The sequence below is a fragment of the Oncorhynchus mykiss genome, chromosome 6, assembly GCF_013265735.2.
Source record: "Oncorhynchus mykiss isolate Arlee chromosome 6, USDA_OmykA_1.1, whole genome shotgun sequence".
Taxonomy (NCBI): Eukaryota; Metazoa; Chordata; class Actinopteri; order Salmoniformes; family Salmonidae; genus Oncorhynchus; species Oncorhynchus mykiss.
Window position 1 is genome coordinate 50,975,199 of NC_048570.1, and position 117,277 is coordinate 51,092,475.

General features: G+C 41.5%; 4 protein-coding genes across 6 annotated transcripts; 1 reads left to right on the plus strand and 3 right to left on the minus strand.

The window, feature by feature from the left end:
* Positions 1-5,016: 5,016 nt before the first annotated feature.
* LOC110526131 (serine/threonine-protein phosphatase 2A catalytic subunit beta isoform) lies at positions 5,017-9,078 on the minus strand. The gene is made up of 7 exons (XM_021606765.2): positions 8,593-9,078; positions 7,972-8,181; positions 7,476-7,649; positions 7,230-7,319; positions 6,982-7,143; positions 6,245-6,363; positions 5,017-6,121 (listed from the first exon to the last, which is right to left on the minus strand). Exons 1-7 carry the CDS (start codon positions 8,692-8,694, stop codon positions 6,049-6,051), a joined length of 930 nt encoding a protein of 309 aa, XP_021462440.1. The 5' UTR covers positions 8,695-9,078; the 3' UTR covers positions 5,017-6,048.
* A 7,296-nt stretch (positions 9,079-16,374) lies between these two features.
* On the plus strand, positions 16,375-41,930 carry LOC110526132 (interleukin-6 receptor subunit beta). Its single transcript, XM_021606766.2, has 17 exons — positions 16,375-16,425; positions 16,572-16,625; positions 16,884-16,934; positions 26,523-26,624; positions 28,243-28,366; positions 28,600-28,733; positions 29,681-29,811; positions 30,296-30,455; positions 30,712-30,794; positions 35,400-35,616; positions 36,179-36,364; positions 36,478-36,579; positions 36,848-36,991; positions 37,251-37,391; positions 38,911-38,995; positions 40,502-40,583; positions 40,744-41,930. Exons 1-17 carry the CDS (start codon positions 16,410-16,412, stop codon positions 41,113-41,115), a joined length of 2,184 nt encoding a protein of 727 aa, XP_021462441.2. The 5' UTR covers positions 16,375-16,409; the 3' UTR covers positions 41,116-41,930.
* A 1,286-nt stretch (positions 41,931-43,216) lies between these two features.
* nudt12 (nudix (nucleoside diphosphate linked moiety X)-type motif 12) lies at positions 43,217-56,133 on the minus strand. Of its 3 annotated transcripts, none has more exons than XM_021606769.2 (8): positions 55,985-56,133; positions 48,500-48,723; positions 47,073-47,641; positions 46,793-46,960; positions 46,536-46,649; positions 46,245-46,444; positions 45,998-46,088; positions 43,217-43,276 (listed from the first exon to the last, which is right to left on the minus strand). In XM_021606769.2, the coding sequence occupies exons 2-8, from the start codon at positions 48,703-48,705 to the stop codon at positions 43,233-43,235; spliced, it is 1,392 nt and encodes a 463-aa protein (XP_021462444.1). In that variant the 5' UTR covers positions 48,706-48,723; positions 55,985-56,133; the 3' UTR covers positions 43,217-43,232. The 3 variants fall into 3 exon arrangements, with proteins under 3 accessions (XP_021462444.1, XP_021462447.1, XP_021462445.1); XM_021606772.2 differs by lacking the exon at positions 43,217-43,276 and adding an exon at positions 43,704-43,870 and having other exon boundaries at positions 55,985-56,026; XM_021606770.2 differs by lacking the exon at positions 43,217-43,276 and having other exon boundaries at positions 45,544-46,088.
* A 111-nt stretch (positions 56,134-56,244) lies between these two features.
* Positions 56,245-100,065, minus strand: LOC110526133 (solute carrier family 12 member 2). Its single transcript, XM_021606767.2, has 26 exons — positions 99,379-100,065; positions 91,424-91,555; positions 91,073-91,148; positions 85,504-85,599; positions 84,470-84,609; positions 84,242-84,352; positions 83,983-84,091; positions 83,600-83,727; positions 82,056-82,140; positions 81,776-81,927; positions 80,406-80,513; positions 78,097-78,220; positions 77,851-77,952; positions 69,652-69,807; positions 69,312-69,411; positions 64,356-64,467; positions 64,074-64,214; positions 63,450-63,556; positions 63,112-63,191; positions 62,579-62,728; positions 60,493-60,615; positions 60,170-60,281; positions 59,867-59,953; positions 59,433-59,568; positions 57,586-57,653; positions 56,245-57,436 (listed from the first exon to the last, which is right to left on the minus strand). Exons 1-26 carry the CDS (start codon positions 99,847-99,849, stop codon positions 57,301-57,303), a joined length of 3,342 nt encoding a protein of 1,113 aa, XP_021462442.2. The 5' UTR covers positions 99,850-100,065; the 3' UTR covers positions 56,245-57,300.
* Between the last annotated feature and the right edge of the window lie 17,212 nt (positions 100,066-117,277).

The following is a 117,277-nucleotide window of genomic DNA, read 5'->3' on the forward strand; positions in this document are numbered from 1 at the left end:
ACCTTCTTTTCGTTCCCGTTCCTACTCGTCTGGCCGTTCTTCAGTGGGCTCACTCTGCCAAGTTAGCCGGCCACCCTGGCGTTCGGGGTACGCTTGCTTCCATTCGCCAGCGTTTTTGGTGGCCCACCCGGGAGCATGACACGCGTCGTTTTGTGGCTGCTTGTTCGGTCTGCGCGCAGACTAAGTCCGGTAACTCCCCTCCTGCCGGCCGTCTCAGGCCGCTTCCCATTCCCTCTCGACCGTGGTCTCACATCGCCTTAGATTTTGTCACCGGACTGCCTTCGTCAGCGGGGAAGACTGTTATTCTTACGGTTGTCGACAGGTTCTTTAAGGCGGCTCATTTTATTCCCCTTGCTAAGCTTCCTTCTGCTAAAGAGACGGCACAAATCATCATCGAGAATGTTTTCAGAATTCATGGCCTTCCGTCAGACGTCGTTTCGGACAGAGGTCCGCAATTCACGTCTCAATTTTGGAGGGAGTTTTGCCGTTTGATTGGGGCTTCCGTCAGTCTCTCTTCCGGCTTTCACCCCCAGTCTAACGGTCAAGCAGAACGGGCCAATCAGACTATTGGTCGCATCTTACGCAGTCTTTCTTTTCGCAACCCTGCGTCTTGGTCAGAACAGCTCCCCTGGGCAGAATACGCCCACAACTCGCTTCCTTCGTCTGCGACCGGGCTATCTCCTTTTCAGAGTAGCCTCGGGTACCAGCCTCCGCTGTTCTCATCTCAGTTCGCCGAGTCCAGCGTCCCCTCCGCTCAGGCTTTTGTCCAACGTTGCGAGCGCACCTGGAAGAGGGTCAGGTCTGCACTTTGCCGTTATAGGGCGCAGACTGTGAGAGCTGCTAATAAGCGTAGAACTAAGAGTCCTAGATATTGTCGCGGTCAGAGAGTTTGGCTCTCCACTCAGAACCTTCCCCTTAAGACAGCTTCTCGCAAGTTGACCCCGCGGTTCATTGGTCCGTTCCGTATTTCTCGGATCATTAATCCTGTCGCAGTGCGACTTCTTCTTCCGCGATATCTTCGTCGCGTCCACCCGGTCTTCCATGTCTCCTGTGTTAAGCCCGTTCTTCGCGCCCCCGCTCGTCTTCCCCCCCCCCCCCCCCATCCTTGTCGAGGGCGCACCTATCTACAGGGTCCGTAAGATTTTGGACATGCGTCCTCGGGGCCGTGGTCACCAGTACCTAGTGGATTGGGAGGGGTACGGTCCTGAGGAAAGGAGTTGGGTTCCCTCTCGGGACGTGCTGGACCGTTCGCTGATCGATGATTTCCTCCGTTGCCGCCAGGTTTCCTCCTCGAGTGCGCCAGGAGGCGCTCGGTGAGTGGGGGGGTACTGTCATGTATTGTCATGTTGTGTCCTGTTCCTGTTCTTTCTCTTCACCCTGTCTCCCTCTGCTGGTCGTATTAGGTTACCTTTTCTTCCCCTCTTTCCCCCAGCTGTTCCTTGTCTTCTCTAACTACCTCGTTCACCCCTTTTCCCACCTGTTCCCTTTTTCCCTCTGATTAGGTCTCTATATCTCTCTCTGTTTCTGCTTCTGTCTTTGTCGGATTCTCGTTTGTGTTACTCATGCCTGAACCAGACTATCGTCGTGTTTGCTGCAACCTTGTCCTGTCCTGTCGGAATCTGCCTGTTCATCTAACCTTGTCCTGTCCTGTCGGAATCTGCCTGTCCATCTGAGCCTACGTGTGTTTCGTCATTAAAGAAACTCTGTCTTGTTAATTCGCTTTTGGGTCCTCATTCACGCACCTGACAGCTTCGAGGCAAATAACACTGAAACATGCATGAGAGCACCAGCTGTTCCGGAAGACTGTGTGATCACGTTCTCCGCAGTCGCTGTGAGTAAGACCTTTTAAACAGGTCAACAATCACAGACAGATTACCAGTACGTGTACTGGGAGCATGCGCTGACAAACTTGCAAGTGTCTTCACTGACATTTTCAACCTCTCCCTGTCCGAGTCTATAATACCAACATGTTTTAAGCAGACCACCATAGTCCCTGTGCCCAAGAACACTAAGGTAACCTACCTAAATGACTACAGACCCGTAGCACTCACGTCTGTAGCCATGAAGTGCTTTGAAAGGCTGGTCATGGCTCACATCAACACTATTATACCAGAAACCCTAGACCCACTCCAATTTGCATACCGCCCTAACAGATCCACAGATGATGCAATCTCTATTGCACTCCACACTGCCCTTTCCCAACTGGACAAAAGGAACACCTATGTGAGAATGCTATTCATTGACTACAGCTCAGAGTTCAACACCATAGTGCCCTCAAAGCTCATCAATAAGCTAAGGACCCTGGGACTAAACACCTCCCTCTGCAACTGGAACCTGGACTTCCTGACGGGCCGCCCCCAGGTGGTAAGGGTAGGTAACAACCCATCCGCCACGCTGATCCTTAAAACAGGGGCCCCTCAGGGGTGCGTGCTCAGTCCCCTCCTGTACTCCCTGTTCACTCATGACTGCACGGCCAGGCACGACTCCAACACCATCATTAAGTTAGCCGATGACACAACAGTGGTAGGCCTGACCACCAACAACGATGAGACGGCCTATAGGGAGGAGGTCAGAGACCTGGCCATGTGGTGCCAGGACAACAACGTGACTCCCTCAACATGACCAAGACCAAAGGAGATGATTGTGGACTACAGGAAAAAGAGGACCGAGCATGCCCCCATTCTCATCGATGGGGCTGTAGTGGAGCAGGTTGAGAGCTTCAAGTTCCTTGTTGTCCACATCACCAACAAACTAACATGGTCCAAGCACACCAAGACAGTCGTGAAAAGGGCACAACAAAACCTATTCCCCCTCAGGAGACTGAAAAGATTTGGCATGGGTCCTCAGATCCTCAAAAGGTTCTATGGCTGCACCATCGAGAGCATCCTGACTGTTTGCATCACTGCCTGGTATGGCAACTGCTCGGCATCCGACCGCAAAGCACTACAGAGGGTAGTGCGTACGGCCCAGTACATTACTGTGGCCAAGCTTCCTGCCATCCAGGACCTCTATATACCAGGCGGTGTCAGAGGAAGGACCTAAAAATTGTCCGACTCCAGCCACCCTAGTCATAGACTGTTCTCTCTGCTACCGCACGGCAAGCGGAACCAGAGCGTCAAGTCTAGTTCCAAGAGGCTTCTAAACAGCTTCTACCCCCAGGCCATAGGACTCCTGAACATCTAATCACATGGCTACCCAGACTATTTGCATTGCCCCCCCCTCTTTTACTCCGCAGCTAATCTGTTGTTTTCTATTCATAGTCACTTTAATAACTCTACCTACATGTATATATTACCTCAACTTACCTGGGGCCCCTGCACATTCACTCTCTACCGGTACCACCCTGTATATAGTCTCGTTATTGTTATTTTACTGCTGCTCTTTAATTACTTGTTACTTTTATTTCTTATTCTTATTTTTTTTAAACTGCATTGTTGGTTAGGGGCTCGTAAGTAAGCATTTCACCTGTTGTATTCGGTGCATGTGACTAATATTTGATTTTAGAACTTTAGGCTCACCCCACGAGAAGCAGTGCGTGATGAACGCCACCCTCAGCAAGGAGATCTGCTGGAAGTGATGTCTCTCCCATCCTGCATTTACCAGAAAAGGAAGCTATACACAACAAAGGGAACAACAAATTATTTAAACATCACGGATATACATTCCCACTGTGCCCATGATAAAATACAATGTGAATTGTGTTGTACTACTGAATGAAACTGAGACCACTTAGTTGGCTGCTTTGAGCAAAACTTGTATGTAATATAACCTATTCTGTGAGCCTAGTGTGTGTGTATGAACTGTGGAATATTTTTGGATCACTGGCTTCCCTGAAAACAGATACAGAGGCGCGACGAATGGTAATGCAGTGCTCCCCCCCACACAAAAAATGATTGGAATAAAATCAAGGTAAGAACAAAAACTGATTTGTGCCAAAACACAAGATATTTACAGATGTTCAGTGTTGCAGTGCCAATTTTGGGAGTATGTGGTCCTTGAAAACTATTTTAGTCTGCCAGAGGATGTCACACTGGATGGGGATGGTGATTGAGGCTTTGGTGGTCCACACAATGAAGAAGCAAGTGTGCCTTCCAGTGATGTGGATCTGCCCTTGGACATGGTGCCAGTAAGGATGGTCTTCAGAGGCTATAAGCCTCCCTCCTCCTGGATATAAAAATCCTTCGACTTCACTGCCTCTTCAATGGTAAGGTCCCTTGCACCATACGGACACTTGACCTCCACCCTCGCTGTGGTGCCCACCAGACCATACGGTGAGGCACCCAGGATTCCTGACCCCCATGACCCAAAGCCCTGACTCCTGCACATCCATCCCTGTAGCTATTTTGATGTCTGTAAAGTGGGAGTCATAACGAAGAGGACAACACCCCATCCAACGACTGATCTGGGGCCACCTTTTAGCAGCGACAGAGCAACGGGCTTGGCTATTACCACGGCTACAAAATTGCTGGCCATCAACTTCCCTCTATTCATGGTGTGCCAGTTGGGGTGGCCCTGACCAAAGTTACTCACTATAGCTGCACTTCTTCACATGGCCAGACTTAGTTGTCTTCTCCCCATTTAATGCTTTTATGCTCATCCTTGAAAAATGCCGTATGCTAGTCTGATAAAGGACATTTTACCACAACCGTGCTCAGGGCTTGCTAGTTCCTGCTAGTGTTTTTATTTCCACTTTTGCTAGCAAGGCACTTGATTGGTACTTATAACCATGGATATAGCAAAGCCAACTCCTACAATCCTCAATTGCGATAAATGGAGAAAAGGGTATAGCCAAAAAGCAGTGTGGTAACTTGATAATCAGGAAACAGTATAGGGTCAGCAAAGTTTCAGCTTCAGTGTGAAAGGATATTTGAATTTCATTGTCCTTTTCATCATTTGGTGAAACTTACCCTAGCTCAGTGTGGCTTAATGTAAAAAGCCCTCAAGTACCCTTATTCCAGCCTCATTACTAACTGAAACAGGAAACTGTAAAGCTGACCCGAGTGATAACAAGAAGAGGACCGTTAAATGTTCATTATCTTTATTCAAATTATAAGGTTGCTGAGATGTTCAGCAGAGCAAGTCATCTTTATGAATGCCACTTGGTCTAAGAAGCTAAATGACTTTTAGGAATCTAAATTTACAATCTAGCAAGAAAAAAAACATTTCATACCATAGTCAGTTTGAGTAGCTACAGATAACATTAGCTGGTCTTACAACCAAAGATTGTGTCCATTACAGGAAAACCCCATACAAACAAGCCCATAGATTTAACTAACTTGGAGATACTTTCTTCGTTCTCAATTAAGTGAAAAAAAAGGACCTTAAAATGTCAATTTCCAGTTGCTTCTATAAAAACTAGAGAATTCAGAAAGATATTACATTCATGTTGTGTCAAGTGAGATGTCTCTTGCATGTGTGTAGAGCTTTGTTTTGGTCACATTTTAGAAACAACTAGTTCCTGCAAAGGTGCTTGGAAATGCTAGATATGCAGCAGTTAAGATTGTGAGGAACCACAGAGTGGTACAAAACATGGATTTAATCTTTGTTAGCTTTTTTTTTAAACCAACTGGAAACTAACAGTGCTAAAAGAATGTATGCCGAAATGAAGAACGTGTCAGCAAGAACAGGTTAGTTGAATCTAGGGGCTGGTTTGTATGGGGCTTTCTTGTAATGGCCACAAAATACTTGGTTATCACGTCTTGCGTACAATCTGTAGCAACATTGGCCAAATAGTATTCTATTGAAGTGAAAAAAAAAGGCAAGTTTTACATGTCTTAAGATTTTATGGCACATTTGGTCCATGTTGGTACTTTCATATTTCAATCACTTTAAAACATGTATTAAAAAAAAAAAAAGTTAAACATGTATTGCAAATGTTTATCAGCACAGCATTATGACAGCATTTTCTAAACTGCAGAGGGGGTTCTTGCTATTATTTTGTAGGTTTCCTATACCATTATCTTCTGTAGAATGCATTTATTAAACCCCTCTTGTACAGTATATTCAAATCTAGATGTGCAGTACTTGAACAAGGATGGCTTCAAACAGTTACAGGAAGTAGTCAGGGGTGCGTCTAGTCACATGAGGCTCTCCGCGTCGAGGAGCCGGGTCGAACTGTAGGCTGAAGGGGATTGAGAAAAATATAGTCAGATTGTTGAGCAACAGAAAATACTTGTGCAAACATTGGATGTCTGATCTACCCAATTTGAATAATAGGAAAGTCACTAGACATCCTCATACTTACAAAGAATATTTGAGTGTATCATCCAGCTCCATGATGGCTGCCTGGTTGCCACAGCGATAGCAGTAATTTGGTGCACTGAAAATGGTGACAACATTTTTGTCATGGCCCCAGTTGTATCCCTGAAGAAAAACAATTAAGAACCAGTCTTAAGGCATTGTTTGCACCATTGTATTAATATACAATCCTAACGATGTGGCAGGTCTCCAAACCTCCATGGTAATCACAATTAGAAAGAAATACTTAGTCGCCATTCACATCATAAACAAGTACAATGGCCACCGTGAGGGAACCCAAATGCCATTCGCACACATTCAATTTTGCCTAGATATGCACCATTTCTGTGTGTTGTCATACGCTTAAAGTTTTGATTAGTTATTGAATGGTCGCTAAGATTATTTGATTGATCATTGCAAAATGCCTATTTTGAATGCCGCTGTTAGTTAGAATGCTAAAGCTTGACAGACTAGCAATGTAGCCAAATAACCTTTCTGGTTGAAGTATAATGCAGTTGATTTGCGATGACAAACATTAAGCAGGATATTCATAGGAGCCTTACAAACCAATCATAATCCCAAAGTAGTGTGAAATGCACTCATAAGCAACATGTAAATAGGGCTTTTTTGCTGGCAGTCTGAACTCCTGTGTTTTCTCCCAAGGTGGGGAAAATGTGAATACTGACTGAGTATTATACAACTTTGATTGAAAATGTAATAGCAGATTAACAAATTATATTGTACCTCCATAACCAATTGGTGGGCACGGGACACAAGGGTGAGTCCGTTGGCATGGTTGAAGGTTTCAGAGATGTCTTGACCAAAGGTGTAGCCAGCACCTCTAGGGGAGATACCCCAGCCACCACGGTCATCTGGGTCTGACCACAGAAGGTCACACATTGGACCCTGAAATAAAAGGAACACAGTTAATGTTGATGCGCCATGAGACTTTGAGAATGACACCTATGCTCTCTGTGCAACATAATATATACCTCGTGTGGGACCTCTTGCAAGCGGTCCAGAGCCCGTATGTGATCAAGAGTGTCTATAGAAGGAGAGAGACCTCCATGTAGGCAGAAGATCTGGCAATATAAAAGTAGTTTGGATTAGAAATCAGCAGTTAGTGTGGAGGATTTAAATAGAACATACTCACTTCCATTAAACATTGACAATTCAAATATTGAGTTGGTGAAACTGCACAAATGCAGATTTAATAGGAAAACTCAAACCAAAAATACCTGTTCATCTACAAGTGCAGTTAGTGGGAGATAGTCAAACAGGTCTGTGAAGGATTTCCACACGTTGGCATTGCCGTATTTCCTCAAGCACTCGTCATAGAAGCCATACACCTGTGTGATTTGCCTGCTTTCGTGGTTTCCTCGCAGAATTGTGATTCGTTCTTGGTAACGGACCTGTAACATTTCACCAAAAATAATCTGTCATCATATTTATTTATTTTTATTTTACCTTTATTTAACTAGGCATGTCAGTTAAGAACAAATTCTTATTTTCAATGACGGCCTAGGAACAGTGGGTTAACTGCCTGTTCAGGGGCAGAACAACAGATTTGTACCTTGTCAGCTCAGGGATTTGAACTTTCGGCCGCTAGTCCAACGCTCTAACCACTAGGCTACCCTGCCGCCCCAAGGTCTTAGCTGCTTGAGCAACAGTGAATTATCATCATAACCTGGTGCACCAGACACCTTTGTGTAAAGTGAGTTGTGAAAAGCATACCTTTAATGTGACGAGAAGTGTGACAGTTTCCACTGAGTAGTAGCCTCTATCCACGTAATCCCCCATGAACAGGTAGTTGGTGTCAGGAGATTTCCCCCCAATCTTGAAGAGTTCCATGAGGTCATGGAACTGCCCATGAACATCCCCACAAACTGTGACCGGACATCGCACTTTCTGCACATTTGATTCTTTGGTAAGGATTTCCTTGGCCTGAAAACACAAAACGACAACGTACATTTAGCTAGATCATTAACAGAACGCCCTGTCCTACCAGCGAAATCGTTGATCAGATAGCTAGCCTTGCACACCCATAAATATTGATTGGATTGAAGGGCATCCTGAATAAGTACGTTAACTGTGGTTAGTCATCATGGTGTTAATCATCTGGATTGTTTAGTCATTCCATATAGGCTTCAGTTTGGCTAGCTGAATGGTTAGGCCCAGTTCATGCTAACGAGCGTTAGCTAGCTAAATCGTTGGCAAGTATGCTTTGAAGCTAGCTGGCTACTGTTAGTTAGCTTTGCTAGCTACCTATTGTTAGCTACCGTTAAACTAGCCAACTAATCTCGTCGAACAATAATTTCAGCTCTAATCTAACAAATTGGGTTTAGGTAAAGTTACCTTCTCACAGAGACTCCTGACTTGATTCTCCGTAAGTTGTTTACACTCGTTTAGTTGTTCGATCCATTGATCTAATTCCTTCGTAAAAGATTTGTCTTCCATGACAGCAGTGGTATCAATCGACGTCTTGATCGGGAAAAAAATGTATTAGCTAAATTGACTAGCTAACTAGTTAGCTGGCTGACTTGTTAGCTGCTCCTGTCCCGACAAAGTGATGACTCTAAAATGTAGAACTAAAGACCTAACTATCTACTTTCTAATCATGGTAAAATATATAAAACCAAAGTCTCGTAAACAGGCGAACAGAGTATTAACTGAGGGGAATCAGAGTGGATTAAAATCCCTCGGTGCGGCAGAATTTTACCGGCGACGAAGCGCTGTAGCTAGCTGGCCTACAACAATAACATACGGGGTTTTAAGGGAGTTCTAGTGCCACCATTTATTACACACCAGCCACCTTGTGGCGAAGAAGACGAATTACACGCAAAGGGCACGAGAAGAGTGTAATTGCAGAAAGCAATTTGGGGCGTTTTCTGATATTGGCATTTCTTGATGTCAAATTACACCCATTGATGATCGCCATTGGTCCCTGTCTGTTTCTTTTAATTACATGTATTTTTCCCAACGAAGAAGAAAGCTGCAATCAAAATATATTTAGACAATGCTGGTAATTACTTCTCAACGTGTTCAATAAGACACTACCTACACAATTGTCAACATAATCGGATTGCTACAGATAACTAGGAAGCTGTTATGTTAGAAACTAGCTAAATCAAATCAAATCATCAAATCAAATCTGTCACATACACATGGTTAGCAGATGTTAATGCAGTGTAGCGAAATGCTTGTGCTTCTAGTTCCGACAATGCAGTAATAACCAACAAGTAATCTAGCTAACAATTCCAAAACTACTACCTTATATGATGGTACAGAGCGGCATAGGCAAGATACAGTAGATGGTATTGAGTACAGTATATACATATGAGATGAGTATGTAAACAAAGTGGCATAGTTAAAGTGGCTAGTGATACATGTATTACATAAAGATGCAGTAGATGATATAGAGTACAGTATATACATATGAGATGAATAATGTAGGGTGTGTAAACATTATATTAGGTGGCATTGTTTAAAGTGGCTAGTGATATATTTTACATCATTTCCAATCAATTCCCATTATTAAAGTGGCTGGAGTTGAGTCAGTGTGTTGGCAGCAGCCACTCAATGTTAGTGGTGGCTGTTTAACAGTCTGATGGCCTTGAGATAGAAGCTGTTTTTCAGTCTCTCGGTCCCAGCTTTGATACACCTGTACTGACCTTGCCTTCTGGATGATAGCGGGGTGGTTGTTGTCCTTGATGATCTTTATGGACTTCCTGTGACATCGGGTGGTGTAGCTAGCTAATTGACATTGAACATCGGGTGGTGTAGCTAGTTAATTGACATTGAACATTCCCGACGAGTACAAATCACAAGCTTTCAAGCTAACATAACAAATGCCAAAGTTTGCCGATGACACAACAGTGGTTGGCCTATTCACCGACAACGATGAGACAGCCTATAGGGAGGAGGTCAGAGACCTGGCCGTGTGGTGCCAGGATAACCTCTCCCTCAACGCGACCAAGACCAAAGGAGATGATTGTGGACTACAGGAAAAGGAGGACCGAACACGCACCCATTCTCATCGACGGGGCTGTAGTGGAGCAGGTTGAGAGCTTCAAGTTTCTTGATGTCCACATCAAGAGGTGTCACTACAGTCCCTGGTTCAAATCCAGGCTGTATCACATTCGGACGTGATTGGGAGTCCCATAGGGCGGCGCACAATGGGCCCAGCGTTGTCCGAGGTAGGCCGTCATTGTAAATAAGAATTTGTTCTTAAAACCTCTTAATAACGATCGGACAATTTTTTTCAATTTTCGCCTAAATTGACTTACCCAAATCTAATTGCCTGCAGCTTAGGACCTGAAGCAAGGATATGCATATTCTTGATACCATTTGAAAGGAAACACTTTGAAGTTTGTGGAACTGTAGGACTGATTGAAAAAACCATGCATTTATTTTGTTTTTGTTTCGAACCATCATCTTTGAAATGCAAGAGAAGGGCCATAATGTATTATTCCAGCCCAGGTACAATTTAGATTTTGGCCGCTAGATGGCAGCAGTGTATTTGCAAAGTTTTAGACTGATCCAATAAACCATTGCATTTCTAATCAGAACTTTGTATCAAGACTGCCCAAATGTGCGTAATTGGTTTATTAATAACTTTAAGTTCATAACTGTACACTCTCCTCAAACAATGGCATGGTATTATTTCACTGTAATAGCTACTGTAAATTGGACAGTGCAGTTAGATTAACAATAATTTAAGCTTTCTGCCAATATCAGGTATGACTATGTCATGGGAAATGTTCTTGTTACTTACAACCTCATGTTAATCGCATTAGCCTCCTGAACAGCTAATCAAATGGCTACTGTTATTTTACTGCTGCACTTTAACTATGCACTTTAACTATGTTATTTCTATTTTTTTACTTAACACTTATTTTTCTTAATACTGAATTGTTGGTTAAGGGCTTGTAAGTAAGCATTGAACTTTTTTTAGTTTTTTACCTTTTATTTAACTAGGCAAGTCAGTTAAGAACAAATTATTATTTACAATGACGGCCTACCGGGGAAAAGTGGGTTAACTGCCTTGTTCAGGGGCAAAATGACAGATTTTTACGTTGTCAGCTCAGGGATTCAATCCAGCAAACTTTTGGTTACTGGCCCAACGCTCTAACCACTAGGCTACCTGCCGCCTCACTGTAAGGTCTACTACACCTGTTGTGTTCGGCGCATGTGTCAAATACAATTTGATGCTGTAGCAGTTGCTAGCCAGCTCCAGTTAGTCAGCTGATGTACGCTATAATTTATAAACCGGTTTCAACTGTAGCTAATTAGATGGATTTGTACACTGTTATCAGCATTTTGTTCCGAATGTATTCTATATTTGCTACAAGTTAAACTTGTGAAATACTAAGGTATTCTGACAGTGGTTTGATATTTACACAACTGTTCAAAAGTCTATGGCCACTTAGAAATGTCATCGTTTTTGAAAGAAAAGCACATTTTTTGTCCATTGAAATAACATCAAATTGATCAGACATACAGTGTAGACATAGTTAATGTTGTAAATGACTATTGTAACTGGAAACAGTTGATTTTTAATGGAACATCTACATAGGCGTACAGGGGCCAATTATCAGCAACCATCAGCAACCATCCAATGGCACGTTGTGTTAGCCTTTTAAAATGATAAACTTGAATTAGCTAATTGATCATTAGAAAACCCTTTTGCAATTGTTAGCACAGCTGAAAACTGTGATTCTTATTAAAGAAGCAATAAAACTGGCCTTGTTTAGACTAGTTGAATATCTGGAGCATCAGCATTTGTGGGTTCGATTACAGGCTCAAAATGGCCAGAAACAAAGCACTTTCTTCTGAAACTCGTCAGTCTATTCTTGTTCTGAGAAATGAAGGCTATTCCATGAACATCTCGTACAACACTGTGTACTACTCCCTTCACAGAACAGCGCAAACTGGCCCTAACCAGAATAGAAAGAGGAGTGGGAGGCCCCGGTGCACAACTGAGCAAGAGGACAAGTACATTAAAGTGTCTTGTTTGAGAAACAGATGCCTCACAAGTCCTCAACTGGCAGCTTCATTCAATAGTACCCGCAAAAAAAACAGTCTCAACATCAACAGTGAAGAGGCTAGCCTTCTAGGCAGAGATGCAAAGAAAAGCCATATCTCAGACTGGACAATAAAAAGAAAAGATTAAGATGGGCAAAAGAAGACAGACATTGGACAGAGGAACTCTGCCTCGAAGGCCAGCACCCCGACACAAACTATTGCAGCATAAATACTGGAGGCTGAGACCGCAGGGGTTGGGAGATACTGTGGACAGGGCCACAGTGTCTCCCAACCCCTGTCTCCCAACATTATATTTCTGAATGACATCACCAAGAGGTAAAATATATAGTGAAAACAATAGTGGTCCTAAAACGGAACCTTGAGGAACATCGACATTTACAGTTGATTTGTCAGAGGACAAACCATCCACAGAGATAAACTGATATCTTTCCGACAGATAAGATCTAAATCAAGCCAGAACTTGTCTGTGTAGACCAATTTGGGTTTCCAAACTGTCCAAAAGAATGTGGGAATTGACGGTATCAAAAACAGCACTAAGGTCTAGGAGCACGAGGACATATGCAGAGCCTCGGTCTGACATCATTAAAAGGTAATTTACCACCTTCACAAGTGCAGTCTCAGTACTATGATGGGGTCTAAAACCAGACTGAAGCATTTCGTATACATTGTTTGTCTTCAGGAAGGCTGTGAGTTGCTGCGCAACAGCTTTTTCTAACATTTTTTAGGGGAATGGGAGATTTGATATAGGCCGATAGTTTTTTTTTATTTTCTAGGTCAAGGTTTGGCTTTTTCAAGGGAGGCTTTATTACTGCCACTTTTAGTGAGTTTGGTACACATCCGGCAGATAGAGAGACGTTTATTATGTTCAACATAGGATGGCCAAGGACAGGAAGCAGCACTTTCAATAGTTTAGTTGGAATAGGGTCCAGTATGCAGCTTGAAGTTTTAGAGGCCATGATTATTTTAATCATTGTGTCAAGAGATATGGCACTAAAACACTTTGAGTGTCTCCCTTGATCCTAGGTCCTGGCAGAGTTGTGCAGACTCAGGACAACTGAGCTTTGGAGGAATACGCAGATTTAAAGAGGAGTCTGTGATTTGCTTTCTAATGATCATGATGTTTTCCTCAAAGAAGTTCAGGAATTTATCACTTCCTCTCTTGGGGAATGCTGCTTTTTAGTTAGCGTTGCGACAGTATCAAAAATACATTTTGGATTGTTCTTATTTTCCTCAATTAAGTTGGAAAAATAAGATGATCGAGCAGCAGTGAGGGCTCTTCGATACTGCACGGTACTGTCTTTCCAAGCCAGTTGGAAGACTTCCAGTTTGGTGTGGTGCCATTTCCGTTCTAATTTTCTGGAAGCTTGCTTCAGAGCTCAGGTATTTTCTGTATACCAGGGAGCTAGTTTCTTATGACAAATGTTTTTTGATTTTAGGGGTGCGACTGCATCTAGGATATTGAGCGAGGTTAAATTGAGTTCCTCAGTTAGGTGGTTAACTGATTGTTGTACTCTGACGTCCTTGGGTAGGCGGAGGGAGTCTGGAAGGGCATCTAGGAATCTTTGGGTTGTCCGAGAATTTATAGCACGACTTTTGATGATCCTTGGTTGGGGTCTGAGCAGATTATTTGTTGCGATTGCAAACGTAACAAAATGGTGGGCCGATAGTCCAGGATTATGAGGAAACACATTAAGATCCACAACATTTATTCCACGGGACAAAACTAGGTCCAGAGTATGACTGTGGCAGTGAGTAGGTCCGGAAGGCATGTTGGACAAAACCCGCTGAGTCGATGATGGCTCTGAAAGCCTTTTGGAGTGGGTTTGTGGACTTTTCCACATGATTATTAAAGTCACCAAAAATTTGAATATTATCTGCTATGACTACAAGGTCCGAAAATAATTCAGGGAACTCAGTGAGGAACGCTGTATATGGCCCAGGAGGCCTGTAAACAGTTGCTATAAAAAGTGATTGAGTAGGCTGCATAGATTTCATGATCAGAAGCTCAAAAGACGAAAACGTCGGGGGTTTTATGTAAATTGAAATTTGCTATCATAAATGTTAGCATCACCTCCGCCTTTGCGGGATGCGCGGAGGATATGGTCACTAGTGTAACCAGGAGGTGTTGCTTCATTTAACACAGTAAATTAATCAGGCTTAAGCCATGTTTCAGTCAGGCCAATCACATCAAGATTATGATCAGTGATTAGTTCATTGACTGTAACTGCCTTGGAAGTGAGGGATCTAACATTAAGTAGCCCTATTTTGAGATGTGAGGTATCACAATCTCTTTCAATAATGGCAGGAATGGAGGAGGTCTATATTCCAGTGAGATTGCTAAGGCGAACACCGCCATGTTTAGTTTTGCCCAACCTAGGTCGAGGCACAGACACGGTCTCAATGGGGATAGCTGAGCTCACTACACTGACTGTGCTAGTGGCAAACTCCACTAAGCTGGCAGGCTGGCTAACAGCTAGGATGGAGTCCGTCACTCCTCAACAAGCCAGGCTTGGTCCTGTTTGTGGGTGAGTCCCAGAAAGAGGGCCAATTATCTACAAATTCTATATTTTGGGAGGGGCAGAAAACAGTTTTCAACCAGCGATTGAGTTGTGAGACTGCTGTAGAGCTCATCACTCCCCCTAATTGGGAGGGGGCCAGAGACAATTTGACTGTTTCATCCTAACATCGTTGGTGCCGAAGTGGATAACAATGACTAGGGTTTTCAATTTGTCAGAGCTAATGGTGGGAGGCTTTGGCGTCTCAGACCCCGTAATGGGAGGAGTAGAGACCAGAGAAGGCTCGGGCTCTGACTCCGACTTGCTGCTTAATGGGGAGAAACGGTTTAAAGTTTCTGTCAGCTGAATGAGCGACACCGGTTGAGCATTCCTACAGCATTTCCCTCCAGAAGCCATGAGAATGTTGTCCGGGCGAGGGGACTGTGCGAGGAGATTTATACTATTATCTGTACTTACTGGTGGCACAGACGCTATTTTATCCTTTCCTACACTGAAATTACCCTTGCCTAACAATTGCGTCTGAAGCTGGGCCTGCAGCACAGCTATCCTCGCCGTAAGTCGATCGTTCTCCTGTATATTATGAGTACAGCGACAGCAATTAGAAGGCATCATTTTAATGTTACTATTTAGCTTCGGCTGGTGGAGGTCCTGATGAACCACGTCCAGATAAAGCGTCCGGAGTGAAAAAGTTGAATGAATTTTTTTTGAGTGAGGCAGTATATCAAGGCACAAGGCGAGACCCAAATGCAGACACAGGAGGCAGATGGTTGGAGTCTTACAATGTTTATTAATCCAAAGGGGTAGGCAAGAGAATGGTCGTGGACAGGAAAAAAAGTAAAAACCAGTTCAGAGTCCAGGAAGTACAGAGTGGCAGATAGGCTCGGGGTCAAGGCAGGCAGAATGGTCAGGCAGGTGTGTACAAAGCCCAGAAACAGGCAAGGGTCAAAACCAGGAGGACTAGGAAAAAGGAGACGGCAAAAAGCAAGAGAACGGAAAAACTGCTGGTTGACTTGGAAACATGCGAGACAAACTGGCACAAAGAGACAGGAAACACAGGGATAAATAAACTGGGGGAAACAAGCGACACCTGGAGGGGGCGGAGACAATAATGAGGACAGGTGAAACTGATCAGGGTGTGACACAGTAGGGATGACCAGGGATGTTCTCTTGATAAGTGTGTGCATTGGACTGTTTTCCAGTCCTGCTAAGGAGCATTCAAAATGTAACAAGTACTTTTGGGCGTCAGGGAAAATGTATGGAGTAAAAAATACATAATTTTCTTTAGGAATGTAGTAAAGGTAGTTAAAAATATAAATAGTAAAGTACAGATACCCCCAAAAACTTACTTAAGTAGTATTTTTACACCACTGACTGACTACACATCAATAAAGGTTAATGGCATATATGCACAACAACAATAAAGCCCAATCTGCATGTTCTTTGTAGTCTTGTGAAACGTTTAATGTTTCTGTTGTGACGCAAGAGCTTGATGCTCTAGTAGATATGGAATGGATGTTATGACTCACAGATATGGAGTAATATCCTCTATAAAACCTCAGCTACCACCTTCCTACTTCACTGGCTAAACTTTGTCACAAAATATTACTCAGAATGGACTTTTTATTATGTAAGTCACTAAGTATAGTTTTTATACTGACAGTGAGTAAAAAGAGTTGATGCTTGCATGTTTGCAACTTTGAATTCTCCCATGAATGTAATTATTTGCATGTTTTATTTTATTTTAATATTTGCATGTTTTTTTTGCATTTACAGTGTACAGGGTAAACCATTCCTGGATAGTTACTTGCCTATTAATCTTTTCCCATGGTAAGTGCATTTACACCGTTATATGTCCTTCATGTTACAGTCGGCCACTTGTTACAGTAGATGTTTTATCTGGAAGCTGTAATCATAATGCTGAGTAATGTTGTGCATTGCATTTAAGCCTGACAGATATTGACACAAAACACTGGTGTTTGGTGTTGGAAATGTTTTTTATTTTTCTCCAAAGTAAGGATACTAATTAGTCTAATTTCCATTTGCACTTAATATAGCATTTGTTTTACTGAAATACTTACATTGCAGTTATGGTGTCTTGTCATATGGAAGAACATTCTGAGAGGCGCCAACTTCATGGTAAATACTTTTCAAATACTACATTCTAAATATTTATTGCTCTGGGTCCGGTTTCCCCGATAGCGATGGAATTTAGGCTTAAGAGTGTTTTAACGAGAGTTGGTCCTACGACCGCGGAAGATGTAACATGCGTTTCCCAAAACACCATGCAGAGAGAACGGTTGCTTAGTGCATTGTTGGATAATGTGTTGATACTGATAGGATCGAAAGAAATGGAGCGCTGCTGTCAGCTTTATCCATTCAAATCTTACCTTAACATAATTATTTCACGACACTGACGACGGATCAGCTCATAGAGAGATATTACCGCCTACCTCTGCTAATATTGAGGCGGCTTTTTCTAATGCTTACCCAATAAAAATGCATTAAATCACTGATTTGGCACATTGCGCACGTTAGGCTACACATCATGAAATACACTGAACGAAAATATAAACGCAACATGTAGTGTTTGTTCCATGAGTTGAAATTAAAAATCATCGAAATGTTCTATACGCACAGAAAGGGTGGTGTTTCTGTCTTAAATAAAGCCCTTTAGTGGGGAAAAAATAATTCATTCTGATTGGCTGGGCTAATTCATTTATTTCAATTGACTGATTTCCTTATGAACTGTAACTCAGTAAAATATTGGAAATTGTTGCATTTATATTTTTGTTCAGTATATATTGACACAAATTACAGACAGTAGCCTACAAGTAGCAAAACAGAACTCGATTTAACATGAAATGTATTTCATTGTGATTGAAATAGACCTATAGCCTACTGTTTTTATATTTTAATGCATTCATCTCGGTTTACAGTTGTAGCATTTTTTTTATGTCACTTGTCTGTATCAATTACAAAGACATTGGCAACTTTGTATTTGTAGGTCACAGAGATATAAAACATGTGATTTTATGTTTAGTGGAGATCATCTATTTATAAAGGGCAAATTAAGCATTAACGAGGCACTTAGCTGTTCTACGAGTAGTCTGAAGCAAGCTTTAGATTACGAGCATTTTCAAGTGCAACATTAATAACGATGGTTTTGGGAAACAGCTCAGAGATTTAACGATGCTCCTACGAAGGTTCTAAGGATGAACTTAGCCTTAAAATGCTTTTGGGAAACTGGGCCCTGTTCTGTGTATTGCAGTTCTATGTTACCTGCATACCTTGCAGTAAAAATCATCTGTTAATCAGGTAGGCTATTAGTACATCTTTAGTTGTTCTTGAGTAAATAATAATAAAACCATTCATTACATTTGTAAATACCTTTCATGTGTACAGAATAATCTCTGCATAAAATAACAGTTAAATAGAAAAGGGGTGGGCTTCTTCAGAAAGGGGGCTGATGACAGAGGTCTCAAATGCAGGTGGGACACTGCCAGATTGGTGGGAGTGGTTAACAATCTGGGTTATCAGAGGGCTGAGTACAGGGTGCATGATTTGAGCAGGGCTGTTGAAATAGGATCCAGTGTACAGGAGCAGGTTTTCATTATCGAGAGTTTTCTCAATATTTTTTGTGACTTCAAGGAAGCAGGAGAGAGGCTGAGGTGGCATTGAGGGCCAGAGGATACAGAGTAGTAGAGCTAAAGAAGAGATCTGATGTTGCTGACCTATGTTACACTGCTATTCCGTTCTCTTGATGGGGGACTGGGGTTTCAAAATATGGTTTATGGTGGAAAACAGGTGCTTTGTGTTTCCAGGATTTTTATTGAGGAGGTTGGAATAGAACATCGACCGTGCCTCTTTCAGGGCCTTGGAATAGTCCATTTGGTGCTCTTGAAAGGCCAATTTGTGGACGGTGATGCCCAAGTTTCTAAGACAACGCTCCAGTATTGTCACGTCCTGTTTTAGGTCAGGGCGTGACTAGGGGGTGTTCTAGTCGATTGTTTTCTATGTTTGGGTTTGAGTATGGTTTCCAATTAGAGGCAGCTGATTATCATTGTCTCTACTTGGGGATCATACTTAAGGTGTCCCTGTACCCACCTGCATTTGTGGGATATTGTTTGTGTTTTATGCTTGTTGCACCACGTAAGTCACATTTCGTTGTTTGTTTAGTTGAGAAGTTTCATTTAATAAAAAGCTGTGGAACTCAAATCACGCTGCGCCTTGGTCCGTCCACAGGTGGCACTGGACTGATGACGCGCTCTTCAGGGCGAGTGCGGTGCAGAATACACCTAACCAACATTTCTCTCCGATCTCCCTCCTCCAACTGCTCCATCGACTCCCAGACTGTCTCTGGCTCTCTCCTCGGCCGACCGCCCCTTGTGCCCCCCCTCAAAAAAATCTTGGGGTTGCCCTTGGGCCGTTTTGTGGCCGTGGACCCCGGTGTCGTCGCTGTCCTCCTTTACTCCTCGCATCCACCTAATATCTCCTCCCATGACCAACTCTCCTTTACCTCTTGGGCACGATGCTTGATCCTGCTTTGGTGGGATATTCTGTCATGATCGTTGTATAAATAAGTGGACCAAGGCACAGCGTGAGTAGAGTTCCACATTTTTATTATAGTGAAACTTCCTAAAACAACAAAGAATTAACGAACGTGCAATACGTAGCGCACATAGGCACTAACACGAAACAAATCAATATCCAACATCGCAGGTGGGAAAAAGGACAACTAAGTATGATCCCCAACTAGAGGCAACGATTATCAGCTGCCTCCAATTGGGAACCATACCCACACACCAACATAGAAACACAATACCTAGAACCCCCCCCTAGTCACGCCCTGACCTAAAACACCGTAGAGAACCCCGAGGGCTCTCTATGGTCAGGGCGTGACAATAATATGATAAGTCTACAGCTGTAAGGCACCAGCTTCGGGCAGTCTACAAGGATAACATATGGACCTCTGTGGAGAAACTGGTGTGTGCTGTAGCTGTAGAGTTAAAGGCCTCGGAGTACATTTTCAACGTTACTAAGGCTGGTATTTTGCTCGTACCCTTAAGTGATCCTAGCATAAATCCTCATTAAATGGGAAAGACATCCAAGTATCCTGGTAGGCTGCAACCTGTTCAGAATGAGTCTGACGTCATCAGATAATTTTCATGTCAATGCCTGGAAGTCAGTAAGAATTGATGTCGACCTCAAGACATATGTTAAGGGGACCTGTAATAGTTTTATTACAAGTCACTGTGTCTTACACCATTGTAGTGGCGATAGGTATGAAGGAGTCTCTTTCATGGCTTTGTGATCCATGGAGGAGCTAACCTCACGACGGAAGTACTCTATAAACACTGAACCAGTCATACGCGGTGTGATCATGGTTCATGACTTCTAACAACTTTCCTCCTGAATGGAGGGTTCTGTTTATTAGTGGCATGTGTGTTAACCATCAGAAGAGTGTTCTGGAGATTCTCTTCCACGTGTTGGAATATGAGTGACTACTAACTCCTCTGTAGCTGTTATCAATAGAACTTTAACTTGTTTGGTCTCTAAACTTCTTACTGATTGTGCCTGGACTGACTGTTCTGGCATTGGTACTGTTAATCAAAGGCACCAGTTATCCTACTGATTTATTCTGAAATGTTATCCTACCGGAACACATGATTTAGAGCATTTTACTAGTTGCATTATAGTTGAAACTACACATGGCAAGGAATGATTATTGTTGCCATTTGTTTTAGAGGTGGTACACCTCAGTGATATCTGTGGTGGAAATTCTAACCAAGTGAGAGAGATTTAGTCATTTCTTCAAACAATCCTCTTTATTCAATATCAATTCAATATTACAATAATGAGGCTGGTCGACCCCACACCCTTGAGTGTTGGACCGATTAACCTAACCTTTACACAAATGCAGAGTACTATATATAGCTGACACTAAAAATACTTGGTCCAAGTATTTTTAGTGTCATTGGTTCCACCCATTCTATGCAGGTTGGGGCATCATAAAGCACTCTGGGTTCATCCTGTTGTTATCTGCACGTGGGTTGTTGTCTTAATCCCACCCTGGCTTAGTTTCCCAGATGCAAGCATGATTTTGAGACAATGAGGGATTGTTCTACTCCTAAGCTATCCTTAGTAAAACACATTCTTGTCTATGTAATGCAGTCTTTAACTCATTTGTCAGCTCAAGCCATCTCTGGTGAACATATGCCCAGATTAACTGCAGGGAACTAGAGTGGAGACCATAAATATACAGACACTAGTAGGACAGAAATGTCTTACTATTAGTTAAATATGAATGGTTAACCATTAATATCAAATAAATCAGGTAAATATGTAATTTTCCACTAACATTCCCCTCTCGAAACTCAAGTTTCTTCTAGAAAAATTAAAATGTACAAAATACATCCCTCTGGTGCCTGACATTTCATCCATGGTAAACAACCTTCCTCTGGGTTGCTGAGCTTAATACCTTCTTTATCAAAACACAGTCAATTTGGAACATAAAACCCATAAAATTAACATCACACACAAGCTTAATTTCAACAGATAGGACAGTATTCACGCTGGCATCACGCACAAAGGTAGGAGTCAGCATGATGAAAATGTCCACCCCATTTAGAACGAACCCTTCCTACACCAGTGACAGACACCCCTCTCTGGGCACTTTGTACACTCAGTAGGAACATGAGCTCCACATCTGGGTGCTTATGCTCAGAATTGGGGTCCTCATCAGAGATGTAGTCAGGAATAGGGAATAGGTCAAGGAAATCCTTGGGTTTCCAAATCAGATTTAAAACCCAATTCATTATCCAACCAAAATCCAGAATGACATTGCTCAGTGATTCACATTGGTTATATCACTCAAAATGAACACCCCCAACTTAACACACATCAACACTGGCAGAATGTACATTCATATTAACATTCAATATAATTGTCCTATAATTCTAGTATTATAACTTTCTCATCACGATTATAATTACAGATCAGTATCTCAATGCATTCTTAGCCTAAATTACTATACATTTAGCAGTGTATACCTCCACAATCAACCTGATACCCCAAACAACAACTTTAGACAAATCTAAATCAATTACGAGCACAGTTGACCAACCCCTCCCTTTCCCAGCACTCAATCTTAAGGCATTTCTTAATGTTTCTTCTTCAGATAGCTTCACAGTTCAAAGTGGATGGCCCGTGACAATGTCCCAATTTCAATGTTTCACCTGAACCCCACCAAAACGTATTATGTCTTGTCCATTTGCCAACAAGTATACCAGCAATATGAGAGGAGTTTTGGAACGGATAGGATCAGTCACAGGGTCAGGAAGTTATCCTGATCATCCAACAGACCCAATCTGATGATATTTATCAAACCCCCCCCCAAAAAAAACAATGCAACAATATACTCCTTCGTATATCACGCAATACATTCCTACATATCACTCAAGGTGTGTAAACCTCAATCCAAAAACCTCAAAAGACTGGTAATTCCCCCATTTTGATACATGCCTCACCATGTGAGTAATGTGTAAAAACAACAACACTGCAAATCAAATTCGAATTACTACCCATATTAACCCCATTAAAAAAATGTTGTACCCATAACTTCATAGTAAAAACAGACTTTAGACAGCTTCCCCTCATTCAAGGGCAGCCCTCTCTTTCCACTGTGGACCTAATCAAGCAAGTTGTGTGTGTGTGTGTGTGTGTGGTAAACCATACGGCAAAAACAAACAAAAATGGCCAGGCCTTATTTAATTTGGTAGTTCCCTTTACTGCCGAATCCAGATACCTTTATACCTATAAAACTGCTGAATTTCACTAACCCCTCTCCCAAGACCATAGCCTCATGAAACAGTTCAAAGAGATGGAAAATGGAAGAGAAACAAAACATTTATTTAGCATAAGGAACCAGTGATATTTGATCCCAGGCATCTATTTAAAAGTTGTTTGAGACATGGTCTCCTACAGTTGAAGTCAGAAGTTTACATACACTTAGGTTGGAGTCATTAAAACTCGTATTTCAACCACTCCACACATTTCTTGTTAACAAACTATATTTTGGCAAGTCAGATACGACATCTACTTTGTGCATGACACAAGTAATTTTTCCAACAATTTTTTACAGACAGATTATTTCACTGTACCACAATTCCAGTGTGTCAGATGTTTACATACACTAAGTTGACTGTGCCTTTAAACAGCTTGGAAAATTCCAGAAAATTATGTCATGGCTTTAGAAGCTTCTGATAGTCTAATTGACATAATTTGAGTCAATTGGAGGTGTATCTGTGGATGTATTTAAAGGCCTACCTTCAAACTCAGTGCCTCTTTGCTTGACATCATGGGAAAATCAAAAGAAATCAGCCAAGACCACAGAAAAAAAGTCTGGTTCTTTCTTGGGAGCAATTTCCAAACACCTGAAGGTGCCACGTTCATCTGTACAAACAAGAGTACGCAAGTATAAACACCATGGGACCACACAGCCGTCATACCGCTCAGAAAAGAGACGCGTTCTGTCTCCTGGAGATGAACATACTTTGATGCGAAAAGTGCAATCAATCCCAGAACAACAGCAAAGGACCTTGTGAAGATGCTGGAGGAAACTGGTACAAAAGTATCTATATCCACAATAAAACAAGTCCGATATCGACATAACCAAAAAGGCTGTTCAGCAAAGCCAGACTACGGTTTGCAACTGCACATGGGGACACGGATCGTACTTTTTGGAGAAATGTCCTCTGGTCTGATGAAACTAAAATAGAACTGTTTGGCCATAATGACCATCGTTATGTTTGGAGAAAAAGGGGGAGGCTTGCAAGCCTAATAACACCATCCCAACCGTGAAGCACGGGGGTGGCAGCATCATGTTGTGGGGGTGCTTTGCTGCAGGAGGGACTGGTGCACTTCACAAAATAGATGGCATCATGAGGAAAGAAAGATTATGTGGATATATTGACGCAACATCTCAAAACATCAGAAGTTAAAGCTTGGTCGCAAATGGGTCTTCCAAATGGACAATGACCCCAAGCATACTTCCAAAGTTGTGGCAAAATGGCTTAAGGACAACAAAGTCAAGGTATTGGAGTGGCCATCACAAAGCCCTGACCTCAGTCCCATAAAAAAAAGTTGTGGGCAGAACTGAAAAAGCGTGTGCGAGAAGGAGGCCTACAAACCTGACTCAGTTACATCAGCTCTGTCAGGAGGAATGGGCCAAAATTCACCAAACTTCTATCCCACTGGGAATGCAAATGACGAAATAGAAACTGAAATAAATCATTTTCTCTACTATTATTCTGACATTTCACATTCTTAAAATAAAGTGGTGATCCTAACCTAAGACAGGGATTTTTAACTAGGATGAAATGTCAGGAATTGTGAAAAACTTAGTTTAAATGTATTTGGCTAAAGTGTATGTAATCTTCCGACTTCAACTGTACGTCTCCCTTTAACTCAAAGACCGTAATCTCTACCCCTATTGATCTAAGCGAGACCATACACCACTATGTTCCATTTTCCTGTCCCGCTACTTTCTAGAGGATTTGTTGCTGCTATTTTGAAAAAGATGATAAGGCTTACATCACAGCACCCACAGCACCCACAGCACAGCATTCTTACTTACTCTCCTTTGTTACCTTCACTAGTCTACATCTCTTCCCTTAAACTCAGAAAGCCCTATAGAATCTCTACTGTACTCTACCTGTCTTTCCGCTTACGTTACTATATCAGATGAACAGTTTTTCTTCAATTATAGTCAAAACAACATAACTTCTGTTCATAGGGAGGCCACTTTAATATATTATCTCTTGTTTCGCTAGTTGTACTTTCCTGTATGATGCCTTGCGACCCTGCTCTACCACATAGTTGACTGTAATTTGTATGTAAGGGCACCTATTAGATCCACAGCCCTTGCCAGGTCACGAGAGCTTGATTGGAGCATGTCAGAAAGACATTTGGCATCTCCAAGCACTTTATAAAAGGTAAACAAAAGCCCTATGACATGTAAATCTATCTGAGAAAGTGTTGATGTGTGCCTTAACCAGCCTTTCAAAGAACTTAATGATCACAGACGTCAGTGCTACAGTGCAGTAGTCATTGTGCCATGAAGCCTTAGAGTTCTTGGGAACAGGAATGATGGTAGTCGTCTTAAAACTTGTGGACAGTAAAAGGCCTGTCTAAAATGTGCAGGTTTTTGCACACTGCCACAAGTTTTAAAGGGAGCGTGCAATTGGCATGCTGACTGCAATACTGTCCACCAGAGCTCTGCCATAAGCCACCTCCAATACCGTTTTAGAGAGTTTGGCAATACGTCCAACCAGCCTCACAACTGCAAACCATGTGAAATCATGCCATTCCAGGATCTTCACATCCAGCTTCTTCACCTGCGGATCGTCTGAGACTAGTCACCTTGACTGTTGATAAAACTGTGGGTTTGCACAACAAAATCATTTCTGCACAAACTGTCAGAAACCATCTCAGGGACACTCATCTGCATGCTCGTCATCCTCACCAGGGTCTTGACCTGACAGCAGTTCGGTGTCGTAACCGACTTCAGTGGGAAAATGCTCACCTCGATGGCCACTGACACACTGTGCTCTTCACGGATTAATTCCGGTTTCAACTATACCGATGTCAGACAGCGTATATGACATTGTGTGGGTGAGCAGTTTGCTGATGTCAACGTGCGACCCATGGTGACAATGGTGTTATAGTATGGGCAGGCATAAGTTATAGACAAACAAGCAATTTGAATGCACAGAGAGATGGTGACATGATCCTGATGCCCATTGCCTTGCCATTCATCCGCTGCCATCACCTCATGTTTCAGCATGATAATGCATGGCCCCATGTCTCAAGGATCTGTGCACAATTCCTGGTAGCTGAGAATTTCTAATTTCTTCCATGGCCTGCATACTCATTGAGCATGTTTGGGATGCTCTGGATCGACGTGTACGACAACGTGTTCCATTTCCCTCCGATATCCTACAACTTCGCACAGCTATTGAAGAGGAGTGGGACAACAATCCACAGGCCACAATCAACAGCCTGATTGAAGGAGATCATGAGGCAAATTGTGGTCACAAGCCCCGACATTTTTAAGGTATCTGTGACCAAAATATGCATATCTGTATTCCCAGTCATGTGAAATCTATAGGTTAGGGCTGAATTCATTTATTTGAATTCACTGATTTCATTATATGAACTGTATCTCAGTAAAATTGTTGACATTGTTGCATGTTGCGTTGATATTTTAGTTCAGGGTACTTAACTTATTCATCTGTACATAAAGATGAATATGGAAACATAGGGTTGGCATGACATCCAGGGAACTCTTACCACTCTTAGTACACTACATTTGACTAGGGCCCATAGAGCTAGTAGTATGCTATGTACGAAATAGGGTCCTATATGGCACTCCCCACTGGGTAAAACTGGTTGAATCAACGTTGTTTCCATGTCATTTCAACAACAAAAAATCTATATGATGACATTGAATCAACATGGAAAACTGTTTGGATTGCAAAAAGTAATCAACATAAGGGGATTTGATATTCATTTCTCCCAACTTTCAACCTAAATCCAATAACATGTTGACATTTTTGTTGATTTTACATTGAATTCACACTAGTTGACAACTCAACCAAATGTAAATCAAAAAATAGACGTAAATTGTAAATTTAAGATGTTTCTGTTCCAATTCTATATGTCTAGAGTTAACTGTAAAGAGGAAAGACCTGAAGCGATGTGACAATGATAACCGCGTATGCGTCACTGACGATAGTGACTGTGTCCCCAGATCTCATGTGTCTCATGGTAGGAAGTTGACTCTTTCACCTTCATGATATCAGATTGTTTTTACTATTACTTAACTAGTACTTTTACTAGAACTAGTACATTTATTAGTACTGTTACTACTACTTTGAGAGAGAGTACATTTGCTGAGATTAAAAGGAATGTACGGTGCTTTCGGAAAGTATTCAGACCCCTTGACTTTTCACATATTTTGATACGTGACAGCCTTATTCTAAAATGTATTAAATAAAAACATTTCCTCAGCAAGATGTTTCTACAACTTGAATGGAGTCCACCTGTTGTAAATTAAATTGATTGGACATGATTTGTAAAGGCACACACCTGCCTATATAAGGCCCCACAGTTGACAGTGCATGTCAGAGCAAAAACCAAGCCATGAGGTCGAACAAATTTCCGTAGAGCTCCGAGACAGGATTGTGTGAAGGCACAGATCTGGGAAAGGGTACCATAAATATTCTGCAGTATTGAAGGTCTCCAAGAACACAGTGGCCAAAATCCTTCTTAAATGGAAGAAGTTTGGAACCACCAAGACTCTTCCTAGAGCTGAGCAAATCGGGGGAGAAGGGCTTTGGTCAGGGAGGTGACCGAGAACCCGGTGGTCACTCTGACAGAGTTCCTCTGTTGAGATGGGAGAACCTTCCGGAAGGACAACCATCTCTGCAGCACTCCACCAATCAGGCCTTTATGGTAGAGTGGCCAGACGGAAGCCGCTCCTCAGTAAAAGGCACAGGACAAGATTCTCTGGTCTGATGAAACCAAGATTGAACTATTTGGCCTAAATGCCAAGTGTCACGTCTCGAGGAAACCTGGCACCATCCCTACGGTGAAGCATGGTGGTGGCAGCATCATGCTGTGGGGATGTTTTTCAGCGGCAGGGACTGGGAGACTAGTCAGGGTCGAGGGAAAGATGAACAGAGCAAAGTACAGAGAGATCCTTGATAAAAACTTGCTCCAGAGCACTCCGGACCTCAGACTGGGGTGAAGGTTACCTTCCAATAAGACAACGACCCTAACCACACAGCCAAGACAACGCAGGAGTGAGTTGCCCAGCCAGAGCCCGGACTTGAACCCGATCGATCATCTCTGGAGAGACCTGAAAATTGCTATGCAGCAACACTTCCCATCCAACCTGACAGAGCTGGAGAGGATCTGCAGAGAAAAAATGGCAGAAACTCCCCAAATACAGGTGTTCTAAGCTTGTAGCGTCATACCCAAGAAGACTAGGCTGTAATCGCTGCCAAAGGTGCATCAACAAAGTACTGAGTAAAGGGTCTGAATACTAAAGTAAATGTGATATTAGAGTTCTCCATTTTTAATAAATTAGCTAAAAAAAAGTCAACTGTTTATATTTTGTCATTATGGGGTATTATGTGTAGATTGAGGGTGAAAAAAGCTATTTAATCAATTTTAGAATAAGGCTGTAACCTAACAAAATGTGGAAAAAGTCAAGGGTTCTGAATACTTTCCGAAGGCACCGTATTTACTTATAGCAATATATTCTCTCATGGCTCTGGTTTCCACTATCATATGTTTTATGCATTTCTGACTTGATGTCAAATCTTCAATTAATTCCAGTACTCCACTGCCTTTTCGTTTCTCCATTTGCCTCCATTTTCAGAAAGGGTGAATATATCATGCTTTTTTCTACTCACTGACTATGCTCTGACTCCGTATCCTCAATGCCTTTGGAGTCAGGAATATAACATCAATGCAGAAAGCATGCACTCTCTCATTTTCAGTCAGTAAGTACATCTTAAATATTGCACCTTTATACTTTTTTGAGACATGTGTTTTTAGATCAAGCGTAATCAATGTTATATCAATTGACTTTGCACCTATGTTGAATTGCTCCATCACCTGGGTGTCCTTTTATGCTCCCTTTCTGCAGGACAAAATACTGTATATCAGAAATAATGCGTACAATGACAGCATTGACATTTAAAATTGTCTTATTTATTATTAATATTAATTTCAGGACCACTCCGATTTATTCTTGTATGGGAATCTTCAGCTTTGGTGGACGAATGAATATAACTTTAAAAATTAAGAACAACATGAACGGAATGGAGTCGTGGTCAGAGCCCTACGAAGTGGCAGTACAAGAAGCAAGTAATAACCCTTTAATTACTCATTTTAGCACATCATTTGAGATGAGGGACACCTTTTCACGTGTTGTTTATTTCAATTATTAACAGGTGTCTTGTTGAATCTTGAATTCATAAATGCATTTATAATTGGTTTATACATTTATGGAATTTATTTAAAAAATATATATATATTTATTAGGATCACCATTACTCTTCCTGGGGTCCAGACAGTGTTAAAACAGTTACATCACAACAAAATACACCAACAGCCTACATCATAAATAAAACAATACATCATATATTACATTATTGCTCTAATATTACAAATGTACTATATAAAATCCACAATACCAAAACATTCCAGTGTGTGTGTATGTGCGTATTTGTATGTGTGTGTGTCTCCTCACAGTCCGCATTGTACCTTGAGGTGTTGTTTTATCTGTTATTTAAATCTGATTTTACTGCTCGCTTCAGTTACTTGATGTGGAAGAGTTCCATGTAGTCATGGCTGTCTCAGAGTCTGTTCTGAACTTCGGGACTGTAAAGAGACCCCTAGTGGCATGTTTTATGGGGTATGTACAGCATGGGTGTCTGAGCTGTGTGTTAGCTGCTTGAACAGACAGTTCGGTGTCTTTCTTTGCAGCACTTTCAGGTTTGATAAAACTAAGGCTTGTAGACCTGTAGGCTTTTAGATTTTTTTTATATGTATTTAGGTCTAGCTTATTACTTTCCACCCATTCTAAAACTAACTGCAGCGACTTCACTTGCTGTGGTAGCTGCCGTATATAATGGTGAGTCATCAGTCACACAGGCTTTGTGTGTGTGTGTCTGTCTCCTCACAATCTGCGTTGTGCTGCGAGGTGTTTTTAATTCTTCTGTTCTTTACTATAACTGTGAGGAATGTGGGGACAGTAACAGGGGACGTGAATTTGGCCTTTCATTTAGTTTTCTTTTTGCTAAATGGAACAGTAAAAGCACCTTGTCCTACCATCACATCAGTCAATGGCTCTGACAACTCACTGGAGGTGACATGGAGGATCAGCAAGTTGCACACTAGATGTCGGGTCCGTTACCGAATGGCCACTGACAAATGGACTGAGGTATTGACTTCATTCTCTTCTGCTCTAACTTCACTACCCAAATGGACTCCGTATTGACTTCATTCTCTTCTGCTCTAACCTCACTACCCAAATGGACTGAGGTATTGACTTCATTCTCTTCTGCTCTAACCTCACTACCCAAATGGACTGAGGTATTGGCTTCATTCTCTTCTGCTCTAACCTCACTACCCAAATGGACTCCGGTATTGACTTCATTCTCTTCTGCTCTCACCTCACTTTCCAGAAATCTCCAAGTCTCTGACAGTGCACTTGTTATATGATGCATATTTGAATCCAATGTTACATTTATTTGGGTAGTTAAAGCCTGATCCCAGACTACGTCCAAAATAGCACCATATTCCCTATATGGTGCACTTCTTTAACTAGGGCCCATAGGGCTCTTTTCAAAAGAAGTGCACCATGTAGGGAATCGGGTGCCTTTTGGGACAGAGACTCAGTGGTATACTGCCATCTCTCACACCAGATCCCAGCCTATGTTCTTGTGGAAAGTGCTGAAAAAGCAGTCTACACGATTGAAGGCCTCAAGCCTTTCAGCAGCTACATCATTGCCGTTTCCTGTATTTTGTCATTTGGTCGCTGGAGTGACTGGAGCATGGAGACAACTGGGACAACACTGGAGAGTGGTAATAAAATTAATGATAAATCCAAGTCATTCCTTACACATGCTTCAACATTTTGAAACCTTACAGAGACTGTCAACTACCCTGGATAGCTACATTGTGGGAAATATACTTTATGGAATCAGCAAGTATGTTAGTTCAGTGGTGTGTGACAAAGCTACATTTGAAAACAACATATGGATGCCGGAATAAGATGTTGTGTGCAGGAGGATACTGATACTGCCACATCATGCTAGGTCTTATTTTTGTGTTTTCACAGCACCCTCTAGACCGCCAGATATCTGTTATCATATGGAGACGGTGAACAAACAAGGACCTCATCACCTTATGCTTATGTGGAAGGTAATTTGAGTTTAAAACATTGTTCTTCGGTTTATCCTCAACTTTTATCTTGCCGTCGAAATCTATACTCAAGATTTGATAAAAGTCAGCATCATGATCCAATCTGAGGCCTTATCTAATTGACCTTTCAGTCATGTACAGCTGAAGTCGGAAGTTTACATACATTTTAGCCAAATACATTTAGTCAGTTTTCACAATTCCTGACATTTAATCCTAGTAAAAATTCCCTGTCTTAGGTCTGCATGTAAACTTCCGACTTCAACTGTATGTATAGCGGTGCCCGAAATGATTGACATCCTTGATAATGATGAGCAAAAACTGTAGGTTTGCTGTTTTAAGGTTTATATGTATGTATGTACAGTACCAGTCAAAAGTTTGGACACACCTACTCCTTCAAGGGATCTTCTTTATTTTGACACTGTTCTACATTGTAGAATAATAGTGAAGACATCAAAACTATGAAATAACACATATGGAATCATGTAGTAACCCAAAAGAGTGTTGAACAAATCAAAATATATATTAAATTTTAGATTCTTCAAATTAGCCACCCTTTGCCTTGATGACAGCTTTCCCACATTTGCTGAGCACTTGTCGGCTGCTTTTTCTTCACTCTGCAGTCCAACTCATCCCAAACCATCTCACTTGGGTTGAGGTCGGGTGATTGTGGAGGCCAGTTCCTCTGATGCAGCCTCATCACTCTCTTTCTTGGTCAAATAGCCCTTACACAGCCTGGAGGTGTGTTTTGAGTCATTGTCCTGTTGGAAAAACAAATGATAGTCCCACTAAGCGCAAACCAGATGGGATGGCGTATCACTGCAGAATGATGTGGTAGCCATGCTGGTTAAGTGTGCCTTGAATTCTATATAAATCACAGACAGTGTCACCAGCAAAGCACCTCCACACCATCACCACTCCTCCTCCATGCTTCACGGTGGAACCACACATACGGAGATCCTCTGTTCACGTACACTGCGTCTCACAAAGACATGGCGGTTGGAAGCAAAAATCTCAAATTTGGACTCATCAGACTAAAGGACAGATTTCCACTGGTCAAATGTCCATTGCTTGTGTTTCTTGGCCCAATCAAGTCTCTTCTTCTTATTGGTGTCCTTTAGCAGTGGTTTATTTGCAGCAATTTGACCATGAAGCCCTAATTCACACAGTTGATGTTGAGATGTGTCTGTTACTTGAACTCTGAAGCATTTATTTGGGCTGCAATCTGAGGCTGGTAACTCTAATGAATTCATCCTCTGCAGCAGAGGTAACTTTGGGTCTTTATGAGAGCTGTGGGTCCTTATGAGAGTCAGTTTCATCATAGTGCTTGATGGTTTTTGTGACTGCACTTGAAGGAACTTTTAAAGTTCTTGAAATTTTCCAGATTGACTGATCTTCATGTCTTAAAGTAATGATAGACTGTCATTTCTCTTTGCTTATTTGAGCTGTTCTTACCATAATATGGACTTGGTCTTTTACCAAATAGGGCTATCTTCTGTATTCCAACCTTACCTTGTCACATCACTGATTGGTTGAAATTCATTTTTTTTTCTTTTTTTCCCCCCACCTTTATTTATCCAGGTAGGCAAGTTGAGAACAAGTTCTCATTTACAATTGCGACCTGGCCAAGGTAAAGCAAAGCAGTTCGACACATACAATAACACAGAGTTACACATGGAGTAAAACAAACATGCAGTCAATAATACAGTAGAAAAATAAGTCTATATACAATGTGAACAAGTGAGGTGAGATAAGGGGGTTAAAGGCAAAAAAAGGCCATGGTGGCGAAGTAAATACAATATAGCAAATAAAACACTGGAATGGTTGATTTGCAGTGGAAGAATGTGCAAAGTAGAGATAGAAATAATGGGGTGCAAAGGAGCTAAATAAATAAGTAAATAAATCCAGTAGGGAAAGAGGTAGTTGTTTGGGCTAAATTATAGATGGGCTATGTACAGGTGCAGTAATATGTGAGCTGCTCTGACAGCTGGTGCTTAAAGCTAGTGAGGGAGATAAGTGTTTCCAGTTTCAGAGATTTTTGAAGTTCGTTCCAGTCATTGGCCGCAGAGAACTGGAACGCGAGGCGTCCAAAGGAAGAATTGGTTTTGGGGGTGACCAGAGAGATATACAGTGCCTTGCAAAAGTATTCGGCCCCCTTGAACTTTGCGACCTTTTGCCACATTTCAGGCTTCAAACATAAAGATATAAAACTGTATTTTTTTGTGAAGAATCAACAACAAGTGGGACACAATCATGAAGTGGAACGACATTTATTGGATATTTCAAACTTTTTTAACAAATCAAAAACTGAAAAATTGGGCGTGCAAAATTATTCAGCCCCTTTACTTTCAGTGCAGCAAACTCTCTCCAGAAGTTCAGTGAGGATCTCTGAATGATCCAATGTTGACCTAAATGACTAATGATGATAAATACAATCCACCTGTGTGTAATCAAGTCTCCGTATAAATGCACCTGCACTGTGATAGTCTCAGAGGTCCGTTAAAAGCGCAGAGAGCATCATGAAGAACAAGGAACACACCAGGCAGGTCCGAGATACTGTTGTGAAGAAGTTTAAAGCCGGATTTGGATACAAATTTTTTTTCCCAAGCTTTAAACATCCCAAGGAGCACTGTGCAAGCGATAATATTGAAATGGAAGGAGTATCAGACCACTGCAAATCTACCAAGACCTGGCCGTCCCTCTAAACTTTCAGCTCATACAAGGAAAAGACTGATCAGAGATGCAGCCAAGAGGCCCATGATCACTCTGGATGAACTGCAGAGATGAGCTGAGGTGGGAGACTCTGTCCATAGGACAACAATCAGTCGTATATTGCACAAATCTGTCCTTTATGGAAGAGTGGCAAGAAGAAAGCCATTTCTTAAAGATATCCATAAAAAGTGTAGTTTAAAGTTTGCCACAAGCCACCTGGGAGACACACCAAACATGTGGAAGAAGGTGCTCTGGTCAGATGAAACCAAAATTGAACTTTTTGGCAACAATGCAAAACGTTATGTTTGGCGTAAAAGCAACACAGCTGAACACACCATCCCCACTGTCAAACATGGTGGTGGCAGCATCATGGTTTGGGCCTGCTTTTCTTCAGCAGGGACAGGGAAGATGGTTAAAATTGATGGGAAGATGGATGGAGCCAAATACAGGACCATTCTGGAAGAAAACCTGATGGAGTCTGCAAAAGACCTGAGACTGGGACGGAGATTTGTCTTCCAACAAGACAATGATCCAAAACATAAAGCAAAATCTACAATGGAATGGTTCAAAAATAAACATATCCAGGTGTTAGAATGGCCAAGTCAAAGTCCAGACCTGAATCCAATCGAGAATCTGTGGAAAGAACTGAAAACTGCTGTTCACAAATGCTCTCCATCCAACCTCACTGAGCTCGAGCTGTTTTGCAAGGAGGAATGGGAAAAAATGTCAGTCTCTCGATGTGCAAAACTGATAGAGACATACCCCAAGCGACTTACAGCTGTAATCGCAGCAAAAGGTGGCGCTACAAAGTATTAACTTAAGGGGGCTGAATAATTTTGCACGCCCAATTTTTCAGTTTTTGATTTGTTAAAAAAGTTTGAAATATCCAATAAATGTCGTTCCACTTCATGATTGTGTCCCACTTGTTGTTGATTCTTCACAAAAAAATACAGTTTTATATCTTTATGTTTGAAGCCTGAAATGTGGCAAAAGGTCGCAAAGTTCAAGGGGGCCGAATACTTTTGCAAGGCACTGTACCTGCTGGAGCGCGTGCTACAGGTGGGTGCTGCTATGGTGACCAGCGAGCTGAGATAAGGGGGGACTTTACCTAGCAGGGTCTTGTAGATGACCTGGAGCCAGTGGGTTTGGCTACGAGTATGAAGCGAGGGCCAGCCAACGAGAGCGTACAGGTCGCAGTGGTGGGTAGTATATGGGGCTTTGGTGACAAAACGGATGGCACTGTGATAGACTGCATCCAATGTATTGCATCCAATTTATTGAGTAGGGTATTGGAGGGTATTTTGTAAATGACATCGCCGAAGTCGAGGATTGGTAGGATGGTCAGTTTTACAAAGGTATGTTTGGCAGCATGAGTGAAGGATGCTTTGTTTGCGAAATAGGAAGCCAATTCTAGATTTAACTTTGGATTGGAGATGTTTGATGTGAGTCTGGTAAGAAAATTAAGAAGGAAAGAAATTCCACAAATTAACTTTTAACAAGGCACACCTGTTAATTGAAATACATTCCAGGTCACCACCTCATGAAGCTGGTTGAGAGAATGCCACGTGTGTAACGCTGTCATCAAGGCAAATGGTGGCTACTTTGAAGAATCTCATATGTTTTGATTTGTTTAACACTTTTTTTGTTACTACATGATTCCATATGTGTTATTTCATAGTTTTGATGTCTTAACTATTATTCCACAATGCAGAAAATAGTAAAAATAAAGAAAAACCTTAAAGGAGTAGGCGTGTCCAAACTTTTGACCGGTGCTGTATGTGTATTTAAAAAAATAGTATTTCAGTGAAGGTACATACATTATCCAATCAATAGATATATTCTTAAATCTGAATAGGCCATTTGACTTTTAAAAATGTATTTGTTTTTGTATTTCAGGCCCTTGATGTTTATGATGCTCACGGACATATTCTTGGGTACCAAGTGAGCTACACACAAACAAAGCACCCCTTTCTGAGTGTGACTACTAACACCACAGATCTGAAGGTGGTCCTTGTGGTGACCGAGGATGAGTTGGAGGTCACAGTTATGGCGTACAACAGCGCTGGTGGATCTCCTTACTCTCATCTAAAGATTGACCTGAGTCTTCATCAGAGTGAGTTAAATGTCTGTTTCCATGAATAGATAGTGATTGCAGAGGTGTTTGACTTTTTCATTTTAATGGGTGATAATCTCAACACCCAGATCCAAATCTCTGCACTAGTCGAATAACCGCTTGTCACGAGGCTTGGTAAATGCGTGGTAAATGGTAATGTAATGTACTTCTGAGAAAATGAGGTAGAGAAGAAGTCTCTAATCTTAACAACCATCTGGTTGATTAGACTCCTCCACCCCTGGCAAAATTGTGCAATATCCTTTTTGTGTCAATATCACCAATTTCTGTAGAAGCCTGAGATGGAAGTGAGAAATGGCAGATGCATAAGCCCTCTGTCTCCAGCCTTTAAGTCAAATGATTTTCCAGCGATGTTATGTATTTTTCTAGATTGCCCTTGAACTATTAATTCTAAAATCAAAACTGTTTAGTTAGACAGTCAACATAGGTATTTTACATACTGACATGAATTTCAGTAGTCCCTGAAGGGGCAAGGCTTTTCACCTTGTGTAATTGATCAGATATTAGGTCAATTAACTTATTAAACAGTGGATGTTGGTGTTAGCTCTACCCTCAGTGAGAAGACTTTGGGTGAATTCTGAAGATGATAGGCTAGTGCTTCATTGGGATGTGGGACACATATCCCTGCCAGTTAGTGAGGTTGCCAATGAGTGGGCCACTGATGCTGCACATCCCACATCCAGTCACTGGAAACGAGTGAATGGCTCCACCAGATCAACAGTCTTGAAAGGTAAATGCATGGGCATGCACGGTGATGAAGTAAACAAAGCATTGATACCACGCATCACAGTTCAATCGCAATAAGACATGTTGACTGTGCAAATGCATGCACCTCTGTTTCAGACCATCTTCAGCCTGGGACAACATACAGAATCAATGTTTACCCCATATCAAATCAACTGTGTGGGCCACCCAAGTCAATCTTTGCCAACCTAGAGTACGGAAGTAAGTAGGGGTAATGTTAAAGTCATAACATTTATTCACTTATTGTTTATGTGAAATGGGGTTCCTACTATTCCTAGAATATATCGCACAGGCGGCTGGTGGCACCTTTATTGGGGAGGACAGCCGCAGAGTAATGGTTGGAACGGAATGAATGGAAGAGTATCAAACACATGGTTTCCAGGTATTTGATCCCATTCCATTCACTTCTTTCCAGCCTATATTATGAGATGTCCTCCCCTCACGAGCCTCCAATGCTATGTTGCTTCAGCGCTTTTAGGTGCAGTCGGAATGCACGTTGTGGATGTGACTAAAAACACAGTGACTGTACAGTGGGAGTGGCAGAGAAAGGAGGTTCACCCCAAGGTTCTCAGATACAGAGTGATGCTGCACCTGGGGGAGATACAGGTCGAATGTGAGAGCATTTCCTCTATTTACATATTAGTCCAGGCAATTTGTGATTTTTTAAAAACTTTTTCATTAAACATGAAACTTGCTACATTTATACAGTTTAAATGTATATATTTGAGGGATTTTGCATGAATGTTTGATCTCAAGTTAGGATTTGGTCCTATGTGATAAAGTCATTGTTTTGTCCCTGGGTTAACAATCACAGTCTTGAAACTATTGTTGATATACAGACAGATCAATTGCTATTCTATTCACCATCTCAGCTATCCCTGTCTGGCCAGAGGTATGGCAGCACACATTCTTCAAACTCCGCGCAAACACAGGCTATTCTGTTAATTTACTGGCGGAGACTTCTAATGACAACATTTCAAGAGAAATTATTCAGATTAAAACACATATTTTTGGTAAGTATTTCTAAAAGTACAGTATTGTTGAGAACATACACTACCGTTCAAAAGTTTGGGGTCACTTAGACACGTCCTTGTTTTTGATAGAACATTTTTTGTCCATTTAAAATAACATGAAATTGATCAGAAATACAGTGTAGACATTGTTAATGTTGTAAATGCCTATTGTAGTTGGACACGGCTGATTTTTAATGGAATATCTACATAGGCCCATTATCAGCAACCATCACTCCGGTGTTCCAATGGCACGTTGAGTTAGGTAATCCAAATGTATAATTTTAAAAGACTAATTGATCATTAGAAAACCCTTTTGCAATTATGTTAGCACAGCTGAAAACTGTTATTCTGATTAAAGAAGCAATAAAACTGGCCTTCTTTAAACTAGTTGAGTATCTGGAGCATCAGCAATTGTGGGTTCGATTACAGGCTCAAAATTGCCAGAAACAAATAACTTTCTTCTGATAGTTCTTTGTTGGCAGCTTCATTAAATGCTACCCGCAAAACTCTGCCTAGAAGGCCAGCATCCCGGCGTCGCCTCTTCACTGTTGACGTTGAGACTAGTGTTTTGCGGGTACTATTTAATGAAGCTGCCAGTTGAGGACTTGTGAAGCGTCTGTTTCTCAAACTAGACACTCTAATGTACTTGTCCTCTTGCTCAGTTGTGCACTGGGCCTCCCACTCCTCTTTCTATTCTGGTTAGAGACAGTTTGCGCTGTTCAGTGAAGGGAGTAGTACACTGCGTTGTACGAGATCTTCAGTTTCTTGGCAATTTCTCGCATGGAATAGCCTTCATTTCTCAGAACAAGAATAGACTGACGAGTTTCAGAAGAAAGTTCTTTGTTTCTGGCTATTTTGAGCCTATAATCGAACCCACAAATGCTGATCCTCCAGATACTCAACTAGTTTAAAAGAAGGCCAGTTTTATTGCTTCTCTAATCAGAAGAACAGTTTTAAGCTGTGCTAACATAATTGAAAAAGGGTTTTCTAATGATCAATTAGCCTTTTAAAATGCTAAACTTGGATTAGCTAACACAACATGCCATTGGAACACAGGAGTGATGGTTGCTGAAAATGAGCCTCTGTACGCCTATGTAGATATTCCATTTAAAAAATCTGCCGTTTCCAGCTACAATAGTCATTTACAACATTAACAATGTCTACACTGTATTTCAATCAATTTGATATTTTAATTGACAAAATGTTTTGCTTCTCTTTAAAAAAAAAAAAAGAGGACATTTCTAAGTGACCCCAAACTTTTGAACGGTAGTGTATTTGATTAGTCAGAAAGCCTTACAGTATTAAGATGGTAGTGTATAATATTGGGCAATTCTAAATTATGCCATCTACCTACAGGCTTGATTCTGTCCAAAGCTGCTTGCTTGTACATTGGTGTATTTTAATGCATACCTCATTATAATGTTGTTAGAATATTAAATACAAGGTTATTTTGTCCACATTGGTTTTGATTGACAAAATAAACATAAGTCTGATTATATGAAACCTGTTCCATTTTCAGAACATAATGAAATAATGTTCACCTTCTGTCTAATCGCCCTGCTTACTCTTGGCCTCGGAGTTTTCTTGATCTTATCCAGAACTGTGTAAGTCATACATTTTTGTATTTTTCTTCGTAATTAAAACCTACACATTGCTTTTGCTTTTCTCATTACTTATGTGTACTTAGCTTCATCAGTATCATAACATAAGGCTCAAGGCTCTTTGTCATTAATGATCAGGGATGATGCTTGTTTTTTCCTGTTGCTCTCTGTAATATGTGAATAGGCCTTATCTGACTGTCCTGACTGTGTATGCAGCTGTGGGATCTTAATTTGATCAGTATTGTCGTAGCAAACTAATCATGCAGCAACAGGAGTTGAACATTTAGTCCATAATGTTGCTTGATCAATGGTTAGGCTATTAGCTGGACAAAAATAGGCAACTGTTCATGAAAAGTGTAATACTGTTAATATAACCTTGTGTTAATGAGGGTTTTCAGTGAATTTATGTAAATCATGAAGCTCATCTGCATTTACTGCTGCGCAGGAAAATTATCTGCACTAAAAGTGTTATCAAATTAAGATCCAACATCTGTATATGAATGACGTGATGGCCAATCAGATAATGCCAATACACATATCACCGAGAGTAATAGAAAGAAATGGCACTCTTATGCGTGTTTTTTTTCCTTCTTATTTTCAGCTTGTCTCTGTTTTTGTATGTATGTATTTGGCTTTTTTATGCTGCACAATAATTTTCTTTCGGGGGACAATCAAGACACACTACCGTTCAAAAGTTTGGGGTCACTTAGAAATGTCCTAGTTTTTTAAAAGAAAAGCACATTTTTTGTTCATTAACATAACATCAAATTGATCAGAAATAGTGTAGACATTGTTAATATTGTAAATGACTATTGTAGCTGGAAATGGCTGATTTTTTTATGGAATATCTACTGTATATAGGTCCATTGTCAGCAACCATCACTCCTGTGTTCCAATGGCACGTTGTGTTAGCTAATCCAAGTTTATTATTTTAAAAGGATAATTGATCATTAGAAAACCCTTTTGCAATTATGTTAGCACAGCTGAAAACTGTTATTCTGATTAAAGAAGCAATAAAACTGGCCTTCTTTAGACTAATTGAGTATCTGGATGGAGCATCAGCATTTGTGGGTTCGATTACAGGCTCAAAATGGCCAGAAACAAAGTCAGCATGTGGCCCAGAAATTAATTGACAGCATGCCAGGGCAGATTGCAGAGGTCTTGAAAAAGAAGGGTCAACACTGCGAATATTGACTCTTTGCATCAACTTTATGTAATTGTCAATAAAAGCCTTTGACACTTATGAAATGCTTGTAAAGTGTACTTCAGTATTCCATAGTAACATCTGACACAAATATATAGACACTGAAGCAGCAAACTACGTGAAAATTAATATTTGTGTCATTCTCAAAACTTTTTGCCACGACTGTATATTGAATGGAATTGAATTAACCATAAAGTCGAAGAACTGTGTCATGTCGAAGGTTAAGGGCTTTTCTCTATAATTCCACACTGCATATTTAGTTTAAACACATTGTGCATATTATTATTGTGTTCTTTTCTCTGCAGCTACAAAACATATTTCTTTCCAAATATTGCTAACCCTGGGGCCAGTGTTGTTGGACGATGGCTTTTGGAGTCACACCATGAGGTAATTTTCATGGCCATGCACAGTTGCATCCACCATTTGGGACACGCACAACATGTCCGAAATTGTTGTGTACAAAGAGAGAGTGTTGTGTTGTGTTAGTTAAGCTCCTTAAAACCCTAGACCACAGTCTAATGTGTATAATGTACATTTTCCCCAACAGAAAAACCGTGTGAAGAATGTACTGAAGCTGGAGGAGTTCTTAGTCACTGATCTCTCAGAAGAAAACGGCTTTGTTGAGCTGGGGCAAGAAAGGCCACCTGTGAGAGAGGACGGGATTTTTAACCCTGGTTCATCTCACAGTACCCTCAATATAAAATATATTTTTATTCCGCAAAATACAGAATACATTGAAAATACTCATAAAAGTAACAGAGAGAACAGGGATTCCTCCCTGATGTTTAACAATGTTGCCCACATAGAGAATGGCCAGGGTACACACGTAGAAAATTGCCAGGGTAGCTTACTTCCAGAAAGCACCCAAATACAGTGCAATTTTGACTATATAAAGAACAAGCATACTCTTGAAAAATAGCATTTTAAGAGAACACCCCAAGCAATGTTGAGTAAATTGAAAACGCTTTTTCTCAGCAATAAAATGCTCAATATGGATCGTCTTCAATGAATGCCGTTTTAATATTCTCAATTAACAAACCTAGATTTTACATTTACATTTTGTAAATGTAAACCATTTTAAGTGCTACTGTTCTTTATAATGTTACAGGCTTTGTTTTTTCCACTTATGTTTTGAGGTGGGACTTTAGCAGGTATAGCTCGTTAGCACATAGGGCGCACCGATTGGTGTCACCTCGTTAGTCAGTATGTGTTAAACCTGTGCCGACCTAGTGCTCTTGAGAGATGTGGAGGGTTAACACTTTAATTCCGCGCTCCTTCTTTTTGATTTCTAGGCAAACAGTCCTTTATCTGATCATCCCTGTTTTCGTTTTGCTCCACTTTTTGGTTTGCTTCCTGTATAAGTTTGGTGTGTTTTTTTTTTTGTGCCTCTTCTCTTTTTTGCAAATTTAGTGGGCTCTTGTGGTGGATGTCTTTAAGGTTCCACGTGTTGTTACTTGTCAACGTGTTGTTACTTGTCAACTTTCAGTGGGCACCCCCACGTCTTTCAGAACTCCCCCTAAAACCCCACTTGTTTCATTTTGGTTGTTGTCAGTGACTCGTTAGTTCCCCCTTCTGTTTGAGCGACATTTTAGGTCTTGCTGGGGAACTTAATTAACAATGTATACAGTATTTGTTCTGCTGTAAAATATATTGTACATATATTTTTACATTGTATATTAAACTTCAACCCTATCCCATGTCATTTTATGGGTTAACTATATGGGTAAACAATGAGTGATGAATATATTATGTCATTTTTTGTATGTAGTATTTTCTTTATGTATTATGGGGAGTTTAATTCAATTTAAATATGTATATAAATAATTACCTGAATTCATCTTACCTGACTGATGGTATCCTATACGAAAATAATATACTATGGAATCACTGATAGAGAAAATTATGAAGGGGATAATACACACTGAGAAGGGACAGTTAAAATATTTTATTAAATAGATGTAGCTGCAGCTCTTAAATAACTTGTCAGTAATTGTATTGCATAGTAATTTATATTACCTGTATAGAGGGCTTGAAGTTGACGTACGATGCCTCCTGGTGGTCATTCATTCCTTCAACGAAAACAGCCCAGTGGCTACCCAAAACTGTATGATAACAGTGCCAAACCCCAAACTGCATAATAACAGTGCCTAAACTAGTTGATTCATCACCACGGTCATTTTCAGTGTAGTATTTGGCTGCTCTAACAAGACAGGAAAGACAACGGGCAAAAATATGCTTACAGATTCCCTGCAATCCTAAAAATACCATTGTTGATACCAATGAGATGAGACTCAACAACTGTCAGAAAGGCGAAGAAACCTTTTGGCCCGTCAAATTAAATCACATTTTATTGTCAAGACTTTAACCCAGACAGCTGCCAGTACCAGACCTGCTACTATCATTTCATCACTGGTAAGTACAGTTGAAGTCGGAAGTTTAGCCTTAGCCAAATACATTTAAACTCAGTTTTTCACAATTCCTGACATTTAATCTGAGTAAAAAATCCTTGTCTTAGGTCAGTTAGGATCACCACTTTATTTTAAGAATGTGAAATGTCAGAATAATAATAATAGTGAGAATGATATATTTCAGCTTTTATTTAATCAGTGCTAGCTAATTATTTCACCCTCTTCCATGGCTGTTAGCTAGCTACCTAACTACAAATGCATTTGGAGTAAGAATGATAAATATCAAATCAAATGTATTTATATAGCCCTTCGTACATCAGCTGATATCTCAAAGTGCTGTACAGAAACCCAGCCTAAAACCCCAAACAGCAAGCAATGCAGGTGTAGAAGCACGGTGGCTAGGAAAAACTCCCTAGAAAGGCCAAAACCTAGGAAGAAACCTAGAGAGGAACCAGGCTATGTGGGGTGGCCAGTCCTCTTCTGGCTGTGCCGGGTGGAGATTATAACAGAACATGGCCAAGATGTTCAAATGTTCATAAATGACCAGCATGGTCAAATAATAATAAGGCAGAACAGTTGAAACTGGAGCAGCAGCACGGCCAGGTGGACTGGGGACAGCAAGGAGTCCTCATGTCAGGTAGTCCTGGGGCATGGTCCTAGGGCTCAGGTCCTCCGAGAGAGAGAAAGAGAGAAGGAGAGTATTAGAGAACGCACACTTAGATTCACACAGGACACCGAATAGGACAGGAGAAGTACTCCAGATATAACAAACTGACCCTAGCCCCCCGACACATAAACTACTGCAGCATAAATACTGGAGGCTGAGACAGGATGGGTCAGGAGACACTGTGGCCCCATCCGAGGACACCCCCGGACAGGTCCAAACAGGAAGGATATAACCCCACCCACTTTGCCAAAGCACAGCCCCCACACCACCAGAGGGATATCTTCAACCACCAACTTACCATCCTGAGACAAGGCTGAGTATAGCCCACAAAGACCTCCGCCACGGCACAACCCAAGGGGGGGGGGGGGCGCCAACCCAGACAGGATGACCACATCAGTGAATCAACCCACTCAGGTGACGCACCCCCTCCAGGGACGGCAATACAACATGAATGACAATGAATGACAAATGACATGAATGACAAAATGAAGTTAGCAAACTGGTGAATTCACGTAGCTAGCTACTGTACCTATAGAGTATGTAAAGTTAGCTAACTAGCAAACATAACTTACATGTTAGCATTTGAGTTAGCCTGGGTCCTTAGAAAAACGAAATAATAGTCAAACGTTTCGGGTGGTAGCAAAACGCAGCAAGCCATGTAGACGATTGGAGGACTTCCAGACTGATGCTTGGTGCGGTTGCTAAGTGATTTGTGACGCAACTGCAAGCACTAATTGAATGCCTGTACAATATGTATTTTTGACAACAGGGGTAATATTCTTTCATATGAACAATTTATAACATTGAATGAGTTTACAATACCTTTCAGATAGTTTATTTCTGTGATCAAAGCCATTCCCAGTGGTTTAACTACACGAATGAAAACTCATCTTAGCTTTGGTGATGATCACAGAACTTATCCAGAAATCAGTTTGGAAGGTGTGGGCTTACATGAGAAATCTTGTTGAACAAATACACAAGGCGCATTTTCCATTCACAGAAACAATTTATGCCTAGGGGAGACATTTCCCGGAACATGCTTATTCCTGACATTGTCTGGAAAAAAGCTTGCTTGATGCCTTATTGTATATATATACACATTTAAGGAAGTGCACTTTAAAACTCTACATAAGATATATCCATGTAATTCTGTTGTCCACATTTGTTGATATCTGCATTTTCTGCTAAAAAGAAGGTGAACATCCGACTCACTTGTTCTATGAATGTAAATCTGTGATAGATTTTTGGAAACACCTTGCAGAATACTTATTTACCTTTTTCAACACTATGTTTTTGACATGAAGAATGTTACTATTGCAATGATAACAAGATCATTGAAATTATTGTGAATTTTTTTAAATTCTTGTTGCCAAATACTTTATACACAAACAAAAATTCCAGAATTCTATACCAAAATGACAAATATTTGATTGAATTGAATCATCTTGTCAAGACATCCATAGTGAATAACAAAAATAATATCTTCCTGAATCATTCTGAGATGTTTTTCTGAGTGAATACAATTGCCCGGGAATTGTCATTTAAAAAAATTATGATAGTCCAATCATGATAATGGTGCCGAAGGAGATGGCTGCTGTTTTGCTGATAAAACCACGAATTCCTATGATTAACAGTGTTAAATAACTTATATGTGAAAACAATATTTTTGTAATTTAAAAAAAAAATGTTTAAATTAGAAGGTTGGTAGCAACATGCGAAAATCATTGTAGAAATCTATTGCAGCTCAAGTTGACTACACAACCAAATGCTCTCTCTCTCTGGGCTAGCTAGCAAATGTCGGTAGACACAATAATACCAAAGTCAATATCAGAATGTGAAGTAGCTAGCTAACTGTAAAATCGCCTAAACAAACAATTAATTTAGGAGTCCATGTCACAGAGTTCAACTTGCAGTTCGCCTCTGCCCAGAGCAGTGGATATAGTATGTTGCTATGGCAACAACGGCCCTTTCCCATGTTTCTCCGACACAAAAAGCGCATTGCGAGATGGTACTCGAAAAACTGAGTTGAATAATTTGGTACACTGTTTAGATCAAATATATACTTTGTAATGACCATATAAACGGATAGATGTGTTCTAGACAAGTAAGCACATACCATCTATTGGCTGATTTGGCGATCTGAAGTGCAGGTATTTTTTTCTAAGTGTTATGAAATGTGATAGTGTGTTATCTCCAGTGACGAGAACCATGTAGCTATTACACGTTCCTACACAATTTCCTAATTTCACAGACGGACCACTTAGAAGTTAAATCATGGGTAAGATTTTTATTGTACTCACTGATGGAACATAGGCTTTCACAAAATTGACTGGAGTTTCTTTTTTTCTGGGGGTCGATTATCCCTTTAAAATGCCTATTTTTTCTTGACATACTTTTCTCCAATTAAAATACTGCAATGATGAAAAAGTATTCCATATAAAATTATAGATTAGTCGTGTTCATATCTAAGGCATAGTGGAAATAAAATAAAAATCTACTTTGATCACTTTATGACAATTTTACACAACCATTAAAATGTCTTAAATGTGATAATACCTTAGGCGTTATAGTAAACACTACTTTGATTGGATGGAAAATCAGACATGAGAATGTTTTGATAATTAATTCATAGATTTTTATATTGTATTTCATTACAAATTACATTTAGTGGTGTAATCCATCCTGGAGAAGTGCCCTTCATTAGGTTTAAAGATTTGAGCTCATACCAATCCAATGTTTCACCAACTGATGTGCAATGGCCTGTCTTGGCGGCATGGTAAAGGCTGGTTTTGTTCCCTTGACAATGACATCTATAACCTGCATTACACAGACATAGCACTGAGTTAATACATTGTAACAATACAAGTTCACTGACATAGTTTACATGACTTCAATCACCTCTTATTACATTCAGGTGATGTTTTGTTTCCATCTAGGCCTATGTTATCACAGATTAGGAAAACTAGCATTTACCTGTTGCCGTGTAAACCAACGAGCCTCTTCAATTTCCTTTTCATCGACTTTTATGTCTGTTGACATGGCAACAGCCAGGCATCCAATCATTAGTGAGGAGGGCATTGGCCAGGGCTGACATGACACATACTGAACAGGACCCACTTTGACCCCACTCTCCTCCTCCGTCTCTCTCCTTACTGCATCCTCAATGGCCTCACCTGCATAGAGAGATGTCACTGACATCTATCTGCACACTCCAAAATCAGACAAAATATTAAGTGTTTTGTTTAGTATGTTGAGATAAACTACCTGGTTCAATGAATCCAGCAAGACATGAAAACATCCCAGCAGGAAAAGTCTTCTTTCTGCCCAATAAGCATTGGTTGCCATCTGGGTGAATGACCAACATGATCACCACAGGATCTGCATGCATAACACGACACATTACATAAGTCAGATCATTTTGACCTGATATTGAGGTTAGAACATTATAATAATGATTAAGAGAAAAAAACATACAGTAGTTCAGTTTCAATTAACAAATTCAAAAACAGGAGGCTCTTTACCAACTCGTGGGTAACAAGTGTTGTGGATGCCTTGTCGGCTTCTGCAGTCTTTGTTGATGCAGGTCCTCTTATAGCCTCCTTCCTCCACATTGGTGTTACTCCCACATGTTGGGCAGAAGCTGTATCGGTTGTGCCAAGCGAGGACAGAGCTGGCTTGAGCTATGATTCCTGAGGGGAAAAGGGATCATATTTTTTTTTTGGGGGGGGGGGTTACTAAGTCCACATTTTGTATGCTGTTTCAATAATATTTTGATGAAGAACCTCCCAGAGAAATACTCACCAGCCTCAGCCTCACTAAGTTTCAGAAGACCTGGCATGGGTGGTTTGAGGAAGAAGCTATTTGGATTTGTGAGTTGGAGATGATCCATGGGATTGTCATCAGTATTGAGAGCAAACCAAGCAGTGGGTTCATTCCCTTCTTTTGGAGGAGAGGATGAAGAGCTTCTCTGCTTCTCTACTCCGAGGAAGATGACTGTTGTTCCAGATTTTTGAAGTAGTTCTTTATTAACTGAGCTTGCATCAAGTCTACACAGTTTTATACCTGGATGGGCTGTTTTGCTCTCCTCGGAAGCAGACACAAGAGGATTCAAGTTAAAGAACAAGATGAACACTGTGTCTGGAGAAGACTGTTTTGCTTCTAGCCACTTGCTGTCAGGCCTCTTTTCACTCATTCTGTTGAAAACTTCTCTGGTGAAGTAGTTTTCATGCTCTTCCATTCTGTCACTGGGTAGAATCCGTTGACATTTGTTCTCAGTCTTTGCCAATAACCTGGCAATATGTCGGTGTCCCCAGAATTTGGCAATGTCATAGGCAGTTTGAGCAGATTTATTGACTAAAAACTTATCACACCTTGAGGGAAAGAGAAGTGTGATCAGTACACACTGATGTTATCTTCATGTTTACATGGTTAATCATCCGTTATCAGGTAATTCATTCACTAGGAACCAAATGGAAGCAAATGGAAGCAAACAGGACAAAATGGGGAGGGACATACCTGAATTCGTATAATAGAAACTCTTGTTTTCATTACAAAACTGGGAAACATTTTGCTACGTAATGCAGCGCCAGCTATGCCACCAGAGACCCTGGGTTCACGCCCAGGCTCTGTCGTAACCGGCCGCGACCGGGAGGTCTGTGGGGCGACACACAATTGGCCTAGGCCCACCATGGGGGTCGCTGGTGCACGATGAGGCAGGGATATCCATCCGGCCAGGCCCTCCCTAGGCCAATTGTGTGTCGCCCCACAGACCTCCCGGTCGCGGCCGGTTACGACAGAGCCTGGGCGTGAACCCAGGGTCTCTGGTGGCCCTTAACCACTGCGCCACCCGGGAGGCCCCTTCCCTGCTGTTATTTTAACCATATGTTTAGACATTTAAAGGCACACTTTCTAAGATGTGAATACTCAAAGTAAAAACATCAAAACATAAACAAACAAATGCATGCCATGCCATTTTCAAATACAAAAATAACTTGATTTCTATGATATATCTGTAGTGTTCAAGATTGACATTCCATGAGCGCATCATTACTGGTTTGACATATGATTTTATCCTAATAGACCTACAATCTCCTGTGACAACAAAAACATACACAATGGAGTAATAGTTCTCACTTACTTACTTAGAAAGTAATATTTAGACAATGTAAAACAGCTGTAATAATCTCATGTATCCATGTAATTTTTGTTCAGTATGTTTTGATATTTACCCATTTGAAAGTAGGTTGTCTACAATATCAGTGTGTCCATTCCTTGCAGCTAGCATCAACGCAGTCCAGCCATTCTCCCCACTTTCATTGACCAAAAAGCTGGAATGAGAGATCATCCCAGAGACTTTTGCCAGGTCTCCTCTGGAAACATAATCCAGGAATCTCTCCAACAGCTCCTCTTTGGGACTCATCTGAATATTTGCCATTTGAGTGTGATAGTATACCTGTATGAATATGATAGAACATAGTTTATTTTATGTTTTGCTATGCTGTGTATGCACTGCCATGTGTATAGGTATTCTGAATGAGTATTCTCAATGGGACTTCCTGGGTAAATAAAGGTTTAATTAAACAAATCTTTACTCATGTGTTTATGTGATATTTGGTTACTTGAGACTGAGATTAAATAAAAGAAGTGGGCCTACAGCAATTTGCCTATGTCTAGCAATTTACTAACTGGGATTAATGCCGCGTTCACGTGCTGGTCGGAACTAGGAACCTCACAACTTTCTGACTTGTTAACTTGTTAACTGGTTGTGCCGAGTTCAAAGTTGGAAATGTCCTAGTTCTGACTAACACGTGAAAGCGGTATAGAGAGCAGTAGTAATGGCGTCTTTTTGTAAGCACCAAAGGAGGCTAACTCCACTATGGATCGTTGGCCAAAGCCTATGGGGAAATGAATGGCGTTTCGGAGGTTTTTTGGATAAACGCCGAAAATAAGGTCTGTGGAAACACAGGCTTAGGAGAGTTTATATGTTTTGTTCTATGAGATAATCTTCATCAGCTAACAATAATAATAATAATAAATTACATTTGTAGAGCGCTTTTCTTTTACAGACATCACTTTTTCAGTATTTTGAAGCATTTATGTAATCAAAATAAGCACATAAAGCACAAAGGCTTCATAATTCATGAAGATCATATTAACTGACTGGTATTCAGGGTCATAATTTGGGTTTGGAAAGTTGAAGCTCATTTGCTGCATTTCTATACAATTAATTAAACTTTAAAATTCCATTATCACCTTGGCTGCTGTAAGTTCATTCACCTCTGATGATCTACAAACACATAGCCTATTAGCTATACTATTGTAATGTTATACCCTTAAGGGAAAGCTTGGCTGGAGTTGTCACCAAAGAAATGCACCACAAAAAAAATAGCACCACCCTCTCCAATAGGGCTGTTCGATATGGCAAATAAATTATCACGAACTATATATTTTTTCATTCAATAACGATAATTATCAAATAATGTTTAAAAGGTGCATATCTGCTTCAGACTCAAGAATGCCTAATGCCTGAGCATTAGAGCGTTGGGCCAGTAACCGAAAGGTTGCTAGATCGAATCCCCGAGCTGACAAGTTTAAAAAATCTGTAATTCCACCCCTGAACAAAGCAGTTAACCCACTGTTCCCTGATAGGCCGTCATTGTAAATAAGAAGTTGTTCTTAACTGACTCGTCGTGTATGTAGGTGGCAGGGAAGTCAGGCGCAGGAGAATCAAACTTGGTATAAATGGAGTATTTTAATAACGTAAAACACAAACTCCAAAATCAAAGTCCATAATAAAATAAATGTGGGAACAAGAACCCGTCGCACACCAATCCATGAAACACGAACATAACAATAAACAATCTCTGACAAGGACATGAGGGGAAACAGAGGGTTAAATACACAACATATAATGAATGGGATTGGAACCAGGTGTGTAAGAAGACAAGACAAAACCAATGGAAAATGAAACATAGATCAATGATGGCTAGAAGACCGGTGACGTCGACCGCCGAGCACCGCCCGAACAAGGAGAGGCATCGACTTCGGTAGAAGTCGTGACACTTGCCTAGTTAAATAAAGGTTACATTTTTTAAAATTATGTGAGCTACACATAAAATTATACTTTAAGGAACATTTATCAATCCATGTTTGCGGCCAGGGAGCACATACCTGGGGTCAATTAAATTGATAAGCCTCTTGAAACATTCCTTTTTGACTATGCTAATTACAGTGCCTTGCGAAAGTATTCGGCCCCCTTGAACTTTGCTACCTTTTGCCACATTTCAGGCTTCAAACATAAAGATATAAAACTGTATTTTTTTGTGAAGAATCAACAACAAGTGGGACACAATCATGAAGTGGAACGACATTTATTGGATATTTCAAACTTTTTTAACAAATCAAAAATTGGCCGTGCAAAATTATTCAGCCCCTTTACTTTCAGTGCAGCAAACTCTCTCCAGAAGTTCAGTGAGGATCTCTGAATGATCCAATGTTGACCTAAATGACTAATGATGATAAATACAATCCACCTGTGTGTAATCAAGTCTCCGTATAAATGCACCTGCACTGTGATAGTCTCAGAGGTCCGTTAAAAGCGCAGAGAGCATCATGAAGAACAAGGAACACACCAGGCAGGTCCGAGATACTGTTGTGAAGAAGAAGAAGAAGAAGAAGAAGTTTAAAGCCGGATTTGGATACAAAAAGATTTCCCAAGCTTTAAACATCCCAAGGAGCACTGTGCAAGCGATAATATTGAAATGGAAGGAGTATCAGACCACTGCAAATCTACCAAGACCTGGCCTTCCCTCTAAACTTTCAGCTCAAACAAGGAGAAGACTGATCAGAGATGCAGCCAAGAGGCCCATGATCACTCTGGATGAACTGCAGAGATCTACAGCTGAGGTGGGAGACTCTGTCCATAGGACAACAATCAGTCGTATATTGCACAAATCTGGCCTTTATGGAAGAGTGGCAAGAAGAAAGCCATTTCTTAAAGATATCCATAAAAAGTGTCGGTTAAAGTTTGCCACAAGCCACCTGGGAGACACACCAAACATGTGGAAGAAGGTGCTCTGGTCAGATGAAACCAAAATTGAACTTTTTGGCAACAATGCAAAACGTTATGTTTGGCGTAAAAGCAACACAGCTGAACACACCATCCCCACTGTTAAACATGGTGGTGGCAGCATCATGGTTTGGGCCTGCTTTTCTTCAGCGGGGACAGGGAAGATGGTTAAAATTGATGGGAAGATGGATGGAGCCAAATACAGGACCATTCTGGAAGAAAACCTGATGGAGTCTGCAAAAGACCTGAGACTGGGACGGAGATTTGTCTTCCAACAAGACAATGATCCAAAACATAAAGCAAAATCTACAATGGAATGGTTCAAAAATAAACATATCCAGGTGTTAGAATGGCCAAGTCAAAGTCCAGACCTGAATCCAATCGAGAATCTATGGAAAGAACTGAAAACTGCTGTTCACAAATGCTCTCCATCCAACCTCACTGAGCTCGAGCTGTTTTGCAAGGAGGAATGGAAAAAAAATTCAGTCTCTCGATGTGCAAAACTGATAGAGAAATACCCCAAGCGACTTACAGCTGTAATCGCAGCAAAAGGTGGCGTTACAAAGTATTAACTTAAGGGGGCTGAATAATTTTGCACGCCCAATTTTTCAGTTTTTGATTTGTTAAAAAAGTTTGAAATATCCAATAAATGTCGTTCCACTTCATGATTGTGTCCCACTTGTTGTTGATTCTTCACACAAAAATACAGTTTTATATCTTTATGTTTGAAGCCTGAAATGTGGCAAAAGGTCGCAAAGTTCAAGGGGGCCGAATACTTTCGCAAGGCACTGTACATCACTCCCTACTCCGTATCGAAGGTTTGGCTTGACAATTTCCGAATGTCAAACTTTTTGGTGTAACAGATGCCTCTTTCCAATCATCGAATGGCTAGTCCGCAGTTTGGATGCTAGAATTATATTAGAGTGGAGTGGATGAACATGTGCAGGTAGCCTACAGGAGACTTCTGAAGTAGCCTTATGCCACACATAAAAAGGTAAACAACAAATATTTAGGCTATATTGAAGCGTTAGGTTCTAGGTCAAGGAAGAGCTGCTCGGATCGGGAAGGAGGCAGAATGGTGTTCAGGTTTCATGAATAAATGGGCCTGCTGGGAGCATAGGCCTATGTGGCTGCACTATATAGGACGACTTGGGAGAATGATGATCGGCAACAAACAGCACATCAGTATCAGTAGAAAAAATACAGACTGTGCCCTTCTAGACTTTCTAATCTGTCAAGAGTAGACCCACAACTGTCCAAATGGAATGAAACATTCAAATAACAGGGATTTTGTGCCATTATTCAAATTACACTTTCACTGCAGTTTACAGCCTAGACAAGAATTGTACTCACTTGAAAACAATAATGCAAATATTCATTGCATTGTGGTGTTGTAGGCTAGTGTAGGTATGATCATTTTAATGTCCTTAAGGCCATACCTAGTTGGCTCAGGGATTCAAAACAGCAACCTTTTGGTTACTATCCAAACGATCATGGCTCATATAGCAAAGATTGTAACAGTATAATGGTTTTGGAATGACATTCACAGGGACCAGGGTTTGAGTCCCAGTCAGGATACCCCCCTAATCCACTATATTGGTGTCAGGTGTTTCTGTCAGGTATCTGTACTGCACATGTGATGGAAGAGTATGCAAAACAAATGTGCGCCTGATTGATACAAATCTTCATTATATTATTCTGCCAGGTAGGCCTACTTAGAAGTCAACATTTAATTGTGAAGGTTTTTGGGGAAAAAGTTAGAAAAATGTTCAGCATGGATCACAGAGCCGATTGTCTTTAGAAGTATTTACTTCAGGCTGACGACTACCATCAACTTAATTATGTACAAATTATATAGAATTTGAAAGGAAGACGACAGCTAAATATTTTCCTGTCACTGTTTGCGATTCACAAATGATAATTTTGATGAATCGCTATTTAACCGAACCCCCCAACTACTACAATGGCGAAGCACATAATTCAATTCATCACAAAAGAATCATATGAATTCAATGAATCACCATTTTTTTTTATTTTACTATTTATATCCATTACATAGTAAATTAAATGTGTATGGCCTAAACTAGATCAATAGGGGAGCTGTTTGAGCTGCTCAATGATGCGCCTAGCCTCTCCGCTGCCTATCAGCTAACCCTCTATGTTCTTGTGGATTTATATTGAAAATTGGTGCAGATTCGAATCATTTTATGTGTGGTCTGATTGCTAATTAACCTATTGCAGAAGGGTATGTGTTAGAAAGGGACAACAGAAGATAACCACAAGATGCTCCTGCACTCCTGGACTCCTTGTTCCCCCAATATCTAAGAAAACAGATGAATACAGGGATTTTTTTCTACAGACCTCTTATGTGCGAGAATCAGATGTTTCAGTCTTATAAGTAACGTTACTTGGACAAATAATCCTTGTCTGAGCATGAACGGCCCATATGGCAGAAGTCTATATCCTGTTTCTGTCATGTAAGGCAGCTTGATGTACAAGTAAACTATACCCCCTGCACAGGGCGCTAGTTCACTAATTCCTTAATGCTGAGAGCCAAGCAGAGACATCAGGTCCCAAGGTACTGGACTGATGAACTATCCTTGCTGTCTCTGCTTGGTTGGCTCCACACTATCAACTTGGATTCCATACCACTGACTATTACGGGGGCTGAGTCCCTGGCTTGTTGCAAGCAGGGGTGGCGTTGGAAGGGGCCACATTGTCTCTCGGTCCCCCTGTTCCAGTCTTCGTTGTTTATGCTGCAATAGTTTATGTTTTTCTACGGGCTTTGATCAACTTGCCTCAGCCGGTGTACTGTCTTATCTGATGTAACAAAGCATGTTCCCACTAACCCCCTTCTTTTGTCCTTTTCCACATCTAATAACTCCTGGATGTGCCTGGCCCAAGCCTACCTGGACGTGCTGCTGATCCTGGACTGGGGCTGAGGACCCTTGGGCGTGCCTACCCCTAGCCCCTCCCTGCACCCCCTAGCATGCTTGTACCTAAGCTAAATACTGCATATTCCATCTCACCCTCGTCTTATCCTCATCTGTCTTAAGCCTAGTCCAGGACAAATAAACAATTTTATATTGAATTTATATTGAGCATGATTGTTTTGTGTAATCTGAGTCTGGGAAACCAGACCATACTGTAGGCAATGAAATTATTCCAGAATACTATCAAAATAAAGATTGTTTTCTATGATTATCTATGGTACATTAAACATTTCCATTCTACAATATGGCATCTGACAAAGAAAACTCTCAAAATCCTATTATATTTGTGGTGTGGTCTGTCTCTCACAGAATAGGAGGCAGAGGAGAAAAACACACAAATATAAAAAATTAATAAAATAAAAAGTTACATCAGTGGGAGTTAACAAACACACACACACACCCATCTAAATACAGCAGATAAAGCACATATAGGACTACAGACTAACCAATCAAACAAGGGTTAGGGTTGTTTTAGCTATTAGCATACTACTTAAGCCTATCCAAACATCCCCACAATTTCATAGGGGATAGGTCTAACATATCCATCTGCAGACACAATTTTTTACTTTTCATGAGAAGAGAAAGGAGAAAACATTTAGGGGGAAGGTGGGAGAGGAGTGGTGAAGAGAAAACAGAGAGGGTTCTTTGTTTTTGGTGTTTTTAAATGAAAAAAATAATACAAATGAAATCTAAGCAGCCAATGACTTTGTTCTTTCCCCTCCTCTCTCATGTCATATTCCCATTGCTAACGTTAGTTATTGCTATATATTCTGTAGTCTAGTGGCCAGTTAGTATGTGAAAAAAATGCTATTCTTCCCATTATGGACTTGTAGAGCTGGGACACCAGGTGGGTTCAATAATTATCAAATTGAAAGGGAAAACAGCAGTACTCAGAACCTCCAGCCACTGTAATCTATGTTCTACGAGAGCAAAATTACTATCTGATAACACAATTCATGTTTGTATAACATCATGTAATGTATTGCTCAGTAGAAAGTATATTTGTCGAATTGTAGCTAGATTTTCCGTAATGGTTCCGTTAGCCACCACGTGTGATTCTGTAGAAATTAAGAACAGTCTGCTGTACAACTCCTGACTCGGTAGAAATTAAGAACAGTCTGCTGTACAACTCGACGCTGTGTACAACGCAAACTCTCGTTGTTGGAATGGGACTTTGACCCCACAACAGTGACAGAGTTAGAATTGTATAATTTAGCTATGAAACAACGAAGTGCAGACTAACTGCTACAGTAGGTGTTTTTTCCACATTCTCATTGGTCCATCCGACGTCAATCAAATTTAATAATGCCCTTTCACATGATGTAACTTTGTTTATATTTGGTAGCCATAGATAGCCCCTTCAAAAGATATGTTGCAATCATTTAAACACATGGATATTTCAAGATTCTTAAGATGTTGCCTGTCCGGCAACTATAATAATGCTGTACTGCTTTTGACAAATATTATTATTTTGGCTACAGGACTCCGGTTATGTCACAACTCCATGTTTAAGCTATAGGCGATACGAGAGGAAATATATAAACAAATGCAACTTGTCACGCAAAACAATTACATAGCTTTCACCCGACATGTAACCTATATCGAGTGTCACTAGATAAAACCAACGGAATAAAGCACTTTCAACCACTAACCTTAGTACGTGCCTGCGGTCTGTAGTCCTCCCGAGACTGGCCCAAATGGTTGTATAATTCAGGAGCAAATGCAACAGCGACACTGGCAAGACATGCTTATTACACTCAAACACTATCCAACTGGCCCAAAGTCTAAGCTTTAGTGCGCTTATTTTCCAATGCTTTTGATGCATATTGCCTACCTACATATTCAATGTTATGCTTAATTTATACAAATTCATCAGATACGAAATACATTTCAGACTGACGTACCACACAAATCCTAGTATTGCAAGTGAGCATGATTTATTTTGTGGCCTAACCAGATTACAAATCACACATGACTGTGGTTGATGTTAATTTCATAATGTACAAAATAGGCTATAACAATGTTATTTAAGAATATAGAGGCTTTGCTTTTAAAGATTGTTTTACATTTTAAATAAAAAAATGTAACGACTGTCATCAAAAAGACAAGACAACACACAGAAAACAACCATTGTTCAGATACAAAAAAATCTAATGGAACCTTAATTATTGACCAAACAAATATTTAAAATGTTTAAGAAACACAATGTAAAATGAAAATATTTAAATCTCAGATAATACTAACAATCTAGCTATCGTCATCAAGGGGGCAATGAAAACCAACCGGTGTCAAATAATACATAACAACAAACAGCCACAACAATTTCTCATTGGCCTGTTATATCCCCCCATCCCTTACATATTAATTGACTAAATGTCATTTAAAAGAAGCATTATATATAAATAAAAACAAGTCAAAACACTTCTGACTGCATTCAAGTCGGCTAACTGGTGTGTGATTTTAGCATGGAATAATTTAGTTCACCACAGCATTGAGGCTCCAAGAGGATGTGACCTACTGCATTCTACATGTGTAACTAGCCTGGGTACTAGTCTGTTTAGGTTACACTACAGTCTTTGTACTCCGTGTCATATGCCAAATCTCAGTACAGGTGTGTTTAGCTGGAAAAGGAGTGGCAATGACTGGAATGATAGCTAAAAAGACAGGTACCCAGACTAGTGTATAACTACATAAATTAGCAAAATGTGTTTATTTAGACACTCCACAGTATTGTTATGTGACATTAAAATTAGGTCTACTGTACTTGTGAATTGTTATGACAGACTATTTATGGTACTTTAGCCTACTTCTACCAATACTTGACGTAAAGAGAATGCAATTAGTACACAATTAGTTCCATAATATCCCCATGCACTTTGAGCACACTTTTTAACCCCCCTCCCCCACCCCATTCTATAAATTCCTAATATAACAGTTTTGGTCAGGTAAATTGAGAGTGCGAGGAATTTTAAGAGTAAAAAGTAAGGACACTCTGGTGGTTGCCTCGTACTAAGAGAATAGGAGGCAGGTCTTTCGACAGAGTCTCCAACCAGCACATGTAGAGGGCACTGGACACCGTTCCCTTCCGGGCCAATGGCATGCTCCTGTTGGAAAGGGAATGAGTCAGTCGGTCAGAAGGACGGACGGACAGACAGACAGTATTAAATAGATAATTAAATAGATCAACAGTCCATTTCAATACCATCACTTTATATTTGTGTTCTAGACATAATGTAATATTATAACTACTTACATAACGATGAGTTTTGCTGAGTTTGAGTGTTCTTTCAGCAATTCATTCAATCTGATCTGTCGGTTAGTCTGGGGAAAAATAAATAGGAACAACTCAGCTTATATTAGTTCTATATACAGTGGGGCAAAAAAGTATTTAGTCAGCCACCAATTGTGCAAGTTCTCCGACTTAAAAAGATGAGAGAGGCCTATAATTTTCATCATAGGTACACTTCAACTATGCCAGACAAAATTAGAAAAAAAATCCAGAAAATCACATTGTAGGATTTTTTATTAATTTATTTGCAAATTATGGTGGAAAATAAGTATTTGGTCAATTTGGTCAAAAAAGTTTATCTCAATACTTTGTTATATACCCTTTGTTGGTAATGACAGAGGTCAAACGTTTTCTGTAATTCTTCACAAGGTTTTCACACACTGTTGCTGGTATTTTGACCCATTCCTCCATGCAGATCTCCTCTAGAGCAGTGATGTTTTGGGGCTGTTGCTGGGCAACACGGACTTTCAACTCCCTCCAAAGATTTTCTATGGGGTTGAGATCTGGAGACTGGCTAGGCCACTCCAGGACCTTGAAATGCTTCTTACGAAGCCACTCCTTCGTTGCACGGGCGGTGTGTTTGGGATCATTGTCATGCTGAAAGACCCAGCCACATTTAATCTTCAATGCCCTTGCTGATGGAAGGAGGTTTTCACTCAAAATCTCACGATACATGGCCCCATTCATTCTTTCCTTTACACGGATCAGTCGTCCTGGTCCCTTTGCAGAAAAACAGCCCCAAAGCATGATGTTTCCACCCCCATGCTTCACAGTAGCTATGGTGTTCTTTGGATGCAACTCAGCATTCTTTGTCCTCCAAAAACGACGAGTTGAGTTTTTACCAAAAAGTTCTATTTTGGTTTCATCTGACCATATGACATTCTCCCAATCTTCTTCTGGATCATCCAAATGCTCTCTAGCAAACTTCAGACGGGCCTGGACATGTACTGGCTTAAGCGGGGGGAGGGGGGGCAGACACGTCTGGCACTGCAGGATTTGAGTCCCTGGCGGAGTAGTGTGTTACTGATGGTAGGCTTTCTTACTTTAGTCCCAGCTCTCTGCAGGCCATTCACTAGGTCCCCCCGTGTGGTTCTGGAATTTTTGCTCACCGTTCTTGTGATCATTTTGACCCCACGGTGTGAGATCTTGCGTAGAGCCCCAGTTCGAGGGAGATTATCAGTGGTCTTGTATGTCTTCCATTTCCTAATAATTGCTCCCACAGTTGATTTCTTCAAACCAAGCTGCTTACCTATTGCAGATTCAGTCTTCCCAGCCTGGTGCAGGTCTACAATTTTGTTTCTCATGTCCTTTGACAGCTCTTTGGTCTTGGCCATAGTGGAGTTTGGAGTGTGACTGTTTGAGGTTGTGGACAGGTGTCTTTTATACTGATAACAAGTTCAAACAGGTGCCATTAATACAGGTAACGAGTGGAGGACAGAGGAGCCTCTTAAAGAAGAAGTTACAGGTCTGTGAGAGCCAGAGCCAGAAATCTTGCTTGTTTGTAGGTGACCAAATACTTATTTTCCACCATAATTTGCAAATAAATTCATTATAAATCATACAATGTGATTTTCTGTATTTTTCCCTCATTTTGTCTGTCATAGTTGAAGTGTACCTATGATGAAAATTACAGGCCCCTCATCTTTTTAAGTGGGAGAACCTGCACAATTGGTGGCTGACTAAATACTTTTTTGCCCCACTGTATATGCGATTAAAACAACCTCTAACTTTCCCCAGTGTCATCCTCCCTCTATATCCGTTCAATAAAATTAGAAATTAACTTTAAAATCTGTTTTTTAAAAGATCCAGACCTTGGCCCTGTAGAGCTCCAGCTCGTTGTCTGAGATCCTCCAAGGCTCCTCAGCCTTCAACCTTTCTGCAGCCTCCTGCTCCATGTCGTCCTCCTTTAGCTTATACGGCTCGATCATTTCCTCAAAGCTAAGCACACTACAAGAGACAGGTAAACGGTACACACAATGAACGTAATTATTATTGCATTATAATTATGATTACATTGTCATTATAGTCCTAGGCTAATGGGTTTCTTTGTACTTCACATATTGCACAGTTTCTTTGACGGAGGCTTCTCAGTGACCTATAAATGACTTCATGTTGAACATGATCTTGTGGCCTGGCTGGTTTAGTGGTAATGCCGCATCCTCCAGCCACATATCTACAGTGTTTAAAAAAATATATTTATACAGTATGTAAATAGTGCATGATCTTGACACAGCAGGCATCTTACTTGTGTTTCTTTGGCTTGGTGTTGATGTCCCCCAGCACATAGATCGCAGAGAAATCTATCCTGAACTTGCTGAGCAGAGCAGCCATTCTATTCAAAAACAAGAGAAGGTATCTCAATTTTTCAGACTCAGTTGGTAGAGCATGGCGCTTGCGATACCAGGATCGGAGGTTCGATTTCGGCTGGGGCCACCCATACAAAAAATGAATGCATGCAAAGTCGCTTTGAATAAAAGCAGCTGCTAAATATTTGATTATATTATAGATTCCTCAGCCTCACATCATGACTGAAGGAACGATAACTCACGCCCTGCGATCATGGTCAATCCTGTTGATCTTCCCACCAATAAAAAGACGGATTTTGCAGTCCTTCCACTTCTTTTTTTCCGTGAGTAAGTACGGAATCAACAGAGCCAAGCCTGTAACATTTGGAACAGATAAATAAGGGATGATGGTAATAAATGACGACTCTTTGGGGTCCAATCTGATTGTTGACACTTGGGTCATATTCATTGGGGCTCACTGTAGCAAAGTGTTTTGTAACAGAAAATTAGCTTTTCCTATTGGATATAATGCCTATTCATTTGGTGCATACGAATATAATCACAGCATTGACTTGCCATACTGTACCTCCGTCATCAAACAGCCACCACACATCCACGGTGCCTTTGCACTGCTTCTTCTTGAACTGCTGGCTGGCCTCCAGAAGCCTTTGGTCTGTGAGGCTCAGTGGCTTAGCACTTCTCTTCGTCTCTGTGGAGCAACCACATCAAAGGCAGTCACACAGTTATTATCAAAGACGGTAATTGACTGTGGACTGTTAGAATTTCCCATAGGAAAACATGTTTCACTAGTTGGGCATGCACAGTTGTATACTAGGCAGTGCATCCATGATTTCACCGTTTTTTTGTTATATTTGTGGGCAAAAATGCTCGATTTTGCTGTGGCAATTCTGACATTTTGTATGGCAACAAGGCACATGCACAGAGGGCTCTATCTGTGCAAAGCACATGCCCATTTGCCCTTCCAGTTTTTTTGTATACATTTTTTGTCGTTCTTGCTCTGCACCCACTGCCTGCATGTCATCGGTAAATTCTCATATATGCTTCAGAACTAAAATGTTGCACGTCTTGATTCAGCATTGGCACACAAAGGCGGGCACGCTGCGCATATTCAGATTAGTGACCAGAAATAACTTGTTTCATTTACTCAAGCCTACATTTATCATCCAAATAAAATACAGTGTAGCAATCTACTACTGACTCATCTTTGCCAGAACAATATGCTAACCTGCTGATTTGATTGATCATTTTCATATATCAGATAGGCATAGTTTTGATTTTTAAAGATAAGCAGCTGTAACACTGCACTGCCTTCAATATTATGGGATGAAGATGTAACATATTCTGGCAAATGTATTACAATATTTGTGAGGAAGAACAGGGATACCCAGCTGGCCAACAACTGCTCCCTGGGCGCCGATGACGTGGATGTCGATTAAGGCAGCCCCTCTTTGATTCAGAAGGGTTGGGTTAAATGCGGAAGACACATTTCAGTTGAATGCATTCAGTTGCACAACTGACTAGGTATCCCCCTTTTCTTTCACTGTGCTGGGAGGCTGCCTTCCAAAATGATGGCACAGTGCAGACAGAACATGCTTTCCATCTGATCCTGCAATCTCTGCTACAAGTAATCCATATGATTTTGCTTGCTCTGGACTCCAGAGAAGCGACATGATATATCCCTAGTTGACATTGGCTGCTAACATGAATGACTTTCAGCTCCTTTCAGCTTAAAACACAGTATATTTTTGTAGCCTATCTTGCGTTTTGAAAATGCATAACTGTTTATGGCAGTACTGACAGGATACATTTGCGCAGCAATTGTGCTCCATGTTCTGGTGTACACATGTCCATGTGCATGCGCAGGGGTTACACGTTTTGTACCACTCTTTTTTGAAAACCACTAAGATACATGATAGTGGTTGTGGCAACCAATGGAGTTTGGTTGGATATAGTAATGGTAGGCTACAGTATTTTATACAATCTTCTGTTTTGACTGGAACTGTGTTGGTCATTGTTAATAAGTATTATTTCAGTTCAAAATAGTTTTGCAAAATACTTTACTCATCAGATTGTGCTGCTTTCCCCTCTTCTTAATAATGGCTCAACGAGTCATATTTTGGGAGGCTGCCCTTTTTTTGTTTGAGCACATGTCCCCAAAAGGTCTGAATTTGTCAAATTTGTTTTGAAAATGCGCTGTTAAGGGAAAACGTTTGTTGATGTGTCGCTGATTGAACCATATAATGTGGCGATTGGTTGAAATTGTGAGCCCTCTTTTTGTACTCCAGTGATGGGTCAGTTTTATGAGATAATATTGCGATGATTTGACTGTTTTGTGCGGACATAGTGCAGCGATTGGTCAAATTTGCAAGCACTTGCATAATATACAGGGAATTGTTGATTTAGAAAATCCTGGAGGGACTGACCAAGACACATTGTAGCTTTTCAAATGAGCATAAACAGTAGACGTTAATTACTTTGGTGCGTGTTAGGCCTGTTTATGGTTGTTTGGAGCTGGTTTCCTGAACCCAGGATAAGTCAACTGGACTAAAAGTGGACTTCAAGACATGAATAGGCTTAATCTGAGTATTTCTGTTTTACAACATTACCTGTGAAGCACTGTGCCTATATACTCATTATAGTCTAAAGATTACCTCTGAGAATGAGAGGGCTGTTTTGAGCACTGGTGATCAGGGATGGTGGAAAGGAGTTACTGTCCTCGGAGTCTTTACCAAGCATGTTGACAGACACCACTACATCCTTCATACCCGCGTCCTTCTTCTCATGGGATGACAGGAGCTCATCTGGAGAAGGGGCAATCAGACAAATCTCAGAGCACTTTATCTAGTCCTTAGGCTTGCGTCTGAAATGGAACTCTATTCCCTATATAGTGCACTACATAGACCTCTGGTCAAAAGAAGTAATAATAACAGAAGGAAATCTCAGCGCTTTATAAGTGCACTACAGGGAATAGGGTGCCATTTCGGATGCACCCTTACTACTGTGAAAAAATCCATAGAATAGCTAGAAAGGGGGTGTGCTCAATCCATCTGAAGCTATCCACTGAAGCTTCCTTCTGAAGTTATGTCTGTACTACTAAGGAATATTAAACTTGATTGTGAGGAATGAGTGTGTTGAATGAGTGCTCCTGGGAAAATGAAGAATACAGCATGACACAATACTGTACCTGGGTCTTGAATATGGGAGATATCAAGACCCTCTTGTAGTCTGATGATGACAACACCATGCTGCAAGTCAAAGGCATCACTGAAACACAACCGTACAGCTTGTTACTAACACTGAAGAGGGAATTTAGTATAAGAATAGATGGCCAAAGTGATTTCAATCACAGGAAAGCATGTGATGTAGGGTGAAATTGCCTCTATATGCTGATCTTGGGTTTAGCATTTTCCCGTCTAATGGTTAAGGTCAGGATTGGGAAGGGGAAGCTGATCCTAGATCTGTACCTAGGGGAAACTTCACCCTAGAGCAAACCATGTAGTCAGTCAAACTAGATACACTTACTGGATGATGTTGATATACATTTCCACATCTTTCATCTCGCCATCACTCCAGTTGTTCTTAAAGCCCATCACAAGTGTGTTGGGCTTCAAACGCCCCAAACCTGTGGCCTTGAAGATGAAAAATGTTTACATCAACATATTAATATTGGAAGGCCATTACCCGACTCTTTCAATAAAAATCCCTTGAACAACATGCACAAAGTGTAGTCATAACTACCTCTTTATGCGGCAGATAGCCTAGTGGTTAGAGCATTGGACCAGTAACTGAAAGGTTGCAAGATCAAATCCCTGAGCTGACAAGGTAAAAATCTGTCGTTCTGCCCCTGAACAAGGCAGATTAACCCACTGTTCCTAGGCCGTCATTGTAAATAAGAATTTGTTCTTAACTGACTTGCCTGGTTAAATAAAAAAAATAAAAAAACAAGGTTAGATGGTGATTGGCACATTGAAAAAGATCATGATAGACAAGAGCCTGGGAACCAGTTCATTTGTGCCATCATGCCACTCCTTTCCACTCCTGGTCATGAAAAAGACGTGATAGCATAAACAGATCTGGGACCAGGCTAGGCAGACACCATACTGAGGATATACCACATATTATAGCAGTGCACTGCAGAACAATCACCTGTAAAAGGTACTGAGCTCCATGTCTCAGGTCTTCAGCAAACACAGGGGTGTAGAAGGCCTTGATGCGATTCTTCAGCAGCCAGCGCTGGTAGCGGGCATGATCAAGAGACATCTCCTTGAAGTTTGGCCGACGGGACACCTTAGGATAATGAAACAATCAAAGCTGTTACTCCTAAAAATATAAGTAAGCTGTAAACTATATGTAAGATGTATACTGTGTATGTACAGAGATGCTTTGTAGTTGATAAGGCTTAGCGGCTAGGCTTGTAATGATACGTACCGTGCGGACGTGGCCACACACCATAAGGCCTACGTTCTTAGTGAATGCGTTTACCAGATGGAGTAAAGCAGGCCGGGCATTGGGGTATCCAGTCATCACCAGACACTGGGGTCTATCCCGTATGAAAAAAATAAATAAATAATCGATTTACGTTTTTCAGGATACATGTGACATTTTTAAATTGGCCAAATAATGTATTCTTTTAAAAAATGTATTTACTAGATTTTAATACATTCCAACAAATATTAAGTATTGTACTTACAGTAAAATCTATATATACGTATGTGTGTAAAATTGAAATCACAATATCTGTTAAATGGATCAGAAAATGCTTTTAAAAATACATTCTGGAATGCATTAATGTATTTTAGATTTTTTTTTTTTACATATATATTAGGTAAATATATTAAAACATTTATTTGGAAATGTTTTGTGAAATATATTCCAACAAGCACTTAAAAATTATTTGTACATTTTTTTTAAATTAAAATGTATGGCAAATATACAAAATGTGCCAAATCATATTGTAACAAAATGCAATGGAACATTAGTAGGCGCAGTGTACAAACTTAACCTTTAAATCACAGAACGCAACATGACACAATAAAACCACCTAAAGCCTAAGCCCTGTCTACTAAGCTATATGGAACTGTTTTAAGAAGGTCATACCAAGGATCATTTAGCTCTTTGATTTGGAATTTTAAGACTGATTGAAGAATAAAAAAATATTTAAAAAAATTGTTTGATGAAAAACAATTGTGGGCCTTACTGCTATTAGTCCATACAAAAGCACTGAATAACAAATTCACTACAACAGTCCCCCCCAAAAATCTAAAGGAAATTTGTTCTGAAGTGAGACAGGGATGTTGCTAGGCCTGTTCATTAGCCCCCCTAAATAAATCAATATATCAGTCAATATATTTTCTCTGTGATTTTTTTTCTTCCGACAACCGTTCCATCACATCTTAAACTTCATATCGGGCGGGCACTAGGACCTGGGGGAGGCTGCTGCTGCAGAGGCTGCTGCACACGCTTGTGACTGTTAGACCTACCTGTAGCTAACATTTTGGAAAAGGCTCTGACACAACGAATTCATGCAGATAGGCTACGATGTGAATGTGTGGTAAGTTAGAACAGAGAGAGAGAGAGTATTCACTACTATAGACTTTGGTCATAATCAAAGCTTTGTTAACCAATACGTTTCATTTTTTATTTTTATTTCACCTTTATTTTACCAGGTGGGCCTGTTGAGAACAAGTTCTCATTTACAACTGCGACATGGCCAAGATAAAGCAAAGCAGTGCGACAAAAACAACAACACAAAGTTACACATGGGATAAACAAACGTACAGTCAATAACACAATAGAAAAATCTATATACAGTAAGATTAGGGAGGTAAGGCAATAAATAGGCCATAGTGGAAATAATGACAATTTAGCATTAACACTGAAGTGATAGCTGTGCAGATGATGATGTGCAAGTAGAGATACTGGGGTGCAAAATAGCAAAAAAATAATAACAATATGGGGATGAGGTAGTTGGGTGGGCTATTTACAGATGGGCTGTATACAGGTACAGTGATCGGTAATCTGCTCTGACAGCTGATGCTTAAAGTTAATGAGGGAGATATGATATGTCTACAGCTTGAGTGATTTTTGCAATTTGTTCCAGTCATTGGCAGCAGAGAACTAAAAGGAAAGGTGGCCAAATGAGGTGTTGACTTTGGGGATGACCAGTGAAATATACCTGCTGGAGCGTGTGCTAAGGGTGGGTGTTGCTATGGTGACCAGTGTGCTGAGATAAGGCGGGGCTTTACCTAGCAAAGACTTATAGATGACCTGGAGCCAGTGGGTTTGGCGACGAATATGTAGCAAAGGCCAGCCAACGAGAGCATAGAGGTCGCAGTGGTGGGTAGTATATGGGGCTTTGGTGAAACGAATGGCACTGTGATAGACTACATCTAATTTCCTGAGTAGAGTGTTGGAGGCGATTCTATAGGATACTAGATAATAGTTTTACGAGGGTATGTTTGGCAGCATGAGTGAAGGAGGCTTTGTTGCGAAATTTAATTTTGGATTGGAGATGCTTAATGTGAGTCTGGAAGGAGCGTTTACAGTCTAACCAGACACCTAGGTATTTGTAGTTGTCCACATATTCTAAGTCAGAACGTGCAGAGTAGTGATGCTAGTCGGGCGGGTGGGTGCGGGCAGCGATCGGTTGAAGAGCATGCATTTGGTTTTACTTGCATTTAAGAGCAGTTGTAGGCCACAGAAGGAGTGTTGTATGCCATTGAAGCTCGTCTGGAGTGTTGTTAACACAGTGTCCAAAAAAGGGCCAGAAGTACACAGAATGGTGTCGTCTGCGTAGAGGTTGATCAGAGAATCACCAGCAGCAAGAGCGACATCATTGATATATACAGAGAAAAGATTCGGCCCGAGAATTGAACCCTGTGTCACCCCCATAGAGACTGCCAGAGGTCAGGACAACAGGCACTCTGATTTCACACACTGAACTCTATCTCAGAAATAGTGAACCAGGCAAGGCAGTCATTTGAGAAACCAAGATTATTTAGTCTGCCGATAAGAATGTGATGATTGACAGAGTTGAAAGCCTTGGCGAGGTCAATGAAGACGGCTGCAAGGTACTGTCTTTTATCGATGGTGGTTATGATATCGTTTAGGATCTTGAGTGTGGCTGAGGTGCACCCATGACCAGCTCGGAAACCAGATTGCATAGCGGAGAAGGTATGGTGGGATTCAAAGTGGTCGGTAATCGGTTTGTTAACTTGGCTTTCGAAGACTTTAGAAAGACAGGGCAGGATGGATATAGGTCTGTAACAGTTTGGGTCTGGAGTGTCTCCCCCTTTGAAGATGGGCAGCTTTCCAATCTTTAGGGATCTCAGACGATACGAAAGAGAGATTGAACAGGCTAGTAATAGGGGTTGCAATAACTGCGGCAGATAATTTTAGAAAGAGAGGGTCCATATTGTCTAGCTTAACTGATTTTGCAGCTCTTTCAGAACATCAGCTATCTGGATTTGGGTGAAGGAGAAGCGGGGGGAGAGGGGGGCATTGGCAAGTTGCTGCGGGGAGTGCAGAGCTGTTGCCTGGGGTAGGGGTAGCCAGGTGGAAAGCATGGCCAGCCGTAGATAAATGCTTCTTAAAATTCTCGATTATTGTAGATTTATCAGCGGTGACAGTGTTTCCTAGCCTCAGTGTTGTGTGCAGCTGGGAGGAGGTGCTCTTATTCTCCATGGACTTTACAGTGTTCCAAAACTTTTGGGGATTAGTGCTACAGGATGCAAATTTCTGTTTGAAAAAGCTAGCCTTTGCTTTCCTGACTGTGTATATTGGTTCCTGACTTCCCTGAAAAGATGCTGATGCAGTACGCCACAGGATGTTTTTATGCTGGTCATGGGTAGTCAAGTCTGAGTGAACCAAGGACTATATCTGTTCTTAGTTCTACATTTTTTGAATGTGACATGCTTATTTAAGATGGTGAGGAAAGCACTTTTAAAGAACAACCAGGCATCCTCTACAGATGAGATGAGGTCAATATCCTTCCAGCATACCCGGATCAGGTCGATTAGAAAGGCCTGCTAGCTGAAGTGTTTTAGGGAGGGTTTGACAGTGATGAGGGGTGGTCGTTTGACCGCGGACCCATTACGGACGCAGGCTATGGGGCAGTGATCCCTGAGATCCTGGTTGAAGACAGCAGAGGTGTATTTAGAGGGCAAGTTGGTCAGGATGATAACTATGAGGGTGCCTATGTTTACGGATTTAGTGAGGCTGCCTGTAAGTTACAGTGTAATAGACGTTGCGAGATGGCTAACGTTAATGTTTACGGTGTCTTTTAAATTCGACATAAGTCATGTGGCGATGATATCTAATTAACATTGTATTTAACGTAGTTTTGCTATCTGTGCCAGGCTATAAATGAGACAGATGACGAAACATCATGCACATATATTTTCATACTCAATTGCTTTCATTCAGTAGGCCATTGCAAAACAATTATCAGTGGGTCATGCGTAGAAAAGGGGACATAGTGTTGATCACAATGTCATTGTATTATCCTCAATTTCTCAACTGTAGGCTAGCTAACGACTAACGTTAGATGGATATACGGATATTCTTCAAGAGATGCAGTGCCAGCAGCTCTGTCGAAGGCCAATCCGGTGAGAAATGAAGATTTTCCCAGTTCAAACAAACAAATTCAAACTGAAACTGATTATCACATATTAAGCCTTGAGTTGGATTTGTGTGACCTACTTCTAATAGGTTGCCGCCGCTACAATATATTTAGTCAGAATGCATTTGTATTGTACATGTCACATCCTAATTTAAAGGACTACAAAAATTCTACACGTTAATGTTAATTTTCTTTTGTGAATCTTGCATTCAATTGCACACAACAAGCTTCCATTCCCCCGTCACAATGGGATTCATGGCTGATTTAACTCATAATTACCAGTTGTGTAGGGCCATTCAGGTGTATTTTTCCCAAATGTGGTAAATTAGTTACCGCTTGGTTATGCACGCACCATAACACCTCTAACCGTCCACTGTATAATACCACTCATTGGAAGCACAATACCAACATATACACTTTCACATATTGTGGAGTATTGTACAATGTATTGTTTTTGTTTAAATTGATAAAAACTGAAATAAAAGAGTAATTTAAGATAATGGTAAAGACTAATTTAAGATCCCGAATTTGCATTTTAGATGATAATGAATGGACAGGGCGACCTGATCCTAGATCAGTACTCTTGCTCTGAGACACTTGGTATAAATGGGCCCTGATGTTGAACATTGAATGTTGTTGCTGAAGTACACAACGTCAAGGTGCAGGATTCATTCCATAGTACGTGGGTATTTTTTTAGTAGTGTGCAGTATGATGTGTAACAGTTACGCTGATGCTCCTCTAAAAGGACCTGCTGCTGTGCTACCTGAAGTTTTTGACGTGGTCCTCTACACCAGTGAGAAGGAGGCAGTGTGTCAGGGCATGGTTATAGATCAAGGCTTGAGTGGAGGAGCCCCAGTTAACATCTGTGTGGGAATAAAATGAAAAAAGAATGAAGAAAAAATAAAACAATAGATTAGAGACAAATATTGAACAGAAGTGTAACAACAGCCGACATCAACACTAGAATATAGTGAAAATACATGTAGTATTATAATATGTGTGTATGATAAAGACACAGTGTTCTTACAGCAAAGAGAAAATACAGCCCATAGTTTTCTGTCCCAGATTACATTCAAATACTATGTGAGAAGAGGACCATTTACCTGGTTTCTTATAGCTGACATATACATAGAGAGCCAAGACAATGATATTGGTCATAAGGGCGGCCCACCAGTTTACAACAAACATGACAGCACAACAAAGTACGGCTCCAGCCAGCGAGACCCACTTATTGAAATATTTGAAGCTTGGCCGCCATCCTATTTAGAAGGGAGAGAGTACAATGTACAGTAGAACAAAACATTAACAATAAATTCATATTGACAAAACACAGGCTGGGAATATATATGTAGTGACATCAGTGTGTAAAAACAACAGAGTTAGAACGTCATTTAACCCTTTACACTCGTGGGAATTGGCCTATAGGGACAGGGCTGAATTGAAATGTTTCTTACGGAAGAAATATAACAGCATTTGCATAACCATGGTAGCCATTGAAAGGGAAAAGTTTGGAGATAATGGGAAAATTATTAGACCAAAGGTGGAGACAGTTCACCTGACACAATGATGAATCCAAACATTACACTGTTGAATTTATGTGCATTTTACATTTATTGTACTTTTCACCGCGTTTGTTGATAGCGAAATCTGAAAATACTCTGGATACATGATAAGAATATTCCTGGAAAGACAAAAAATTACAAAGGTTTGAGTGAGAGGACTAACTAGTGTCGCCAAGTGGCCAAACACCTCTCCAAAGTGTGCACAATTCTTAAGTAATTTTAATGCACTTTTATGACTCAAAGAAGAGTCTTCAACTATAAGGTGCCTTTTGAACACTCCTAGCTGTGCCGTTGAGTATCTAAAGCAAGCACGCTTGTAGTTTTTTTGTTTGGAACACAACCCGGCATCCCCACCATCACACAATTACTGTTGTTGTTTACACAATCCAAAAACGGTCCATTATAAATCGCAATCTGGGTCAGTTGGGAATCATTTGAAAGCTTGTTCTATTGCCAACATGTAAGTTATAAAATACGATATTACAGTGTTAAGCTTACATAAAGCAATTCAGGGAAACAGATAATCATTTTGGTGCGCATAGAAAAGAGTCATGATTGCATTCAGGTGTGTGTGCCGTGGCGAACTTGAGTTTTATGATATGGAAATGTGAAGTGCACATTTGGAATCAAGGGTGTTTAGCAAAATACATAGTCCACTTAATTTGCAGCATTTCCCTCACTCAGACAACAAAAACATTTTTTAAAGTTGCCCAATTAGCAGGAGAGATGGGGGAAACTTCTTGTCGCACTGGGTGCTCAAATTCAGAAGGGCTGTCAGTCAAAACCCATCCAGTGCTGGGAAGAGAAGAGCCAAGCCTACTGGGCACACCACATAATTTCAACGTGGATATAATTGGGTAATATTTGGTTGAGATGTTGATCAATATAATTACAACCTACAGTTGAAGTCAGAAGTTTACATACACTTAGGTTGGAGTCATTATAACTTGTTTTTCAACCACTCCACAAATTTCTTGTTAACAAACTATAGTTTTGGTAAGTCGGGTAGAACATCTACCAACAATTGTTTACAGACAGATTATTTCACTTATAATTCACTGTATCACAATTCCAGTGGGTCAGAAGTATACATACACTAAGTTGACTGGGCCTTTAAACAGCTTGGAAAATTCAAGAAAATTATGTCATGGCTTTAGAAGCTTCTGATAGGCTAATTGACTTAATTTGAATCAAATGGAGGTATACCTGTGGATGTATTTAAAGGCCTACCTTCAAACTCAGTGACTCTTTGCTTGACATCATGAGAAAATCAAAAGAAATCTACAAAAAATTGTAGACCTCCACAAGTCTGGTTCAACCTTGGGAGCAATTGTCAAACGCCTGAAGGTACCACATTCATCTGTGCAAACAATAGCACGCAAGTATAAACACCATGGGACCATGCAGCAGTCATACCGCTCAGGAAGGATACGCGTTCTGTCTCCTAGAGATGAACGTACTTTGGTGCGAAAACTGCAAATCAATCTCAGAACAACAGCAAGGTGAAGATGCTGGAGGAAACAGGTACAAAAGTATCTATATCCACAGTAAAATGAGTCCTATATCGACATAACCTGAAAGGCTGCTCAGCAAGGAAGAAACCACTGCTCCAAAACCGCCATAAAAAAGCCAGACTATGGTTTGCAACTGCACATGGGGACAAAGATCGTACTTTTTGGAGAAATGTCCTCTGGTCTGATGAAACAAAAATAGAACTGTTTGGCCAGAATGACCATTGTTATGTTTGGAGGAAAAAGAGGGATGCTTGCAAGCCGAAGAACACCATCCCAACTGTGAAGCACGGGGGTGGCAGCATCATGTTGTGGGGGTGCCTTGCTACAGGAGGGACTGGTGCACTTCACAAAATAGATGGCTTCATGAGGCAGGTAAATTATGTGGATATAGTGAAGCAACATCTCAAGACATCAGTCAGGAAGTTAAAGCTTGATCACAAATGGGTCTTCCAAATGGACCATGACCCCAAGCAAACTTCCAAAGTTGTGGCAAAATGGCTTAAGGACAACAATGTCAAGTTATTGGAGTGGTCATCACAAAGCCCTGACCTCAATCCTATAGAAGATTTGTTGGCAGAACTGAAAAAAGCGTGTGCGACCATGGAGGCCTACAAACCTGACTCGGTTACACCAGCTTTATCAGGAGGAATGGGCCAAAATTCACCCAACTTATTGTGTGACGCTTGTGGAAGGCTACCCGAAACGTTTGACCCAAGTTAAACAATTTAAAGGTAATGCTGCCAAATACTAATTGAGTGCATGTAAACTTCTGACCCACTGGGAATGTGATGAAAGAAATAAAAGCTGAAATAAATCATTCTCTCTACTATTATTCTGACATTTCACATTCTTAAAATAAAGTGGTGATCCTAACTGACCTAAGACAGGGAATTTCTACTAGGATGAAATGTCAGGAATTGTGAAAAACTGAGTTTAAATATATTTGGCTAAGTTGTATGTAAACGTCCAACTTCAACTGTAAGCCTAAAGGTCGAGACAATAAGTAGACAAAGTGACAGAATAAATTCAACCAAACCTCTGTCCATTGAAGTCCACAAAGCATATTACATGGAACAAACAGTTACATGACCTACAGAATGGTCAAGCAAGTTAATGTTTCCGACATTTTCGTACCACTTAACAACTATTGATTTAGAACCACGGAGAGTTACCGCAAGTCGCAAAGAAAACAGGAGCTGCCTCCACTATTCCAGCACCATCAACTTCAACATTTCAACATCATCAAATCACCTTTAGTGTAATACAGTGACAACTAAAAGATACCAAAAACAATTTAGTCCAGTCAAAGTAAGCAAAATATGATGTGGTTGTCCATGTATCTGATTTCTGTGCGTGTGTGCGTGCATGTTCGTACAAGTAGAAAAACCATGTTGACTCACCCTACTTGCAGAGAAACGCCAATGCCATCCTCCTCTCTTTCATGTTGACGCCATGGTCTATCACTCTATCATACAATACACGCTTTTATTTTTTGCTGTCTTAGGCTACCCGGCTAAAATGCTTGCTCGCTAGCCTAACTTCCTTTCATGGGCAACGTTAGTTAGTTATCATTAGCCTTCTACATCTAGCTACATATTGAACTCCCATTCTCTCCGGCCAGGGGCACAATGTATGAATTACTGGTTGGATCAGAATCGCTATTATAATCATTGGCCAGTATGGAGAATTAAGTAAAACCAAGTAAGTCCAAATCCATATCTCCATCCATGGCTAATTTAGGAAAGGGACAATTTTAGCTAGCTAGCAACCGGAAGACAACAACACGAGATGAAACAATTTAAGTTATTTCTGTCAATGACGCATGCTCTCAATGCGATTTGATAGGAGTGAGGCCAAGTCCAAACTGTCTTCCCGTAACACTTTTTTTGGTGCGCCAGGACCATTCACAGTTGAGCTCACTCAGTTTAGCTCAACGCTGATTGGCTATTCTTTAAATAAACAATTTATCAAGGGAGGCCAAATGCTCACTGGATTCCCTTGCATTCAATGCTTCGGGCGGCAACAATGTCATACTGTTTTGGAATAGACAGCATCAGATAGATGGCCTACACATACAGAGACAAGAGGGGTGCTGTTGCTTTCTCCGGTGAGATACATTCAGCTACTTGCTAATTGAAAGGAAATGATGAAACACAGAGAGAGGAAAGCTAAATAATTGTATGTTTTTTTCATGGTCATTTTGGGGAGAGGCCTGGGTTCCCTTGGCATCCATGAATACATGCCACTCGTTATCACTGTGCTTTTAACCATCTAAAAGCACAACCAAATTCCAATGGAAAAACAATGTTAGATTTTTGGTTTAGTTGTCACCAAATGTCCATCACTGCGCTTTCAACCATATATAAGCACAGCAAAGTTCAAATGGGAAGATAATGTCAGATATTTTGTTTATTTATAACCAAATCACCTGGATTGCAGTTGAGGTGACATTAAAAGTACATGGTGCAAGGTCAATTCTGTTTGAGATTACTCACAGATTATTACAGCAATTGTGTAGATATTCACAAACCTGACACAACCTTTGCATGCTATCTTGAACATGCACACTGTATATGATTACATAAGAAGAAATGTATAGTTACAGTAACATCTAAACTTCAAAATAGCAAGATGGCGCCCGCAGACATGGCAGCTCGGCTTCTAGCTCCTTAGCAACTTTGCAGTATTTAGTTTCTTTTGTGTGTTATTTCTTACACTATTATCCCAGAACGTTTTTTGTGTTATTAAATACAGCTGGAAATTGGTTTTGGATATCAGATCGTTGGTAACTCACCAGCACTACGACCAGGAATACGACATTCCCGAATTGGATCCTTTGTTCCAACCCCCCAGGGCAATTGGACATATCCTAGAGGCTCCTCCAAGAATCCACCGGCGGAGAAGAGGTATTCGGAGTAGCATTCTAGTCCGACTCAGGAGGCAGGCACACCATCCACCACTTCCGAGTATATTACTTGCTAATGTTCAGTCTCTAGACAATAAAGTAGACGAGCTCAGGGCGAGGATCTCCTTCCAAAGAGACATCAGGGACTGTAACATACTCTGTTTCACAGAATCATGGCTCTCTCCGGATATACTATCCCCATCCATACAGCCAGCTGGGTTCTCAGTACATCACGCAGACAGGAATAAAGAACTCTCTGGGAAGAATAAGAGCGGTGGTGTATGTTTCATGATTAACCACTCATGGTGTGATTGTGATAACGTACAGAAACTCAAGTCCTTTTGTTCACCCAACCTAGAATAACTCACAATCAAATGCCGACCGTATTACCTCCCAAGAGAACTCTCTTGTTATAGTCACAGCTGTGTATATTCCCCCCCAAGCCGATACCACGACGGACCTCAAGGAACTACACTGGACTTTATGCAAACTGCAAACCATATATGCTGAGGCCACATTTATTGTAGCTGGGGATTTTAACAAAGCACTTTTGAGAAAAACGCTACCGACATTCTATCAATACATTGACTGTAGTACTCGCGCTTGGAAAACACACGGCCACTGCTATTCTCTCTTCTGGGATGTCTACAAGACCCTCCTCTGCCCTCCCTTCGGCAAAACAGATCATGACTCCATTTTGCTCCTCCCTTCCTATAGGCAGAAACTCAAACAGGAAGTACCTGTGCTAAGATCTATTCAACGCTGGTCTGAGCAATTGGAATCCATGGTTCAAGATGGTTTTGATCAAGCGGACTGGGATACGTTCCGATTATCCTCAGATGATAACATTGATGTATACACGGACACGGTGACTGAGTTCATTAGGAAGTGTATAGGGGATGTTGTTTCCACTGTGACTATTAGAACCTACCCAAACCAGAAACCATAGATAGGTGGCAGCATTCGCGCTAAACTGAAAGCATGAACCAACACATTTAACATTGGCAAAGTGACTGGGAAAATGGTTGAATACAAATAGTGTAGTTATTCCCTTCGTAAGGCAATCAAATAGGCAAAACGTCAGTACAGAGACAAAGTGGAGTCGCAATTCAACAGCTCAGACACGTGGCAGGGTCTATAGACAATCATGAATTACAAAGGGAAAACCAGCCACGTCGCAGACACCGATGTCTTGCTCCCAGACAAGCTAAACACCTTCTTCGCCCACTTTGAGGATAACACAGTGCCATCGACGTGGCCCTCTCCCAAGGACTGGGGGCTCTCCTTCTCTGTGGCCGGCGTGAGTAAGACATTTAAGCGTGTTAACCCTTGCAAGGCTGCCGGCCCAGGGGGCATCCCTAGCCGTGCTCTTAGAGCATTTGCAGATCACCCTGTAGCACTCACTTCTGTCATCATGAAGTGCTTTGAGAGGCTAGTTACAGATCATATCATCTCTACCTTATCTGACACCCTAGACCCACTTCAATTTGCTTACCGCCTCAATAGATCCACAGACAATGCAATCGCCATTGCACTGCACACTGCCCTATCCCACCTGTACTAGAGGAATACCTATGTAAGAATACTGTTCATTGACTATCTCAGCCTTCAACACCATTGTACCCTCCAAGCTCATCATCAAGCACAGTGTCCTGGGTCTGAACCCCGTCTTGTGCAACTGGGTCCTGGACTTCCTGATGGGCCGCCCCCAGGTGGTGAAGGTAGGAAACAACCCTTGCACTTCATTGATCCTCAACACGTGGGCCCCACAAGAGTGCATACTCAGCCCCCTCCTGAACTCCCTGTTTACCTGTGACTGCGTGGCCACACACGCCTCCAACTCGATCATCAAGTTTGCAGACGACACAACCATAGTAGGCCTGATTACCAAAAATAATGAGACAGTCTACAGGGAGGAGGTGAGGGCCAGGAAAATAACCTCTCCCTCAACATCAAAAAAATGAAGGAGCTTCAGGAAAAAGCAGAGGGAACATGCCCCTTTCCACATTTACGGGACCGAAGTGGAGAAGGTGGAAAGCTTCCAGTTCCTCGGCGTACACATTCACTGACGATCTGAAATGAGCCACCAACACAGACAGTGTGGTGAAGAAGGCGCAACAGCGCCTCTTCAACCTCAAGAGGCTGAAGAAATTTGGCTTGGCCCCAAAGACCCTCAAATACTTTTACAGATGCACAATTGAGAGCATCCTGTCGGGGTGTATCACTGCCTGGTATGGCAACTGCACCGGCCACAACCGCAGGGCTCTGCAGAGGGGGGGGGGGGGGTGGTTGGATAGTTGCATCTGAGCCCCATCATTGGAGGCACACTGCCATCCCTCCAGGACACCTGCAGCATCCGATGTAACAGGAAGGCCAAAAATATAATCAAGGACATCAACCACCCGAGCCACGGCCTGTTCATCCCGCTACCGTATCATCCAGAAAGCGAGGTCAGTAGAGGTGCATCAAAGCTGAGACCGAGAGACTAAAAAACAGCTTCTATCTCAAGGCCATCAGACTGTTAAAAAGCCATCACTAGCCAGCTATCACCCAGGTAATCAACCCTGCACCTTAGAGGCTGCTGCCCTATATACATAGACATGGAATCCCTGATCACTTTAATAATGGAACACTAGTCACTAATAATGTTTACATACTGCTTTACTCATTTCATATGTATATACTGTTTCTATTCTACTGTATTTTAGTCAATCCGACATTGCTCTTCCTAATATTTATATATTTCTTAAATTCATTATTTTACTTTTAGATTTGTGTGTATTGTTGTGAATTGTTAGATATACTGCACGGTTGGAGTTAGGAACACAAGCATTTTGCTGCATCCACAGTAACATCTGCTAAATATGTGTATGTGACAAATACAATTTGATTTGATTTGAAAATGATATCTAAACAATTATTCTCATGATAGTACATTGGTAATAATCAGTGACAAATATCATAGCAGGACTTGATTAAAACCCAGGATGGGAAACCAAAGGGTAACTATAGATAAATTCTCCAGTAGGAGGTGCTGCCCAGCCTATTATTTTTTTCTGATAGTGGATATAATGTTGAAGATCTGACATTGTTTTAAACGTACAAATTCAACATATTTTACACAATGTTTGTTTATGTTGAAATTGGGTTACCGTGATGATGTATAGCATGTTACTGTACAGCCGCTGCATTCCAATTTAGGATTTATCAGTCAGATCTGCCATTTTCAACCCGTATATGGCTACGAGTGTAAAGGGCAACGATTAAATTGAATGAAAAGTGAATATATCGGAGAGTACATATATCAAAACCAATCCTTACCTGGAGAGTTGGCCAGAGATGCATGGAACACAGAAAAGTTTATCAAGGCATATGAGGCCAGAAAGAAGTTTGAAATGATGGGAGCAATGACATTCAGCTCAGCTAAGGGGAGAAATCACAAATAAAACTATAAATAGACTGATACATGAGTGATTTTGTACACTGTAGTAATCTGTTTGTTGGCCAGTTTGGAAACTAGAATGACTTCATTACCCATAATGCTCAATAATGTACAAAAAAACCTACCAATAAGAATGAAGGCCAGACCAATACAGAAGGTGAGGACGTAGCCCCGTAAAGGTTCATTGTTCTTTCCATATCCCTTAGCAAAGACATGGAGGCCTGGGTAGATGTTGTCCTTGCACAAAGCCTAAACAGCCACACAAATACATTGAGAAACCAAATCCAAGCATGTGGGAAAGTGGGAAAGGTCTAACATCCAATTCAATTGACTGGACATACCGTATACTCATTTTTGACATAATATTGGATATCTAAAATAATGTCTAAGGGGCAGTTTCCCGGACACAGATTAAGCCGCATACGTGTCTTTTTGTTGAGCAAAACTTTTTGTGGAATGTACTACGCTGCGTTCAGACCCCCACACACTCAAGGTCTTCGAGATATATAGTTTCCTTGTAGGCCTATTTGGCAGGAAACTGTGAAGAGAGCTGTAGCCTATTGCCTCTTTCAGTTTCTGAGTCTTTTATTAAAGAATGTGAAACACAAATGTTGTGTTTATTTGCTGCTTTTCATTAAATCATGTAGCTGTTCTTTAGGCTATGGGCAGAATATATTTTGTAGCATAGGCTACCGAATTTATGACAATAAACAGTTCATGTGAAAAAGGCCGATATTTGGTTGTTTCAATTGAAAACAATACTCTTTGTCACATGACAATAGCAATAGCAACATTATGATTTTAGAGACACAAAGTAACAATAGCCTCTATGATTAAAGGGATCGGAGTCCATCTACTATTGGGCTCTCACCATCATCATCATTATTTACGTCATTCAAATTCACCAAATCATTTTGTTTACAAGCCCACTAGGCTACTCATTTGTTTTCATTAAAAGTCCTGAATGATAGATAGGAAAATACCATACCATTGGGTGTTTGCCTAGGCTATCTTACACTATTGCACACAATATCCTTCAGTCTCCAATCCGATGCACAGAAACTGTAGAAAAGGCCCAAGGAGTTGGTGGAATACTCCTTTAATTCATTGCCATTTACTCAGCTGGACCAGGGGCGCTCTAATTAGGTCAGGTGGAAATGTCAGACAGATCTCAACTCCATAAAAGGAGGAAATTGCCATCGCCTGATCTCGCTGCTTTCTCTTCCTTAACTCCATCTGATCCAGAAGTTCGGTGCGTCCATGAATCCACCGACTATGTTACCTTTCATCTGAATTATCTGTGGCGATCGGGAGAGTGGGCCATTCAGTTATTGTTTATAGGTTTTACCGCGGAGCGCGGCTTGGAGCGCACGCTTCAAACATATTGCATAATTGGCCTATGAGGATCCGTAGGGCCGTGATCATTGACAATTCACATTACACAATATGTTTGAAGCGTGCGCTCCAAGCCGCGCTCCGCGGTAAAACCTATAAACAATAACTGAATGGCCCACTCTCCCGATCGCCACAGATAATTCAGATGAAAGGTAACATAGTCGGTGGACTTACGTGGATTCATGGACGCACCGAACTTCTGGATCAGATGGAGTTGAATTATATTAAACATTAACTCATTACCTTGATGCTTTCTTTGTAACATCTTGTAGACCCTGCTGCAAATCAAGCAGATAATCAACATAACTGTTTTTGCATCGCATGCTATCTCACAACAGCTGTTTGTCACTTGACTGTCATTCAGAAAAATCCTGGATTAACTGATGATGGTTGACAATAACACTAGGCCTAACCTAACAGCTGGATACCAAATGCACATCTAACAAGTAGGTAAATTAGCCTACCCATAGCCTATTGAAGAACCAAGCAAGTTAGGTGACTTTCGGGTAAAAGCGTTCGATTTTGCAATTGCATAAATCGTTTTGGATTTGTGTGCCCATAAAAACTTTTCACGGCATGGCTTAAATGATCATTATCAACATTTGATAAAGCGGTGCTGCCATTATTAGCGCATCATCTCAGACTCAGCAAGACTTTTGTCCAACTGTTGCTCCATAAGGGGTCAATGGGTTTCTTAGTGTATTCATGATTGATTCGAATGAACCTTTCAGAACATTCTCACTTTGCCTACTGGTCATCTGGAGACTTTCCTATGTGCAGTGCAGGTCAGTTATATTTTTGTCTCCTTTTCATATCGAAAAAATGGTAGCTTTTTGATCACAGAGCGACCAGCAAGCTGTCACATTTTTATTTATTTATTTTATACAATATTCTGCCCATATGAACAAATGTATTTACAGTATATTCTCCATTGGCATGCTTTTAGGTCCAGGCCCAATCTGTGTCTGGGAAACCGGCCGTAAAAAGGTACTCCTCGAAAATACTAAAAACATAACAAATACTGAAGGAGGGTTCTCACCTGGAAGACTTTTGGGGCACTGACGAGAGAGGCCAGGGCTGATGACAGCGTGGCAGAGAAAATACCAGCAGTGATCAGAGGTCCAAACCCAGACACCAAACTCATGACCTAGCCAACAACAAGCCTAGACGTTACTTCACTAGTTGGCACCTTCAATGATATCAGGCAACACACACATTCTCTCATGAACTGAGATTAAACTACAGCTATTGAAAAGATTGAAATGCAAAAACAAACGTCATGTTATAGAGGGTACCATAGGGGTGCTAAGCCATTAGTGGTAGTGGGGAGAAAGTCATGCAAAGTCATGGCAAAACACCTCAAGGTATAAGAGCATGTCAGAAAATACAAAAAGATTAGTGCTAACCATGACCAACTTGTAAAAGGCTTGCAGTGTGTGTTCATAACAAAAAAACAACAACAGCAAGGTGTATTGTTCAACTCTATGTCTGCCGTGCAAACCAATCGACAAGTGCCTTTGTCAGTAATGCCATGTAAGTGCACTTGGCTTTGGTACTGGGTAACCCTGTACCACTTGCCTATGATATCAGTGTCACAAAGAGGGTGGGTGCCTACGCACAGTGGTTGCTGTCAATGGTCTCATTCAAGACCTAGAGAATGCCTTGTGACTCACAACACAAGCACTATTATCCCAGCTCCCATTGTTTACCACTAACTAACACTGCAAGCCCCTACAGCTATTGTCAAAAATTCAAGCAGAAAGGAGAATAGCGTAGTGAGAGAAATGCAGCTTCTGAACTGCCGTGAGAGACAGAATAATTATTTGCAGCCCATTTTATCACTAAATTGCCCAACACTAACCCAAATCAAATTCTCAGCGCTCCACATCAAACAACTACCATGGTATTAAAGGATCATATAAGGGCAACATCTCTTTTATAAGGCTCTATGCCAGGTGACTATTTTAAAGAATAATTCCTTTTGGGAAAAAAGCATATCTGAAAACATCCAATCAGAGCATTGTGATAGACTAGAGGTCAACTTTCAGCAGAGGTAGGAGACCTGCTTCTACCAGCAGTTCGAATGACAATCAGAATTGGGGTGGGGGTTATAATGCGTGAGACTATTTTAAAGGGGACGGTTCACCTAAATTTCAAAATTACGTATTGGTTTTCTTCCTGACAGCGACCAGGTAAACAAAACCAAAGCAAGGTGTCTAACCTTGTCCATAAACTGCTTACAGGGTAAGGAAACCAATATGCAGTGTTGTAGTTTGGGTGAACTATCCCTTTAAGCTGTAGGCTCTCTGGCTAAACTTTGTTACATCATGTGAGGTTAATAATTATTGGAGGTGTATGTTAATGTCAATGTTAAGAGAATCCTACACATCACCCCAGGCCCAGACATACTTGGAAATCGTTCATAAGTCCAAATTTGCAGCCTCCTTCCTTACAAATCGAGAAGTCATAACCAAGTGTGCAGGCAGCATCCGTGCAGTTCAAGTCACTGACACTGGAGGTATCATTGTGATCGCCAGTGGCGTCTCTAAGGATACAAGATCCTGTAAGAAAGGATGAGAATATTAACTTGAGTCTTCAATTAACTAATTGTGGAATTTTTATTCATTTTAAATAGTGTACTCGTTTTGCTACTGTCACTTCATGTTCATTTTACAAAGAGAAAGATTACCAGTAGAAACAGTCACTGCCACATAAGTAATTCCAGTTATAAGGATGGCCAAAAGAGTGCCCTTTGGAATGGCTGACTGAGGATCCTGGAGGACAGAACAAAATATTTCTCAATGTTTTGTTGTGAATACATTAAAAACGCATGACAGTTTTTGCTCTATATTGAAAGTGCTCCATCTTGAAAACTTCACTGCTGACATGCACCTTTTCTAGGGATTATATTAACAGTGGACTAATGAACAAATTGCAAAAATGTAGTTTTCGAGTGTACAGTAGTATTCCTTTAAAGGCCCAGTGAAGTCAAAAACGTGGTTTTCTGTGTTTCATGTACATTACCACACTATGGAGGTTGAAATAATACTGTGAAATTGTGAAAATAAGGATATTGCCCTTTTAGTGTAAGAGCTGTTTGAAAAGACCGCCTGAAATGTTTGCCTGTTTTGGTGTGATGGAGTTTTGGCCTACCTGGTGTCACCACCAGGCGGTAAATTAGTTATTTGACCAATAAGAAAGAGAGTTCCAAACCTCCTCCTCCTTTCCTCCTCCTCACTCAGACCTAGGGTTACAACAGTGGTGTAAAGTACTTAAGTAAAAATACTTTAAAGTACTACTTAAGTCATTTTTTGGGGTAGCTGTACTTTTACTTCACTACATTTCTAAAGAAAATCATGTACTTTTTACTCCATACATTTTCTCTGACACCCAAAAGTACTTGTTACATTTAGAATTCTTAGCAGGATAGGACATTTTTTCAATTCACCCACTTATCAAGAGAACCTCCCTGGATATCTCTACTGCCTCTGATCTGGTGGACTCACTAAACACAAATGCTTAATTTGTAAAGTATGTCTGAGTGTTGGAGTGTGCCCCTGGCTATCCGTAAATAAAAAAAACAAGAAAATAGTGCCGTCTGGTTTGCTTAATATAAATTATTTGAAATGATTTATACTTTTACTTTTAATACTTAAGTACATTTTACCCATTTTATTTATTTTTATTACTTAAGTATATTTAAAAACCAAGTACTTTAGACTTTTACTCAAATAGTATTTTACTGGGCGACTTTCACTTTTACGTGAGTCATTTTCTATTAACGTATTTTACATTTACTCAAGTATGACAATTGGGTACTTTTTCCACCACTGGGTTGCAAAGCTACCGGTAATTTATAAATGTTACCAGAATCTTCAGTAATTTTGGTAATTAAGAGAAAATCGATGGCAATCTATTATAACTTTGGTAATTTATACTGGAATAACTTAAAACAAATGTATTCACATATAGTATTATTTTTTTGTATAAATCTGTGTCCATATTGTCCATGAGTTTCTAGTAGATAGACCATTTGGTCCAAGAGAAAATAGCCTAATTAATAAAAAAACATCTAAACAACAATTTTCAATTACTGTACCTCTGCAACTCATCCAACTATTTACTTTTTTAATTGAACGCAATCACAGTAAGGTACTTCATTGTTACTGGGAAAGGATTTGATATTGATATAAAACGGCTGCATTGGACCTTTGAGAGAAGCCAAGGTCTTACTGTAAGGTCTCCTGAGATGTTGGCACCTGCCAGGATGCCTGTTGCAGCCGGAAAGAAAATGGCAAACATGGAAAAGAACGTCTCGCCGTCTCGGAAATCCGGTCCCATGTTCTCCATCATGATAGCCGCTTCGGATGAAAAAGAACACAACGTGAGAATTTCATCTTGATTCAATGGGGGCAGTCGTAAGCCATTAAATATAATGCTAGCCTGTGTGCGAGTCTGTTTCTGCACTCCTTATGGAATTGTCCTGCCAAAATTACAATTAGGTAGGCAAAAGCACAAACACATATGAGATTAGATTAATGTAATGCATGCTCAACAGAAGGAGAATTACAATTTGGGATATGGAAATGAGTGCATAGTTGAACTATCAGACAAACCTTTGTAGCCAAAGAAGCCTTTGGGCTCTTTTGACTCCATGGTGATGACGGTTCCGATGAAATAGTTGAAGATGGCGGCCAAAAGAATGACCAACAACACAATCTGGGCCTGGAAGGGAATGTTTGGTCAGGAGTGGTACAGAGTTTTAACACATTTATCTGCCAGAAGTTCCATAAAGTCACTACGGCAAGAGTCTAAAGTAAAGCAAGGTTTCTTTGTGTTACTATGTGTGACAGTGCATTGCTCTGTGGGTCTTACCTTCGCCTCCCACTCCATCCCTGCCACTGAGATGCCCAGAAGCAGGATGACAGTGAGGGTGCCCACTATACGGACGTCATTGAGCTCATCTGTCATCAGGGCATCTACATCCTGTCAATCAGGAAACAATCACCCAGGGCTGTTACTGTTATTGCTATGTAAAATGTCAACATGGCACACAGCGATCCAATCAACGTTCACTATACAGGCATATCAAATGTTCCTTACATTAAGCATCTCAACGACAGTTTCAGCAAAGCCCACAACATACATGGCCACAGCCACAGCATTAGCAAAGGCGAAGATGAGACCAATGGAGCCGCCAAATTCAGGGCCCAAACTCCTTGATATGAGGTAATATGCTCCACCTAAAATGAGATGAGGAATTGCAGACGGGTTAGACCAGAATCACAATTCAAGCGTGTTAATGCTCAGCACACTATAACTGACTTTAAAGGTAATTTCCGATTGAGCTGACATTTTCTGCGTTTATTGTGATTGTGATGTCCGCAAATGCTGGAACATTGCCTTTAAAATCCAAAGTGTCGACAGCCAGGGGCGTCTGGCACCACAAAAATCTGAGGGGGCACAAATACGTAAGGATGGCTGGGGGGTGGTCTGAAACAGCTTTTTCCTGCAATCTAGAGCCATAATCAGTATGCTTAGTTCTATATTAAAAAAATATGTATATTTTTCTGCATATCTAAGCATACCTCTTGAGCTGTCTGTATCCTCCTGACAGTAATTCTTTACAAAAATTAACTAAATATGCTTCTCTGCTTCTCACATCTCTGAGGAAATCTGGGTAAAAGATTGAAAGGAATGTGAGTCTTATTCAGTACGTTTAATTGCTTGCTTTTCTAGAAAATGAAAGTCTACTAACCTTGCCCGCTACTTTAACTTGATCAATAGGCTGAAATGCTTTTGGTAACTAGTTATGAGGCTGGGAGATTGGGAACCTATCTGGGTTAGCTAAAGCCAACTTCATAAAACTGATAGGAGGCTAGTAGTATTACAGACAAAAAGTAGGTATTTTTTAACACAACAAATCTGAGGGGGCACATGCCCTTCTGCACAGGCATGACGCTTCTGTCGACAGTGCTCTACGGATTTAATCCCGGCATCATGAAGGATCCCAAAGACTTTACCAAATGAATACTCCTTACAATCTCTTCTAATACCTAATTTATATAATTCTGCTACAGGATCCTAATACATTGTTAATATGTTAGCATTCCATCAGGAATAAAGCTTTTCCTTACCTCCTCGCACAAACCCATTGGTTGCTATGGCTGAGGTGGAGAGTCCAGTGATGGTGGTTACAACTGTTGCCATCAGAATAATAACACATGTCAGACCTGTTAAAAAAGATGAGCAAATTATATTTTAATAGATAACTTTCTCATCATGCTTACAGGTAAAATCGATTGGGACAAGGGCCTGTAGGAATTTGTTTTACCTGACCTGAAAAAACTCTGGGCCCTAGTTATAGACCATGTTACTAGGCCCACTTGGTCAAAAAGCATCATAATAATATACCTGCAAGTATATAATTTTATGATAACAAACTTTACAACAAGGGGTGCTGTCATGTACTGTCATGTTGTGTCTTGTTTCTGTCCTTTCCCTTCACCCTGTCTCCCTCTGCTGGTCGTTGTTAGGTTACCTTTTCTCCCCCTCTTTCCCCCAGCTGTGCCTTGTCTCCTCCTAACTACCTCGTCACCCCTTTTCCCACCTGTTCCCTTTTTCCCTCTGATTAGTCCTCTATATCTCTCTCTGTTTCTGCTCCTGTCTTTGTCGGATTCTTGTTTGTGTTGTTCATGCCTGAACCAGACTATCGTCATGTTTGCTGCAACCTTGTCCTGTCCTGTCGGAACCTGCCGGTCCATCTGAGCCTGCGTTTTGTTTTGTTATTAAAGAAGCTCTGTTTACGTTAATTCGCTTTTGGGTCCTCATTCACGCACCGTAACAGAAGAATCCGACCAAGAATGGACCCAGCGACTTCGGATCCTCTCCACTCAGCCGTCGAGATCCAGGGAGCGATGCTAGGCAGACACAAGCAGGAATTGTCTGCTGCTCGACATGCCGTTGAGACCCTGGCCACCCAAGTCTCCAACCTCACAGAACAGGTTCACCATCTCCGCCTCGATCCACCGGCCACTTCCAGGGCTTTCGAATCTCCGGAGCCCAGAATCAATAACCCGCCGTGTTACTCTGGGGAGCCCACTGAATGCCGCTCGTTCCTCACCCAGTGTGATATTGTGTTTTCTCTCCAGCCCAACACTTACTCCAGGAGCACTGCTCGTGTCGCCTACGTCATATCTCTCCTTACTGGACGGGCTCGTGAGTGGGGCACGGCAATCTGGGAGGCAAGGGCTGAGTGTACTAACCAGTATCAGGACTTTAAGGAGGAGATGATACGGGTTTTTGATCGATCTGTTTTTGGGGAGGAGGCTTCCAGGGCCCTGTCTTCCCTATGTCAGGGTAATCGATCCATAACAGACTACTCTATTGAGTTTCGCACTCTTGCTGCCTCCAGTGGCTGGAACGAGCCGGCTTTGCTCGCTCGTTTTCTGGAGGGTCTCCGCGCAGAGGTAAAGGATGAGATTCTCTCCCGGGAGGTTCCTTCCAGCGTGGATTCCTTGATTGAACTCGCTATTCGCATTGAGCGACGGGTTGATCTTCGTCACCGAGCTCGTGGAAAGGAGCTCGCGTTCTCCGTTGCCCCCCTCTCCGCATCACTACCATCTTCCTCTGCCGGCTCGGGTGCTGAGCCTATGCAGCTGGGAGGTATCCGCATCTCGACTAAGGAGAGGGAACGGAGAATCACCAACCGCCTCTGTCTCTATTGCGGTTCTACTGGTCATTTTGTCACTTCATGTCCAGTAAAAGCCAGAGCTCATCAGTAAGTGGAGGGCTACTGGTGAGCGCTACTACTCCTGTCTCTCCTTCAAGATCCTGCACTACCTTGTCGGTCCATCTACGCTGGACCGGTTCGTCAGCTTCCTGCAGTGCCTTAATAGACTCTGGGGCGGAGGGCTGTTTTATGGACGAGACCTGGGCTCGGGAACATGACATTCCTCTCAGACAGTTAAGGGAGTCCACGGCCTTGTTCGCCCTGGATGGTAGTCCTCTCCCCAGGATTCAGCGTGAGACGCTACCTTTAACCCTCACTGTTTCTGGTAATCATAGCGAAACCATTTCTTTTTAAATTTTTCGTTCACCTTTTACACCTGTTGTTTTGGGCCATCCCTGGCTAGTTTGTCATAATCCTTCCATTAATTGGTCTAGTAATTCTATCCTCTCCTGGAACGTCTCTTGTCATGTGAAATGTTTAATGTCTGCTATCCCTCCTGTTTCCTCTGTCTCTTCTTCACAGGAGGAGCCTGGTGATTTGACAGGGGTGCCGGAGGAATATCACGATCTGCGCACGGTGTTCAGTCGGTCCAGGGCCACCTCTCTTCCTCCACACCGGTCGTATGATTGTAGTATTGATCTCCTTCCGGGAACCACTCCCCCCCGGGGTAGACTATACTCTCTGTCGGCTCCCGAACGTAAGGCTCTCGAAGATTATTTGTCTGTAGCTCTTGCCGCCGGTACCATAGTCCCCTCCTCCTCTCCCGCCGGAGCGGGGTTTTTTTTGTTAAGAAGAAGGACGGGTCCCTGCGCCCCTGCATAGATTATCGAGGGCTGAATGACATAACAGTGAAGAATCGTTATCCGCTTCCTCTTATGTCTTCAGCCTTCGAGATCCTGCAGGGAGCCAGGTTTTTCACTAAGTTGGACCTTCGTAACGCTTACCATCTCGTGCGCATCAGGGAGGGGGACGAGTGGAAGACGGCGTTTAACACTCCGTTAGGGCACTTTGAATACCGGGTTCTTCCTTTCGGCCTCGCTAACGCTCCAGCTGTCTTTCAGGCATTAGTCAATGATGTCCTGAGAGACATGCTGAACATCTTTGTTTTCGTTTACCTTGACGATATCCTGATTTTTTCACCGTCACTCCAGATTCATGTTCAGCACGTTCGACGTGTCCTCCAGCGCCTTTTAGAGAATTGTCTTTTTGTGAAGGCTGAGAAGTGCTCTTTTCATGCCTCCTCCGTCACATTTCTCGGTTCTGTTATTTCCGCTGAAGGCATTAAGATGGATCCCGCTAAGGTCCAAGCTGTCATTGATTGGCCCGTCCCTAAGTCACGCGTCGAGTTGCAGCGCTTTCTCGGCTTCGCGAACTTCTATCGTCGTTTCATCCGTAATTTCGGTCAGGTGGCAGCCCCTCTCACAGCCCTTACTTCTGTCAAGACGTGCTTTAAGTGGTCCGTTTCCGCCCAGGGAGCTTTTGATCTGCTCAAGAATCGTTTTACATCCGCACCTATCCTTGTTACACCTGACGTCTCTAGACAGTTCATTGTCGAGGTTGACGCGTCAGAGGTGGGCGTGGGAGCCATTCTTTCTCAGCGCTCCTTCTCTGACGACAAGGTCCACCCTTGCGCGTATTTTTCTCATCGCCTGTCGCCGTCGGAACGTAACTATGATGTGGGAAACCGCGAACTGCTCGCCATCCGCTTAGCCCTAGGCGAATGGCGACAGTGGTTGGAGGGGGCGACCGTTCCTTTTGTCGTTTGGACTGACCATAGGAACCTTGAGTACATCCGTTCTGCCAAACGACTTAATGCGCGTCAGGCGCGCTGGGCGCTGTTTTTCGCTCGTTTCGAGTTCGTGATTTCTTATCGTCCGGGCTCTAAGAACACCAAGCCTGATGCTTTATCTCGTCTCTTCAGTTCTTCAGTAGCCTCCACTGACCCCGAGGGGATTCTCCCTGAGGGGCGTGTTGTCGGGTTGACTGTCTGGGGAATTGAGAGGCAGGTAAAGCAAGCACTCACTCAAACTCCGTCGCCGCGAGCTTGTCCCAGGAACCTTCTTTTTGTTCCCGTTCCTACTCGTCTGGCCGTTCTTCAGTGGGCTCACTCTGCCAAGTTAGCCGGCCACCCTGGCGTTCGGGGTACGCTTGCTTCCATTCGCCAGCGCTTTTGGTGGCCCACCCGGGAGCATGACACGCGTCGCTTCGTGGCTGCTTGTTCGGTCTGCGCGCAGACTAAGTCCGGTAACTCTCCTCCTGCCGGCCGTCTCAGGCCGCTTCCCATTCCCTCTCGACCGTGGTCTCACATCGCCTTAGATTTTGTCACCGGACTGCCTTCGTCAGCGGGGAAGACTGTTATTCTTACGGTTGTCGACAGGTTCTCTAAGGCGGCTCATTTTATTCCCCTTGCTAAGCTTCCTTCTGCTAAAGAGACGGCACAAATCATCATCGAGAATGTTTTCAGAATTCATGGCCTTCCGTCAGACGTCGTTTCGGACAGAGGTCCGCAATTCACGTCTCAATTTTGGAGGGAGTTTTGCCGTTTGATTGGGGCTTCCGTCAGTCTCTCTTCCGGCTTTCACCCCCAGTCTAACGGTCAAGCAGAACGGGCCAATCAGACTATTGGTCGCATCTTACGCAGTCTTTCTTTTCGCAACCCTGCGTCTTGGTCAGAACAGCTCCCCTGGGCAGAATACGCCCACAACTCGCTTCCTTCGTCTGCGACCGGGCTATCTCCTTTTCAGAGTAGCCTCGGGTACCAGCCTCCGCTGTTCTCATCTCAGTTCGCCGAGTCCAGCGTCCCCTCCGCTCAGGCTTTTGTCCAACGTTGCGAGCGCACCTGGAAGAGGGTCAGGTCTGCACTTTGCCGTTATAGGGCGCAGACTGTGAGGGCTGCTAATAAGCGTAGAACTAAGAGTCCTAGATATTGTCGCGGTCAGAGAGTTTGGCTCTCCACTCAGAACCTTCCCCTTAAGACCACTTCTCGCAAGTTGACCCCGCGGTTCATTGGTCCGTTCCGTATTTCTCGGATCATTAATCCTGTCGCAGTTCGACTTCTTCTTCCGCGATATCTTCGTCGCGTCCACCCGGTCTTCCATGTCTCCTGTGTCAAGCCCGTTCTTCGCGCCCCCGCTCGTCTTCCCCCCCCCCCCCCCCCCCCCATCCTTGTCGAGGGCGCACCCATCTACAGGGTCCGTAGGATTTTGGACATGCGTCCTCGGGGCCGTGGTCATCAGTACCTAGTAGATTGGGAGGGGTACGGTCCTGAGGAGAGGAGTTGGGTTCCCTCTCGGGACGTGCTGGACCGTGCGCTGATCGATGATTTCCTCCGTTGCCGCCAGGTTTCCTCCTCGAGTGCGCCAGGAGGCCCTCGGTGAGTGGGGGGGTACTGTCATGTACTGTCATGTTGTGTCTTGTTTCTGTCCTTTCCCTTCACCCTGTCTCCCTCTGCTGGTCGTTGTTAGGTTACCTTTTCTCCCCCTCTTTCCCCCAGCTGTGCCTTGTCTCCTCCTAACTACCTCGTCACCCCTTTTCCCACCTGTTCCCTTTTTCCCTCTGATTAGTCCTCTATATCTCTCTCTGTTTCTGCTCCTGTCTTTGTCGGATTCTTGTTTGTGTTGTTCATGCCTGAACCAGACTATCGTCATGTTTGCTGCAACCTTGTCCTGTCCTGTCGGAACCTGCCGGTCCATCTGAGCCTACGTTTTGTTTTGTTATTAAAGAAGCTCTGTTTACGTTAATTCGCTTTTGGGTCCTCATTCACGCACCGTAACAGGTGCGTTTATTTTGTGTCACCTGGTGCCCCAGGTGGGTGGAGATTTCACTTTAAGACCAATGGAATGGTCTAAAATGAACAAATCCTGAAAGGGGTTTGGGTCATGCAAAACTAACACGCCCAATGCTCAAGCAATACTATGAGGTTTGAAACCTTAAATATTTTGGTCTTGATTGAACATGAGTCATCACTTACGTACCAATGCCTGCCTGTCCCACGATCCATGACATGCGAATAAAGAGCATCACACCCCAGATGTTCAACATGCAACGTATCTGAAAACACAGACACACAGGTGACAACATTCATGTTACCAACACATACTTCTATAGTGGGGGGAAACCATTCATTTGAAAGCTTGTTTTTAGATTTGTGTTGGATGTCTTTGAAAGGATTTACATTGATGTGCAATTCAATGATTCATCACAGAGCAATAAGGAGAACATGGTAGAGTTTGAATAGTTCTAAAAGAAAAAAACGGGATGTTTGGGCCAGAGACAACAAAATGTTTAGTTCCCAGATCCAGTTCTGGTCCAGATCCAGTACTAACCAGGACACCTTTGACCCAGCCAAACTTGATGGTGCCTCCCTTTGCTTGTTCCTTGGTTCCTTCTTTGGCTGCAGCCTCCTCAGCAAGAGTAGACTCCTCCCCAATGGGAAAGCCATCCTCATCCAATGGCTCCTGAAAAATACCACACATAACAAATGCTGACAAACATTAATAGCTAGATTCAATCCGATCGCCTATGATCATATTAAAGGCAACGTTTCCGAGTCTGCGTTCGCTTCATATGTGACCCGATTCATGAAACTAGAGCCGTTTGAACGTCTAAAATATATTTTTTTAATCAAAATGCGTTTTTTGGGGGCAGAAATGCCTTCTCAAACATGTGAACTTTCATGTGCCTTCACAACAAACTTGTATGCCATCTGTAAACACAATTGTTAAATTACGAGCCTTGTTGGTTAAGCCACAGAACACTTTGCAACCTTCCCACTTGCCATGATTGGCTAAAATATTGTGTGGCCTGGACATGTGGAGAAATTAGTTCAGATTGACCTGCCCTAGAAGGCTTCTGTCTATTATTTTGAGCTCGTCAGTCTGTGTTGGTAATCCTGTCGAACGCGACTTTTGCATTTTTTTATTGTGTTGTGGACCTGCATAACTATTGCTCTCCACTTTCTGGAGGATCAAGTTTTGAAATCAATGGAATTAGAGTATAATAGTTAAATAGATGGAGTAAACACCTGTCTCCAATTACATCTTCAAACTAACGGCAACCGTGGTATGGCATTATTGACAGGGAGATGCGTCCATCATGCATGATGATGTATACACTTAAGATAGTCTAGCGTTAGCTAGCTACATTTTCAGATATTACACGGTTCAAATTTTGACAGAAAGTGGTTTCATTTCAAGCTGTGTTCATTGTTGCTTAACTAGCTAACGTTAGCTGGCTGGCTCGTGTGTGATCTTAAACGTTTTTTTTACCTAGCTAGGTTCATTGTTTACCCAGCTAGCTAAATACATGTCTTAAGATACAGTGTACTGTTAGCTCCGCTAGCTACCTAGCTGGCTGGCTGGCTCGTTAGCTAATATTACGTGTGTGAACTTACACTTTGTTTACCTAGCTAGGTTCATTGTTTACCTAGTTAGCTATACGTCTTAAGTTAAAGTGTACTGTTAGCTGGCTGGCTTGTTAGCGAACGTTACATGACGTGTGTACAACCCCCGTTGAATATGTCCGGTGTCAGTAAACATCTGCAAAAAAGCCTAATGAAATTGTTGCCAGCAGAGCTGGTTAGGCTGTGTTCATGTTATCCATAGGTAAACAAATCATCGGCCAGAGCGTCAAGTGTGTGCTACGAGAGCGAAACAAGTTGGGTGGGGCTAAAGCTTAAGATGGTGTGAACGATGCTGAATGGGTGTAGACAAAGAAGAGCTCTTCGCTAGATACCAAAACATTCAAAGGCCAATTTCTCAATTTTACAAGTTAATCAACTTTCAAAGCAGAATTACTTTTCCATTGTTCCTCAAATGTAGTGTATGATGTAGCTCTGAGTCTCTACTTTTATCCAATGTAGAAAACACAATTTCAAATGTTGCTACCTAAGACTGAATCCAGGTGTTGAGTCACATATGTCGACTCAATTGGAAATTACCTTTAACACTAAAAGCGGCAACATATTTTTTTGCTATAATGTGGACCTTCTGATGAACTGAAATCGGAAGTTCAAACAATAACAAAGGGTCACCCCGTTGCTGTTTTGGTTAACAGCTGAGGGATGGGGCTGGAGAAATGTGATTAATCCCTTTCAAATTCATAGACAGAGCTATGAATGAAATGACTGACAATCAATGCTTTCAGAATAATAGTTGTAACCATGTTTTGCATTGTCTGCATTATTTACAAACAATGGAGTAAAACAAGCTTATATTTTGGGTTCTGATGGGGTATGACAGTTGAACTAAGGTCATGAGGCATTCCTAAATTATATTCTTCAAGAATAATTGGGTATATCACTCATTTAAGGGAGTGGCTCTATGACTGGATTATCTGGAGTTCTTTCTGATAGCTAAACAACCTTTCCTTCTGTGCATGTGCTAGTTTGGCAGCCTAGAGATGGAATAGGCCACTCAGTCGAATTTCAATGATGTACTATCTATCAAATCATTCTGTGTTGCATGATCACTGAGAAGCAAAATAAAAGTTGCATGTTATCTATGGTTAAAACTCAGATTGTTTTGTCCCAATGCAATGTGTAGACAGGGCTCCCGAGTGGTGCAGCGGTCTAAGGCACTGCATCTCAGTGCTAGGGCCGTCACTACAGACCCTGGTTTGATTCCAGACTGTGTCACAACCGGCTGTGATTGAGAATCCCATAGGATGGCGCACAATTGGCCAGCATTAAGAATTTGTTCTTAACTGACTTGCCTAGTTAAATAAAGGTTAAATAAAATTTGCTACATCTTACATGATGTTGTCATGTAGGCTAAATGCATTTGTCTGACGCCTGCTTATGTTTGTGCTACTGCAATATCCTTAGTTACAACAGACAGAAAAGGTTGCATCTACATATTGATCATGTAGTCCTATATTAGCCTAAAAAAAACATTACCGTTCAAAAGTTTGGGTCACTTAGAAATGTCCTTGTTTTTGAAAGAAAAGCACATTTTTTGTCCATTAAAATAAACATATAATTGATCAGAAATACAGTGTAGACATTGTTAATGTTGTAAATGACTATTGTAGCTGGACTATGGAATATCTACATAGGCATACAGAGGTCCATTATCAGCAATCATCACTCCTGTGTTCCAATGGCACTTTGTGTTAGCTAATCCAAGTTTATCATTCTAAAAGGCAAATTGATCATGAGAAAATGTCACATTCTGACCTTAGTTCTTTTGTTATGTCTTTGTTTTAGTATGGGAGTTGGGTGGGTTGTCTATGTTCGTTTTTCTATGTTGTGTTTTGTGTTTGGCCTGGTATGGTTCTCAATCCGAGGCAGGTGTCGTTAGTTGTCTCTGATTGAGAATCATACTTAGGTAGCCTTTTCCCACCTGTGTTTCGTGGGTGACTGTTTCCGTTTCAGTGTTTGCACCATTCGGGACTGGTTTCGGTTTTCATTTTGATTATCTTGTTTTTTTGTATTTTCGTATTCATTCCTATTAAAATACATGATGGATACATACCACGCTGCGCATTGGTCCTCCGATCCTTCCTACTACTACTACTCGTCAGAGCAGCAGTAGCGATCTCTAGACTCCTGGACATGGGAGGAGATTTTGGACGGCAAAGGACCCTGGGCACAGGCTGGGGAATATCGCCGCCCCAAGGCAGAGCTGGAGGCAGCGAAAACAGAGAGGCGGCGATATGAGGAGGAAGCACGGCAGCACGGCTGGGACGAGAGGCAGCTCCAAAAATTAATTGGGGGGGGGCACACGGGGGGGGGGGGGGGGGGGGGCACACGGGGAGTGTGGCTAAGTCAGGTAGGAGACCTGAGCCAACTCCCCATGCTTACCGTGGAGAGAGGCGGACCGGGCAGGCACCATGTTATGCCGTGAGGCGCACGGTGTCCCCGGTGCGCAGGCATAACCCGGTGCGTTACATTGCAGCGCCTCGTATCGGCCGGGCTAGAGTGGGCATCGAGCCAGGTGCCATGAAGCCGGCTCCGCGCATCTGGTCTCCAGTGCGTCTCCTCGGGCCGGGGTACATGGCACCAGCCCTGCGCATGGTGTCCCCGGTTCGCCAGCACAGCCCAGTGCGGGCTATTCCACCTCGCCGCACTGGCCTGGCTACGGGGAGTATCCAGGCAGGTAGGGTTGTGCAGGCTCGGTGCTCGAGACCTCCAGTGCGCCTCCACGGTCCGGTCTATCCGGTGCCTTCTCCACGCACCAGCCCTCCGATGGCAGCCCCCCGCACCAGGTTGTCTTGCCGTCTCCTCCCTACAGGTGCTCCCGTCTGTCCTGAGCTGCCGGAGTCTCCCGTCTGTCCTGAGCTGCCGGAGTCTCCCATCTGTCCTGAGCTGCCGGAGTCTCCCGTCTGTCCTGAGCTGCCGGAGTCTCCCGTCTGTCCTGAGCTGCCGGAGTCTCCCGTCTGTCCTGAGCTGCCGGAGCCGCCGGTCACTCCGGAGCTGCCGGAATCGCCCTTCACTCCGGAGCTGCCGGAGTCTCCCGCCTGTCCGGTGCTGCCGGAATCTCCCGTCCATTCGGGACCCGTGGCTAGGGTCCCCAGTCCGAGGTCGGCGGCGAGGGTCGCCGCTCTAAAAAGGCCACATAGGCGGGTAAAGAGGCGGGCAAAGACTTTGGTGGAGTGGGGTCCACGTCCCGCGCCAGAGCCGCCACCGCGGACAGACACCCACCCTCCCCTATAGGTTCAGGTTTTGCGGCCGAAGTCCGCACCTTTGGGGTGGTACTGTCACGTTCTGACCTTAGTTCTTTTGTTATGCCTTTGTTTTAGTATGGTCAGGGCGTGAGTTGGGTGGGTTGTCTATGTTCGTTTTTCTATGTTGTGTTTTGTGTTTGGCCTGGTATGGTTCTCAATCCGAGGCAGGTGTCGTTAGTTGTCTCTGATTGAGAATCATACTTAGGTAGCCTTTTCCCACCTGTGTTTCGTGGGTGATTGTTTCCGTTTCAGTGTTTGCACCATTCGGGACTGGTTTCGGTTTTCATTTTGATTATCTTGTTTTTTTGTATTTTCGTATTCATTCCTATTAACATACATGATGGATACATACCACGCTGCACATTGGTCCTCCGATCCTTCCTACTACTCCTCCCCGTTACAGAAAACCTTTTTGCAATTATGTTAGCACAGCTGAAAACTGTTCTTCTGATTTAAAGAAACAATAAAACTGGCCTTCTTTAGACTAGTTGAGTATCTGGAGCATCAGCATTTGTGGGTTCGATTACAGGCTCAAAATAGCCAGAAACAAATAACTTTCTTATGAAACTTGTCCGTTTATTCTTGTTCTGAGAAATGAAGGTTATTCCATGCGAGAAATTGCCAATAAACTGAAGATGTCATACAACTCTGTATACTACTCCCTTCAAAGAACAGTGCAAACTGGCTCTAACCAGAATAGAAAGAGGAGTGGGAGGCCCCGGTACACAATTGAGCAAGAGGACAAGTACATTAGAGTGTCTAGTTTGAGAAACAGACGTCTCACAAGTCCTCAACTGGCACCTTCATTAAATAGTACCCGCAAAACACCAGTGTCGACGTCTAGGCAGAGATGCAAGAAAACGCCATATCTCAGATTGGACAATAAAAAGAAAAGATTAAGGTGTGTCCTCCCACTCCACCGGGGCCTCCCACTCCTCTTTCTATAATTACAAAAGGGTTTTCTAATGTTCAATTAGCCTTTTAACATGCTAAACCTGGATTAGCTAACACAACGTGCCATTGGAATACAGGAGTGATGGTTGATAATAATGGGCCTCTGTACTCCTATGTAGATATTCTATTAAAAATCAGCCATTTTCTGCTACAATAGTCATTTGCAATACAACATTAACAATGTTTACACTGTATTTCTGATCAATTTGATGTTAATGTACAAAAAAATGGGCTTTTCTTTCAAAAACAAGGACATTTCTAAGTGACCCCAAACTTTTGAACGGTAGTGTATATACCGTATGTTTTTGGAGTGCTTGTACAAATCGTCACAGGGAACGGAGGGTGGAATGGGGCGGTTCGATCTGGTCTCCTTACCTCAACCTTAATATAAGAGTCTAAAAATGGGTATAGCAATTGCAGTTTGCCCCTTTAAAGTACAATTCAGTTCCATTTGTGCAATACAATGCCATATTCAAATTCAACTTCCGTTGGCACTAATATCACTCCATATCACGCTTTCCTCTGCAAATGGAAATGGAACCTTTGACATGCAAGTATGCATGTACACTTGACGTTGGAAGTTTACATAGACCTTAACCAAATAATCCTTGTAAAAATTCCCTGTCTTAGGTCAGTTAGGATCACCACTTTATTTTAAGAAAATATATTTTGTTAAATGTCAGAATAATAGTAGAGAGAATGATTTATTTCAGCTTTTACTTCTTTCATAACATTCCCAGTGGGTCAGAAGTTTACATACACTCAATTAGTATTTGGTAGCATTGCCTTTAAATTGTTTAACTTGGGTCAAATATTTTGGGTAGCCTTCCACAAGCTTCCCACAATAAGTTGGGTGAATTTTGGCCCATTCCTCCTGACAGAGCTGATTTCTCCAAAAAGTATGATATAGGACTCGTTTTATGTCGATATAGGACTCGTTTTACTGTGGATATAGGTACTTTTGAACCTGTTTTCTCCAGCATCTTCACAAGGTCCTTTGCTATTGTTCTGAAATTGATTTGCACTTTTCGCACCCAAGTACGTTCATCTCTAGGAGACAGAACGTGTCTCCTTCCTGAGTGGTATGACGGCTGCGTGGTCCCATGGTGATTATGCTTGCGTACTATAGTTTATCCAGATGAACGTGGTACCTTCAGATGTTTGGAAATTGCTCCCAAGGATGAACCAGACTTGTGGAGGTCTAAAAAACTGTTTTCTGAGGTCTTGGCTGATTTCTTTTGATTTTCCCATGATGTCAAGCAAAGAGGCACTGGGTTTGAAGGAAGGCCTTGAAAAAAAAAAATTGGGAAAAATTACTTGTGTCATTCACAAAGTAGATGTCCTATCTGACTTGCCAAAACTATAGTTTGTTAACAAGAAATTTGAGGAGTGGTTGAAAAACGAGTTTTAATGACTCCAACCTAAGTGTATGTTAACTTCCGACTTCTACTGTATACATAAACATTGTGCAATATCTAGATGATTAGATATAGAAGGCCTAGAACCTGTGGTTTGAATAGATGTTACAATATTTCGGCCTGTGGGCTGGACTGATGTATCTACTCTGTCCTCCATTACTAGTGACCTGCCCCCATGAGAGGCATGTGAGTGATCCAACAGGATAGCGTGGCTATAAAGTGTTAGAGACCAGAGACTGGGACACTGGACCATTGAGTATAGGGAACGGAGAGAGAACCACGGCAGCATTGTTTGTTGGTGGCTGCAAAGGCTGTCAGTTGCCAAGAGTAGCCGGTGATCAGGGTTTGGGCATGGTCAGAGAGAGCATTGTCTGAGCAAAATGTGTGGGTCATGCCCCTGATGTCACGCTGTCCATTCAAAGGACTGCAAAGGAGAAGAAATGTCCCTGTGGAAGGGAATGCTGTGATTGTGACAGACGAGGTCACTTCAGCTTAGCATAGACACATTACACTGGCAGTTGTGATACAGCATCAATGGACTGGCCATAGGGCGTTCTGGCAAATTTCTAAATGTAGATTTTTTTGTGCAGAATGACTATTATTTGGGTAATAACGAGGGGCCTCATGGAAAACAATGGGCCGGGCTGGGGGCCTCTAGGGAAAAAAAATGGGCCAGTGTGTTATAAATGCACAGGTTGATTTTAGGTCCCAGTCTGTTCCTGTGGTACAGTGTCACTAGGGCTGAATGTAAAGTGTAACAGTTATAACTTTAGACCGTCCCCTCGCCCATACCCGGGCGCGAACCAGGGACCCTCTGCACACATCAACAACAGTCACCCACGAAGCATCGTTACCGATCATTCCACAAAAGCCGCGGCCCTTGCAGAGCAAGGGGAACTACTACTTCAAGGTCTCAGAGCAAGTGACGTCACCGATTGAAACGCTATTTAGCGCGCACCGCTAACTCTGCTAGCCGTTTCACATCCGTTACATAAGGATGAACTATAGATTTACATACAGTGCTTTCAGAAAGTATTCATACCCCTTGACTTATTCCACATTTTGTTGTGTTACACCCTGAATTTTCTCACCCATCTACACAATATACCCCCATGTTTTTAGACTTTTTTATACACTTGGCACCAATATAGGCTATCTCGAGGCGTGCGCTATCAATCCCCACCTGTCTGGTAAATAGCGATGTAGTGGCGCGTCAAAACAGAAGGTGGTAGCAGGTTACATACCTTGTCAAGCTCATCGTGTAGCTCCGAAAGAGTTGGTCGTATCAACTTATCTCCAAGAGGCGCTTCTGTTTGTCGGTAGAAATCGATGTTTGGGACAGCATCAATTGTGTTATGGCCAAATGTTCGCATATAATACGTATTTGAGTGGGTATCTGAAATGTTAGTATGACCGCTTGCGGACGAACGATGGCTGCCCGTGCTCCTGACAGTGTCACCATTCTGAGCCACATCAGATGCATCCGTCCCTATTCCACCTGAATCAAGAAACTTGACTACGCTAAATCTCCCTTTGGACTCCTCTCCACCTGCCGACCCCTTACTACCAGTCGTACCAGTAGTTCCATCAGTCCCTCCCGACGTGCGCTCTCCAGATGTGACGGCTCCTAACTCCGTTACCTCTGTCACCTGAAACCTGCTTTGACCTGAACCCGCTGTCTTGAGAGCTGGTTTCTGACCTGAAGGTGATGACATGTCCACTGAGTAGTTATCACTGTATAATCAGATATATTGCAGAAAATTGTTTTGAAAAGGACCATTTAAATTCATTCCTTCAGCAAGGTATGCATCAGTACTCAAGCCAAAGCTGCGCCCTGTGCATCTATCTACCCGATCCACTCTCTCCTGTTCTGGACCCCAACAGTGATGCCTCGAGTGTGGGTCGAATGTTCTGAGAAATTAGCAACTCTGAGTACGTCACTCGCCAACACAAGGTCTAGAGGTCGCAGGGCAGCGTCAAGGAGCAAACATGCAAATTTGTCCATGCGCTTTTTGTGTGCGCTTTTCAACCGCAGACAACCCACTAAGATTATTAGCTTTGAATGTATGTGAAATTAATATTTTATTGTCATGTATAGTTAGTTGTTCATTCACAGAACTCTAAAGTCAGGCAACTATTTCACTAGTGATTTCAATAGAAAACAAGTGCTACATTGTAAACCTTACTATAACTCCCTAACCCATTAAATAAATTGAGTCATGCCTACTCAAACATCTCCAACTGTCTGTAAAAACCAAATCATATAAGTGGTACTCACTCAGATGTCAATAAAACATGTTAGCACTTAGTTGTTTGTGAGGAATGTTAACAAATATAAGGTCATAACTATAACTTTATTTATCTTTGTTCTGCTAATCTAAAATTAACACTTTTGCAAGTTAGGATTATTTAATAGTTTAAAGTCAATTTAACATTTATTCAAAAAGTGTTTCTTACTTTATTATAATGTTTTACGTCTTTATCATTATAAGTAAAGTATTAGTTAGACACATTGATATTTGAGTAAAACACACTTGATTTATTTTTGTTGTGCTGATACGCAAATTATGAATACTTAATAATTTTATGTTCTTGCAACAACTTCCCTCGTTTTAATAGAGGACTGTGGGTAATTACATTTTTTGGACTTTGATACTTTTACTCAATGTTGTATGCATGTTTGAAGAAAGATAACTATATTTCTAAAATAGTATTTAACAGTTTGTTGCGCTATGAGGTGTAATGGATCATGATGAATAGATATCAAAACCGTTGAACAAATTGACGTTCAATAATGAAACAGACAAGCCATTCCCACTATCCTACTATTGCAGGATCCTACAATGCTTACAGCTCTACCTTTAATTACTGCTTGAGGAGTGAGCACTGTGCTCATCAATGCCTGCAAGGTGGGTTAAAATTACAAATTGTCAAATACATAAAACAATGTTAAACATTAAGACACGGCCACTGAAAAATACTAATCACAAATGCTTACTTGACTTCTTCACAAATTTACAATACTTGAAAAAAAATGAGCAATGAAGGTTAATAATTTAAGTAGAAGGGACCCTAAATGTGTATGTTTTAGACAACAAATATTAATGTTCAAGTAACTTCAATCATTATAATTCAGAATACATAATGAAAATTAGTGTACAAATGTTCATAAAACAAAAAAGTGATGTAATTACAACTTAAAAAGATAACCATAAGGAATATTTTGAGTTGAGTTGCTCGATTGGTTCTAGGCAATCGCTTTCCACAAACATTTTTAGTTAGCAGAACTAATGTGTAGACAGATATGCATAGTATTTATTTTATTTATGTAGAATTATTGAGTTAAATAAAACGTTTATAGTTCATGACCTCCGTTCAATAATTATGAGTTATACTCAATAAAAACAAAGGTATCTTACAAGCCCCACACTCTCAAATACTCATGCATTCATATTCAGACCCTAGTCAATGGAACACAATGTTGTCAGTACTGCAACCACATTAGCATAGTGAACAACAACAGTCTTTCACTGTCTGGTACTTGATGATTGTGAATAGAAAAGCTCTCCATACAATGATTCTATAAAACAAAAGTAAGGACTCTATATTTATTTAGCCAACTGAAAAATAAAGTAAGGGGGAAGATGACTGTGTAGGCTAATACTACTGTAATAAAAATGCAAGTCGATCATTGCAGGTAAATTGATTGAAAAACCGCCATCATGTTTCTGAAACAAACAAAGAGGGCAGTGTCCATTTAAGAATTGTATTAATGTTTCAATATTTTAACAATTCAGTATTATAATGTTTCAATCAATTGCTTGTAAGAATAGCTTTGAGTTGTCCTCAATTTACTTTTACTTACTGAAATAAATGTTCTGTTTCTGCTGAACTCTGGACATTATATCCCTTTGCATCATACATCAATTTAGAAGAAAAACAATTAAGTGAAAAGTGATGCCTCTTAGCAAGTGTGTCTGTCCATCGAGTCCACAATGGCACAGTATCAGTATTTGTCTATACTAGATACCACCATGTCCAACCCTCTGAGTGAACAATGTGGCAGCTCAGACAATTTCCATCATGGTCAGAAGTGTAGAAATGCTTTGTGGAAGCGACCCCAGAAGTATCATCATGACAATTTAGGTTGCTGTCTGTAGTCCTGAAATTCACAATACATGTTTTTGAGGTGAGAAGGACTGCTTTGCAGGACTGCACGGATGGTTAAGTGGTGACAATAGATGTACATCGCCTCCTACTGTGACCAACAAAGTGGTTGCTTACTGCCACCTAATGGATGAACATGTACAAGTTTGACGGAACCCAAGCAGTCTGACAGGATACTCTTATAAGGGTTGGTATTCACGATAAGGATCTGTATAATTACTTGTAGACACATATTCAATTCTGCAACCACAAAGAGCTCATTTACATAAGAGTAAACTATTTCAAGCTGTAAGATGTTTAAAGAAAAGAACATTGGGGAATGACATTTCCTTACATATTTATTGAGGGAATATCTGACTCCATTCCAAACGTTCCCCTGTTCTCTTAGGGATGCTGGTACAGTTGGCGAGCTATGACCACTGAACTGTTGTACCTGGAAAAGTGAGAGGCGTTTTGAGCCTCAAGGCCTGTCTGTGTTGCACTGAATGCAGAGGGCTCTAATACCCCACCTCTGTCCTGGCCATGACACAGATGCACGCAGCCCTTGAAACAAAGGCTTTCCTACTGTGGCCCATGAGGAAACTCAGCCAGTGCCTCATTCTGCCCAGGGAGGGATAAACAATATATAGAATAACTTCATTTTCCACAGAGGAAACTGTTTACCGTATACTCCTGTCTGCTACGCACATATCCATAAAATATATATTTTTAAAGAAAAAATACATCCTACTCAATATTTTTAAAGATAGAGTTAAATAATGACTTCGCAACACTTAATTATATGCTCTGTGAGAATAACGTCAGGAAGTCTGATACTAAGTTTAACACATGTATTTGAATATAATATTTTAGTTTACAAAAAAATAATATCTAATTTTACAAATTGTAACATTTGAACTTCTTACCTTTCACAATGTATGGAATTTCAATAAAGAACAATGTGTTTTTTATTATGGAGAGGAGATGCCTCTCAAAATGATGGCCTCAGCTCTAGCGAGAGTCTCTGGTTCTTCATATCTTGCTTCCATTGCATTACATAGAGTTTAGGGATCATTGGATGTTTACTGGAGAACTCTGGGGCATGAGAAAATAAATCCATTAGAAAAATATATAATAACATTGTTATGAGAATGCCTCGCACAGCAAATTTCTCATTATCACACATTTCGTTTTGTACTGAGAGTGCTCTACTTTTGAAAACTTTAAATAACAATGGTGATGTTTGAGCTTATGGGTTTATAATATATTTGATTGTAAACTCAGCAAAAAAAGAAACGTCCTCTCACTGTCAACTGCGTTTATTTTCAGCAAACTTAACGTGTAAATATTTGTATGAACATAACAAGATTCAACAAATGAGACAAACTGAACAAGTTCCACAGACATGTGACTAACAGAAATGGAATAATGTGTCCCTGAACAAATGGGGGGTTAAAATAAAAGTAACAGTGGCCACCAGCTGCATTAGGTACTGCAGTGCATCTCCTCCTCATGGACTGCTCCAGATTTGCCAGTTCTTGCTGTGAGATGTTACCCCACTCTTCCACCAAGGCACCTGCAAGTTCCCAGACATTTCTGGGGGGAATGACCCTAGCCCTCACCCTCCGATCCAACAGGTCCCAGATGTGCTCAATAGGATTGAGATCCAGGCTCTTCGCTGGCCATGGCAGAACACTGATATTCCTGTCTTGCAGGAAATCACGCACAGAACGAGCAGAATGGTTGGTGGCATTGTCGTGCTGGAGGACCATGTCAGGATGAGCATGCAGGAAGGGTATCACATGAGGGAGGAGGATGTCTTCCCTGTAATGACAACAAGCTCAGTCCGAGGATGCTGTGACACACCGCCCCAGACCATAATGGACCCTCCACCTCCAAATCGATTCTGTTCCTGAGTACAGGCCTCGGCGTAACGCTCATTCCTTCAATGATAAACGCAAATCCAACCATCACCCCTGGTGAGACAAAACCGTGACTCATCAGAGAAGAGCACTTTTTGCCAGTCCTGTCTGATCCAGTGACAGGTGGTTTGTGCACACAGGCGACATTGTTGCCATTGATGTCTGGTGAGGACCTGCCTTATAACAGTCCTACAAGCCCTCAGTCCAGCCTCTCTCAGCTTATTGCAGACAGTCTGAGCACTGATGGAGGGATTATGCATTCCTTGTGTAACTTGGGCAGTTGTTGTTGCCTTCCTGTGCCTGTCCCGCAGGTGTGATGTTTGGATGTACCGATCCTGTGAAGGTGTTGTTACATGTGTTCTGCCACTGAGAGGATGATCAGCTGTCCGTCCCATCTCCCTATAGCACTGTCTTAGGCATCTCACAGTATGGACATTGCAATTTATTGCCCTGACCACATCTGCAGTCCTCATGCCTCCTTGCAGCATGCCTAAGGCACATTCACGCAGATGAGCAGGGACCCTGGGCATCTTTCTTTTGGTGTTTTTCCCAGAGTCAGTAGAAAGGCCTCTTTAGTGTCCTAAGTTTTCATAACTGTGACCTTAATTGCCTACCGTCTGTAAGCTGTTCCACAGGTGCATGTTCATTAATTGTTTATTGTTGAACAAGCATGGGAAAATGTGTTATATGCACACCTCTTGGAGGAGGGAATGCAACACTCTGCTACACTCAACTCCCCGTGGAGTGAAAGAGGTATGTGACTGCAGGTGCGGGTAAGGATGACAGAGGCAGAATATATTACCGTTTACAGGGAATTTATTTTCTTAACATGGTAATTTGGGGAAAAGGGGCTGGATGGAACCAAAGCAAAGAAAGTTAAAGTTAGAGCCCCCTCTACTTCCCACAACTTACCTAACTAGCACACTAATCAAAATACAGGGGATGCTCCACCCAGGTCTTACCTAGTGTGCATAGACATAGTACATACTACGTCTATATGTATGCCCGCAGGCCTCTTGCCTAAGCACTGCCAAGGTGCCTTCCCCTTCCCCCCTGGGAACAAATAAAGTGGAATAATACAAATTTAATGTGGACAATTTCACTAATCAAAAACACAGTCCTAGGGCATACACAAACGTCAGCTGGACCGGCTACAAAATACTTTACAAAAATATACAGACCAACAACAAAACACAGGACATACCAAGAAGCTCTCTCTGAGCAACAACTAATACAGGACATTCCCAAACGCTCTATCTGAAGAACAAACAATACAGGACATACCCAGAAGCGCTCTCCCCTAACAAAGGAACACTGGCTTATATCCAGCTGCAGAAGGAGTTTGTAATTGTAATTGTATCCCTAATGAGAGGGCGGGATCAGACCTCCAATCGCCGATGGGTCCGACCAATCAGCTGCTTCGAATCCAGGAAGCCATTTCCTGAAATACACATACATATACACAAACAAACCCAAAACACAGAAACTGGGGAATGTAACACAGTGTTTGAACCCTTAACAATGAAGATCTGTGAAGTTATTTTGGGATTTTTACTAATTATCTTTGAAAGACAGGGTCCTGAAAAAGGGATGTTTTGCCGAGTTTACATGTCTCAAGACATCTCAAGACACATTTTAAAGACATGTCTTGAGACACAGCCTGTCTCAAGACACTCAATGCCATGTTTTGAGACATTTTATGTGTGTCTTCATGATATGTATCAAGACACTAATGTGAAATAGTGCTATGTCTTTAGACATTTTCTGTATGTCTTCAAGACATGCAATGTAATGTGAAATTAAGGCTATGTCAGACATGCTGTTTAATAATTTATTTCACAGCATTTAACTGGGAGTGGTTCCTAATCTGGGATCGAACCTTTAGTTATTTTAATTTTTTCTTGCAGTAATTTTTCTCATGCTGAAACTGGATTAGATACATACAGTGCCTTGCAAAAGTATTCGGCCCCCTTGAACTTTGCGACCTTTTGCCACATTTCAGGCTTCAAACATAAAGATATAAAACTGTATTTTTTTGTGAAGAATCAACAACAAGTGGGACACAATCATGAAGTGGAACGACATTTCTTGGATATTTCAAACTTTTTTAACAAATCAAAAACTGAAAAATTGGGCGTGCAAAATTATTCAGCCCCCTTAAGTTAATACTTTGTAGCGCCACCTTTTGCTGTGATTACAGCTGTAAGTCGCTTGTGGTATGTCTCTATCAGTTTTGCACATCAAGAGACTGAAATTTTTTCCCATTCCTCCTTGCAAAACAGCTCGAGCTCAGTGAGGTTGGATGGAGAGCATTTGTGAACAGCAGTTTTCAGTTCTTTCCACAGATTCTCGATTGGATTCAGGTCTAGACTTTGACTTGGCCATTCTAACACCTGGATATGTTTATTATTGAACCATTCCATTGTAGAGTTTGCTTTATGTTTTGGATCATTGTCTTGTTGGAAGACAAATCTCCGTCCCAGTCTCAGGTCTTTTGCAGACTCCATCAGGTTTTCTTCCAGAATGGTCCTGTATTTGGCTCCATCCATCGTCCCATCAATTTTAACCATCTTCCCTGTCCCTGCTGAAGAAAAGCAGGCCCAAACCATGATGCTGCCACCACCATGTTTGACAGTGGGGATGGTGTGTTCAGCTGTGTTGCTTTTACGCCAAACATAACATTTTGCATTGTTGCCAAAAAGTTCAATTTTGGTTTCATCTGACCAGAGCACCTTCTTCCACATGTTTGGTGTGTCTCCCAGGTGGCTTGTGGCAAACTTTAAACAACACTTTTTATGGATATCTTTAAGAAATGGCTTTCTTCTTGCCACTCTTCCATAAAGGCCAGATTTGTGCAATATACGACTGATTGTTGTCCTATGGACAGAGTCTCCCACCTCAGCTGTAGATCTCTGCAGTTCATCCAGAGTGATCATGGGCCTCTTGGCTGCATCTCTGATCAGTCTTCTCCTTGTATGAGCTGAAAGTTTAGAGGGACGGCCAGGTCTTTGTAGATTTGCAGTGGTCTGATACTCCTTCCATTTCAATATTATCGCTTGCACAGTGCTCCTTGGGATGTTTAAAGCTTGGGAAATCTTTTTTGTATCCAAATCCGGCTTTAAACTTCTTCACAACAGTATCTCGGACCTGCCTGGTGTGTTCCTTGTTCTTCATGATGCTCTCTGCGCTTTTAACGGACCTCTGAGACTATCACAGTGCAGGTGCATTTATACGGAGACTTGATTACACACAGGTGGATTGTATTTATCATCATTAGTCATTTAGGTCAACATTGGATCATTCAGAGATCCTCACTGAACTTCTGGAGAGAGTTTGCTGCACTGAAAGTAAAGGGGCTGAATAATTTTGCACGCCCAATTTTTCAGCTTTTGATTTGTTAAAAAAGTTTGAAATATCCAAGAAATGTCGTTCCACTTCATGATTGTGTCCCACTTGTTGTTGATTCTTCACAAAAAAATACAGTTTTATATCTTTATGTTTGAAGCCTGAAATGTGGCAAAAGGTCGCAAAGTTCAAGGGGGCCGAATACTTTTGCAAGGCACTGTATGTATCTAATCCAGTTTCAGCATGAGAAAAATTACTGCAAGAAAAAATTAAAATAACTAAAGGTTCGATCCCAGATTAGGAACCACTCCCAGTTAAATGCTGTGAAATAAATTATTAAACAGCATGTCTGACATAGCCTTAATTTCACATTACATTGCATGTCTTGAAGACATACAGAAAATGTCTCAAGACATAGCACTATTTCACATATTTCACACAGTTTTATATCTTTATGTTTGAAGCCTGAAATGTGGCAAAAGGTCGCAAAGTTCAAGGGGGCCGAATACTTTTGCAAGGCACTGTAGTTAAATGCCATTGTTATTCGCAATGTTACAAAGCAGAAAACAACAACCATAACATCAATAGCCACTATAATGTTAAAACATGATTTTGTCATGAGTTCAGTACCATTTGCTTGATTTTGTGTACCCATGACTATTGTGTAGCATGTTAGCGATGCTAATCAGAAAGCATTAGCTAGCTTGCTAGCCTAGCAAGCTCTAGACCAATGGAAACTAATATAAACCTGCTGGCTAACGTTACTAGCTAGATGATCAGTGGTGAAAGTGAAGACCCTCTGAGATTCAAGGCTCTAAGTGTCAAAATACTGTTTGATGAGCAAGCTAAGTTAGCTAGCAATGTTCACCAGTTATCAAAGAGAATGCTAGCTAGCTAGCTTTGCATGCATGGCAGTGTTGTCAAAGATGGTAAAGTTAGACCGTCTCATGTGTTGTGTCAACTAACTACATTACAACCAGGACGAACTGTTTTATGGGACTCAAAAACGCAGGCACATACACAGATGCAGCTCTCATGCAATGCAATTATCTTTTATTAGCTGTAGTTAATAACAGTACACATACATAGGTTTGAGGGAGTGTTGTAAGATGTAAAGTAACTAGCTAGACAATTAGCCAGATGTGTTAACATTAGCTAGATGTGTCATCATCCCCATTATAATAACGAATGTTTTGAGATAAAAATGTGATGCAAATGTTGATGCTTTGGGGAAAATCAAACATACAACCCAGCCTGGTCTCATAGACTAGACGTAGCATAGTAAACATAAATCTGGGACACTCAAATTTGTATGTGTTACTTAAGACCAATAATTAAAGGAGGGTGTTTGGTTGGTGTAGATGGATGGATCGGTGGGCATATAACGCATATAACACAAACGTCTATAAACCACATTAGCATTTTAGCTCATTTGCAACTACTTAGCTTAACCTATAAGCTACTTTGTAACTACTTAGCATGTATGCTAACCCTAACCTTAACCCTTTACCCCTAACCCATTAGCCACCTAGCTAACATTAGTGTTTGCCACAACAAATTGGAATTCGTAACACATGATATCTTCAGCAAATTCATACCTTTTTGTGCAAATTGTAATTCGGAACATATCATAGGAATTGTAATTCCTAACATATCACACAAAATGCATGATGGACATCCACAAATTAATACATACTGTACCATATGAAACGTAACATATCATACTAATTGAAGTGTCCTGGATTTACTTTTACTATTTTACATCTACCTGTGAGTCCAGGTTGTACGACCACTATTTGTCAATTAACCTAGCTCTTGTGCTCATGTGAACTCTCCAGCCTGCCAGCACAAACAAATGCGAACCCCTGTGCGCTTCTGCAGGACAAAACACATTATAAAAGGGATTGCCCTATTAACCATTATTTTCCTATATGAACAATGTGACACTCCAGGACATGCTGGAGTTTGTAAAATGATCAAAGAGAGCATAATGTGCAGGTGTAGGCTTAACACTAGGTCAATAGCTGCAACAAGTCAAAGGTGCACTAAAAGTAATTGAACCCAGAAATAAAGTATGCAGAAATAGATTTCGCCTCCATCCATGGAAGACTTCCAGAATAGAATTGTTCTCGGCCCGACACAAAGTAGGTAACCAAAGAACCTCTAGGCCTTAATCTTGTTATTGCCACATTTATGGCTTTATGGATGTTTTCCCTCTGGGTGTGGTCTTGAGCCAAACGGGATCCTCAAAACAGACAGAAATGTTATCCAGAAATTACCTAATTGGACAGAAAGGGGCACACCCCAACACCCATGAGCAAAAACATGTTATACTGTAAGGATTTCTATGGTTTCGTTAGATAGAAATATATTGAGGAATGTTATCTTAAGCTATATGTACAGTATATGAACCAGAGATGTAATATTTCTCTCATGTCTTTATTTGAGCTGAGTCTTGGTCTCGATACACAGGGTCTGGTCTGGGTGTTGATTGTTCTGGTATTGATTTGGATATGAATCATGCCCAAAAACATTCAAGCCCAAATTTGACAAATTCCATACTGTACATGATAGCTCCTGACGTTTACTCTAGTCAACTAGACATGTTTTTCTACTTGCTGTATGTTCAAAAAGGTTGCACAATTACTATCAAATGCAGGGTAAAGGATGGACAGAAATGTTTTCTTAAGTCTATGAACCTGTCACACAACCATGACAGTAGTGAGGTGAGTTGTAGGTCATGAATAGAGCGTATTGTGTTGCTCTTTCAGTCTGATAACAACATTGTTTGGGTGATTCATGTTACATTATAGGTTCCCTGTAATTTAAAATCTTTCTAAGATGACCAAAAACGGTTATGCTTGTGTATCCCGTACCAGTATTTTATTATGTAATGACTGAACTTAAAATGCAATGTTTTTATGCTCCCAGAAACACAAGCCACCCCCCCCCAAAAAGCAGCTCACCTCAGAGGAAAAGCAGGAGGCCGTCACCATCCTTAATATTCATGGCAGCAAAAAGCTTTTGCAGAAACGGATATTCAACGACACCTGGAAAATGTTAATATTCAAAGATCTTCACTATCTTCAGGGAAGAGCCAAACCATCAAATAACGCATCCACCCTGATAGAGGAAATGAAAAAACTTTCAGGTAAGTACAGTTATCTCTTTTGTCCCTTGAGAATTGTTGCTGTAATTCACAGATCACACTAAGATGTTACATGCTAAATGTACATTTTTAAATATTGTTGGGTTCTGAGAATATGAAATGTTACTAAGGAGTGCTAAAGTTGAGGGTCTACACCAGAAGTTAAGGGTTATAGGAGGAAGGTATATAGTGGGTGCAACTAAGCATGGACGGTGTTGAGTGCAGGGAAGCGATTACATGTGGCAGGCATTGATGGGGGAGACGGGTGGAGATCTTAGAAACTAACAAATGTCACTGAGGGAGAGAGGGTAATGTATAACGTTTACGTTATGTCAGGATATGTTATTGTTAGACATCAGGGATCCTCTGGGAGGAGAAGAGACACAGTCTGGTATCAATAACCATGACAGCCTTGAGTTGGGGAGGAGTGAGCACTTTGGTGTAGAGGTCAGGCTAGATGAAGTGAGGAAGAACAGATATCACTAAGGTTCTGTCTAGCAACAGGAATGCATTGACTGTTTGGTTGTGGAGGATGAGACTCAGTCTAGGAGAAAGAGTTAGTGCTTGTGTGTTTTTTCCCCTTCTGAATTACAGCTGTAACGACCCTTTGGGAAGAATTAAACTTGGTAAACTTCTCTAGGGTAGGGGGCAGCATTTGGAATTTTGAATGAAAAGCGTGCCCAAATTAAACTGCCTTCTACTCAGGCCCAGAAGATAGGATATGCATGTAATTGGTAGATTTAGATAGAAAACACTCTAAAGTTTCCAAAACTGTTAAAATAGTGTCTGTGAGTGTAACATAACTGTTTTGGCAGGCGAAAACCTGAGACAAATCCATTCAGGAAGTAGGATTTTTGTTGTTGTCGTAGTATTCTATTCAATGCCATTACAGTATCCATTGACTTAGGACTCAAATTGCAGTTCCTATGCCTTCCACTAGATGTCAACAGTCTTTAGAAATTGTTCAGGCTTGTATTCTGAAAAAAGAGGGAGTAAGAGCAGTCAGAATGAGTGGACCCTGCCGTGTCACAGCGATTTTTCATGCGCACGACCGAGAGAGTGTCTTTCTTGTTTACCTTTTATATTGACAACGTTATTGTCCGGTTGAAATATTATCGATTATTTAAGCTAAAAACAACCTGAGGATTGAATATAAACATCGTTTGACATGTTTCTATGAACTTTACGGATACAATTTTGATTTTTTGTCTGCCTGTTGTGACTGCGTTTGAGCCTGTGGATTACTGAAGAAAACGGGTGAACAAAACTGAGGTTTTTGGATATAAAGAGAGACTTTATGAACAAAAGGAACATTTATTGAATAAATGAATGTCTTCTGAGTGCAACCATATGAAGATCATCAAGGGTAAGTGATTCATTTTATCTCTATTTCTGACTTCTACTTGGCTGGTTACTGTTTGTAATGATTTGTCTGCTGGGCTATTGTCTGCTGGGCTCAAATAATCGCAAGGTATGCTTTCGCCATAAAGCATTTTTTAAATCTGACACCGTGGTTGGATTCACAAGAAGTTAATCTTTAAACCTATGTAAAATAGTTGCATCTTTTCTGAATTTCTATAGTGAGTATTTCTGTACTTGAATTTGGTGCTCTGCAATCTCACTGGACGTTGGCCAGGTGGGACGCGTCCCACATACCCTAGAGAGGTTAAGCTTCTCTAATGTCCATGAGTTATTTACTTTGAAAAATTAGAACATAACAGATGGCGCTGAGAGCAGGGTTCATCACAATTTGTTTTCAAACCAAACTGTCCATGTCAGTGGAGCAGAGCTGGCAACAAACAAGGTAGGCAAGTTCCTATATCTTTTTCCACTCATTTTGACATCTTGGGGAGATGAGAATCTTAGGCTAAACAAATTATGAGCTGGAGACCTGGAGAGCCTGAGTTTAATTCGGTAGGCCCATTGTGTAACGACCGGGCGTAGGTTTGTGGTATATGCTAGTACCATAAAGTTTAGAGTAAGTTCCTAGCAGGATAGATCCTGTGGAGGGTAAGTCTCATAGCTTTAAAGAGAGTAAGTCCCGAGCAGAATAGATCTGTGGAGGGTAAGTCTCATAAGTCCCGAGCTACTAGATAGTTCCTCTGGAGGGTATCTTATTTATCTTATAGATAAAGCCCCGAGCAGAAAGCCTGTGGAGGGTAAAATCTCATAGAGAGATGGGAAGTCCTGAACAGGGTAGTCCTGTGGAGGGTAAAAACATAGTGTAACGGTATATTGGCCAGACCCGTAAGAAAGGTGCAAGCCCAGTCACGGTGGCTGTGAGAGCGCAGGGTGTGAGTGTGTGTGTGAAAGAGAGGTTAGTTTTATGTCCTGTTGCGGTGGTAAACCATGGCAGATTATGTGGAAATAGGAAGATAAGTGTGAATAATTTTGGTGATATGTGTTATCAATAATAAGGATATTGGAGGAAATACGGGACAAAGCCATTAAGTCATCCGTATTCTCCAGTAATGAATTTGCAGACGCTATGGTATCGGTTCTAATACAAGATATTAAGTGCCGTGACCAATCAATTATTATCCAGGGAAGTGTGTAGCGCTATCTTAGAAAATAGTTAAGTGTGTGAAGAAATCCAGAACACCGTCGGGGGGAGGTTAGGGAATAATAACTATTGATATGGCAACAAACGGCTCCCTGTAGAGCAGAGCAAGAGGATTTTAACCCTTTCATATGTGAGTTCAAATATCTCTAACGGTCTACCCAACATGAGTTTTGTGATGTTAAAACGTTCTCTCCTTTCCAGAATGAGAGTGTTATGCAACAATACATTTAATCCGCGCTGCCCTCAAACCAAGGCACGCAGTCTGTTTTTATTTATTTGCTGTTTTCAACTTGTCAATTTCAAATTATTTTCTAACAAATTTTTTATTTTATAAGAACAGTTTGAATTGAGGTGTGTTCCGCCTCATTCATTTACATAAAAGTAGTCATTTTTATTGTTTCTGCATGTTGTGTTATGTAATTTCTACTGTAACATAATATTTTTGTCTATATTTATTATAACCGCAGACACGCGAGGTAACGTTACTCATTTCATAACCTTTATGGTGTTATACTCATTTCATAACCTTTATGGTGTTATACTCAATGCTTAGGTAGCTAGCTACGTTCTTCTATTCGCTCTGGAAAACAATGCTAATTGCGTCAGAGAAGTATTGGCATGTGTTGTATTATGAACCTACCCTGGCCTTATGACTCCCAACTGGCGCAGCTGTCTAAGGCACAGCATCTCAGTGCTAGAGGCGTCACTACAGACTCCCAGGTTCAAATCCAGACTGTGTTTCTATCAAAGTAAGTGCCTTATTACGTTATAATAGTTTCTGTATGTCGTGTTATACTGTTTCTACTGTGTGTATGGAGCATAATACACTGTTCAAAAAAATAAAGGGAGCAATTACAAATCCTAGATCTGAATGAATTAAATATTCTTATTAAATACTTTTTTCTTTACATTGTTGAATGTGCTGACAACAAAATCACACAAAAATTATCAATGGAAATCAAATTTATCAACCCATGGAGGTCTGGATTTGGAGTCACACTCAAAATTAAAGTGGAAAACCACACTACAGGCTGATCCAACTTTGATGTAATGTCCTTAAAACAAATCAAAATGAGGCTCAGTAGTGTGTGTGGCCTCCACGTGCCTGTATGACCTCCCTACAACGCCTGGGCATGCTCCTGATGAGGTGGCGGATGGAATCCTGAGGGATCTCCTCCCAGACCTGGACTAAAGCATCCGCCAACTCCTGGACAGTCTGTGGTGCAACGTGGTGTTGGTGGATGGAGCGAGACATGATGTCCCAGATGTGCTCAATTGGATTCAGGTCTGGGGAACGGGCGGGCCAGTCCATAGCATCAATGCCTTCCTCTTGCAGGAACTGCTGACACACTCCAGCCACATAAGGTCTAGCATTGTCTTGCATTAGGAGGAACCCAGGGCCAACCGCACCAGCATATGGTCTCACAAGGGGTCTGAGGATCTCATCTCGGTACCTAATGGCAGTCAGGATACCTCTGGCGAGCACATGGAGGGCTGTGCGGCCCCCCAAAGAAATGCCACCCCACACCATGACTGACCCACCGCCAAACCGGTCATGCTGGAGGATGTTGCAGGCAGCAGAACGTTCTCCACGGCGTCTCCAGACTGTCACGTCTGTCACATGTGCTCAGTGTGAACCTGCTTGCATCTGTGAAGAGCACAGGGCGCCAGTGGCGTATTTGCCAATCTTGGTTTTCTCTGACAAATGAAAAACGTCCTGCACGGTGTTGGGCTGTAAGCACAACCCCCACCTGTGGATGTCAGGCCCTCATACCACCCTCATGGAGTCTGTTTCTGACCGTTTGAGCAGACACATGCACATTTGTGGCCTGCTGGAGGTCATTTTGCAGGGCTCTGGCAGTGCTCCTCCTGCTCCTCCTTGCACAAAGGTGGAGGTAGCGGTCCTGCTGCTGGGTTGTTGCCCTCCTACGGCCTCCTCCACGTCTCCTGATGTACTGGCCTGTCTCCTGGTAGCGCCTCCATGCTCTGGACACTACACTGACAGACACAGCAAACCTTCTTGCCACAGCTCGCATTGATGTGCCATCCTGGATGAGCTGCACTACCTGAGCCACTTGTGTGGGTTGTAGACTCCGTCTCATGCTACCACTAGAGTGAAAGCACCGCAAGCATTCAAAAGTGACCAAAACATCAGCCAGGAAGCATCGGAACTGAGAAGTGGTCTCTGTTCCCCACCTGCAGAACCACTCCTTTATTAGGGGTGTCTTGCTAATTTCCTATAATTTGCCTATAATGCTTCCTAAGTGGATAGTTTGATTTCACAGAAGTGTGATTGACTTGGAGTTACATTGTGTTGTTTAAGTTTTCCCTTTATTTTTTTGAGCAGTGTATATTTGTGTATATTCCTTATAACTGCGGACACGCGAGGTAGCGTTAATATGTAGCTAGCTACATTATTCTATTAGCTCTGTAAAACAATGCTAATTGTGTCAGAGAAATATATATTGTTGTATTTTGAAGCTACACTGGAAAAATATCTTCTTATACCTCTTGGTCGTTTTCTGAGTGAATTCCACAAAGTTGTGTATCATGTCCACCTTATCCACTGCCCCCATTTTGAGGTTATAGTCAAACGCAGTCTGGTTTGATATTTCTCTCTCCTGTCAGGTGGACCACCTTCCCTGTGGCCAACATGGTTGCAGTATGGACAGTGCAGAGAACATGGATGTCTCGTTTGTCATGCCACTTTACTGCCAGCTGTTGACATTTCTTGTTTTGTATAATGGGTCATTGAGGATGTTAATAGCATTGTTGATGAAATGCAGTCATCGCAGCAGAACTAGGGAGCAGTCTTGGGAACAGAGGGTGGCAAAGAAGGGAGTTGCAAACATAGGATCTGTGCTCCAGTATTCACTTAGGGAGTTCTTCTTTACTATCCCCATGAGAAGGACTGTCACCAGGAAGGTATACATTTCACTAATTGTGGTTGTCCCAGCCACTCCTGGCTCTCTCTTCTCCTGTAGCTCCAAGGCATAGCGATTGGTCTCTGCTACGTCTCCCACCAGCTCCTGCCTCCATCACCACCAGCATCTTCAAAGGGAACTGAGACTTTGTCAGTCGGCAAGGGGTCCTCAGATTCAGGGTTCTCAATTGCTGGGGGGCAGCTCCTCACTGTCACTGTCAGAATCTGATTTCTGACTCTTTCAGACTCATTCTCCAGAATTTTCGCATTTGTGAGTTGTCTCCTTTTGAAAGGCATTGCTAATGCTACAGCTTAGCTCACTAGCAACATACATAAACAACAACACTGAATGGTTCAGCGTGGGAGTGAAAGGTTAAGTGATTGACTGCCTGCACGCGCGATTTGAATCAATTGTGTGTGGTAATTGATATATTTACTGTTTTATTCACATGCTTTTCAAGTACCGATGATAAATCATGCATTCCGATTCTTGCATAGATTGTAATAGGCATATATTATGTGTGTAAAATACTTTTTTGAAGATTGTACTGATTATGATGAGCTATGCTAATTCTAGCTATGTGTGAAGCCATGTTTGTTGACATACAATGCATTCTGGGTTTCACGTAATCGTCTGTCAGACCAAAGATGCTATAGCAAAATGAGGTGAGGTAGGGTTCACACATTTTTTGAGAACTTCAGGAAGTGAATGGTGGGATGTGAACGATGGTAGATGACACACCCCTTCAAAATGCATACTATAAATAGACCAAACTCATCTTGCCTTCTCTTATTATCTTTGGTTTCTGTGCGGGAAAAAAGCATGGCGGCGCTCTGAAACTAATCATCGCCAGATTCAATCATCGCCAGATTCATTTCGATTTCTACTGTTTTACTCAATTATTTAGATCAATTGTGAGCTCACCCGTGATTAATTAATTGTGAGCTCACCCGTGATTAATTATAGATAGTAATTTCTATTAGCTAATTCATATTGTAGTTTGTCAGCTGAGAGTTATAAAATATGACCACTTGTGTTGCGTCAATCTTTCCTCAGTTAGTGCTAGTGTCATGAATATTTCCGAAGGTGACTCCC

Excerpts from the sequence above, each read along its gene's own strand:
- LOC110526131 (XM_021606765.2), bottom strand. The coding sequence starts at position 8,694 with ATGGAAGACAAATCTTTTACGAAGGAATTAGATCAATGGATCGAACAA. Across the intron at positions 8,182-8,592 it reads TCAGGAGTCTCTGTGAGAAG|GCCAAGGAAATCCTTACCAA; the intron begins GTAACTTTACCT and ends TTGTGTTTTCAG. Across the intron at positions 6,122-6,244 it reads GATACACTCAAATATTCTTT|CCTACAGTTCGACCCGGCTC; the intron begins GTAAGTATGAGG and ends AATCCCCTTCAG.
- LOC110526132 (XM_021606766.2), top strand. Across the intron at positions 28,367-28,599 it reads CACTCTCTCATTTTCAGTCA|GACCACTCCGATTTATTCTT; the intron begins GTAAGTACATCT and ends TATTAATTTCAG. Across the intron at positions 40,584-40,743 it reads TTTTGGAGTCACACCATGAG|AAAAACCGTGTGAAGAATGT; the intron begins GTAATTTTCATG and ends TTTCCCCAACAG.
- nudt12 (XM_021606772.2), bottom strand. The coding sequence starts at position 48,705 with ATGGCAAATATTCAGATGAGTCCCAAAGAGGAGCTGTTGGAGAGATTC. Across the intron at positions 46,650-46,792 it reads CACTTGTTACCCACGAGTTG|ATCCTGTGGTGATCATGTTG; the intron begins GTAAAGAGCCTC and ends TTATGCATGCAG. Across the intron at positions 43,871-45,997 it reads GTTGGTGAAACATTGGATTG|GACCCAGGCTAACTCAAATG; the intron begins GTATGAGCTCAA and ends CGTTTTTCTAAG.
- LOC110526133 (XM_021606767.2), bottom strand. The coding sequence starts at position 99,849 with ATGTCATCACCTTCAGGTCAGAAACCAGCTCTCAAGACAGCGGGTTCA. Across the intron at positions 83,728-83,982 it reads AGGCTTCTTTGGCTACAAAG|CGGCTATCATGATGGAGAAC; the intron begins GTTTGTCTGATA and ends TTTCATCCGAAG. Across the intron at positions 64,215-64,355 it reads TGTGTGGCCACGTCCGCACG|GTGTCCCGTCGGCCAAACTT; the intron begins GTACGTATCATT and ends CATTATCCTAAG.